Source organism: Cucumis melo, chromosome 1 (genome assembly GCF_025177605.1).
Source record: "Cucumis melo cultivar AY chromosome 1, USDA_Cmelo_AY_1.0, whole genome shotgun sequence".
Lineage (NCBI taxonomy): Eukaryota > Viridiplantae > Streptophyta > Magnoliopsida > Cucurbitales > Cucurbitaceae > Cucumis > Cucumis melo.
In genome coordinates, this window is record NC_066857.1 from 34,913,823 (window position 1) to 35,054,733 (window position 140,911).

General features: G+C 31.9%; 17 protein-coding genes across 24 annotated transcripts in view; 9 read left to right on the top strand and 8 right to left on the bottom strand.

Annotated features, from left to right (window-relative positions):
• The first annotated feature begins 273 nt into the window (after positions 1-273).
• Positions 274-1,485, top strand: LOC103500025 (mitogen-activated protein kinase kinase kinase 20-like). The gene is made up of 2 exons (XM_008463208.2): positions 274-652; positions 857-1,485. Exons 1-2 carry the CDS (start codon positions 274-276, stop codon positions 1,483-1,485), a joined length of 1,008 nt encoding a protein of 335 aa, XP_008461430.2.
• A 2,425-nt stretch (positions 1,486-3,910) lies between these two features.
• LOC103499862 (uncharacterized) lies at positions 3,911-7,561 on the top strand. Its single transcript, XM_051082851.1, has 5 exons — positions 3,911-4,952; positions 5,091-5,153; positions 5,254-5,330; positions 5,410-5,521; positions 7,341-7,561. Exons 1-5 carry the CDS (start codon positions 3,911-3,913, stop codon positions 7,559-7,561), a joined length of 1,515 nt encoding a protein of 504 aa, XP_050938808.1.
• Positions 7,562-9,407: 1,846 nt separating this feature from the next.
• Positions 9,408-13,781, top strand: LOC103499861 (protein HEADING DATE REPRESSOR 1). Its single transcript, XM_008462988.3, has 3 exons — positions 9,408-9,673; positions 12,888-13,225; positions 13,324-13,781. Exons 1-3 carry the CDS (start codon positions 9,505-9,507, stop codon positions 13,516-13,518), a joined length of 702 nt encoding a protein of 233 aa, XP_008461210.1. The 5' UTR covers positions 9,408-9,504; the 3' UTR covers positions 13,519-13,781.
• Positions 13,782-17,895: 4,114 nt separating this feature from the next.
• On the top strand, positions 17,896-21,130 carry LOC103499859 (aspartyl protease family protein At5g10770). The gene is made up of 2 exons (XM_008462986.3): positions 17,896-18,233; positions 19,556-21,130. The coding sequence occupies exons 1-2, from the start codon at positions 18,023-18,025 to the stop codon at positions 20,836-20,838; spliced, it is 1,494 nt and encodes a 497-aa protein (XP_008461208.2). The 5' UTR covers positions 17,896-18,022; the 3' UTR covers positions 20,839-21,130.
• Positions 21,131-27,091: 5,961 nt separating this feature from the next.
• Positions 27,092-32,777, top strand: LOC103499858 (AP2-like ethylene-responsive transcription factor At1g16060). Its single transcript, XM_008462985.3, has 8 exons — positions 27,092-27,407; positions 27,493-27,575; positions 27,762-27,770; positions 27,870-27,958; positions 28,073-28,146; positions 28,253-28,303; positions 30,095-30,171; positions 31,938-32,777. The coding sequence occupies exons 1-8, from the start codon at positions 27,220-27,222 to the stop codon at positions 32,462-32,464; spliced, it is 1,098 nt and encodes a 365-aa protein (XP_008461207.2). The 5' UTR covers positions 27,092-27,219; the 3' UTR covers positions 32,465-32,777.
• Positions 32,778-34,913: 2,136 nt separating this feature from the next.
• On the bottom strand, positions 34,914-39,008 carry LOC103499857 (tubby-like protein 8). Of its 2 annotated transcripts, none has more exons than XM_008462984.3 (9): positions 38,362-39,008; positions 37,022-37,136; positions 36,584-36,760; positions 36,449-36,489; positions 36,260-36,356; positions 35,929-36,018; positions 35,670-35,768; positions 35,494-35,561; positions 34,914-35,197 (listed from the first exon to the last, which is right to left on the bottom strand). In XM_008462984.3, the coding sequence occupies exons 1-9, from the start codon at positions 38,802-38,804 to the stop codon at positions 35,122-35,124; spliced, it is 1,206 nt and encodes a 401-aa protein (XP_008461206.2). In that variant the 5' UTR covers positions 38,805-39,008; the 3' UTR covers positions 34,914-35,121. The 2 variants fall into 2 exon arrangements, with proteins under 2 accessions (XP_008461206.2, XP_008461205.2); XM_008462983.2 differs by having other exon boundaries at positions 35,929-36,021; positions 38,362-38,907.
• Positions 39,009-41,884: 2,876 nt separating this feature from the next.
• On the top strand, positions 41,885-45,189 carry LOC103499856 (uncharacterized). Of its 2 annotated transcripts, none has more exons than XM_008462981.3 (5): positions 41,885-42,322; positions 43,336-43,553; positions 44,112-44,240; positions 44,583-44,714; positions 44,820-45,189. In XM_008462981.3, the coding sequence occupies exons 1-5, from the start codon at positions 42,013-42,015 to the stop codon at positions 44,931-44,933; spliced, it is 903 nt and encodes a 300-aa protein (XP_008461203.2). In that variant the 5' UTR covers positions 41,885-42,012; the 3' UTR covers positions 44,934-45,189. The 2 variants fall into 2 exon arrangements, with proteins under 2 accessions (XP_008461203.2, XP_008461204.1); XM_008462982.3 differs by having other exon boundaries at positions 41,927-42,322; positions 43,353-43,553.
• Positions 45,190-45,342: 153 nt separating this feature from the next.
• Positions 45,343-64,618, bottom strand: LOC103499853 (nudix hydrolase 3-like). Its single transcript, XM_051088537.1, has 22 exons — positions 64,468-64,618; positions 63,218-63,295; positions 61,858-62,031; positions 61,612-61,707; positions 60,527-60,614; positions 59,331-59,464; positions 58,787-58,868; positions 53,212-53,298; positions 51,648-51,754; positions 51,213-51,384; positions 50,859-51,112; positions 50,676-50,757; positions 49,797-49,862; positions 49,307-49,384; positions 49,049-49,144; positions 47,631-47,737; positions 47,350-47,518; positions 46,829-46,912; positions 46,631-46,725; positions 46,463-46,553; positions 46,231-46,377; positions 45,343-45,652 (listed from the first exon to the last, which is right to left on the bottom strand). The coding sequence occupies exons 1-22, from the start codon at positions 64,509-64,511 to the stop codon at positions 45,581-45,583; spliced, it is 2,403 nt and encodes an 800-aa protein (XP_050944494.1). The 5' UTR covers positions 64,512-64,618; the 3' UTR covers positions 45,343-45,580.
• LOC103499852 (cell division cycle 5-like protein) lies at positions 51,695-57,248 on the bottom strand. Its single transcript, XM_051088533.1, has 3 exons — positions 53,919-57,248; positions 53,212-53,298; positions 51,695-51,754 (listed from the first exon to the last, which is right to left on the bottom strand). Exons 1-2 carry the CDS (start codon positions 56,968-56,970, stop codon positions 53,273-53,275), a joined length of 3,078 nt encoding a protein of 1,025 aa, XP_050944490.1. The 5' UTR covers positions 56,971-57,248; the 3' UTR covers positions 51,695-51,754; positions 53,212-53,272.
• A 2,218-nt stretch (positions 64,619-66,836) lies between the features above and the next one.
• LOC103499854 (nudix hydrolase 3-like) lies at positions 66,837-84,570 on the bottom strand. Of its 3 annotated transcripts, none has more exons than XM_051088546.1 (21): positions 84,388-84,570; positions 83,244-83,423; positions 82,310-82,387; positions 81,894-81,990; positions 81,225-81,361; positions 79,491-79,572; positions 78,278-78,364; positions 77,433-77,539; positions 77,028-77,199; positions 76,675-76,916; positions 76,500-76,581; positions 73,656-73,721; positions 72,646-72,696; positions 72,331-72,426; positions 69,368-69,474; positions 69,083-69,251; positions 68,171-68,254; positions 67,960-68,054; positions 67,793-67,883; positions 67,557-67,703; positions 66,837-67,144 (listed from the first exon to the last, which is right to left on the bottom strand). In XM_051088546.1, exons 1-21 carry the CDS (start codon positions 84,465-84,467, stop codon positions 67,079-67,081), a joined length of 2,316 nt encoding a protein of 771 aa, XP_050944503.1. In that variant the 5' UTR covers positions 84,468-84,570; the 3' UTR covers positions 66,837-67,078. The 3 variants fall into 3 exon arrangements, with proteins under 3 accessions (XP_050944503.1, XP_008461201.2, XP_050944506.1); XM_008462979.3 differs by having other exon boundaries at positions 72,619-72,696; positions 84,388-84,569; XM_051088549.1 differs by lacking the exon at positions 72,646-72,696.
• A 1,340-nt stretch (positions 84,571-85,910) lies between these two features.
• Positions 85,911-101,479, bottom strand: LOC103499855 (nudix hydrolase 3-like). Its single transcript, XM_008462980.3, has 21 exons — positions 101,191-101,479; positions 100,080-100,259; positions 99,186-99,263; positions 98,090-98,186; positions 97,033-97,166; positions 95,738-95,819; positions 95,249-95,335; positions 93,996-94,102; positions 93,530-93,701; positions 93,167-93,420; positions 92,982-93,063; positions 92,155-92,220; positions 91,694-91,771; positions 91,409-91,504; positions 89,855-89,958; positions 89,572-89,740; positions 87,965-88,048; positions 87,312-87,406; positions 86,971-87,061; positions 86,735-86,881; positions 85,911-86,250 (listed from the first exon to the last, which is right to left on the bottom strand). The coding sequence occupies exons 1-21, from the start codon at positions 101,268-101,270 to the stop codon at positions 86,179-86,181; spliced, it is 2,355 nt and encodes a 784-aa protein (XP_008461202.2). The 5' UTR covers positions 101,271-101,479; the 3' UTR covers positions 85,911-86,178.
• Positions 101,480-104,510: 3,031 nt separating this feature from the next.
• On the bottom strand, positions 104,511-107,345 carry LOC103499851 (uncharacterized). Its single transcript, XM_017047199.2, has 2 exons — positions 107,114-107,345; positions 104,511-105,072 (listed from the first exon to the last, which is right to left on the bottom strand). The coding sequence occupies exon 2, from the start codon at positions 105,042-105,044 to the stop codon at positions 104,763-104,765; it is 282 nt and encodes a 93-aa protein (XP_016902688.2). The 5' UTR covers positions 105,045-105,072; positions 107,114-107,345; the 3' UTR covers positions 104,511-104,762.
• A 1,394-nt stretch (positions 107,346-108,739) lies between these two features.
• On the top strand, positions 108,740-112,644 carry LOC103499850 (uncharacterized). Its single transcript, XM_051088552.1, has 7 exons — positions 108,740-108,908; positions 109,306-109,527; positions 110,221-110,460; positions 110,590-110,701; positions 110,806-110,980; positions 111,386-111,626; positions 112,070-112,644. Exons 2-7 carry the CDS (start codon positions 109,344-109,346, stop codon positions 112,351-112,353), a joined length of 1,236 nt encoding a protein of 411 aa, XP_050944509.1. The 5' UTR covers positions 108,740-108,908; positions 109,306-109,343; the 3' UTR covers positions 112,354-112,644.
• A 2,848-nt stretch (positions 112,645-115,492) lies between these two features.
• LOC103499849 (26S proteasome regulatory subunit 7) lies at positions 115,493-118,968 on the top strand. The gene is made up of 10 exons (XM_008462969.3): positions 115,493-115,684; positions 116,300-116,381; positions 116,487-116,578; positions 116,660-116,737; positions 116,951-117,012; positions 117,190-117,334; positions 117,462-117,680; positions 117,784-117,965; positions 118,179-118,354; positions 118,643-118,968. The coding sequence occupies exons 1-10, from the start codon at positions 115,598-115,600 to the stop codon at positions 118,798-118,800; spliced, it is 1,281 nt and encodes a 426-aa protein (XP_008461191.1). The 5' UTR covers positions 115,493-115,597; the 3' UTR covers positions 118,801-118,968.
• A 1,041-nt stretch (positions 118,969-120,009) lies between these two features.
• Positions 120,010-123,162, bottom strand: LOC103499848 (uncharacterized). 3 transcript variants are annotated; one of them, XM_051088563.1, is made up of 3 exons: positions 122,976-123,148; positions 121,438-121,492; positions 120,010-121,291 (listed from the first exon to the last, which is right to left on the bottom strand). In XM_051088563.1, exon 3 carries the CDS (start codon positions 121,270-121,272, stop codon positions 120,361-120,363), a length of 912 nt encoding a protein of 303 aa, XP_050944520.1. In that variant the 5' UTR covers positions 121,273-121,291; positions 121,438-121,492; positions 122,976-123,148; the 3' UTR covers positions 120,010-120,360. The 3 variants fall into 3 exon arrangements, with proteins under 3 accessions (XP_050944520.1, XP_050944521.1, XP_008461190.1); XM_051088564.1 differs by having other exon boundaries at positions 121,438-121,894; XM_008462968.3 differs by lacking the exon at positions 121,438-121,492 and having other exon boundaries at positions 122,976-123,162.
• A 3,465-nt stretch (positions 123,163-126,627) lies between these two features.
• On the bottom strand, positions 126,628-129,693 carry LOC103504176 (shikimate O-hydroxycinnamoyltransferase). The gene is made up of 2 exons (XM_051088567.1): positions 129,188-129,693; positions 126,628-127,715 (listed from the first exon to the last, which is right to left on the bottom strand). Exons 1-2 carry the CDS (start codon positions 129,593-129,595, stop codon positions 126,831-126,833), a joined length of 1,293 nt encoding a protein of 430 aa, XP_050944524.1. The 5' UTR covers positions 129,596-129,693; the 3' UTR covers positions 126,628-126,830.
• A 10,654-nt stretch (positions 129,694-140,347) lies between these two features.
• The window catches only part of LOC103499846 (probable protein phosphatase 2C 60), a 5,671-nt gene continuing 5,107 nt past the window's right edge, over positions 140,348-140,911 (top strand). Inside the window, exons 1-2 of one of the 2 annotated variants that reach the window (XM_051088576.1) lie at positions 140,389-140,509; positions 140,652-140,741. The gene's annotated coding sequence lies outside the window, so the exon portion shown is untranslated. Of the gene's footprint in view, positions 140,510-140,651; positions 140,742-140,911 lie in introns of both variants that reach the window. The other variant, XM_008462964.3, reaches the window with a different exon arrangement.

Here is a 140,911-nt window from a genome sequence, read left to right on the forward strand (position 1 = left end):
AAATGACTTAAACAAAATATATTCACAGTTAAAGTGTAGATTAGTAGACAATGAAAATCTACCGCTCGCTGGCAACACGAAATTTCCGTCACCTGCGATCTACGTTATCAAAACTCATTACGTTATTCTCTCTCTCAAAACCCTATTGATTAACAAAAACCTTTCCCTCCGTACTTCATCACCATTACGAAAACCAATTCTCGAACTCTCAAATCCCACTGCTCTTCACTATAATTCCTTTTTCAATCCCTTCTTCCTTCCAAACACACAATAATGAAGAGAAATCCAATGTTGGAAAAAGAAGCAGCCCAGGTAGAAGAAGGATCAACGGAGTTCAATAATGGAATCCAATGGAAACGAGGTCGGCTCATAGGAAAAGGAAGCTTCGGATCAGTTTTCTTGGCTTGTCTCAAACCACACTTCACTAAATACAGCATTTTCCCTCCAGTAATGGCTGTTAAGTCCGCTGAAATTTCCGTTTCCGAAACCCTACAAAAGGAAAAGCAAAATTATGATAACTTGAAAGGATGCAATTCCTTGATCCAATGCTTCGGCGAAGAGATTACTACTGACCATAACGGTCGCATGACCTATAATTTGTTGCTTGAAGTTGCCACTGGAGGAACCCTAGCTCACCATATTAAAAACACTGGTAATTTCATTTATCTTATTAATTTCATAATTATTATGCCCTAATTCTTCCTTGGTTTAGAATTGAATTAGGGTTATGCTCAGTTTCTGCTTCCTGTGTTGGTTTGATTACATTAATCAAACCCTACTATCATTGGTAATTTCATATTAGTTAAGCATTGATTTTCACTTACTACTGTATAATAATAAGGTTAATTTAAAGCAGGTGGAAAGGGTTTAGAAGAAAATGTGGTTCGGAATTACACAAAATCAATAATCAAAGGATTAATTCACATTCACCGATCTCAATACGTTCATTGTGATTTGAAGCCTGCAAATATCCTATTGCTACCAAAGAATAATACAACGAAAGATCGTCAGTTCATTGCAAAGATCGCCGATCTAGGGTTGGCGAGAAGAACAAGCAAGACAAAGGCAAGCTATTGTTTAGGAGGGACATTCTCCTACATGGCGCCAGAGACATTGATTGACGGCGTACAAGAATCAACCAGTGATATTTGGGCCCTCGGGTGTGTTGTGCTCGAAATGCTGACCGGGAACCGCGCATGGGCAGCCACCGACAAGGTTGGGATTGTGCAAGAGATGACGGAGAATTTCCTTGGGATGCCAAAGATTCCGGAAGGGTTATCGGCGGAGGCAACCGGGTTCTTGAAGAATTGTCTTGTGAGGAAGCCGGAGTTCAGGTTCACGGCGGAGATGCTGATAAATGTGCCGTTTGTGGCGGCGGCTGAAGATCAAGAACAAGATTTTAATACTGTGAAAGCTCCAACATTTGTGACAAAGTGGCCTAGGCAGTTTAAGAGGCAAAGAATAATTCCAATTAAAGCTGTGTGATCAATGATTAATTACATAAATTAATTAAGTAATTGGCAGAGATTATGAAAAGTATGTTATTGTGAAAGTTCCACACCATTGTGACATAGAGGCATACATAATATATATGGCGTAGCATTAATTAATAATATCATAAACTTTTTTTTTCATATTCGTGTCTATCTCATTCTTGTTGAAATTATAATTTCTAAGATATTATATAGAGAAATGCTAATAGAGACTAATATATATAGACTAAAAACTTGGACTCTTTGGAATTCTAATAACTTAAATGTGAAGGTACCAAGGTCAGCAGAGTAGTTTCACATAAATAATAGTTTTATTAATCATCAATTATTCTATAATTTCTTTTAAGTATATCTTTCCAAAATTAGTGTTTTTTTTTCAAATTTAGTTCTTATAATTAATTAGAATTAAAATTTTATCGAATTTAATAAAATAATTAACACAAGTTCTAGGATTTGAAATAGTATTTTAATCAACGAAGCTGTCTTCTATTAATTCATGTGTATTTTACTTTATAACTTCTATAAATAGTATGCATAATTTTTCTGCCAAAATCTCAATTAGTTAAAACTTAAAATGTAAGTAACTAAAATATATAATAGATGATACCACTCAGATAATTCTTCAAATCTTTTAAAAAATATTTTTTCGAGTGCTTTATAATTGAAAATTCTAAATATATTGTTAACGAAAATAATAATTTTTTGGAGAAATGACCCTTTTTAGTCCCAAAATCTTGAAGGCATTTGGCCTTTGAATTTCTAAAATGTACTATTTTAGTCATCAAATTTTTACGAATAGTATGCATTTGGTCGTAGTGATTTTAAAGCCAATATATTTAACTCTTTTAAATAATAATACGTTATTTAAAATTTTAAAAATAATTAATTTATATAATTTAAAATATCATATAATTATTTAAATTAACATTGATAAATTATATCTCAACCTTTCAAACCTATTTTTAAAAATACACAACTAAAAAGATATAAGATGAGTTTGAAAACTTAGAGACTAAAACGACATAGTGTTAAAACTCAAGACTATATAATTTTAAAAATTTAGAGACAATTTTAAACTGGCATATTCTTTCAAATTCAAAAATAATAACAGAAAGAAAAAAATTCCATAATTTTAAATATCATAAAACAAATTTTGAAACTAGAAAAATGATTGTAATTAACAAAACAAACAAATTTCAGATTTTATTTATGATAGATATTAATAGAAATAGATTATACTCATCGAATATCCGATATATAATTATGCTAAATTTTATAATTTTTTTTTATTTTTGAAAAAATAATATATTAACAATAGTAAAAAATATATATTTAATTTATCATTATTATTCTCCAGAAGTAGTTAATATAATTTATTGAAGTGTAATATATTAGGTTTTGCTTAATATCATCGGGAAATGAGTGCAAGTGAGATTACATAAAAACAACTAACCACGAGGCGTGGAAGTGGAACCCACACCTAAAACGCCCAATTCCGCTTCGCCGTCACAGCTTCCTTTCTCTTCCACTGTTACATTCATCACTCTCTTTCAGGTAAAATGCTAAAATTTTTAATCCTCTCTTTCAAATCCCGCTCTCAATTTCCTTTGAATTGCTCTTGAATTCCTCCGTTTTCTCTACTCTCTTTCATGATCCTCATTCCTATATCGGTTTTTTCCTTATCCTAGCTGCTGCTATCGCTTGTTTCTACGGATTCGTAAGTCTCCTTCTCCTTTCTTTTTTTTTTTTTTTCTCGCGCCCTTGCATTGCTTCGATTTTGGTTTAATTTATGCTTTTCATTTCGTTTATATCTGTGAGGATTTGTGAGTTTGTTGATTTGAAATTGCTGCATTTTATTCATATTATGTGATTGCATCCTGGTGTTTGTCTCTGTTTGATGTTTTTAGTTGAATCTCGCGCATCTATTGATCGCATGGAGCTGCATTGGATTTTGATTTTGTAATATTTTTTCTCGTCGTTTATAGATAAATTGATCCGATAAGTGTGTTTTAAGTGGCTCAGACGCTGTTTTTGGTGATTGATTTGTGTAGTTAATGAGTCTGTCACGATCTTTTCATTTGTGTTCGTTAATGCAGTTGTGGAAATCGCGTCTTACTTGTTTAATTATTAGAACTGCACGTTAATCTCTCTTAATCAATTTTGTTTAATAATCGAACTTAAATGATTTGCTATTTGTTAATGCAGTTGTTGAAATTGCGTCTAACTTGTTTAATTATTATAACTGCACGTTAATTCCTCATAACCAATTTTGTTTAGTAATCAAACTTGTGTAAATGATTTGTCAAACCGAAATTTATTCTTACAAAACGTCTCTTGATATTTTATGATCCAATGATCGGCTGTTTTATTTATTATTACGCCCCTAGACTCTGTCTTTCTAATTCCTGTTCTTCAGGATGGACACGATTGAAAATGACAATCTGAAGCTACGAAATAGTCTGTCTGATTTTATTTCTGATGATGAGAACGAAGAGTTTGGATGCCTTGATACAATAAGAAGTGATGTTAACTTCAATGGGCTTCATGAAGAATACAGTACAGCTGCTGGATTCCATCATTCCCAATTTTCAGATCCACCGGTCTCCTCTCATCCAAAATTTGCTGGTTCCTTTTCTGATACAATTTCATATACTGATATTGATTGGTCATTTGATAGCTCCCGCTTGGGTCTAAGCTCTCAAAATTGGTCTCACAGCATGTTCACGAATCCCGAAAATAAGACAAATACTTCGTTCCATGTTAGAAATCCAGAACTTTCCAGCATTTGTAGATTCCCAGTGAGAAGTCAGGAAGCTGAAGGCCTGGATTTAATTGGGTGTGATAGAGATGCAAACAATCATAATTTGCAATCCTCAAAATGTGAGGATCAAATTGATCTTAACATTGCTGCCATTTGCAGTGGATTCCAAACCCATTGTTTACAAGAACATGATGCTGAGACTTTTAATGTTGGATACCATACAAATCCCACCACGTCTCTTAACAGGACAGATAAGATCTCAGGCTATAAAGACAATTCAGGGAATATACCTAACCTTACAACCTTTCCTCAGAACTCTGTTGGATTAAGATGTAGTAATCTTATTAACTTTAGTTTACACCCATCGTCTGCCTTTCAACAATCTATTATAGTTGGTGGGGATAACCCTTTTCCCAGGCCAAGCAATGACGATGGTTGGAGTGCTGACGTAATGAAGTGCAATGAGGATATCCTCAAATCACTTAGAAGTGCTGCCCCCTCTACGACAGAATCTATCAACAGCCAAATTGGGATATCTTCACGAAGCTGGTTTACTGACTTAGAATCTTGTTTACATAGGAGGGATCAAAGTCAACAGCCTATTGAAGAGACTGATGTCAGGAACTTCTCGTCTGAATTTCCAACATATGCTCCTTCCCTTGGGATCTCTGCGACCATTTCTGTTCCAGATCAGTCATGTAAGAGAAAGAGATACTTTAGTGGTAAATTCATTTAGTTGAACCTCGTGTAGTGCTTATGAACCTTCTTAAACAATTCTAGCATCAAATACTATTGAATTTGAGGTCGAACATGTTTAATTTCTTTGTTCCTTGCAGTCGAGCATGATCAATCTGGACCTTCTCAGCCTCCCCAAAACTTTGGCGATTCTCTTACTACAGGTACCACTTTCAGTGTCTTTATTACTCTACTTGGCTTATTGAATAGTTTCATCAAGTTGTATGACTGAAGTATAATAACAATAAGCGCCATAAGTTTCAGGAAATCAAGATGCAAGAGAATTTGGGACAGCCGAAGATTCTGGTATTGCTAAATCATTTCAAGCCCATCTTGCAAAGGTTCTATCTGCCTGTCTCACATGATGCATCTTCGCATGTTCTAATTCAACCTCAAAAAACTAATGTTGATCTAAATCAGGTTTCCCAACCGATCATTGATGAGAGCATTCCACTCGTCTCTTCCAAGTTTGAAGATCAAAGAGATCGTTCTTTCGAAGGCTCGAAGAGCTCACGTTATATAAAATGCCGAGGTACTTCTGTATCATATACGCAAACGTATCCTCTTCCCATATTTTCTTTCTCATATTTGCATGTGGTAGCTTAAGGACAATCACTTGAATTTCAAAAGTAAAGCTAGTTGACTCATGCACTAGATCTAATTAATTTACTTTCGAGAAGTATAAATTATTGAGTCGTTTAGCTGCCGATTTTAAATTAGCATCAAATAACCCACTTTGTCTATTTATTGAAAAACTTTATTTTTTTCTCATTTATTCATTTATTTATATATATATATATATATATATATATATATATTCATTCTTTTATACATTTATCAAATAACTTTATCTTGCAATTCTACGTCCCAAACTTTCATGACTCAATTCAGCATCCAAACCTCTAGAGATGCAAATAAAATCCTCTTATCCCATTGATGCCATCACATTTTTGGATCGATAGATGATTTAACAGGAAATCAAAGTAGGTCTTATTTTCACATTCTTATAATTCAATTTCATCTTCAATTAATATGGACTCTTCTACAAATTTTTAAGTAATTTATCTTCATCTAACCACTAAAGCATTTTTTTTAGTTGAGTGGTGATCTATTGTACGCATAATTTATGTTGTTTTGTTTTGTTTTATTTATGAATACCAGCTAGAGTTTTTCGTCTTGAGCTGAAAAAGATCCACTAAATTAGCAAAAAAAAAAAACTCTAGTTCCAATAGAGTATCTGCATAGGCGTTGAATACAAAGATAAGAAATCAAATATGTGTTGAACAATGGTGATTCTAGTTAGTCTCATCATTTCAAATAGTTGCCATTTTTAAGTTTTGGACACTTGATCAATTCATTCATTCAGACACACTGGGACATGCAAGGAAAAGAAAACGACAAAAATTGTAGAAAAAGTCATACCGACAATTTTATATTAAGAACAAACAATGAACGCATTATAAACTAATCAGAAATGAGGGATGAGCAATTAAAAACAGAAACAAATCAAAATCAATTTGAAAAAGCACAAATAAAAAACAAAACAAAGAAACCATCAACAATTAGGCTTACGAGAGAGACCCACAAAATCAATAGAAGAGACAATCTTCTTGGTGCGGGGCAGCTACGTCATGGTTTGGACTGAGATTTTCAGCACTAAACATTATTCGAATATTGATAGTGATTTTCAACATTCCTTTAGTTTTAGGGTCCTTGACAAGCTCACATTTCTAGGAGGGGGTGGGGGCACTTTTTTCTAGGCAACCATATCAAGGATAGAGAGAGAGAGCATTGACACTATGTAGAGTCTACTATTTGATTAGTTAGTTATTTAGTTATCAAATGATTTATTAATCTATTATTCATTCTGTAGTAGTAGAAATTTTCTGTGAGTTACCTTCTCCAGCAAAGTTCTCTTTTTAATTATTAGTTTCTTCCCATAATGGCATGTCCCTGTTGTATGCTGTCTCCAACCTTTCAACACTTGTTGAACAGTCAGACTAGAATTTTACACCTGTATACAAAACAAGAAGTTGATTTTTTTTTTATTTTTTTACTTCTTTTTTTTTTTTTTTGTGAGTTTAATTCTTAAATATCAAATTCATTAAAATAGTAATTACATATTCTAACCAAATTGAAAAGATGCTCTTGAAGACTCAAATGACCAATTGACTACACAAAATGAAACCATATGAATACTCAAACCCAACCACAAAAATACTTCAAAACATAAAACACTAATGAGATCTTTACAATCTATACGTTTAGCATGAATAGTAATACTTAAGCAAATGGCTAACTATACATATCTCTATATATATCAAGTTATTGATAATTAATCTAATTTGCAGAGTTGGACCAAACTCCGAAATTAAGTGGACAAAGATGCTACTTATGTAAGAGAGATCTTTCATTCAAACCAGAAGGCTCAGTTGCCATTCCAAAAATTCTACCTACGGTGGCTGTACTGCCATGTAGCCATGTGTTTCATGGCCTTTGTTTGGAACGCATTACTCCCCAAAACCAAGCTGAAGAACCTCCTTGTATTCCTTGTGCTGTTGGCGAAACTTGATTTCTTCAAACCATTGGGTTAGTCACTCCACTCATTACCTCTTATTTATTTTTCTCAGAAAATTTTGCATCTTATAATTTAGGCCAAAACAGAGAAGACTACTATTCAAATTCTTTAACAATAGTAACTTGAGCTGGGCTTAGTTTTGTAAATGGGTAGGCAAATATTCTTTTATTATTATTATTTTAGGCTAATTGCAATTTCAACATTTTGCTGTCAACTGCACTAATTTTTTTCTGGACTTGCCAATGCTCCAATGCCATTAACTAGTTCTATTTTTTTAAGTTATTTTCCCTCACTATGTATTGGATTCTCTCCATCTATGATGGGTTATTGATGATTGATTTATTTTTTAATTTTATCTTTAAATCTTTGGTTCGACTTGATATATTGGAGGTTCCTAGTGATTGTTTGTGGCTCAAAATTGAGAAAATTGAGCCAGCTAGCGAAGTTCATGAACCTAGGTGGCATGCTTTTTATTGCATACTAAGTTGAAGCCAAACTTTTGTAATTATTTTGCTAGAGAATGACGTATAATGGAAATAACAAGGGATGGAAGTAGACAATTTGAGCTATAAGTTAAATTGAGTAGTACTCAGTACATTTGGAGATACATTTATCTAGATTAACGTGACACATTTTAGTTGGAATTTTTGTGAGGCACGAAAATAGGTATACCGTAAGGAAAATAATTTGTGTTACAAGGGTCATTTCACAACCAAAAGATTTGCATTGGTATGGAGTAAGGGAGGCCATTTGCCACAGCTAGTTCTATTCCATCATCGGGCTTGGGCTTTTTGGTCCAATGACGTTAACGGACGGCCCACAAGTAACCTTCGTTAGAAGCTTATGGGTAATTACAATGGATAATTATATTCGATAGCAATTTTTAGAATAATTATTAAGTATGTAGTAATATTTTTAAAAATTTATAAATATAGCAAAATCTATCGGTGATAAACTTTTATCATTGATAGACTCTTATGGTTTATCAGTGATAGACCATGATATACTCCTATCATTGATAGATTTTGACCGATTTTGTTATATTTACAATTTTTTTAAATGTTGCTATATTCTTCATTATTTTGAATATAATTGCTATATTTGCAACTATCCCAATTATAATAGGTAGCAATTTTTAAAATAATTATTAAGTATGTAGCAAGTAAATATAGCAAAGTCTATTAGTGGTAGACTCCTATCATTGATAGATTTTGACAGATTTTACTATATTTGTAATTTTTTTTTAAAATGTAGTAAATGTTGGTCTATCATTGATAAACCATAAGAGTTTATCAACGATAAAAGTCTATCACCGATCGATTTTGTTATATTTACAGTTTTTTAAAAATATTGTTACATACTTAATAATTATTCCAAAATTGCTACCAATTATAATTACCCTAAACATATAACAAAAATCTTCACACCCTAGCTACCTCATTTATATTTTCTTTTTGTAAATAGTTCTTTTCTTCAAAATAAAAAAATTGTATAAATCAAACAACAAATATTTAACAAATGGAATAAATTTAAAAATAATTTGTAATTATTCTCAAAAGTGAAGGAAAGACAGCAGATTCTTGGTAGCATATTCTCTCGTAGTTAGGAAATATTGGGAAGCGTGAGAATGAAAGTAAAATAAATATATATATATTCCAACGAATTAGAAATGAAAAACAAATAAAATAATAATAAAAAACAAAAGGGTCCCACAGATAGTACACGACGACAAATATTTAGCATCAAATCATCCACCATAACGCAAAATCTTAACCGTTGGATTACAATCACGTGGTTCAGCTGTCGTTTTGTTCAGCGTTTTATCTGCTTCTCTTTCTCGATGAACGCAACCACAACAAACACCGAACCAAAAATCCTTTAAACCGACTCAAAATCCACAACCCCATTTCCCTCTCTCTCTCTCTCTCTTTTTCTTTATGCGAAAATTCGAACAGGATTCTTCGGAACGACTGTCTGGTAAAGCTCTTCCTCGAATTCCTTCCTCTTCAATGGAACACAATCATTCCGGCAAGATTGATAGGATTCTTGAAGGTTTTTCTCCGGCGTCGGCTCCTCGAATTCAGTGGAATTCTCGCCGGAGGTCAGGTAGTCGTAGTACTAGTCAATAACTCTCTCCCTCTCTCTCTGATTAATTTCTCCAGTGGAAATTGCTTTCAATTTTTCGAAACCTTGCGAAGTCGATGAAGATCAGAAACTCGGAATTTCTTTTTTCGGAAGTGAGCGAATCCGTTTTAGGTTTTGAAATTATCGCATAATCTGAGACATTTCCTCACAAATTTTATAAGAATTTCTCGCCGGAGGTCAGGTAGTCGTAGTACTAGTTAATCACTTTCTCTCTCTCTCAGGTGGAACTTGCTTTCAATTTTTCGAAAGTTGGCGAATCCGTTTAGGTTTTGAAATTATCGCATAATCTGAGACATTTCTTCACAAATTTTAGAAGAATTTCACGCCCTAACCAAGCTTGTCCTGTTCTGATTTCTCATCCTTCTTGCTTTTGGAAATACGAAAAATGATTGAACTTCGCTCTTAAGTTATGTGTTGCTTTCTTAAAGATTATGTTCATCGCTCTTACTCCTCCTGTGAATTTCCGTTATCTGTTTCCCCAAGAAAAAAAAAAAGACTAATTAACTTTATTTTTATCTAATTTTATAATATTTTTTAAATTCCGTAGATTTTAGGCCCTGAAGAAGAATTGATGATAATGATTAATAAATTTAAATTATTTTTGGTGTATGCATTGATGTATTTGCCTTTTAGGCTCATTTATAAATTTAAGGCTCAAAATTGGCTCCACAAACACAAAGCCACAAGCCCACCCTACCCATTGCCCAACCCAACCGTTGAAGTTGACTTTTCAATAGACTTTCTTTTTATTTTGCCCACTCGTTTCGGTATATTACACGAAAGGTCTTTATTGTCATATTACGTGGATTTTATTTTTATTTCAAAAGGAAATAATAAGCTGTTTACTAAAACGACGTCGGAGATGGTTTTTCTTTTTATTTCTTTAATTTGTTTCTTAGGAAAAAAGATGTGTTTTTTTTTTTTTTTTTGTCAATATTATTGATTTTGTTTTTTCTCATGATTCAGCATGCCTTACACGTTACGAGCTTTATCATTATTATTTTGTATAATAACGTTACGTGCTTTACTATGGTTTCCACTTCTTTTTAAAAGAATTTTCATGTTAATTAGAGATTACTGTTCTTTGTATTGAAAATCATCTTTTAGTTTTTATAACTTCAAATATAATTAAAATAAAGACAAATTGCAAAAAAAAAAAAAAAAAAAAACACCACTGGAAGTATGATTGTAATTACTAATAGATCCTCAAAATGTTCATCATAGAAAGTGCCCTTAATTAATTCATAGAATTGGTACGATTTCTAATTGGGTAAGTTATTAGGTCCTATTTTAATAAGTTCGAGAGCTCAAGTTGAATTTTTAACTACAATTATCGCGATACTTTAGGGATGGTTTTGAATTTTGGGGAAAATTACCCTTTGTTTTCAGGTATGAACTATGTTGTTGACTCTTTCATGTCACTCTCGTGTTTTTTCTTTTAAATATCAATTATATTTGGAAGGGAAGATTTGAGTCTTATAACTTTTTTGTCTAACGTATATATTTTATGTGAAGTCAGAAGTATATACTTTGTATTTGTGTTAGTTGATTTGTGTCGGTCTTCTAGATACTATATATTTAGATATTAGTATCATTTTGACCCTATACTTTGAATTGGTTCTCTCTTACTCTCAAAATTTTGTCTATTAGCATTTTATCTTTTAAGTCCTGGATACAAGTTTAACGATTCCTGATTAATTTCTCAATAAATATTAGACGACATTTTGAAATTAGGTGTGTGAGCCAATGATTCCTTTCAAATCTAATTTTCCAACCAAATGATTACGAAACATTTGTAGTAATGAGAACTGATACCAAACCAACATGTCAATTCATAAAATATACCTCAAAACAATTTTCCTTTGTATCTTTTCAACTAATAGAGATTTTCCCCCTTTTAGGATACAATATCTGGTTGTCTAATTCAATCTGGTTGCCCTTCCCGCCCCCCCCCCCCCCCCCCCCCCCCCTCCTCACTTTTAAAATTTTAATTTTCACTCTACAAAAGTGATAATTATTCACCTTTATCAGGAATGAACTAAAGGGTTGGTCATTGAGATGCTCCATAATCTATTCCATAAATAGTGAATCTATAAAGGTTAAAAGATTTAAGTTACAATCCTTTGGACATAGGATCCCTATTCCTCGCTTGGATGCTTTTCTCTTATGTCAAGTTTGGTATTCAAATGATGGGACTTAACACCCAACTATATCATATTGGTTTCAGTATTCTTTTTAGGCCCACATTCAGTTTATTAATCTTTAAGATTTTCTTGTTGTCTACTTCTTGAAAATCAAGATTATCGATTTGGTGTCTTGGGGATCAATTATATAAAGTTGCCATCCCATCTTTGATTTTCATTTCATTTCATTTCTCATCATAATGTAAATTTGATGATTTTTAATATTTGAAGAGTTGCCTGTGACTTTATCTTGGAGTTGGCTTATTGTTCTCCTTTTTATCTCTTGTTGTTGCTTGGTGACACACACACTCTCTCTTAGTCACTCACTCTAAACCTAATATCATTATTGAATCTTTGCTTTCAATATAATTTTCCCTTTTCTTGTTAATGGATGGTCTGTTCATATTTTTCACAATTGGGTTATGTTGAATTCTGTTAGGGGCCGTTTGGGGCTGGTACTATTCGGAATCAGGAACTCTGAGGTTGTTTTAGCATTAGTTTTTTTTTATTCTACTTACCCATAAGTAAACATCATGACCCCAGCGCGTACATGTACTTTTGCATACTATTTGATGTTTCTACGAAATCTAACTAGACAATAAATTGAGTGCTCTTAACTCTATTAGAGAAATTTCAAATTTATATATATTTAGGTAGAACAATTAGTGTTATTTTGAACGTGTCAAACTTTATTAAACACAAAATTAATTAAATCTAAAGACTCGTTAGGTTGTTTTAGGTTTAAAAAAACTTATTAGATTCAAATTTAAAGGTGTAAATATTAATTATTAGATACATTAATTAAAAATTCAGAGACCAAATAGATTATATTTCAAAGTTTGGGGGGATAAATTTTGTTATATTACGTTATTGCTACAAAAACACTATTGCTGGCTCTAAAGAGACGTCAATAATTTTTATTTATTGGATTTTTCTTTAGTTGTTGGTCCTCTAAATTGTTTGGAACTAGAATGGTCTCTTCTTTCCAACAGCTAGCGGGAGGAATTTATACAAGGAAACTGAAGATCAGGATTCTGCTAATAAAACTTGCGACAAACAGGAAGAATCTCCTGCCAATGACAACATATCTCAGGACACTGACACAGTTCCCCCCGAGCTCTCGGAGCGTCGAAAGGCTCTGTTTGAGCCCTTAGAACCCGTGAGAAACATCAATGGCCGAAGACCATCAGCTGAATCCTTACTCCCTCCTCCTGATTTTGACGAAACCACTTATCCCCGAGGGTGGCTCATCGGGAAGAAGCGGAAACTTGTAAATGTCGACGTTGTCGAGAGCATGCGGAGGATTGCTGTTCAGGAAATGAATAGAAAGGTTCTGTAATAATTAATTTCATTGTTTACATAAAAATAATGCCTCTTATTTTCGACTGAAAAGCAGTTGGTTGTGTCATTGTTGGTGTTGTTGTATAGGACCGGGAAATCGATGGTTTAAACGAGCAGCTCGATGAGGATGCTCGGTGCTTGGAACATCTTCAAATTCAGCTTCTGCAAGAAAAGAGCAAAAGATCAGAAGTTGAAAGAGAGAATGCAATGCTGCATGATCAAATAAACATGCTAATGAGCATGCTAGACAATGAAGGAGCAGATGGCTCAGATGAACCATAAAAATAATATCATCCCATCATATTTATACTTAATTTGTTTGTTTTATATTCTTTTTGTAGATTATTTGACGTGGGGGATAGATAAAAAAAAAATTCAATATAAATTATATATCCATGAATATACATGCATCCTAGTATTGTATTGTCATTATATTGGGATGAAAAAAAAAAAAGTTAACTAGTGGGGGTATTGGATATGAATTTAAAATATGAACTCCAAATCAACTGAATTTTTCCAGTTGAATTATCTGGTTGATTTTCTCAGTTTTATTTTATTATTTTATTGTGTATTGGATTTTATATATTTTTGAAAAATGTAAATAATAAATTGAGGTTACGAAGAACGAAGCTATTAACTAACATATTGCTTATTTCTTTCCATTTAGTATAGGGTAGGCTATTTGAGAAAGTGTAGCTCATTAATGATTTTTCAATTTTGGTTGTAACTAACTTTTACCTGTAAAACTTAGAAATTAGTTCAAATCTTCTCGAGTGAGATGAGGTGTCTTCTCCTCTTTTAGAGAGTTTTGAAATTTTTGTTTACTTATATTTTAAATAAAGTTTCACTAGGGTAAGAATAACTTGAATAATCGACGATTTGGACTATCCAACTTATATTACAATAGTTGGGTAGAGTTAATTTAAAATGTGTATTGAATTGGTTTAAAAATTTTGATTTTTTCGAATTAGGTTGGGTCTCGAATTAGTTTAAAAAATTTGATTCGGTCGAACATAAATTAAAGAAATATATATATATTATATTATATATTTTATTATTAATGGAAGAAAATAGGATATTAAAAAAGTTGGTTGATAATTAAGGCACGGCAACCCGACAATCCAACACAACCTAATTCATATTTTAAGAGAAGGGTTGGGTTGGGAAGACTATTCGGGTTATTCGGATTGCCAACCTAAACAATCCAAAAATATGGATTGAGTTAGGAACCCATTTACACCTCTCTACATAGTGGGGTAATAAATCGAATTTAACCGTTAAAAGAAAAATCAACTAAAAGGGGAGAAAACATCTATTCTTACTTGATAATTTCATTTTTGTGTGGAGGAGAGATAAGGAGCACATGTGATGAGTGATATTTAGGATGCACTCGAGGTTTTCTTGTAACTAAATAGAATAGTCGGTTATTCTCATCCATAGAAAACAATAAAATTTGCATATTTGGCCAATTCAAAGGGAAAAGTGGGTGACTTCTTTAGCAAAATTAGAATAAAGTTGCACGAAAAATATCGATTTAAGAGAAAGTTACGAGGAAGTGGAATCTTTTTGGGATCTACTCTTATTGAAATTGGTCAATCACTAAAAGTATGTATATTCTAACAAGAACAAATCGGTACACGCGTATATTTAAATGGTTTATAGTTTACATAATAGACGAAAAAATATCAAATAATACAAATCGTAGAAACATAAACAAATTATATTCGTCTAGAGATATTGCTCTCGAGCTCAAATCACACATCTAGCTTGTGAAATCAAGAGATATATTATAGAAAAAGCAAAAAGGAAAAAGAACTAAAATTAATTTTGAGGTAATGCCCAATAAATTATGATGAGAAGTGTACCAAAAGTCTTATTTGTGATAATTTTTCATTCCAAAAATAGAAGACAGTTGTGCCCAACAACTTTTTTCTTTTTCTTTCGAAGAAGTGCCCAACAACTGGATGTAAATTTGATATAGGGGATCCAAAAAAAAATTACAAATATATTTGATATATTTGTAAAAACAATACAATGTTAATGTATGTACATTATACAATAAAGTCTATGGATGATAGAATTATATAATTAACAAAATTATATAAACATAGTCTATCACAAGTAACAAAAAAATATTAATCTGAAATGAAAAAGTAACACCAATTCGAGTTTGTTATTCCAATCAACACCGCCACGTGCTGATCACGTGCCGCCGAACAATCCCCGCGAAGTGTTAACGCCGTTATGGGAAAGAGAGTGGTTAACAACTGTCTCCCGTCGTTTACCCCCAAGCGGCGTTGCGTCGACGTTATCTTCTTTTGGATAAACACTGGGCCCCGCTTATCTCTGTTCCTTCATACATATTTTCTCCTTTCTTACGTGTCACCACGTATGTCAAAGATTTGACACGTAAGCATCTCAACTGTCCAAGTGGCAAGTGGTTTAATTCCTACTAGTACTCGTTGAACAGCATAGCTGATAATACTACTAAGAAATTAAAATATCATTTTAATTTCCTCAAACTATTTTGAATTTCACATACTTTTGGAAAAATTACTCCTTTGGTTTTTAAGTTTGGAGGAATTTGTCGTATGCTTAGTTCTTCAAATTTAAAAAAAAAATATATATCTCTTTAGGTTTAAGATTTACAAAAGTAGATTTATTTGATAGCTAAATATTCAAAACTCATTTCTCTTTTAGTTGTCAAAATTTTAAAAATGTTTAAGAAGTGGAAGTAGTTTTTTTTTATTTTTTTAAAATAATTATAGGATATTTTTAAATTTAAAATACAGTTTTAAAGAGTATGATTTTTTTTAAAATTATTTTTTAAAATTTTAAATAATATATAATTGTTTAAAACAAAATTATAAAATTTTTCGATGAATCTTTTAAATTCATTTTTCTATAAATTCAATAACTAAGAAGTACGTTTGAAACGTTGAAGATGAAATGAGTTTTTAAAATTTGGAATCCGAAAAGTTACCCTTTTAAAACTTAGGGATTAAGTACGTATGTTTTTTCAAAGTTTGAAAATTGAAAATATTTTTTTCTCCTACTTTTTTTTTCTTCGTAATTTTGCATGTATATTCTTCGAAATTTGGATAGTCATGATTGACCCTATAAATTGATGATATTTCTCTTTTTCTATAACTTATTTTAATTATAGTCTAGCTAAAATAAATATCTTATCTTAAAATGATTTAATGCGTTATTCACTTATGAGCTTTCCTATTTAACCTATATTTCACCAACAAAAGTCTAATATTGATATTAAATATGTATGAACAAGTTTGAGTTTTATTTTCTAAAAATAAATTTGTATTTTATTAATTGTGGTTCATATTATTTGAAGATTTGTGTTACAATAACGATATCTGATTTTCAAGATCAAGTTTAACAAATTTTAAGAGGGGATCTCCTCGTTCTATCTTTTCTTTATTCTATGAAACATTGATAACAATGCAAATTAAATATGTTATGAAAAGTTAATTATGATTTTATATAGAAATTGGCATATAATATATATGATATCATATTTCACAATCCATCACATGTGTATAGAGACAATCATATGACACATCAAATCCTTCAACTATTTTCCATAAATATAAAACATGAAAAAGAGACAAAAACTAGGGAAACTAAAAGTTAAAAACTTTTTAAATCACCATTAATATAATAATCATGGATCTTGCTTGAGTTTTCAGATTATGAAAGATCTTTCTTGATTGAAGTTAGAATTTTTCATTTTTAAGAAAAAGAATCTATCAACTTGACATTAATTTATAATTTTCATTTTTACCTCAAGTGAAGAATATTTTCGTTTCTATTATTATAACTATATAGATTCATATTAGTTTTTAAAAATTATAAAGAGATCTTTCAACATTTATGTCTACTTGATTATAAAACTTTTATCGAACTATTTATTTTCTAAAAATCAAATCTATTTTCTCTTAATATTGTACTATTATTTTATTTTTTACATGTAAAAAAGTTAAATATTTTAGACAAATATCAAATAAAAAAAAAACGTCTTTCTTAAAAAAAATTGTTTAATTTTTAAAAGTCTAGAGGTGCACGACTTAATATTATTTATATTTCTTTTACTATAAAGTTTTAAAAAATGCATTATATAGCAATAGATTATTTTTTCTCTATCGACATATCCAACACAACACATTGTTAATGAATCCAAAAATTGAATTGATTCTCCGTATATGACGAAATCATATTTATTTATCAATTTCATTAATTGTTACAATCATTTTAAGAAAAGGAAATCAAATTAAGAACTTAGAACGAATAGATTAAAACAAATTATAATTAACAACATATATGTTTTGTTATTGAATACTCTAACACATTATATTTTCTAAATATGATAAAAAAAAAAAAAAAACTTTAAATACAAAGCACAGAAGCAACAAAATTTTGATTAATTAAGACGAAAACTGAAAAGAGGTTTCAACAGATAATTAATAATTAAGCACTAATAATGGTAATTTAGAGATTTTTAATTTAGTTAAATTCCAAGATTTATTTTATTTTAATTACTATTATTATATATGTACACACCCACACAAACACACACACACACACATATATATATGTATGTATGCACGTGAAAGGCCAATAATTTCTCATGCACAAAGGTGGGGGCCACAATTAGCCAGCCCTTCATCTTTTGTTCCCATGCTAAACTCCAATTCCTAAGAATCTCTCTTTCCCTCCCATATCATTTCTGTTCCCTTTTTCTTTTCTCTTATCTCAACATTTTCTTCTCATGGCAATGGAGGTTTCGAAATCTCTCCATTTTCCCCTTTCTCTTCTTTTTCTTCTTCTTCCTCTTCTCTTCATCATTGTCGATGCTCGTTCGAGCTCGTTTGGTGTCGGTAATGGTGGTAACCATGAGAAGGGTCTTCTTCAGCTTTTTCAGAATTTTCCATGGAAGGAGCATGGAGAAGCTGTTGTTAATTGCATCTTTCAGAAGCCAAGTGAGTGTTTCTTTCTTTTACAATAATAATCTTTGGTTCTTGTTGTTAATTATCTTTGGGATCTGTTTTTTCTCTTTATGAAAAATGTGACCTTTTTGCTTTTGCTTTTGTAAAGATGATATAGGATTTGCCATTTTTTTTTTCTTGCTTTAAAATATGAACTCTCATCATTAATTGTCTTTTTTCTTTTCTTATAAAGTTAATTAAAATTGGGTTAGTTTATGTAATTTTCTAGTAAAAGCTTTTTTTTTTTTTTTTTTGGGGGGGGGGGGTTGGATGATGTTTAAATCTCTTTTTAAATGGTTTTTTTTTTCTTTTAAAAGAAAAAACATATCAAACTATTAGCTCACATTATTACATTTTGAATTTCTTAAAGAGAAATTTGTTTTTCCTCTTTTAGGTTTTTTAGTTTTCTGTTTGGCTTTCTCTCTCTTCTGTTATTTTTTTCCTATTTTTTGGAAATTACATTCACCAATTAATGATGGATTTTTCTTTCCCTTATTGTGCAAATTTAAATCAAGTTATTAATTAGCCTTTTTTCTTTTCTTTTTTTTTTTTTTTCTTTTTACGTTTTCTTAGAATCATAAGGGTCAAAATGATAATAATAATAATAAAAAAAAAAAAACATTACTAAAATGTTTCACCAAAGTATTCATTCTAGATTCTATTTCAAAAGAATACAAATGAAATACACACACACACACACACATTATCATAGTAATTTGCTAAATGAGGACTTGAAGATTAACCTTTTTTGTGTTAAATATACTTCAAAATTTAATAAATTAAATACCGACATGCTTCATATTAAAACTATACAAAAACTTATCTCTAATAGTAAATTTTCCAAATTACCCTTGATTAAAGATTTGGGTTGGTAGGTAACATCCTTTACATGTGTCTATTTACATTAAAGGTTATATTGGGTAATTAAGAAATTTGAGAGGGATGTCAATATATATATATATATATATATATATATATATATATATAATTTTGTTATAAAAAATTGAAATATTTCAAGCATTGTCAGATATGTAATTTGTTGTTTTGTTAAAGAGATAACTATAAATTATATTATATTTTTATACTGTTTACCTTGTGAAGCCTATGGAAAAAAAAATTCTTGTGTCTTACAATAGAACTAGTTTCACCAATATTCATGTGGATGGAAATCCACAATTTAATTAGCTTCAATATAATTAATTTATATATTATTTTGTGTCTCCCACTCAATTTATTATTATTATTATTGTTATCATATGATTTTTTTTTATTATTATTTGTAATTGTCTCAATTAATTATGGAATTTGAATTTCAGAGATAACGAAGGGAATAACGACATTGGAAATGAAACAAAGAGATTACTGTTCAGGCAAAATAACGGATTTGGAAAAGATTTTTCAAAACCGTATCATCCTCGACGCCATTAACGTCAATTCCCTTCTTTCACATGTCAAATCCGCCATTTTTCCCGGCCAGACTCACCAACTCTCCGATTCCCAAATCCCCATTTCCTCCGGCGCCAGACTCCAAACCCTAAACTACATCGTCACCGTCGGCATAGGCGGCCAGAATTCCACTCTCATCGTTGACACCGGCAGCGATCTCACTTGGGTTCAATGCCTCCCTTGCCGCCTTTGTTACAACCAACAAGAACCCCTCTTCAATCCCTCTAATTCCTCTTCCTTTCTCTCCCTTCCTTGCAGTTCCCCCACCTGTTTGGCTCTTCAACCCACCGCCGGAAGCTCCGGCCTCTGTTCTAACAAAAACTCAACTTCCTGCGATTACCAGATCGACTACGGCGATGGGTCTTACTCCCGTGGGGAACTCGGATACGAGAAGCTGACTTTAGGTAAAACTGAGATTGATAATTTCATATTCGGATGTGGCCGGAATAACAAAGGATTATTCGGCGGAGCTTCGGGATTAATGGGTTTGGCTAGAAGTGAATTATCTTTGGTTTCTCAAACTTCCTCTGTTTTTGGTAGCATTTTTTCTTACTGTTTACCAACAACTGGAGTTGGATCTTCAGGTTCCTTAACATTGGGGGGAACCGATTTCTCAAGTTTCAAGAACATTTCACCAATTTCCTACACAAGAATGATTCAAAACCCACAAATGTCGAACTTTTACTTTCTGAATCTGACTGGAATTTCAATCGGTGGGGTTAATTTGAATGTGCCTCGTTTATCTTCAAACGAAGGGGTTTTGAGTTTACTCGATTCAGGAACAGTGATTACAAGGCTATCTCCATCGATTTACAAAGCTTTCAAAGCAGAATTTGAGAAACAATTTTCTGGGTATCGAACAACACCAGGATTTTCGATTCTTAATACTTGTTTTAATCTAACAGGGTACGAAGAAGTGAATATTCCTACTGTGAAATTTATCTTTGAGGGCAATGCAGAGATGATTGTTGATGTTGAAGGGGTTTTTTATTTTGTGAAATCTGATGCTTCACAGATTTGTTTAGCGTTTGCGAGTTTGGGTTATGAAGATCAGACGATGATAATTGGGAATTATCAGCAGAAGAATCAAAGGGTTGTTTATAATTCTAAAGAATCTAAAGTGGGTTTCGCAGGGGAGCCTTGCAGTTTTTAAGAACTTTTCCCGGAAAATGGTTGATTTTCCCAGAAAATTTGATTGGACTTGAGAAATAGTGAGGTTGATTATTTTTATCGTAGTGGGTTGGGTTGGGTTGGATTTGATATTGGGTTAAAACGAAATTGAGTTCTTGAGATGAATTAATCTCGTTTCGTCCAAGAAGAAGAAGAAGAAGAAGAAGAAGAAGGAATTTGGATTTGTATATTTTGATTTTTACTTGTCTTGTAATCTGTATATTTATTTCAATTCAATTATTACAATTAATTCATACGTCTTTTTTCCAAGTTCACATATTTGTGTGTAAAGCTTTGATGGAATTTTTTTTCTTGTACTGACCCTAAAAATTTGATTGGTTAGTCGTTCGTATAAGAAACTCAATTAAGTGTACAATAGAACATAATTTTAATTGGAGTTTTATTTTACACTCGATTTGGATTTAGTTAGTAATGATTTAACTCTTGCTTCCTATAATTTAACTTTACCAATCCAAGGATGGGGGATGAAGATGCACTCTACCTTTGTGGAGTTTTCTTCGCATCGTCTTCCTTGCAATCATGGGGACAAACATTCTTTTTTTCGTTTTTATTATTAATCGTTCTTTTAATTTAAGAAAATAGAATTCGATGTCTAGATCAATAAGAGAATTATAAAATAGAAAATTATGTTAAAAATTCTTAGTTACCTCACATGGTACCTAAAGATTTATAGAGAGAATGTGATAAAGTTTACCCTTTTTTTGTGATAAGGATGATATAGATCTTTCTTAGTCCTAATAAGTTAGGGTTAGATAAATCTAGTTTATCTAATATTTCTCCTTTCTTATCTTCTAAGGGTTCTACATTGGACGTTGGGTCTTACTTATGTGGAGGTCGACCGATCCAACATTCTATCCAGGCAAGCTTGGTCGGTTTCATCATAAGGTCTAATCATGTTGGGTATTTGTCTACTAGGCTAATCTTGGAGGCTCAACCTCGGTTGGCTTAAGACCAACCAAGCTCAATTCACTCCATATTACTCTTTCTTGACTCCTTTTATCTTTAATTAATTCTAGAATTCATCGGTAATAAAAGAAAACCTATAAATATACTTTGAAATTTGTATATATTATTATGTTAAGAGTTTGTATGTGATTAACACAATTGGGACGTTAAAACTAATTAACAATCGTAACTCATTTGAAACTTTTAATCTGTTTTTATAAAAATGAAATCGATTTGAAAAAAAGAACACAAAGAAATTGAATTAAAAATAAATACAGGGTAAAATTATATAGAGATTACATTGAAAATTATAAAACCATTAAAAAGACTCAATAACGATAAAACTATATATTAACTAGATCGATTAAATATGTAATTTAACCTAATTTTTTTTTTTAATTTGGGAAAAGTTAGGAATGTTTTGGGTTGATACTAACAAAACCAAAATTTAATAATTTATTGGAGATGTTGACCTTTTATACATATTCAACATTAATATGAGAGATGAATCGATATTTAGATATTATTAATACTTTCATAAAATTGAAGGAATGGAATTTCTTTTAAGTACATCAACATTTAAACATGAATTAAAACATACTATGCATACATAAATAAATGTAAATAAATTGTATTTTAAAATAATAAAAAAACTAATTTATACTTTTAATTAGACGGTAAGGAGTTCTATAATTAACAATCAGGCAAATTAAAACATACCTCAAAAGTAAATCAATTAAGACATTTACTAGGATCAATTTTCTCTACTAATATTTTTATATGTTCATAATAATTAAGACTTATTCAAGTACGAGAATTTAACTACGGGTGCAGGTTCATGTGAAAATTTAAGAACTTTCATTCTCTAATTATTCAAAATAGTGCACGAAGAACCATTGAAATAAAATCATAGCATAACAGTAGCGACTTTTTTTATTTTTTAATATATGTGGGTTTTCATTGTCTCACCCACATGTTTTTCTCTACTTAATTATAGTAAACAAAGTAATTATATACACAATATTTTTCTCTACCTACTTTAGAAGGATTTTGGAAGAACGATTTTTTAATCGAATTTTGTCATCAACTATAATAATTGGCATGATGGTAGAAGGTTTGATCTCCCATCTCCATAGTTATTTTACTAAAAAAAATAATATATACTCCTATAGTATTTCTTTTATGTACTATACGAGTTTATTCTTTATACTGACCACCTTTATTTATTTGAATTTATGTCTTCTCTTTCTATATATAAAATAGTGTACTTATCTCTTGCTTAGCTAAGTATGCGTGCTTTGTATACTAAAGAAAAACATAATCTTTTTAACTTTATGCATAAAGTCGTGGTGAATAATTTTCAACCCATTCATAATATATAATAGGATTACATTGTGTTAAAATTTAACTCATAACACAAGATCAATCGCAAGACATAAATTTATTTAACATCTTTTCAATTTACTAGTGAAACATATATACATACATATATACACATATATACATATACATACATACATATATATTTGCATTTTTTTTTTGTACAAAATCTAGTGACAAAATAGATGATCTAACTCTCAACCTAATTAAAACAAACAAGCTAAGACAATACAAAACATATTTCATTGTCAAATGAATAAATTCAAATCTAGACTTGTTAGACCTTATAATTGTTACGAAATCCCTCCAACCAAAAGACAAAGAAATGCCAAAACACATATAATATATATATATATATTCAAAATAAAATTAAATAATAAAAGCATGAAATTCCTATTAAATTAATGAAATTATGTGATTTGTTCAACCAACTCCAAACCTACCTGAAAATTTTTTTGACAGATAAAGGTGATGACAAATCCACCTCTCTCTCTCTCTCTCACACACACACACACACAATAATAATTATTAATTATAAGAAATTGAAAATAATATGATTATGGGTTCTCTTTTTTTTCTTTTTTTTTCTTTTTTATAATTATAAAATTGGCCTTCTCTCTTTAAACCAAAATTACATCCCCTTTAATTAATGTGCCTTACCAAAAAGTATGAGCAATTTATAAGCCCACACTTTAGATTTGATTCACCTTTTTCCCTTTAATTTGTTGACTATCTTTCTCCCACCTCCTAACTTTTAATTGCACATTTTCTAATTGTTCCAAATATCTCACTCTCATTAAATAGCCAGACTATTAAAATTAAAACTTTTAAAAATATTATATACCTATTTAATTAGTCCACGGTACAAAATTGGTTGAGATATGTTTATGTCAATGTAGAATTAACAACTTAACTTGAATAAATTTTTTAGTTAAACAACAAATGTGTCATTTGAATTTTTAAAAAGGTGCCCAAAAAGGTTAAAACTGTCCAACAATTTCTTAAACATTTATTTATTTATTTGGTTTAACATTTAATAAGTATTTAAAGTATCCAAACGTCATTCGCTTGAATTTTTAATTTTAGGTCTAAGATGCCTTCGACGATGTATTTGAATTTAGCAAAAAATTAAAATGTCGTCTTCCAAATCTAGTAATATGGAATGAACGAGTCCTTCGAACGAATCGTCTTTGAAAATCATCAAATTCGGAGGGAGAAACCTACGACAACGATTATGAATTCAACCTACTACGGGAGTCCGTCAAAAAAGAAGAAAGCCGAAGGCTTGGAGGTCCCCTTTTTCTCAAGACAAAATGACAAGTTTTCCTTTGCTTAACATATTTTTTTAGGACATTCACTCTTTCTTCCCGCATCTGGATGGACACGAACTCAGAATCAATCCTTAAGGCTTGACACCGTATCAACTCTTCCTGCTAGGTGCCCTCTGATCTCGAAAGAGAACTAAATGAACGAGGGAGGATTTGGTCTGTTTCTGAGTACTACAATTTCTACGGGTGTGGAATGATTTAGTATTTAAAAGTTTAGAGACCCAAATATAACTTAGGAACAAAGTATAATTTTTCTATTTTTTATAATGAATTTTTTTAGTTTAACAATATTTAATTAACTTCATTTATTTTACTTTTAAGGTATACATGTTGTGTTAACTAATTGAGAGTTAGGCTCAAATTGAATTTTTTTTTTTTGTAATATGGAAAAAAGTTATGGTACTAAAAACTAAATATTCTTTATCAAGAAAAGTAAAGCATAAAATAGAAATAAATTGACTTTCTATAGGGCTATGCATAATGAGAATTATGATAATAGAGATATAAAAAAGGAAAGAAAAATATTATAGTTTTGATCTTTGAAAGGAAATGAAGAAGGATTTGTGGAAATATAGTTTGTTAATGTATCATAATATATCCTTATGAAGATTTAATGTTGCCCTAGTTTGCTAATATCATAGTATAGTGGCCTCTCTCATAGAGATTTAATGTAATTTATACATTAACTAATCTCATAACATTTGGAGCTTAGTTTCCAATGCAATAACATTTAATAAGTTTGAGTAAAAGTAATATTTGAGTTCATTTGAGACTATCCGTAGAAATAAAAGTAAAATATTAAAACTATTTACAAAATATAGGAGAAAAATGTATTGTTGATAGAGAGATTTGAACCTAGGACCTCTTGTCCTAGTACATATAAGTGTCAATTGAGCTCAGTTCATGTTGATAGATACAGCAAAATCTATTTAACTCTCATTGATCCATTTAAATTTTTTTTTTTGTTGTAGTTTGTAAATAATTTTTTTTTATCTATAACAATTCTCCCAGTTTTTTTAATACATAAATTTTATATCAAACTCATACTAGTTGTCATCATTAATTATTCATAAATTTTATCATAAACTCAAGTATTTAAAGCTACATGTAGCATAAGGGTCATGTTTCGCAAAAGATTTTCTTTTGAAACACACAAAAAGAATTTTGTTAAAAGAACATTAGTGAACTAAAATTAGTTAGGAACTAAATAGAAGGGGTTAATAAAAGCTAAATGACAAATAAGATTTAAATTGAATATTACTTTGACAAAATTATTAAATTAGTAGTCACGAGTGGATATAATCTAACTAGTAAAATACGTGTCGAAACGAACATAATTTAATTGTTATATCAAAGATGTGTTAACAATTTAGAAATCTTTGTTTGAATTTTCTTATGATTTCTATTATACTATAAACAATGATATGTTATGTATTGTACAAACAAAATAAAAAACGTAATTATTTTTTATATTTAGTAATTGTAATTAGGTATGAATCGAGACCTCTAACTATTGGATTGAGGACAAAATTGTCTTTATCACTCTCATAACGTATATCCTTTCTTAATTACTATTCAAATAAAAGAAACTGTTAAAATATTTTTTAAAAAAAGAAGGACAAATTTTGTCACACGACAAGTTTTGATTGAAATTTTTATGAATGTACAAAGATAGATGATGGTACGAGTTATTTTTTATTTTTGAATTATACAAATGGAATGCTAATAGTGATATTTTAAAAAATCAACAATAAACTAAGAACATATATTATTTTAAAATTTATTAATAAGATACGTAATTAAATTTAGATATTTGAAAGTAGATAAATAAAATAAAAATAAACTCTCAAGAGATCAAAATTGTGTTTTACTTTTATTAAATTTACATATAGCTAAATTTAATAGGTTGAAATATCCTTTAAAGTTTCTTCCATAGCTATAGCATTTTTATTATTGCATAGAAAACATCTTTACATATTTTATTTTTATACATGAAAATTTATTATTACTATTACCATTATTATTATTATTATTGTTATTATTACTATTATTTAATAAATTTCGTTAAAATTAATTTTGAAAAATTAAATTTAAAATATGTTAAAAATAAATAAATACAAATTAGACAATTCAAATTATAGAAAATAGAACAGACTTAAATGTAAATATTTTGAATTTAAAGTTTTGGTGAAAATTAATTTTGAAAAACTAAATTAAAAATTTTTAAAATACAAAAATTAAAATTAGACAATCGAATTAAAATAATATTTTAAATTAAAAAAGTTGTACTATTAAAAAATATTTAATTACGATGTTTATTAAATTAGTGATATTCTGCTATATTTAATAAATAATTTGATTCAATTAATTATATTTGAAAACTATACACCAATTTATTCAAGAAAAAAAGAAGAAAAAAATTGGAAGTGAGAATGGAAAAATAGGTAAGGAAAAGAAAGAAAAGAAAATGAGAGCGAACAATTAGAAGGACGGCCGTAAGTCATAACATTTAAAAACCGACTTCCTCTTCTACTGGCTCTCCAAAATTACCATTACCAAACAACCAAACACCTTCCATCTGTTTCCCTATATATTTTCTTACTCCTTCTTTCCCCCAATTCCCTTTTAAGTTCCCCATATCTCCATTGGATGACTCAGTCCTTTCTTCTCCTCCTTCTCTCCTCCTTTTAATGGCGAAGATCTCAAATCCTTCACACAACAATTCCATTTCCACTACTCATAATGATCTTCACTCTTCTTCTTCTTCTTCTTCGTCAATACTTCATAGCCAGAGGAAGGTACTGACGAAGCGTACGCGTAAGTCCACTCCTCGTGATTCTCCCGCTCAACGTAGCTCTGTTTACCGCGGAGTCACTAGGTTAGTAGTGATCATTATCGATTTGGTTTAAAATCTGTCGGAATCGAATTCGTAATTTCTTTTGAATCTATTTGGTTTACTTTAGGCATAGATGGACTGGACGGTTTGAGGCGCATTTGTGGGATAAGAATTGCTGGAATGAAGGACAGAACAAGAAAGGACGTCAAGGTTTTGTAATTCTTTTGTTTTCTCTCTCTCTCTCTCTCTCTCTCTCTCACTCTTTGATGAATATATCTCGGCAGTGTTTGATGCCGATATATCCTGAGTTTACTGTGTTTTGATCTTTTGATTTCCTGCCTCTGTTTTGCGGTTGTGGTGGTGATTTATTGATGCAATCTGAACCGAAACGTGCAGTGTATTTAGGTATTTCTGCAATTCGAACTTGAACTTGTCGATTTAATATTGAAACTGAGTGATCGATGTTCAGTATGTGTACTACTATTGTTTTCCTCTGATTTACAGGAGCGTATGATGATGAAGACGCAGCTGCTCATGCTTACGATCTTGCGGCGCTCAAGTACTGGGGAACTGAAACTGTTCTTAACTTTCCAGTAATTTTCTAATTGATCGGTTGTTGTTTCTGCATTCACTTGATTTTCTTTTGACTATATTGAAATTAAGATCCGGTTGAAGATCATGTGCTGAATTCTTCTGAAATTTTTTAGCTATTAACGTACCAAGATGAGCTTAAAGAAATGGAAGGCCAATCAAGAGAAGAGTATATTGGATATTTGAGAAGGTAATTAATTACTAATTTAATTACCATTAATTTCTAGAAAGATTATTTGAAATTTGATCTTAAAAATCGAATCCATATATCAATTTATTACGAGTTCAATCCACAGGAAGAGTAGCGGCTTTTCTCGCGGGGTTTCAAAGTACAGAGGTGTAGCAAGGTACCATTACCCTCCAACAGAAACTTACTTTACTGCTTTTATTGCTCTTGCCTCTTAATCTACTTGTGTCATATCTGTTTAATTATTTCTTTCTATTTCAAAAAATAATAAGTAGATTCTGCCAATAATTTTATTTCAATAAATATATAGAGTGGAAAGTTGGAACCTCTCTTCCTCTTATGGAAACAAATATTTTAAAGTTTTATGTCAAAATATATTAATGTTTTAAATTTCAAGAAATGTGTTGGTCAAATTACAACTAATATTTGGTTTAATAGTGATTTAAGCATTCCTTGAAGGCTTGAACTTTAAATTGTAATTTTGAATTTTTTATTTTATTTATAAATAGGTCCGGAATCCTCGAAGAATTTTTAACTTCCAACACTTTAATTAACGGTGGTTGTTTTTAAATATAGCAATATAACAAAAATATTTATAAATTGTAATAAAATTTCAAAATCAATTATAGACATTGATAAATAGTGATGGATATCAATATTTATGGACTATGATAAAAAAAATTTGTTAATATTTATTGGTATCGTTGATAAATTTTAACTATATTTGTATATATTTTATTCATTTTAACATTTGGAGTAAGTTTTATATATAGAGAGAGAGTCAAAACATTACGTAGGTGTCTATCTAGCGACCTTTCTATACAAATATATGAAAAATATGACGTGTTGTGTGTGGAACTTCCTAATTAACTTTTTTACGTTGCCTATTTCCAATTTCTTTGTGTATGAATTTGGGAGATATCTCTTTCCTCTTGCTGTAGGGACAATTAATGATATCATCCCTCAACCACTAACCAAGAATGGAAGAAAAAACTAACCAAGAACATTGTATGTATACAACTAGACAAGCAATAAATATAGTTGATATAAAATTTTTATTATCGAACTCAAATTCGATAGTTGATTTTTCAAATTAGACATTTTACTATAGTTGGTATAGTTAGATGATACAATATCAAGTTTTTCTTCTCAAATAAATTTAAATTTTTGAAATAGATAATTTAAGATAAAGTATTTAAATAATTGATCTATAAAACTCTTTTTAATATTTTGATAATATAATATTAAATTTATCTTATTCACTCATATTAATATAAAAATTTTAGTCAATCAATAGTTTAACAAATACCGTTTCAACTTAGAATATTCTTTTTCATTTGAGTAAATGCTAAATGGTTAAATAATGTATTTTTGACCAAAAGATTAAAAATTCGGATCTCTCAATCTTTGTGTTATTGAACTACAAGAGAAGAAAACTTTGTAAACTCTCGTCTGTGTTATTTTTCTTCTCCTATTTTTGCAAGGTTATAAAAGGGTTATAAATGCAGGCATGTGGTTGCTGACATGTGTAACATACTTTCCTTTGGTCAACGCTTCTAGGAGTTCTTATTTATCATAATTTTTTTCCATTATTGAATTTTTGAGAGATAAAGATTATGAGAAATAATTATTGATCTAATTATTATTTTGTATAAAATTTTTAAAATATCAAACACTATGTAGAAAATTTAGTTCTAATTGAATTGAGAAGAAACTTGAATAAAATAAACCATATTTATGACTTGAAGATGAAAGACAATCTTGACGTGTAAAGTTGTTTGCATGTGAAGACAAAAAGAACCACCACAGTCTTTTGAAGACGTAACGCATTTTTTGGCATTTTTCCCCTTAATATTTATATAACTTTGAAATTGAAATAGTTTTTTTTTTTCTTTGGAAGAAAAATAGAAAGAGTTTGGGTTCATGTAATTTTATTCCATTGCTGCTGCAGGCACCATCATAATGGAAGATGGGAAGCTCGAATTGGCAGAGTGTTTGGCAACAAATACCTTTACCTTGGAACATATGGTAATTGATTTCTCTTTTTACTACTCAAACTTAACATTAATTAAATAATTGTTAGTTGAAAAAGATTTAGATGCAGGCCTAGAATTTATCATCTTTATGCAACATAGCAACCTCCAATAATAATGGTACCGTAAAAAAAAATTATTTTATTTCTAATGTAAAAACATAGAATTAGGTGCAATTAGTCATTGTTCTTATCCTATGATATACCCACTAATAAAGACAATGATATAACCACTAAATAGTTTTTGACCAACGACATAATGTCATAATAGTATTTTGATAACCATATTAAATTAGTAATATTTAGGTTTAACTTAGACTATATTTATCTTCATGCATTTTTTTAATTAATAAAAAGATAGAATATCATTTTTTTAAAAAAAATTGCCGTATCCATGTATTTTTGGTATTAGAAAATAGTGATTCAAAATTCATATGTGTATATAATAATAAAAGAAAAAGAAGATCATTTAAATAAAAAAACGAAAAAGAATTGAGAGGAAAAAATATATTATCTTTAAATTAAACGTGTTTTATAATTAAAATGCTTTCGTTAATTATTTTACCCTATAGTTGCTATCATACACATCAGACATTTTCTTTTTTAGTTCACATATCACACTCTTTAAAACTTGACATGGATATGAATACTCTTATTTTCTCTTTCTCATTTGTATAGTTCCATATGTCATCTTATCCTTTTCGCCCATAGATTAATTTATATTATCACATGCCTTTTTCGATATATATTTTCAAGAATGTTCTGAAATTTCATAATATTATTTATAAAAGAATAATTATTTTAAATAACAATAAAATTAAAAACATTTATAAATGTATTAAAAATTTATTGTTTATCATTTATAAATTAAACTATCAATATATTAATTTTGATTCATTTAACTATATTTAGAAACATTATCAAATTGTCTTCTACTGTGATATTATTTTTACAAATAGATTAAATTTTGTCGGTAAGAAAATTTAATTTTTTTAAAGACAAACCTGTTTAATTAATTTGTTCATATATTTGTTTGAATTACAAAAGTAAGAATCTTTTCTTCCAAAAAAAACCTAAAATACTTGAAACATATATCAAAATCCAACTAATTCTAGTGGTTGGTCATGTAGATCACCAAACCTCAACTGCAGCATGGCCAGCGCCATTTAAGATTATTCATTTTGATATATGATATCATAAATTTTTCAATGTCTTCCCACCAAATTCTCCCTACCCATAAATATTAACTTATTAATATTGTCATCATTATTGTTATCGTTAATCTTCAAATGCTCAATTTTAGTTTAGGTTAATTATTAAAAAAAATATTCTTAAACTTTGTAATTTGTTTTAGAAAAATATATATCGGTGTTCTTTTAAAAGTTACAAAATTATTACAATTGAACTTTCATTAAAACATTTCAAGAATACCCCGGAGAATAAACCTTTTAGAATTTGGATAGAAATTGAAATATAAAAATGGTTTAGTAAGCGACATGAAACAAAAAATTGGATCATGACCACACCGTATATCGGTTTATTTACTTTCAATAAATATTAAATCAAGTCAATATTTTTAGTTCATTTTATTTTTTATCTATTTGTCTCTTATAATAATTTAAAAAAATAAAATTATTATGTATAGACAAAACTGAAACTATATTACTTGTTGTAAACATTGTTTTTGTTATATTTAAAACTAAACTGTGTTTTCGAAATTTAAGATAAACCCTTACGACTTTTTTCACATTTACTTACACAGCTACCCAAGAAGAAGCTGCCGCGGCTTACGACAAGGCGGCCATAGAATACCGTGGCCTTAACGCCGTTACAAATTTCGACCTCAGCCGTTACATCAAATGCCTTCGTCCCGGGGAACAAGATATCCCAAACAATAACCGTCCACCAAACCCTAACGCCGGCGAAACACCGTCACAATTTGACCCCAATTCCCTCCTCGGATTCACTTTCCCCTCACAATGCTCCAGCTCCGGCCAAACCTCCACCGAGCCACTTCCGGAACCTGGCGACGGCGACTCCTCCTCCTCCTCCACGGCCATCGAGCTCCTTCTCCATTCCTCGAATTTCAAAGACATAATCGAAAGAACATCCACTGCAGAGACTCCGCCGGAAACTGATCGGCCACGTCGATGTTTTCCTGACGACATTCAAACTTACTTCGATTGTACTCAAGATTCCGGCGATTTTGCCGAAGGCGACGACGGCATTTTTGGGTACCTAAGTTCGTTTTTACCTTCATCAGTTTTTCACTGCGAACTTGATGCTTAATTAGGTTATAATGATCAAAAGAGGGGATTAAGGAATTCAATGTCCGATGAGATCAGTTTGAGGAAATAACTCAATTAATTAATTAAAACTATATAGAAGTTAGTTTTTCATTTTTGTAAAGCCTTCTTCTTTGATTCACAAGAACGGAGAGAAGGAAATTAGACGTTTAATTTTTTTTTCCGCCATAGAATTCGTTTGCATGCAAATGTAGAAATTTTGTGTGCATTAAGAATTGGGATTCGAAATCTCCGGTGAAAATAAGTTGTGCATTTTCAAATTATAATAAAAAGAGCTAGAAAATTTGTGTTATTAATTAATGAATTATTTTTTTCAATATAATAAGGTGAACTAAAATATACTATCAAAGTCTATCTAGAGACATAGATACAAATAATAACCTTTTGTAATCTTTCATGAATAATCGTAATATTTTGTTAAATTTATATATACTTTTAGACATTGTATCATTTAAAATGATTCTCCTCAAATTTAAGCAATTTTCTCCGTTTTAACTTATAAAATTATGCTTAAATTTATCTCAAGGGCTTAAATGTGTATTTACAAAAATAATTTTTACAATTTCAAAATTATTTTCAAATGTAGCTTAAAAATTGGGTCAAAAATTGTTCTTCAACTAATTCTTGTAATTCCAATTTTTATAATACTTTACCTTGAAGACTAACATGTAAGAATAAAACAAGTCTGTTAATTCTCCCAAATTTTTTGCTCCTTAGTTTGGTATTATTTATCTTTTATCCAAAATTTTTACTAGCAACAATTTAGTTTATGAACTTTTATTATTAACCAATAATCAACATTTTTTCAAATTTAGTAATATTATTAAACCACACACATTAATAAGTAACAATAATTCTAACTTCTATATACCAAGAAATTTGTAACAAAAAAACTCGTCAAAATTAAGCTTCATAACGATTGATTGCACAACGAAAGGACTAAATAGTTATAAATTATAAAACAGTTAATTACTAGGATGAAAATGTTCCCAAGATCACTAAATTGTCACAAGGTAAAGACCATAAACTAAATTATTATTATTTTAACCAAAAGTACTTTTGAACCTGAATCATATATTATATTGTACCAATTAAATTTCATAGGTTATGGTTAATACAACTTCTTTCTAACTTTAGACGACAATCTTTTAATGTGCATTTAATAACCTACTTTTTCAGTTACACTTTTTGGAAGTGATTGAGATTTGGTTAGTTGGAATTTGATAGCTTTACCTGTACTATTACATTTCATTATAACATACTTTGCCAACTCAACTCCTCTAGGAATTGGATTGGAATTTCAATAAATTCGTTTGATTTATTAATTTTTTTATATCATTTTCATTCATTAATATTCACAATATTCTTCAATTAAAGTTTCCAAAACAACATTTTCTTAGCGCTCTCTTAAATTTTGATGTTCGTATCTATCAACAACCACGATGCATAACTTGTATTTGTTCAATTTTGTGTTTGGTTGATTTGCAAACTTTAATGAATTTGGAGGAAAAGGCCTAGAATAATTGAAAATGAAATGTAATCAAACATGACTTTGGACACTAAATTAATAATTTTAAAATTTAAGAATAAAAAAGGAGTAAGTTCAAATACTAAGTAATTTAATAATCCTATGTTCAATGTACACATTACCAAATAGACAGTGACTCTTACATTGACCAAAATTTCCACTTATATAATTCAAAGGTGGTTTTATCGAAAAAGAAATTGTTGTTTGTGATATAATGTCCAAATATAAATTTATTGAATTCGTAACGTATGTGTTTTTGTAAAAAAAATAATTCGAATTTTTTTATTCAAATATCGTAAATTTTAAAAGCTACGATTTAATGAATTTATTTTATCTAATTTTAAATTTTGAAATTTTAAAACGCATAAATATATTAAACAAAGATAAAAAAAAATTACATTAGTTTATATTACATATAAAATTATTTTAAATAACAAAATTTTAAAAATATTTACAAATATCACAATCTATCTATCATAATAGACTTATAGACGATACAAATAATAGTCTACCGTTGTCTATTTTACTACAATAGACCTATAGATAGACTATAATATTTTACCATAAGTTTTTGTAAATATTTTTGTTTCGTAGTATAAATTGTATAATATTATAAATATTGACTATACAATAATTTATTAATATATATAACTAATTTTAAAAAAATTGCACAAGATGAAAAAAATTTAGAAAAAAGCATTTCATATCACATCTCTTCTTGCATATTGTAAATATGACAAATATGATGGCTAGGATTATCGGAAACACCCTTCTTAAACACGTAAAATGCACCTTTCCTCGAATCCCTTATTTTCAAATTTCTAGAGTTCTTATTATTTATGTCGATCTCCAAGTAGTGGATATAAGATAACAAATTACTACCGACTTTACTTAACCTCCATAGTTAATTCTGAAGAGAAATTTGGTTCACCAAAATGATCAAAGATGAAAATTGTTCATCCTCAAAATTCAAGACTCAAGAGAGAATTTACAAACACATCTTCAATTAGTCTTGCACCCATCTAAGGGTAAGTCAGGGAATTGAAAGGAAGCTTAGTTCAGAGATTGAACTACAAAAGAGAGCTGAAGAGCACCCAAATTATATGTGATCATCATACTGAGCAACACAGCTTTGAATCTATGGAAGCCAAACATATGCAAAATGCTTGATAACCTGTCAGTGGATATCTGCAAGAAAGCCCAAAACTCTCACTCTATCATTATTCACATCAACATCCCTATTAGCACTATCCAGATTCAATCACTATAGTTTCAAATCAAAAGCAAGATCGAGCATGTTGGAGATAACACTATCCATGTTGAACTCTTAGATTTATAGATATATAGATGGATGTTTTCATATTTGATTTGGGTTGGTACAGTGTTGATCGATGTATTATGATTTCGTTTTACTTCGATATGTTTTTTAATAGATTTTTGCACGGTTTGAAAATTGAGAGCATACAAAGAAATGATCTGCTTACCTATAATCCATCACATACTTAGACTTCCCAATCCTTCCAAGTTGGAGAATTGTTTGTTTGCCATTTTCCTGTGCCCAAAAGTCAACTCAGAACTCAGCCATATTATAATTGAAAATCACTTTCTTTCTATCTTATTTGATCCAGAAGTTAGTACTCTAAAAAATATGAATTCGTACCTCTAAAGTTAACTGAAAATTTTTCACGGAGGTTTGGATCATAAGACCTGAAACTGCCCTTCCTCTGTCTCTAAAGTCCAACTCATATTGCTTAGAAATCTGAAGAACTCAAACACAACAAAACAATGGCAATTATTTAATTGGAGAGTTCTCATGGAAGAGTTTATTGAGACTTATTGAAGGGTTTAGGGTTACAAATCCAAAGTAGTTCCAAGTTTTCATTGAAGAATTATTTCTGAATGGTAATTTTCTAATTCACCTTGTTGTATTGGGGAACCTTAGAAACAAGCTGGTGAACTTTGGCCTTTTCTTCCTCCCACTCCCTTGGAAGCCCTGCTATGTGCTGCACCTGCTGGAGTAGACAAACAGTAAATTAACGGGTTTGAAAAAATGCGACAAAACATACAGATAAATTGAGATTTAACAACATCAAACGACTTCGATGCACTTGTGTACTTGATGACTTTTGATATTTTGTTAAATGTTTAAACATTTTCATCAATGTGGAAGTAATGAAACGCCTGGTTGGTGGTGCAAGATTTCGTAACATCTTGTAGAAATTAGAAAGAATATCAAATGTTCTAAAGCACCTGATTGGTGTTTTTCAGCTGCATTGATTGATGCTTGGGGATGAAAGCCTTCATGCTCCTATGGCTGCCTGTCCAAGTGGTTATTGTAGGCATGAATCTGTATAAAACAAAGCCAAGTCAGTGGCTCCAAAAGAGTGATAGAGAGGGAGAAAAGAGAAAGATAGCCGGAGGGAAAGGGTGAAGGCTTACGTTACAGCACCCAGAAGCGATCTCGGTTTCAGACGGTTTCCCTGAGAACAAACACAAAGAGAAAACCATGTCACAATCACAGGCAACTCTGGAAACTTCTTTCAAATTCAACACAATTTAACATTCCATTGGAACCTGATCCCATATATGATATTTTGAACCAACAAGGTTTGTAGTCATGGATCCAACAAAACTATCATCTGCATTGCACAATACCCCCCTTGTACTCTGAGCTATTTTATACTCTGACCTCCCTTTTCGTCGTCGATGACGAGCCACCGCCAACTTTCTGTCCTGCCGCCCCTTCCCTTCCTGATAAAGTTTCAAATGGAAAAGACATAGATTGAAAATCAGCATAGAATCCTCTACTAAGCTAAAGGATATGAAAGTCTCTAGAATTCTGTTTTTCTTTAAGAGTGGAATTGAAAAGGCCTAAATTTCTCACAAACGCACTTGATTTAAAGAAAGTAAATCAAAATATGAAGGAAAGAGAAATGTAAATCATTAAGAACAGAGCCTCGTTGATAAGTTTCATATTTTAGCATCAAAAAAATGTGAAAGCTAAAAACTTACATTTGTGTATAGAGAATAGAAAGCTCCACCATGAAGGCCATCTGGTGATTTTTCCTTCACAATGACACAAGTACATCTCCCCACATCCACAGGCAATGGCCTACACAACAATGACCTAAAAAAAAAGAAAATACCAGTTACACAATCACTCTCAACATTCATACAAACCTTGAAATAACATTAATCAGAGAAAAAAAAACAAGCTTAAAATTCAGGCTTCCTTCACATTTTTCTTTTGCTTTTGAGAATTGTGCTTGTGTTCTTACTATTACTCTACCATCGTAATGATTTAAATTATTAATTAAATTCCAATGTAAAAAATACACACGCTTTTAAAATCATAACGTGGATTTTGAAAACATCAAAGAAGAAAAAAACATAGCATAGAAACAGGGGTGAAATTAAGGATTATAATGGATAAAGAAATAGTGGAGTCGTTCGTTTCTATGCTTCTTTAATTTCATCAATATTATCTTCACCCGCTTTGGCTATCATGAGTTAGCTAGTAATTTATCTTTCCTACCTTTACATGAACTAAGAATGTTTAATTTTTAAAGACAAAAACAAGATCTTATTGAATGATGATTTGATTTTTAGTTTTTGGTTTTTGAAAACCACAAGTTTGTATTTGTATGTTTTGTTATCTACTTTTCACTAATAATGTTTGTTTTTTTTTTTTTTTTTTTCTTTTTTTTTTTTGAAAAACCAACCTAGTTTTAGTTTTTAAAAATTAATCTTATAAACAAACACATTTCCATCTCTCAATCTCCTAAAACCATGATTAGTAATTATTTTGTTTTTAATTTTAGTTTTTGAAAATTAATCTTATAAACAAACACATTTTCCATCTTTGGATCTTTCGTTTTGATATTCACTTTTTATCTATGTTTCTTTTTTTATAAAAAAAGCAAGTAAATATTTGAAACTAGAGATATAGTTTTTAAAAGCTAGGAAATTGACTAAAAATGCAGCTCTACTACTCAAACCATAGTAAAAAAAATAAAATGAAAGAGACTTAATTTACAAAAACAAAAAACCAAAGCTGAAATGATTGACAGATGGACATCAGCCAAACAGTTTTCAGAAGCTTGTTTTTGTTTTAGAATTTGCCTAATAAGTCAGGCGCTTGTTCAAAAATGAGAAAACCATCACAAATTTCAAAAAACAGCAACTAAAAGCGAAATGGTTATCCTGATAATCAAAATAGAGCATAGAACTCAAACATGTTAATGAAAAAGATAAAAATCTCATCAGAACAATTGTAAAGAGTAAGCGCCAAAACAAAAAACAAAATATATCATCAAGAAGTCGATCGATGGCGTTGAAGTACTAAAATCCACCTGTTAGGCAAAGTAGACCATGAGGAAGCTGGAGCAGCTTCCGAATCCGAAAAGTCCCATATCTTCAAAGAACTCGAATGTTCAGAATCAGTTCCATCCCACAATCTAGTCGCAAAAACCTTATCAGGTTCGTTCATTTGCATACAAAGATGAAGTGAAGAAGGCTTCAAAGCCTTTCCAGTTGAAAATGACTTCAAATCCCCAAATTGCTGCTTCGAATTAGCACAAAACCCATTAATAGGAATCGCATTTTCTTTGTCGCAAAGCACTGCAGATTCATCTCTCTGTTTATCCTTCGTATTGGGGGTTAAGTTCTCTTTACCTCGCTTGAATCCGCCGCCGTCGCTGCAGCTACGGTTGTGGCTGAGGTCAGTGAGAGGATTCAAATACAAAGAGTTATAGGAAGATTGACGAGGTATAATCGATTTCTTGTCGCCAATCATCGTTTTTGATTGTTGAAATTTTGAGACAAAAAAACAGGGGAAGAGTTAAGAAAATGGAAGAAAATGGGAATGGTATTTTTGTGGTCTAGTCCCTATCTGTGGGATTCATAAGCTATTAACATTTGTGTGTGTGTATATATATATATATATATGAAAGAGAGAGAGAGAGAGAGACAGAGAGAGAGATGCCATTTCAAAATCATCTTCAAGGTTGTTTATTTTTCCATCTTCAAATTTTCAAATTCATTAAATAATATTCAAAATATTCATTTTCAAATTTTTTTAATGGTTCATTTTAATCTATTAAATTTAATCTTGGGAGGAATGAAATGAGCACTTTTTTTTTTTTTTACATTTTCATTTTTAAGACCAAAATAATTGTTTTTTTAATAATTAAGAGATCGTTGGAGTAGAGATTATTCAAACTATGATAATCAACTCTTGTTACAATGAATACTACTTCAAAACATCCAATTTGGTTCGGTATTTACTATTTGACATTCATCATTTTTATTCTTTGTTGAAGTGTTTAGTATTTCCTTATTGAATTAAAATAGTCTAGACACTAAACACACTATTATAACACAAACTAAAATAAATCTACACTTCAAACATAACTATTCTAATCAAATTATAATAACTTATGACTAAAATAACTCACTTCTTATCTCAAACACTCCATAAAAGGTCAAAATCAAATATATATAAATCAAAATAGAAAATTATTTTAAATGACAAAACTTCTAAAAATATATAAATAGAACAACATATCATAACTTATATGTTATAAAAAACTATTTGTGTATATCATTAGTCTAGATAAACATAAATAATAGTATATCTCGATCTATTACACTTCATCATAGACAGACAATGATATATTATAAATATTTTAATTTATTTTGATATATTTAAAAATAACCCATCAAAATAATATTTAGAATAAAAATGAATTTAGAAGGGATTATATAATATATATATATATATATATATATAATTAGGAAGAGGAAGTATTTGAATTTGAAATGGGGACATTGGAAAAAGTGAGGGTTTGGATTTTGTAGGGATGTTTTCTAGTTGAGTGAGGAACCAACGGTAACCTTAGAAAACAGAAAGGATAAACAAATTAAAAGTGTGGGATTTGACGGAAAAAGGGGAAGGAAAAGGCGGGAATTAGCCTTTTTTTCAAAATCGGACTTTTCTTTTGTTTTGCTCTTTTGTTTTCTTTACTACTCTTTGCAACTCTTTTGTACTTTACCTTCATTCTTTCAAAATCCACTCTTTTTTTTTTTTTTATCTTTTTATAAATTAAAAGCAAATAAAATTTCATTTCATGTTGTTTCATTCTATTTCAATTATTTTAAATAAGAAAATAGAGCAAATTACAACTTGTTTTTTTGTCGTCCATTAAACTTTCGGTTTTATACTTAATAAACTTTTGAAATTTTAAGTTTCGACTAGATTCATTAACTTCATATTATTTGTCTAATATATCAACTGAGTTGTTTAACAAAATATTTATACTCTATTTGATAATATATGATTTTTTTTTGTTTTTGAAAATTAAGTTGAAAAGATTTATCGTATATTTAGTTTTTAGAAATGTTTTCAAAACCAAGCAAATTTTACAAATTATATTTATACGCAAGTCCTAAAGTACTCTCACTTGTAAAATAGGAGTTGGTGTAGCTATGAAACCAAGAGGTGAGCTTGGAAATAACCAAAGCTAGCCTTTAAAGAAAGTAAAATAGTTCGCTTCTCTAGCTCCACCACATTAGTAATGTATTAAGATTAGAGTGATTCGCTAAAATGACGAGACCTTTAACTTGCAAGCAGTTTCATCAAGTGTAAATAATGAGACAATTTGTCATCGAAAAATATCTTTTGTAACATTTAGAGATGTTAAAAATAAGATGGTTGGATATATAGTTTTGAAAAATAATGCCTAAACTTGTTTTTATCGTTAAAAATTTTGTCAAGAATAAAAACATTTTCTTTCAAAGAAAGATATAGAAACTATATAAATGGCGAGAAAACATCACAATTTTTCAAAACACATACATATATGTATGTTTTAATAGACACAAAGTTTAGAAAAATGTATAATAAGTCATGAACTTCTAAAGCTTATTTAGATTTACTTTTTAAGTGTTTGTAAACACTTTTTAAAATATTTAAAAAGTCAATTCAATCAAACACTTAGATTTGTAAATAATAGATTTATATTATATAAATATCAAACATTTTTTCAATTAAACAAACTAACAAAGACGCAACCTTTTCAAGTTTATGTTGAGTAGGGTTGTTAAATTTATAAAATGTAAAATATAAAGATACTAACATGTTTATTTAGCTAACAAAACTGTACTCAAATAAAATTAATAATTAGGTCCATTTCGAGTTGTATCTATCTTTGTGCAATCTATCTAAACGTAAAATCACAAAGTATCACATAAAAAAATTTTATTTTAAAAAATGAAGAATGTGATATATAATGCATTAAACTTAAAGTTAACTAGGTGTACGTGTTTTAAGGGACTTATACAACAAAAAGTGTGTATTAAGTCCTAGATTATTATAGTTGAGTTATAATAGTTAGTATTTGGAGTATAATTTATTTTAGTTTGAACTTATAACATTATATATGTTTGAGATAGAAAATATTTTAAAGAAAGAAATCGTAAATAAATAATGAAGGTCAAATAATAATAAACTATTACAAATAGTAAGTATGTTAGGGATAGTTGCAAATGTAACAATTATATTCAAGTATATAGCAACATTTTAAAAAAATTGCAAATATAGTAAAATCTGTCAAAATCTATCAATAATAGGAGTCTATCAGACCATGTAGCAAATATTGATCTATCACTAATAGAAGTCTATCACTCATAGATTTTTCAATATTTACAATTTTTTTAAAATATTGGTACGCACTTAATAATTATTCTAAAAATTGATATGTTATTAGTCTAACATACACTTAGCCCAAATATTGTTAAGCGTTAGGGTTGTATAAGGCCCATTAATTCCTTAAAGAACAAGCCCATCAGGCCCACAAACAATTTCCCGATAGGACGATCGGGGTAGCCATAGCCACAGAACTAATGGCTTATCTTCTTCTCCGCCACTCACTGTCCCATTTCTGCTTATACAATCCCCACAACAATGTCTTCTCTACCTCAACTGGTTAATTTCCTTCTCAGCCATGGCCGCCGCAATTTCCTTTACAATCACTAACCCTTCTCTCTGTTCTCAACTCTCTAAACCCGTTTCTAGATTTGGGGCTCGCCGTCTCAGAATCATGGCTGCGGCTACCGGAACTAAGGTGGTGCCTGCCGTGATTGTTGGAAGTGGCCGCGTTGGGAGGGCGCTGCTGGATATGGGAAACGGCGAAGATGTTTTGGTGAAGAGAGGCGAGTCGGTGCCTCTTGATTTTTCGGGTCCGATTCTTGTGTGTACAAGAAATGATGATCTTGAGGCTGTTCTTGAAGCTACTCCTCGATCGAGATGGAACGGTATGATCGCTGAATTGTGTCTACTGTCTTGTTTTTCTTACTTTCTTTCTTTCTTTTTTTCTATCTTAATGGGAATGAAGTCTTTATAATTGATATGGCGACATTATGCTTCACTTCCATACCGGTTTAGGAGTATTTCAGACCGATCAAATTAAGCTTATAAAATCTACTTCTACTCACGAAAAAGTTTCTATGTTGTGCCAATTGCCATCTTTTCAGAAAAAGAAAAAATCAAAGTCAAAATTTGGAAACTAAGCTCAGTAACCATTTCATTTTACGTTCTTGGTTTTTGAAAATTAAGCCCATATCCTTCTAATTTCTTGCTCTGATTTGCATATTTTTACTTAAATTCCAAAAACAAAAATAAGTTCTTTAAAACTGCTCATGTTTTAGAATTTGAATTGTTTAGATGGAAAAGCAAGAAATTTTTAGGTCGTCAAGTGGCTGCCTAATGGGCTTGAAAAAAGAGTTTTCAAAACATGTTTTGTTTTTTAGAAGTTAACTAGGAGTTCAAGTTCTTCTTTAGTAAAAAATAATGTAGAAATCATAATTGAAAATTTACGAAGAAGCAAGCATTAATTTCAATAACATAAATCTAAAAACGAAAGCGTGGGCCTTAATTTTTGGTTTTGTTTCGAAGTTTTAGCATCTTGGACTTTCTTGTTTGGAAGTTTTTCATTGCCTAGCCTATGAACTTAGATTCTGCTTAAGTTTTTGGCACAGTGGTTATGATATCACTCATCAGAGTATCGAATACTTTCAAACCCTACAACTTCATTTCCTTCCAATTGATATTTATAAGTCACACATGGACTTCTAAATCATTTTAATATTTAAACGTACCTGAAAGAAGCTTTCATACCCTATACTAAACTTTGGGATAGTGGTACTTCAACATTTCTCATACAACATTTGGATTTAGGAAGAAAAAAGGTATTCTTATTTGGAAAATGGCATCATATAATGGCTTGTGCTCTGTTTTTTCTTGGCAATGGATATTGACAATCTAGCAGATTTGGTTTTTTTCCAGAATGGAATGCTGGACCCTTGGTATGAAAGCAAAGGTCTAAAGGATGCTAATCAAGTGTTAGCATATTTTGCTATCTCAAAGCTCGGAGAGGCTCCAGTGGATGGAATAACAGATACCAATCCTGAAGGACTGACAGCAGCGTACGGAAAATGGGCATCTGCCGTAGCAGGAAGGCTCAATGCTGCAGGCCTCTCCTGTAAGGTACAAATGTGCCTCTCTTATGTTGTAAACTTCAAATTGTGTTGACAGCTTCTTTCTCTGCTGTACTGTATGCGCATTTGTGCAAGTGGTGTAAGATTGAAGTTAACCTGGGCTGTTTCAATCTTTTCAGTTTTGATTCATTGTGGAAAATTATGCTTTGTTCGAAACATAAACAACGAACTGTTTCATGAGTATTCTTTTGGAAAACTATTGGAAGATCTTGAATTTGTGATGTGACGGTTTGAGAAACTGTTGGAATGTCTTGCATTCGTACTTACGTTATTTGTGACTTTTGACCCTAGAATTTAGAGAGGTACGTTATAGAAATTCTCTAATTTTACTGGCATCTTTGAATCTCTTCTCCCTAATGATACAACCGATCTCCTCTGCTCATAAATGTAGCTGAACACACTGTTAGTGAGTCATATCCATCTCTGGGTTGATTTCACTACACTTTATTTTCTGTCTCGTTGATTGTTGATCTTTTAATAGAAACACGTCATTTCTTTGTAGTTTTTTTATTCAACGTAGGCATTAACTTTGGAGGTTATGTTTTAGGTTCTTGGTAAGGAAGCATTTGAGAAACAAATGTTGGAGAAGCTGATTTGGATTTCTGCATTTATGCTTGTTGGAGCACGTCATCCAGGTGCCACAGTGGGTGCTGTGGAGAAGGATTATCGCTCTGAAGTAAGAATCCTTTGTTCACACAACAAGTTGACTGCAAATTTTCTTCAATTATGTCTATTTAGTTCAATATAGAATCTGTTAGATATTATACCGCAAAAGGTCTTTCTTGGTCTAAACGTTCAAATTCCCAACTTGTAAAGTGATATTGATTGATTCTTCAATCAGATGGAGTGCTTATTAACTTGCAAATCTCTTCAATTCTTCTTGCAACAAAGGATTACCCAATTATCTGTAGTCTCTTACAACAGTCTCCATTACTGAAATGTTGAACACCCAAACAGTTGTTATCTTCCGTTAAAACTGATATGAAATGGTCAATCTAATCCATATTTATAACTGCAGGTTTCTAGTCTCATTGCAGAACTCGCATGCGCAGCTGCAGCTGAAAGGCAGTTGGTGTTCGAAGAAGGTATAGAGGAAAGATTATGTGCATATTCTCGGGCTGTCGCTCACTTCCCGACTGCAGTAAAAGAGGTAAATTAGAATAAAAAAAGGAGCTATTGGAGCTTCTGAATATCACCATTCTTTCCTTTTTTTTCTTTTTTTTTTTTTGGGCTAACAATTCTTTTATTTCCACAGTTCAAGTGGCGAAACGGGTGGTTCTATTCTCTGTCTGAAAAAGCCATTGCTGCAGGAAAACCTGACCCTTGCCCCCTCCATACTGCTTGGCTTAAGGAGCTGAAGGTTGTCTAGGAATGACCCTGTATTGCTATTAAGTGGATTTCCTGTTTCACAACCGTTGGCTAATTCAAGTGAAAACGTTTTTCCTTCCTTTGAGAAGTAGATTTTGTACCTATATTCATCCTAATCTAGAAATCAGCTCTTTCTGCTGGTGATAGAGGAAGTCATCACCTGTACCATCCTGAATTTATTGACAGAAAAATGGATCGATAATGTTATGAGATTCAAGGGAAGTGAAAAATAAAAAGGAAACTTCAAATTTAAGTAACCACCGGCATTAGAGCATGTGGAGGAATATTGTAACACGATGGTGAAGAAATATGGAGATTGAACTACATCTAAAATTTAAAATACCGAGGAGGTTAAAAATACTTCTTCCTATTTAAAGGGATGTAAAGTAGATAAATAAAGCTCTGTGATAGGCAATGGAAACATCAATGCATTTTATTTGAAAATATAGTTGCTCCTCAAAGATGGGAGATACATCCAATTTATTATTGCACACCAAGCAATAATACCCCAATTGCTACCTGATGGACAATGGAAATATTAATGCATTTTATTAACAGAATAACTACTCCCCAAAGATGGGAGGTACATGCAAAATATTATCACACACCACCATAGTTATCTTATTCCAAGTTGCCTCCGGTAGTCCTTCAGCAAAAAGGCCGCTTCTTTCCCAATACTTCTTCGGCAATCGGAAACTCAGGAGCTATATCCACGGGTACCTGAAATTGCAAGGTTAATGAGAAATAGTTTAGATACAAGAATATTGATATAATATTAAATTTATAATGAACAACGCCCGTTTAAGTTTTAGGCAAGTTATAAACTTTCTTATGATGCATTTCATTGGAGTAGAATTTGTTGATTTCTCTTTTCAAAAACCACATATATTAAGCACAATTCCGTTTGTCTCAAAATCTACAACCTTCAAGTTTTCATTAATGGAATATAGGCACGAAAAACGTTCAAGTTTACTTTAATAAATCAAATAGAAGTGTCAACTCAATAACCAATATTCAATAAGGAACACAACTCAATATTTATTTAACGTTAACACCTTAGCTCAACGGTAAATAGCATGGACTTCCATCCTAGAGGTTAGAGGTTCAATCTCTCATCCTCACAACTGTTGTGTTTTATCGAACAAATTTGAAACCAATTTATATTATACAATATTTCATCAATAGGAGTCGATAATTATTGTAAAATATGAAGATATATGGTCTTAATGTAATTACTAAAAATTTCAAACCTTGTAATAGTAAATCTGTGTTATTTGTTGTCGCTCGCTAATGTTTACCTGGATTCGTTCTAAATTTTGCAATGCTACTTTCAATGGTTCTGATATAACACCGTATTTCTGAAGAAGCAAATTTGCTGACTCCTTGTCACCTTTTGCCTGTATGGTTAGTATTTCCCTACTCAGGCTTTCAACTGCATCTCCCACCTTAAAAAGAAAAAGAAAAGATTTCTAGTACTTAGCAGGGAATCTAACTCATTAGAAGATCAAATTTTGATGTTTAGAGCTGTACCTTGTCAAAATCAACAGAAAAAGTTTCATCTGAATTGAAAATGAAGGCTTCTTTCTCATATAGCCAATTGAACAGCAACGCCTGTCCCTTTCTGCCATTAAACCGAAAGTCTAAGATACTATGCAAGAAAACAAAAGCGGAAGAAACAATGTCATACTGTTAGCTTACCCATGAGCCTCTGATAAGCCGAAACGTACTGACCGGAAACATCCTGCTAGGATAGTAGTATATACGGACTTCAATGACATTCCTGGTAGCAAGCCCTGGTTGAAATTCCAACATATAGAATAAGTAAATAGATGGTTAGAAAATCTAAGAAAATTCTGTCATTAAGAAGAAGGTTCTTTTATCCAAATATTAACCAACCTGGAGGGTAAGGAACCTCAGTGCCCAAAGGCCTACAGTGTCAGCTTTTGCCTCCTCCATAGCCGAGTGGAGTTCTTGCAGTTCCTGTAACAATAAATAAAAATAAGATATACTAGAAAGATCTTCAATAAAATCTCGAATAGAAAATAGATGTCAAGAGTCTGAAGCGAGCTCCTAATCCTTTAACACATTCTTGTAAACTAAGGTCATTAGATAGCCAATCTAGACGAGAGATTGTATAACTTTCAGAATAAGAAAGGCTCCACTTATTATTAGCTTTTCATAATTAAAAAAGAAAAAAGAAAAGGGGGAAAAAAGCACATGCAAACTGAAACTGATATTTTCTCAAGGGCTACATTCATATCCAGGATAATAAAATAAAATATATCAAACAAAAAATTTGAAGTGCTCAACTAACAAATCGCACAGTTGTTTTTTGTCTCAGTATATGGGTAATATATCCAGAAAAAAGAAAGGGATGATAAGCAAATATATCAAAACAGAATATGTATGGTACTAACCAATCTCACGGTAGTTTCTTTACCATCCGGTAGTGTTATGGTATGAGGTCCAATGCCATGGCAACACTCATGGCAAATTACATGAGTAAAATAAGAATCAAAATCCACAAACCCACGTTGCTCATTCGTAATACAAGCATCAGCAATAGGCTGAAGAGTATGCTTGAACCTAGAAAAATGTGAAACAAGTATGTTTATATGTCCAGTAATCTCCCATAAAAAATACTCCAAAACTGGATAAGATGATAAAACTTAATCCATGGCCAAGAAATATGCAGTACTTGGCCTCTGAAATATTCTTAAGCATAACCATTGATGTTCCTCGGTCTTTCACAATTCGCTCGTCATTGGGCAAGTTGAAAGCAACAACCTGAGGACCCTTAACATCCTGATAAAATGCCAACAAATCAATCTCAATTTCAAACAGACATAATTTATAGATTAGCACGGTTTGTCGCTTAGAAGATCAATAATTCATGTAGAAACTACTGGTCTCCACAAGCATTAGAAATTAACATTCAATTTCTTTGTAGTAATTCCAAATTCAGTATAGTTAGCCCCTCTAAGAGTAAGAATAATTTATGTAGAGAAGAACTTGAAGTACTACCCTTTCCTAGGCTGTAATAGAAACTGATGTGACTGAGAAGCTTCAATCCATAGTAAAATTTGAGTTATCTTTTTTCTTTGATAAGAGAATTACAATTTGGAAAATGAGAGTTGAACATTGGAGGAAAAAGAAAAGGAAAAAAAAAAAAAAATAGAACCAAGCAGTACAAAAACCTCAAACTCACAAAACTTGAAAACCAAGTGACAGAAACCCTAGGTATTAGACGTTCAGAGAGGAGATTTTGGGAATGTGCCTCAATAAGAGAGCGATTGAAATTCTTTTATGCATAGGTTAGATTGCTTCATCTTCGTGGTACTGATATCAGAATTCCCTGTCTGCTTCCGTCTCTTTCTAACTCATGGAAGGCTGCTTTTTCAAACAAGTAAGAAGTTTTTCTATGGGCTCCTTATTTAGTTGTTAAAACAAGCAAAATGGCTTCATCCTTTCGCCTATCGTTCTTGCCTATTTGGGTTAAGCTTATCAACCTTTTGAATTATCATTTTTCTATGCTTCAAAAATGTCAGGAACGGCTGATTTTGGGATTTCATGGAAATTTTTTGAAGAATAAAGCTAAAAAAGCTATTGATCAAGGTAGTTTTGTATTATGTTGTTGTAGTTCCAGTCTTCCAGATATGAGCCTACAACTACTCTCAGAAATTTTGCTCAGCTACGGGAAGCCTGGCCTTATTTATCTTGGATTGAGTTTCTTAAAAGTTAAATCTATGTTCTTTTGTAATTATTCTCCTCTCCCAACTATTAAATCCCTTAATTGGAGAGTGTTTCTGTAACTTTAAGAGATACCCAGGTAGGAGCATTGTAAATCCATGCTCTGATGCTCTGTTTCAGTTTCTATACTTAAGTTTAAATCCCAGCCATCTCTTCTCTGTACAAATACCATTTTCTAGTAATGGACATATTTCTGATGATGTTTGAATCGGGCTGAGTTAGGACAAGTAAGACACACAAGATATACTTCTATATCCACAATTCTTTTTCAGTATAAAATTTATGTACATAAAACTACGGAAAAGCATGTCTATAATACATTAGCCTAATATGCGAACCTGTGAAAATCATAAAAAACTAACTCACCCCAGCATTATAGACAAGCTGAACAACACGGATTGGAGCGGCACTAACATTTTTTGATTTGTATGCATCGTCCATAGGGAGATTTTGTTCCAAGACCTATAAGAAGAACTTCACTATAGTAATTTCTCAAGGGGGGAAAACTTTGCCCTTTCTTGGGGAAAGATCAAAAAATCACCTTCGACTTTTTTTTTTTTTTTTTGTTGGGGGGGGGGGGGGGGGAGAAAGTAATTGTAGCATGGACAATTCAGAAAAAAATACCTGCAAATTATCCCCAAACAATTTTACTTGAGCAGTTCCTTTATCATCCCGAATTGCAACGAAAGCTTCAAATGTAGCCTAATACCATTAAAAAGTTTAGCATCGGCAATATATCTAGGTGTAAATTGAAATAAAAAAAAAAAAAACTAGTAGTTTCAAAGCCAGTAAATTCAAATTTAATACATAAAACTAGAACCAGATGGAATAGTAATTAAGCCTCATTTAATGGAAGGAACTGCAGCAATCAGAAAATTTAAATTCGATCTAAAACCTGGCACCAGATAGAATTCCAAATAGGAACCACAAAGTGGAGGTATCACAGCTCCATGCTCTCATTTTAGAGGAAAAAAGAGTTTTGTCTTGGGAGAAGAAAGTTCTCCAAAGAATTTCAAGCCACCGAACAAACATATGGCTGCCTGAATCCGGCTTATTTCTAGAAGGTAGAAACAATCAACGTCCAAGCAAAATAAATAGCTGAATTATTAGGTACCTTATACCCAAAAATTGAATCTTCATAAGTCTCATACGGACCAATGGTAATATCCAACTCTGAGTCCTACAACCAAAGACACCAATTCAGAAAGTATCAATTAGAAGTTTGTGGGTTTTGTAGGGGGAAAACACTGTGTGAGAGAAATAAACATCAAGTTCAAATGCTCTAATACTTGCATATATACATTATTAGTATGAAAAACTTGCAATCTATTGGAAAACTTGAAAAATCGTACTAATACAAAGAACACAAAATGAACTATTATCACTTACTCTTTTATTTTCTTTGCAATAGAATCTAAATCGAGATGCTGGTAAAACTCAATTACATCCACTATTAAATTCCAAAAATTAGATAGATCATATGTAGCAATGACCAATTAATATAATATGCTATATTTATTTAAGCTAAATAATTCATCAATAAGAAAACGAAAATGTGCAAAACCTGTCATGAGCAAGAAAGAGAATACTAACGACAGAAATTCTTGCAATAGTGTACAACATACTTTGTTATTGTTCAAATCAACGGAAATTCTTTTACATTCAAGTCTTTTAATAATTTTTTTCTGATTGGAGGACTTTTATTTTGTAGGTTGCTTCACTTTTGTAGCTTTTAGGCAGGGAAAACCTTGTCACCCAACCCCCTATGTAACATTGTCAGTTTCTTGTGAGTGTGGGCCAATACATTGCAAACGGGGACTGTACCCAAGAAATTCCTATACATCCCCATTTCGTATCACCGTTGCTAGCAATCCACATCTAACAAGTTAACTAGATATATAATATATTCTTTTCTAGAAACTAGATATATAATACATTCACGCCAAGACTTTGTAAATGTAACCATGTAACCATTACAAACTCGGTAACTAACCAATTCCATCCATGCTATATCTGATTCATAGTAATCATTTGAGAGGAAGGCACTGGCCTTGGTTTGCAATAACCTCTTCAAACTACAGAAAGCAAAAGGATTCAGAGAACATTGTAAGCAGAATACAGTAGATTCAGATATTAATAAAATAAAATTAGAATGTAAAATTGTGAAAAATTTGACCTGGGAGAGCTAGTTATATCCCCTGCTTTATGCAATAACTCAGCAGCTTTTGATAGGAAAGAACTATATTCTTGGGAAAAAGGTATGCCATACAAATCAAAAGTAGAACCCTCCATGTGATTTGTGCTATCGAGACCGCCATTGCAAATAGACAAATCTAAATTATATTCACTGCGTCTTTTGATGACACTGAAGAATCCTGTAACAAAGCTTTGCTGATCCTTTGTCAGACTGTCCTTCCATAATTCGAATTCCTACAAGATTGTAACAAGTTAGACTTGCTGCATCTTAAATCCTCTTTCTTTTATACATACGTATATCAATTTTTTCCCTATCAAGCACTCATTGCATTACCATCTTGTCCATGTCAGGCGGGTAGAAGTTTGCACCAGGAGGTATCTTTGATGGAAATGCAGCTTTATATTCCAGGCCTTTCCACCCCCTAACTTGCCTAGTGGCTTCAGGAACCAAAATTATTGCCGAATCTGCAGTAGTCAGATATGCCTCATTTTCATCGAGGGAAGACCTGTTGAACATGGAAACTTATTTATTGGGGAAAAATTATCAATACACAGCAGCATTTAAGAAAGCATAATAGCTGAGAAGTGATTAAGAAAATGTAAACAAATTAGATTAGCAGACACTGCAAAAATGCAGTTAGCAGCAATTTTCGACAAGCCCACCAATTGGCGCTGCATTAACACATGCATAAGAAGAAGTGCATAAACATTCAAGAACTCAGACATTAAAAGAAATTGGAAAAAAATTACTATTCTAAAGAAGAGATACCATGGAGTCTTATTAATCCTATAATAGGCCCACTTCAATTCGTCTAACTCTGATAGAGCAGCACTATTCTCCAACCAATCTCTTAAATATGGATTACTGTACCAAACCTGAACAAGATAATAAAAAACAATAAATTTAGAATAACTAATCACCATCAATCAGTTGCCTAAAAAGCAAACCAGCTCGTTAACAATTCTTTTATTTTCAGACGGAAAAATAGAAACAAAATATGGATAAAGTCAGTCTCCTCTTTTTATAAGAAATAGAGATATAAACAATATGGATTATTCAGTTTTTTTCGTGGATGCAACCACTTGTCCATTTACATTTGGCTTATTTCTTCTCTTTTGTGGGTCCTTACCAATTAAAATTTGGTTCCACTTCCAACCAATATTAGTAAAAAAAAAACTCAATAGTTTGAATTTCCTTGACCCAAATTATATATATATAGATAAATAATATAGTAGTACTTCTCTCTATTCAAACTCCAACTTCAAAATAATATAAGCAAACTTGATATTAGAAATTTTGTTCTTATTCTACATTTAGAAAAAAAATGATTCTCCCTCATTCTACTAAGTAATGAGAGGCCCTATCGTGCTTTCATCCCCCATGCAAAAAATGACTTTCTATGACCTTCCATAACTAAAAAATTGCCACCATTTTACAGAAAAAATTAATAAAAGAATCTCAAACATTCAGGCGCTGCCTTTACTGAAAGTTGATACGGCTGGCATCTAGTTAAACATCGGGGCACATCTATGATGTAATAATCTGATAGGAATCACACTGGAGGAGAAATTGGAGAGCCTTCTCCCTAGGCCCCTACTCTCCCAGTTCCAATCATTAAACACTAGCTAAATAGTTGCCTAACCTCAAACTCTCTAATCCACATTGTTTACAATCACTCTAACAAACTTTCTACATAATGACATACTCCCTATCAACCAACCTACATATCAGTACTCCATCCTTGAAACACACTTCACCCTTAGTATGGTATGATAGATAAACGTTCTCCCAACAAAAATTTGTTGCAGGATCAAAATAAGCCAGAGTTTAAACATCCCAAATCCAAATCCAATCAACTTGAAAATCCAAATACTCACTTAACTCAATCCCCTAACAAACTAGGAAATGATGAATATTCCACCGACAACCAGCAAATACAGGCTTAAAAACTCAAATTATTCATACACTGCCTGATTGGTAGGGCTTAATATGCTAAAACATAATCCAGCAGCCTTGAAGTATATGGTATCTGCTAAAATTATCTCAACCATCATTTGTTTTCATTGCAATCACAGAATTGATTATATTAAACCATGTCAACGTATATTCTCCTCACATCTTAGAAGAAACTCAATCTCTGAACTAGTTTTGTGATTGGAATCAACTATGGCAAGGAATTCTCACATGGGGTGACCATTATTCATTAATCAAACACATTTTAGAACTTTATAGCTTAGCCAGATATCGTATCTTTCCTAGGCCCACAAAATTAAAACAAGCAAAATGTAAAAGTCTCCCCAACAAGATAATATCATATAATATATATGCTCACCTGCAGGTGAAATATTTTATCTATCAATGCCGCAGCTTTGATAACCAAAGCTAGAACCTCTTTATTTGCATCTGTAAGCCCTGCCAACTACAGAGAACAAAACAATCATTGTTTTAAGGCATACATGGTAGAAGGAAAACAGTCATTTGTTCCATCTATATCTATACGATATATAAAAGGGCTATGAGGAGAGGATCTTTATATATCCATTTACTTCATTTTAAATTATACCCACCATTTTAATTATCGGTTATTTTTTAAAAAACTTAAAACCTTCAAAAGTTGGAGAATCCATTAAATTAAACTCTTGGAAAAAGTAAACCCTAAACCCTAAACCCAAATGAGGGACAGTGATAGAAATTAACCAGTATAATGTCATCAATCCTCTTCCATAAGAAGCTTGAATAAAATCTTCATTAAAAGAAAATCCAACAAAAAGAAAGCAATACAAATCTTGTGCATCATCCTTAATGGTTGTTTCAGCACGCCATATTTGCCTCTAGAGATAAACTTGTAAGAAGCAGCCTTCTTATTGGAATTCAGATCTAAACCCCTGTGGAGGTCTCTACTCACCTTCTCTTCTTAGATTAAATCTATAACACTATATAATGGAATCAACAATTCTCTCTTATCCCACCCGAAAAACAAGCCACAGAACAACCTGAATCATCTCTACATTGTCTAGACATTTGATTCCATTGTTTCACCTTCGTTGCGAGGAAGTTCCCCATTGCCATCATTCACAGGGCCATCCTCATAAGAAGATGCATGTGCAGCCGCATCCAGATTAATTGAACACACATCTGAGTTATTTTTAGTTTCAATCACAGGCTGCTGAGTTTCGACATCTTTGACTTCCTCAACAATATCAGTACTACATTTAGAATTTTCAATAGCTGCACCATCAACTGAATCTGAAGTGCCATTTGCAGCAGGGCCCAAGAGTTCTTGAGAAGGAACATCAATGGTTTGACTTTTAACAGACTCTTCAAAGCCACTGTCTGGCAGTGATGCACCTCCCACTGCAGAAGGTAGTTTGTTATCAGATAAATCAATATCCAAATTCACTGCTACGCTTTCTTTTTCAGCGTCGATATCCATGGCATCATTAGCTTCATGTTCATGTCCCACTGACGAGTTCGGTTGTTCACCTGTTAATTCAACAGAGGTGGTAACAGGCACTGAATTTTCACAATTGACTGCTGCTACTGATGCAGACATGACTTCAGAACTATCAGCATTTTCTCCAACTGTTTGGTTAGCCTCAGCCTCAGCCAACTGAAGAGTGCGACTCTCCGCAGCGATATCTTCTTCCTTTTGTGCCTGTGCCTTGCGATCAACCATGATTTTCTGCATCTTTTCCAAGTCCTCTAAAAGTTTTCCATAACGTAGCTGAAGAGTTCTCTCCAGCTCTTTTTGTTTTTGAACCTCCTCCCAGATACCACTAATCCTGTGTGAAGCAGCTGACATCTCTTGCTTTTGAAGAGCTTCAAAGCACTCCAGCTCTGTAGCTGCAGTGTCTATCTGCTTGAAAGTTGCCTCAATTTGTGGCCAAAGGCTTTGTTTTGCCCGTGTCTCATAGCCATGTGTGAGAACTTTAACCTTCTTCTCCAACCGGACAGCCTTCTCAGTATCCTCATCCATTTTCTTTTTAACATACTCAAATTCATCCTGCAAGGCGGGTAATTTCTCATGGTTTCCAGCAACGCTTGAAAGTCCATAAGCATTCCTAGTGGGGAAGTACATAAGATCATTCAAGCAGGTTTTGTGTGCTTCCACAAACTCATCTAAGGATTCATTTTCATGCCCCATTGCAGCACACAGATACCGAGCCTCTTCCTTTATCAAATAATCGGCCTCCTCCATCTCAGTATCTTCGAAATCATCTATTGTGGGGATGACTGCATTAGGTCCATTTCCAGTGCGCTTGGAACCCTTCTTTTTCTCCTTGTTGACCTTTTCGTCGATTGGATACTTTGCGTTATCATGCTCTAACAGAGCAAGAAGTTCCTTTCTTATCATTTCATCAGCTTGCTCAATAGGGGTAGGTGGAACAAATGAACTCTTGTCTCCATCAGCTCTCATCAAAGAATTTCTAATAAGTTCCGAAGAAGCAGTAGGAGGCCGAGGAAGCTCCCTCTGTAGCACTTTTGATCTTTTCCTAAGCAAAGCCTGCTGCCTTGCTTCTTCCTCAGCTCGTTCTCTAGCAATCCTATCAGACATGTCCTCTTCAATCATCTCCTCAAGTTCTTCTTTGTCTTCTGGAATTGGTTGCATAACTACCTGGTACTCATTCTTAGGCTGTGGAAGATTTCCTAATCCTAGGCTAAGATTCCTTCTCAAGTCAGCTTGTCTTTGAGACTCCAGTTTTGCACTATCATGTGCATCCATATCTTCATTGATACGTAACTCATCTCTAATAGGTGTACCTTTTGGAGTCATGCCAAACGAGTAAGCATCCCTAGCTGGTGTCATGCCACTCCGTGGAGTGAGACCAACACCACCAGGAGTTGCTGAGGGTGTTAACATAGGATTTGGTGTTTGAATCTCCTTCTTCCTTGGGGTGACTCCTGAAAAATCTGAAGGATGCAGCTCTGGATTCTCTCCGCCCAATAATGGAGTCTGAGATTCTCTCAGCCTAGCAAGGTTTTCTGCCTCCATCATTATAGCATCACCCTTCCCTGCCGGCGTCCTTTGGGGAGTTCGAAAAGGTGTCATTCCTTGTCGTGGTGTCTGTGCATAATTTGCAAGCAGAGCTCGTGTAGCGCCGCTTCCCTCTGCAAGCTCTTCATTACCAGCGAGAAGATCACTTGCATATCCCATCTTTGCAATTTCCTCCAATTCATGGTCTGAAATTTGAGGTGCAGGCAGCATAAGTTTAGATCTTTTCCGCACCATTTCTGGGTCATTCAGCTTATTTGCTTGCAGTACAGCTGATGGAGCATCTTGTCTCTGAGCAATTTTATTCTTTGCAATATCTTGCTTTCTTAATTGGGCTTCTACATCAATCCTTCTTTTTCCTTCAAGTTCTTCAATTGTTGTTGGAAACTTGGGCTGTTCCACTGGTCTATCTTCCTCACTAACATCAAAAAATCCTGGAGGAGGCCTTTTCTCAAAAGGAATTTCAGCATTGTAATCTATTCCTTTTCTCTTTCTCTTCCGCTGTCGAGTATCAATCCCTGCAGCTTTTAGCTCTCTTCTTTTTTGCAACGAAGCAAGCCTCCTGGCCTCTTCAAGTTGTTTCTCTCGGGCTTTCCTTTTTGCCTTCTTTCCCCTAGTATTTGCTAACCTTGCTCGTGCTTCAGAAAGCATTTCCTTTTCATCCTCGTCCATGTCAACAGGATCGGGACGTGCAGGCTTTGATTCTGGGTTCGGGTCAATTTCTCCAGGGCGCAATTTTCTTGGGTCATCTCCTGGTTCGTAGTTGTCATCCTTAATACAAGCAGCATCAAGAAGCTTCTCATACCGCTCGAGACACTGGGATGGAGTACGTCCAACAATGGGTGCAATAGTTCTCCACTGGGTTGGCATGAGCTTAGCAAGATGGAGTAGCTTCTCATCCTCCTCTCTTGTCCACTCAGTCTTTTTAATGGAGGGGTCAAGCCACTCATACCATCGAGCCTTGCACTGCTTAGCAGATTTCCTAACAAGGAGCGAGGAAATTCGAGCCCACTGGTTTTTGCCATATTTCATAACCGCAGCTTTAAGGATCTCATCTTCCGTGTTCTTCCACACACCACCTTTGATCATAATCCTCATTTTGCCTGAGCTTTAAGATTTACCCTGTTTCAAACTAAGCGTGTGGAGATGCTAGGGCTTTGCAGGAGAAGGGGCAGACGAAGAAGAAGCCACAGAGGGGAAGACAAACGGCGGCAGACCGGAGATCGGGTGAGAGAGAGTGAGAGATAGGTATAGATGAACGGAACTCGTAAGAGAGACGGCGATGGGGAAGAGAGAGAGATGACGGAACGGAAAATGGCGCTTAATTATCATTTATTAAATAGTTCAATTTAAATTATAGTAAAAAAAAATTATGTACCAACCAAAATATCAAAAAAACAAATATGAAACATATTGTTAATATATATGTTATGCATCTAAAATTCTACCATATGGTCCATATTTATTTACAATATCTATGATATATATAATAGGAAAATTATCAAAAATAAAAGATTTTGAAAAAATATCTATATTAAAAAAAAAGAAAAATCTTGGTCAAAATTTTCTATTTTTAAGTCAATTTGATCCCACCTTACTATCCACTCAACTCTTTTTCCTCAATTTCCTAACACAATCCAATAGAAAATTTAACTCCCTCGAATTAGGTTGGATAATCCGCATTGGTCAAATGATATTTTTGTTCCCATTTGTCTTTTAATTTTTTTAATATGCTCATTTTACCTTCAAGATGACACCTCTTCATGTTAGCTATGTATCTTTCATTCTTGTTATCTTATGTTTTATCATCAATTTAATTTTACATTTCACGATGGTAACAAAACACTCTTTCAAATCTACACCTCACACCTTATGATAACGTCCTAACAATAAACTATCTCCTCTCTATACATATGAGAAGGTCGATTTGAATTTTTTGAAATAGTAAAACAGGAAAGTATCATTCACTAGTATATCTAAATTTTATTTCTAGTTTTTACATTTTTTTTTACCAGCAGTGAATTGTTGCTTCTTCCTCATTTTGTTTTTCCACTATTTGTTTTCAATTTGTGTTTATTTGTTTGATTTTGTGTTTTGGACTTTTGAAAATATTTGATTTAGAGTTATATTTGTTTTGTTGATTTGTTTAATTTCTTTTAAAGTAGCCAGGGATTTAGGGTATAAAAAAAAATAAAATTTTGCTATTTTAGTTATCATCTATTTTAAAGAGTCATCGTCTATCTTAGTTAATTTATGTTTTTTTTTCTATACACTTTAGCAACTCATTCAATTTTACATTTATTTCTATCTGTGTGTAGTTAGAAAAGAAATCTTTTCTTATTGGATACGAGGATAAAAAAGGAAGAAGAATAAACAAATCGATATTAATTAATTTGATAGATTCAGTGATCGAGACACCTTACGCACACCTCAACTAATGTTAGAGGACAACATTTGATGTCGAAGAAAACAACATTTTGCTATCATTTTTTTTAATAACTTAAAACATCAAAAGCTTTAAAAGAGTAAAATCCTTGAATGTGAATAATGTCCTGGAAAACAATTGAGATAACCTTAACTTATAAGTTGAATAGATACAATTGGTGCATTAGGATGTGGCCATATAAAAAACATTATAATAAATTATTAAATATTCAAGAATTAAAACACAACTATATATATATATATATATAATATTTGTTTAATTTGTTACATACTAAAAGTTAATTATAGTTTATAAAATTTAATTAAACCACAAGTTTCTTGTTTGTACGAACTTTTTAAGTAGTCAATCTACTGTAACATCATCTTAACTAACTTATTAATCCAAAAATCTAAGCTATTAAATGAAGATAAATTCACATATCATATTACATAAGTAAGAAACATCTAAAAAATTAAAAAATGAGGCTACCTCAACATTGAGTGGAACAGAAGCATAACGTTGTAGTTGCTTTTTTAAAGTCAAACTCCGTGCCACATTGTCCACTTTGTACCTAAATATAAATTTACACAGATAAAAAATGGCCAAGTGAAAAGGTAACTTTGCCAGTCCAAAATCAAGAAGGGAAATTCTTCAAATCCTAGAGGCTTCAATCTTAGCTGCATGTGAGTGTAAATTATCGTGTCATGTAGAATATATTATTGTTGCATGTAAAAGATTGAAGCATAGTAGCCTTACATCTTACTGTTCACCACAACAATAGATTACAGTTTACTCTTGTTCAAGAGTACTCTCTCCTTCTTTTGTTTTGTGACAAGGAAACAAAAATATTGCAGTTCATTTTATGGAAAGACACAAAAGAAAAAGAAAAGAACATGTGGATGAGTGATCACCATGAATTCCACCATTTCTCTGAATTATACAAATTTCATCGTGTAGAAAATAATATCTTGTCCTCGAGAATATTATGCCTGTCAAGAGAAGTCTATGCTAACAGATACTTCTAAAAGAGTACCTTTGTGTAATTATGTCAAAAAGTTGACCATATTGCCCGTCGACATCATATGGGACATACTCAGAGTTTTGACTTCCAAGTAAGCTTTTATACTTCAAATAATGGATATATTTAACAGCAGAAACTTCTGATTCCTACATCAAAATTTAAACCAAAAATTTAAATTCAATGTCTCATGCAGTTCAGTTTCTGATGCATTCTGGCCTTCACTGCTTTAAGCACAAAGTTCATTGAAGTGCAATACAAGTTTAAGCATGGGCCGAAGAGAAGTAACAAAGACATGCAAACATATAATATATACACTTTTTTTTTCCTTTTTTTTTATGGGACAACTGTTTAACTATACTCCATTTGGTAGTCGAGGGAAAATTCTAGAATATTAAAACTCATATAGGCTTTTACTAGCTACTTGACTTGAACTCGTTCTCTTTAAGCTTTTTACTATTCGTTTTATTGCTAGACCAGACAATGTGGTTGAATATTATGAATCTTTTAACAAAAATGAATCGATAAAATTTAAAAAGAAACCTACACAGTTATATGTCGCAAAGACCTAATGGTTAAATTTCGTCATTTTTAACCTTGTTGCCCCAAACTTTTCTATCTACACCTTTCTCGTTGATCTCATGTCCATTATCAAAGTCAAAAGCTCAAAGCACATCCAATATGGTATCCTACCAAGAGCTAATAAATTTACGAGAATTTCAATCCAATCACTACAAGAAATCGAAGTTCTTCTGACATCAGAAAGCAATATGTCAAGACAGGTTCATGCCCCCGACGCACGGCTTACGGTGTCGGCAGAAGTCCTTGTTTTCCGATGTCTCTTACTCGACGAAATTTTATGCATCGGAAGAACTCCGATTTCTTGTAGTGAACTAACAAATGTTTAATCGAGTAAAAAACAAAATTAATTGAGGAAGAAATAATATTTTAGGAGCTTGAACACAAGACCTCTTCTATAATACCATTTTAAATCACTAATTGAACCATAGGTTTAAGCTAATAGGTGATGGTAAATTTAATGTTATGTCAACACTTTAACAAAACCTAAGCACGTAATTGATTCTCTCTACTACCTTTCCACCTCACGGCCCTCGCAAAAAATTTAGAAGTTCAAATACGTTTGCATCGGGGTGGGATTCATACATCTAGCTCGGATTAAATGACAGGCAAATAGATGATTAACCACCAACCTGAAGCGTAAAAGCCTCCAAAGGGATTGGATCCAATGTTGTTACCAAATACACATCCGTAATTTTTTCACCATTTGTGATGCGGACACTGTATATCAATCCAAAGCTAACTCAGAAGAAATAACAGACAATACAACACAGGTATAGGTATCATCTCTATGTTAAAAAAAGAAAAAAAAAATAGAATTAAACTACTAATATAATGTGGCAACGTACACCCAGCAAATACCATTTTAAAAGATGCCATGTTATATGTTATTCGATTCCTACCATGCAAGATAAAAAAGTCACTGACGTTATCTTTTAAATATTGTAGGATAGCATTTAAAGATGTCCTCAATTATATATTTCTATGGCTAAAAGAGTTGATTCAGACCTAAAAATATTGCAGAATGTGGATGAATATGCATACCGCTTGTTGATGATCAAGGAAGTAGAGAAGATTTAAGGCAAAAATCAAGATAATTGTTTTAATAAAGTCCCTGTAGTTCTAAATGCAATCTTAAAGTTCTCTTCATAAGAAAAGAAGAGATTCGAAGTTTTTTTTTTTTGAAAAGGAAACAGAGTTTTTTAATTGATATAATGATATAAAAGGACGATTTTAATAAGACAACTAAAAACCGAATAATGATTCCAAGAACGAAAACAAAAGAGACTACCCCAAAACTGAAGAAGCTAAATCCAAGCTAAACGAACAGATGACAACCAACAACATTACAAAAACGCCCCAAAACCAAGACAAAAACAAACTTTCAAAATCGAAAGTGACTTTCAAGAGGAGCAGAACAGGGTTTGAGAGGAAACATGAGCTAATCTTCAAGGAAACAAATGTCTTGCATAATCCTGAAAAACTTCAAACCAAGATTATGATCCATTCTTTAACAATGGATCTTAAGTGAGCAGGAATTTCGGAATGGGGCAATGGGGTTTTTCAAAGTTTCAAACCATAGACTTTAGAAACGGGACAATGTTTATTTTCAGAAACCAAAATCAGATAGTAACCAAAAAAAAACTAATCACGGGGGAACGGAGGAAAGGATATAAAAAACCAAATCATATGCAATGTCTAAAAAAATTATGGTTACTTGGAATTATTCGCTAACGTCTCACGAAGAGAATCGAATATCATTTCAAATGCATCCTTTGGAAGAATAACTCCAAGCTCTTTTTGAAGCTTCCTCCTGAAATAAATACATACAGATTCCTTTCTTATTCTTTCAATATCAAATGATTGAGAAAGCAGAAGAAATGGAATGAAACACGTGGTGCCATATTGCCAAAGCAGATCAGTGAGGTGAAAAATAAAGACAATCAATAATCAACAATGTTACCTAGCAGTCACAAGTGATGAATCCCCAGCAGCTATTTGACCGGCAGTAGATACATTCCATAACCCAGGCCACGATTCCTGGCAGTTGCCGGCACTACGTAGTTGAAGAAGTAATTCTTGTGTACTCTCAGCAAAAATCCACACATGAACAGCCCGATTGTAGTCCTCAACTCCCCTGTATTGTCAAGTAAACAATCATTCTCTGTAACAAAATTCTTCCGATTGATGCAGAAAGATAGAAAAACCAAAGGATCGTACAAAAAGCGACTCCGATCAATTTGCAATTGAAAAAGTGGGATTAATAACACATAAAAGAGAAAGAGTACAGTGATGTTTATGTTCTTCTTCATCGAATTACTTCTTTTGGGTTCCGATTCCAAAAAAACACTCTTTTCCTCACATTGTTGTTTCTCCTAGCTACATAGACCAACATTTGCAATCCATTAGATGATCAGGAACTTTGTTTGTTACATCTTTGAATCATAATCGTCTCGCTCATTCTTCTGTTCTTAACTGTATTGAGTTTTTAAGCTGACTCTTATTAATTTTTGTTTTATCTTTTTATTATTTTATTGCAGCTTAATAAAATTATATTTACATGAAAACTTCTTCCTTTTCTTTTATTTTTATTTTTTATGTCAAATTTAACTGTACAGAGTATAGTAAAATTTAAGATTCTGTACCATTGATATACTTTATTGATCTCGTTTCTATATTACTATAATCCAAAATTTTACTATATTTTATAAATATTTTAATTTATTTTATTTTATTTAAAAATATCTTTTTCTTTCCATTTTTTTTAATTTATTTTTTCATTTTGTAAGTGCAATTTTTAGAAATATTATTTTTATTTTATTGGAACTACATTTGGTAGTTAAGTTAATAATAAAGAGTCGTTTGCAAAGATGACAAAAAAAATTATGATAACAGAACTCATATCACTATATTTTTTAAATTGCAAAACGTTCTACTTTTTAAAAATTTTTTATTTCTCTTAATAAAAGGCTTAATTAATTTCTAAATTTATATTAAATATATTTATTCTTTTTACAAAATTCAGGATTTAACGATTTTAGAAAATTAGAAGACATTTAAATCATTCAAATATAAATTTAAAATTATAACATTAAATGTCATTCGTCTAATCTTTTTAACCCAAATAACATTCCTAACATCTTTTTGGAAAGACATTTAGTTCATGTTTATGTTTTATAATTAAAACACTCAATTCAAACATGTATTTTGTTTTATTACATTACAACTTCATCCCATTACGAATCATCAAACATTCTTTAAATGAATAAATATAATATAATAAAACAAAATAAAAACAATGTAAGATTTTAAAAATCACTTACATTCGGGAGACCTTCATCTTGGAAATACCGAGTCGATTGTGGTACCTTGGGAAGTCGATGTTGCAGCACCTCAATTTGCTGCAACAAGCCAAAAGCATTAATGTTATTGTTTTCTACGTATTTCAGTTGGACAATCATATTGAACCCTTTTTACTCTCGGTTGATTGCCAGATCGGTAAATATTGTGACATTGTAACATTTTATTATATTTGTAAATATTTTTATAATTTCATCATTTAAAATGATTATTTTCAGATTTATAATCTTTTTATTATTATACTAAATTATAGACTCGACACTTAAATTTTATTGTTTCATTTTGATTTGTGGTTAGATTAACCATGAATAGTTTATATGGTTTAATACATCCATGATAAAAACTAAATTCTAACTTTTATAAATTAAAAGAATGAGAGTTAAATTATGACTTTCTTTCGCGATATTAAATTTACAATTTAACTTACACTATATATAAGAATAAAAAATGTCCGATATGAAGTTTACGAGTATCAATTACTAAGTTTTGACCATTCATAAATATTTCAAAAGTATCCATATTTAAGAAGTCATTGTCACACAATTTTAGACCAATAATTTAATGAACTTTAAAGAAGCTCGTACTTCTCAAATTAGATTTTCAATCGATAAAATTTAATTTATCATCTATAGATTACTCATATCAAACAAAAATAGTAAAATAAATAATATTATATATATATTAATATTTTATTTTCATGTTCACTACGTCAAATAAAAGTCAAAGCAAGTGCAGCTCAACATGGTATTCGTCCCTTAAAGTCAAAGGTTCAATTTCTCACTCTAGAGTCTTCAGTAATCTTTCAAAAAACATATCTTTCAAAATTGAGCCTATGAACATTTTTAGATGTCATCAAAGTATATTGATAATGTAATTGACATAACTTTCCATCATAAAAATTGGAGGCTTGATTCTCTACATACTCACGATTATTATACTAAACAAAAAACAATATATATATATATATATATGTGTGTGTATCAATTAATACCCCATCGAGTTATGTTCAGATTAGTTAACTTGACACCATGTTCATGGAAGTTTTACTTGTCATTTTTCTTTCACGTGAAAAACTATGAGCTAAATTTTGAGGTCGTGACAAGGAAGAAGACCAACAACGTCGCAACAATCAAAATTGAAAAGGAAAAAACATTGGATGTGAAATGTGAATGAGAATAAAGATTGGGATATAATTAAAGAGAAAAATGGATGCCTGTATTTGGAAATTCGAGTCTTGTCTCCATGAGGCTCCGCCATTGATGAACTCTCTAATAATAATTATATGGACGCTATAACTCTCCCAACTCTTATTTATCAATGATAATTGGATAACCAACCCTCTCTCTTCACAAACTTATATATACTTTTTTTTTTCACTTTTTAAATAGTAATAATAATAATATATGTTTTGAATTTTCTTTAGATAACTATATATATATATATATATATATATATATATATATATATATATACACACACACCGATGCATATTATTTAAAATAGAAAAAGGAAAAAGAGAAATTATCGAAAATAAAAGATTATCGAAAATATTTAAACTTTGTAGAAAAATCTAGTGTAATAAATTTTGTCTTTAGTGATTTTGTTCTATGAAGTATAAATAGTTTGTCAAATTTTTCTATTTTTGAAAAAAATTTCGTTAAGAATTTAATAATAAAATAAATAAAAATATATCTTTTTTATAGTTAAACAATTATTTTTCATATAGAAAATATAATTACTATCTGGATAACTAAATCTAAAATAACTTTTGGGACCGAAAATCATGGTTAAAAGTCAATTTTAAATATATAAAAATCATTTTAAGAGTTTGATACCAAATATACAATGAAAATTTCATTGTTTAAAAATCTATTGTACGTAAATATCTTTTTTTTAAATTACTATCCTAACTATCAGTCTCAAACATGTCCTTATTCGTTGAGTGTCGTGCCTATCGATTATGATAGTATAGTGATCGACTAGCGAGCGTAGAACCTTCATACACTCTTTGATAAAAGGATAAGGAAGAATAAATCAAATACAAACCAATCATGCCATTTTGCCAATAAAATTATCAAAACGCTAATCATTTACGTCTAGTTTTATAAATACTTGTTTTTTTGAAAAATTAAGTCTATTCTTTTCTCAATTTCTTATAATAATATAAACCGAAGTTTGAGCCCAAATTTTAAAATCAATAACAATTTTTTAAAAATTGTTTTACTTATAATTTACAAAAACTTGATTTGATTTATGAGAACCTAAGTAAAATTAAATACCAAAACAAAAAATATAGTGTTAGAAAATAATATTTATAAACTTAATTTTCAAGGATTAAATAATTATAGATGGAAAAGTTAATATCATGAATGTGACCAAAAATGGAAGTTGTAGATATTTTTCAATATTCTTCCAATGCTAATTTTGACTCTAATTAATTCGTTGAGTGTACATGAGAGAAAATAACTCTTTTATGTCTATTGATTGTAGTAAAGAAGGAAAAATAAAGGAGACCATATACTTATTTATAGCCACACACACACACATATATATATACACTATTTAATAAAGAATAAAGAAGAACAAACAAAATACAAAATCAATTTTCAAATCCAAGACTTGTCAAGTAAAAAGTAGTTTGTGTAGAATGCTCTTTGTAAAATGCATGCCTTCAAATTAAAGCCTAATTTCAATGAATAAGCTGTCTCAATTTAGAACCAATTTGGTCAATGAAAAAAATATATTATCAAAACCCTCATCATAACTTGATTATTACTTTCTTGACTATGTATATTCACTTTGTATGGATTTAAATCTAAATTTAATAACTTGATCAATTTAAACTCGAAGTCGATAATTTTACGAATTTAAGCTATGGATTTTGACACATTATATTTAAAAGAAACATAACGGAGAGTTTAAATTTATATACTTAATACATTCGTGAAAGTTCAATCTTTAATATATATAAATATTCAAAACTTAGATTAATAGTATGAAGTTTTTAGATTAATACATTCACGAAAGTTCAAAATTTAAATCGATATTATAATTACCGATTAAATTAAGGTTTAATAGGATACAACCTTAATATTTTATAAGTATAAATTGACATTTGGCCTGTGATTTTAAATACTGTCGAAGAATAAAGAACTTATAATCACCAAGTACTCATTAATCTTCAAATCTAAACATAATTATATTTATTTTCATTTCACAAATCTATTTTGATTTTAATTGGAGAAGCCAACTAATGTTTTCTTTTTTTCTTTTTCTAGATTACCAATTACAAGTTTGATCCCGATCATTACAAGAAAGCAACAATTTAGTCCAAATTATTCTTAATAAGAATTTTATCAAATGGCGAAACTCTAATAATAACAAAAGCTACTTGAAAACAATTTTTATTGCTCGTAGACATTTTATTTGTAGTAGTAGTAGATGATGATAAGGAGGACGACGGAAAAGAGAGATTTTTAAGTATAAAAAAAATTGAGCAAACTATTTAAATATAGAAAAATTGGATAAACTTTTTACGATCTACCCAACCCAACCCAAAGGGTATTTGCTGATTCTGACATCTGTGTGAATTCCCTAGTAATAATATATCATTAAATCTCATGTTAAATACTAAACAGGAGTGTGTATAGAAGTATATACTACTAATAAATACAGCCATGGGATGGGTAAATGAAAAATTATTAATGCATGTTCTTAAATAACTCCTCAACGATGGAAGGAAGATACAGCCAAGTTATTATTGCACACCAAGCGATAATAATATTCCAATTGCCTTGTGATATCAATCCATCATCATACTCATTTCAAAATTGCTTCTTTCCCAATATTCCGTTGGCAACTGGAAATTCAGGAGCTATATCCACAGGTACCTGAAATTGTTTAGTTGAATAGAATTAACTTAGTAAAATATTGATATAGTAATAAATTTACGATTGTGAGCTTAGGTTGATTCATAATCTTCAAATAAGAGAGTCCTATCTTCAAACCTTGCTATCATTCATTTCATTCAAATAGTCCATTTTACCTTCAAAATCAAGCGCTTTTAAAATTTTAAAGGAAAAATTAGGTAAAGTTTGATTAGTAATTTAAAAGTCAAATGGACACTAAATAAGGGATGAAGAATCTAAGGGCACAACTTATGTAAACGGTGAAATAGCTTGATAGATTCAAATTAAATAGTTCTACTAAGTAATCTATATTCAATTAGAAACATAACTCAATCAAATATTAAAATTATCATTAATCCAAGGTGTTCAATCTATGAGGTTTGTGAATGTTTACCTGGATTTGTTCTAAATTGTGCAATGCTAATTTCAATGGTTCCGACATGACACCGTATTTCTGAAGAAGCAATTTTGCTGACTCCTTGTCGCCTCTTGCCTGAATGGTTAGTATCTCCCTACTTAGGCTTTCAACTGCATCTTCCACCTTAAAAAGAAAGATAAAAGGTTCGTACAAATCAACTCATGAAAACTAACTCGTTTGAAGATGAAATTTAAACATGTCTAGTGTTGTACCTTGTCAAAATTAACAGAAAAAGTTTCATCTGGATTTAAAACGAAGGCTTCTTTCTCATATAGCCAATTGAACTGCAATGCCTGTCCTTTTCTGCCAATAAACCGAAAGTCTAAGATGCTAGGTGAGGAAACAAAAATGGATGAAACAATGTCAATTGACAGCTTACCCATGAGCCTCTAATAAGCCGAATCGTACTGACCGGAAGCATCCTACAAGGAAAGTAGCATACACGGACTTCAATGATGCTCCTGGTAGCAGGCCCTGATTGAGATTCCAACATATAAAATAAGTAAATAGATGATCAGAGAATACAAGAATTTTTCTTTTCTTTTGTAAAATACTGTAGTTAAGGTCGGATGACCGAAGTATCAACCAACCTGGAGGGTAAGGAACCTTAGAGCCCAAAGGCCTACAATGTCAGCTTTTGCCTCCTCCAGAGCTGAGTGGAGTTCTTGTAGTTCCTGTAACAAAAAATAAATAGAAGATATTACAACCAGAAAGGTTCCCAATAAAACCTGGAATAGAAAATAAATGTCAGAGTCTGAAGCGATATCTTCAAATTCCCCCAATTAAAAACAAGTTTTATATCCAACAGGACGAGGACTACAAAATTAGAAAAGAACTAAAAATTGCACAACTCCATTTATTTAGACAAGCGAAATGTATAGTCTTGGGAATCACAGGACATACCAATAAAATAAACATCTAGACTCTATCCCAAACAGATTCAACAACCAACAGCGCAACAGTTTTTCTGTCCAAGCCAAGATTGTCTCCATTCACAATATGAAATTGCAGAAGAATAAACAAAATTTCCAATCTTAAGAATTACGAGATAGGTCAAGAAAGTTTGAAAATAGGCATCTTGTTTTTCAGTTATGAAGAATAGCCATGTGAAGAATGAACACTATATCATTTCCATTTTTCAAATGCGTTCAACCTTTTTTTTATTACACAACCGATAAAATTTACAACATAATTTCTTTACTAACCAATTCAAAAATTTAAATCCTCAACTCTCTCTCTCTCTCTCTCTCTCTCTTTTAAACTCGTACTTGAACATATTCTTAAAAACAATAGTCACTAGATAGAATCTAGACAAATCTAGTACAGAGGTGCTCCATTCATTAACAGTGTTTTTTTTTTTAAAACAGTCATGATCAATTTTTTATACTTTAAAAAAAAAATGAGGGCAGCATGTGAAACAAAGGTTGTATCCCAATATAAGAGCAACATTCGTATCCAGTCATAAAACTAAATATATCAAACAGAAAATTTATGGTACTAACCAATCTCACGGTTGATTTTTTACCGTTTGGAAGTGTTATGCTATGAGGTCCAATGCCGTGGCAACACTCATGGCAAATTGTGTGAGTAAAGAATGAATCGAAATCCACAAATTCACGTTGTTCATTTGTAATGCAAACATCAGCAATAGGCTGAAGAATATGCTTGAACCTAGAAAATGTGAAAACAAGCATAGCTTTATATGTCCAGTAATTTCCAATAAGGGAAAACCCACAGTCGAGATAAAATGATAGAAATTAATCCATGACTAAGAAAAGATACATTACTTGGCCTCTGAGACATTCTTAAGCATGACCATTGATGTTCCTCGGTCTTTTACGATTCGCTCATCATTAGGCAAATTGAAAGCAACAGTCTGAGGACCCTTCACATCCTGTCGGAACGCCAACAAATTAACCTCAACTTCTGACAGAGCTACTTTATAGACTAGCAGGTTTGCCTCTCTAAACTAAAGTATTGAACAATTCATGCAGAGAGTGGATGATCATTCTCAATTCAGCATTGTTAGCCTCTATAAGAGTAAGAATATGTACCAAACTATTGTTTCCTGTGCCGAATAAAAACAGATGTGATTGATAAAAGTTTTGATCCACAATCCTAACATAAATTTTGAAAATGAAATATGAAAAAAAGAATATTAGATAAATATAGAGTTTTATTTCAAAATTAATTGACAATGAGGGGAGTAACATATGTAGTTAACATTGTGAAGTTTTCTTTTCTAATGTGGGAAGTTCAACACAATCCCTCGAGATAGGGTTATTTGAGCTCTCCATTCTTGAATTGATTTTTCTTTTCTATTTGGTATAGGATATCCGTTTGAGCTTTATAAGCTTTTATACAATTTTAATTTTGAGAAAATATCAATATCATAATTATTCAATATGTTCGATAGGAAAAATACCTATTACAAATATTATAATAATAGGGTCCATGTCACCACATTTTCTAAATTGCAAAAGTAGTAAATTTAAAAGTGGATAGCCCTCTGATATATCTAATTACTTTTCATATTTGCAATATAATACAAATAAGAGGTGTTACGGGCTGTTTTTTTCTAATTTTTTTTTGTATCTAATGCAAGTTCCCAATATTAAAACTAAAAAGAAACACAAACAATATTAACACACAATCATTCATAAATAGAAATTCAATAAAAAAAAAACTTGAAAAAAAGAAAAGGAGACAACCCGAACCAAGCAGTACTGTTCACACGAGATTTTCGGAGAAATTTGATCAATTTTTAGTTAACCCCAAATTCAATTATTTTAGTAAATGACGTAGCCATTTATGATTGGTTCCAATATTTCTTATTCAAAGTATAGTACAAATCCAAACTGCAACATATTTGAATTCATCTAAAATAATAATAATAGTAGTAAGAATAATAATAATATTTAAGCAGCTTTAAGGCATAAACTTAATCACTCTAACGGACAAGTCAATAAGTAAATGATAGTACAAATTACAATCATATTCTCTCAAAAAGAAAAATAAAAGAATCTTGGTTAGATAAAGAAAATCATACCACAAGAAAGATGAATTTTTATCCAAGATTGTCTATTACCCAAAAAAAATTCTTAAATAATTAATGGACCCAAAAGCATAAACTGATGGGTGAAGACAAATTTAATATTATATCATCTAATAAAATTTTCTATCTTCGAAACATGATTTATCATTGCAATCATGGTTTTATTTAATGACATTATCAGAGCGAGAACAAATAAGATTTTGCTGATTAGGGTTTTAACGAAGAATTTAACCAAAAAAAAGTAGAGAAATAAACAAACCTCCAACTCACCATAATTAAAAACCAAGGTAAGTCAAGTGACAAGAACTCTTAGGTAATAGATGTTCAAAGAGGAGACTATCGAGAGGCTTTTCAATATAGCTTCAATTGAAATTATCTGATGCTTACGTACCACCTTCATCTCCTTATTTGGTAGTGATATCAGAGTTTCAATACTTTCATATATTTGAGTTGCTCTTGATTAAATCCCAGCTTGCTTCTAAAGCTCAATAGAAGATTGTTTTTTTCAAACAATTATGAAGTCTTTCTGTGGCCCTCTATTTTTAGTTACAAGCGACAAGATCTAAGTCTAAATCAGAAGGCCTTCATTTTTCCAGCATGCTAGTTATAGTTGCTGTTCGGTTCTGTTTTGCACAATTTTTTTTGGAGTTCTTAGTTCTGTTGAGCAGGAGCAGCGGTAGCTCTTCCAGCAGAAGTTTCTGTCGTTGCAGTCGTAGTTTGAATTTGATCTTGAATTAGAAAACTAAAAGAATGAGATAATGAAAGATGGAGTAGATTCACATAATTTTGGAATGCATTCAGAGTTTCTTGTTTGAATTCCTTCTTCCTGAAGCCACGAAGAGGTCTCTTTCAGCAGTCACTTTTCTTTCAGAAGTTGGAGCTTCAAATGAATCCTCAGTCCAAGCAGTTGATGTCGTTCCTGCTGTTTCAGCTATTCCTCAATAGAAAGGCGTGTTTTTCTTTATTTGTATCGGAGCCCCGTTTGTAACAGTTTGTATTAGTCAATCTCAGCGTACTTTCTTCCTTGCTTCTTGGTGTCTAATTGCTTAGTTCAATTACAGATGTAATGTGGGTGCTAGGGAGAGGTGTCAACCTAGTTGAGATGCTTGGATGGACTTGAGATGCTTGGGTGGACTTGCTGATCCTTAGATATTTGTTCTACCCTCTCTTTGTACTTTGAGCATTAGCCTCATTTCACTGTCTTAATGAAAAGGCTTGTTTCCTTTTTCGTTAATCCATGACGATGGTATCTCGTACTGATGCTAGTGAGAGATGGAATCATCTTTAGATTCTCCATCTTTGTGCCTATGGTTTTTGCCTCTTTGGTTTAAGCAAGATAACCTTTTGAATTTTTCATTTTCCTCTACCTTGATGAGATAAGGAATGATTGAACAACGTAGCTTTTGTGCTATGTTGTGGTGATTTTCGGTAGAAAGTAATAGAAGAGCCAACAACACTTAAATCCCAATCATCTCTTCTCTATATAAATATCATTTTTTGTAATGCACATATTCTGCTAGTTATTGTAAGACTTCGTTTAAAACAATGTGGTAGACAGCATACAAGATATACATCACGGTTCAATTTTTTTTAGTATAAAACTCCTGTACATAAAACTACGGAAAAACACACCTTATAAAATAAATGAACAAACGTTTTATGTGAACTTGTGAAAATCGTGAAAAATTAACTCACCCCAGCATTGTAGAGAAGCTGAACAACACGAATGGGAGCAGCACTAACATCTTTTGATTTGTATGCATCGTCCATAGGAAGATTCTGTTCCAAGACCTATAATAAAAGCTTCATTAGAACTATTTCCCAAAGGAGAAAAAACTTCGCTCTTTCCTGAGAGAAGATCAGAAAAATCAACTTTTTTTTTCTTTTGTATAAGAAACTTGGATGTGTATTAGATAGCGAGAAAACTAATATAAATAGGTATATATGGTGGCTTGGACAGTTAAAAAAAAAAAAAAAAAAAACCTGCAAATTGTCACCAAAAAATTTTACTTGAGCTGTTCCTTTATCATCCCGAATTCCAATGAAAGCTTCAAACGTAGCCTAATGCAATCCAAAACTTTGGCATCAACAATATATGAAGGATGTAAATTGACAACCGGTAGTTTTAGAAAACCAGTAGATTGAAGTTTGATACATAAAATTAGTATCAAATAAATTACTAATTAGGTCCATTATTTTTTGCCAAAATAATATACTTGTATTTCACAAAGAGAGAAGGGTTTTCTTAAATAGAAGAACAACCCGTTACAAAGAAGGAAAAAATAAATTTGGCAAATATAATACAACAAATACAAAAAAATATAATACAAAAAAAAGGAAATAATCAACATTTTTCTTTAAAAAAGAAAAAAAAAACATGACACTTCATCAATTAATGGAAAGAGGCTAATGCTTAAAATATAAAGTACTGAAAGTAGGTGGAAACCCTCATACAGGAGAAAAACCACGGTGATGATAATTTTATTATTTTCTAATACTCATAAAGGTAAATGAGGAAGTATTTATAGGCAATACGAGTCTAATTAACTGAATAAAAATAGGGCAAAGTAAATAACGTAACTATCCTTGGGCTTTCAACATGACATAAGCCCATTATTTCTAACATAAAGCAACGAAATAAAACATGCCAAGTACACTTAAGAATAATACAAGGAACAATACAAAATACTTAAACTTGTAAAATAAACGCATTCCAGTATAAACATAAGTCTTGAATATAATAATATTCAGTAAAAAGTTTGGATAAAGAACACCAAGAGGAAGCTTTAGCTCGAGCAGCTTCAAAGCGAACAAACCAAGGTAGAGACTTATCTTGAAAAATGTGTTGATTCCTTTCCGACCAATTTTCAAAAAAATTGTTTTAAGGAAAAGAAAGTTTCCAAAAGAATTTCAAGCCACCAAGCAAAGATATGGCTGGCTTAATCAAGCTTATTCCAATAAGGTAAAAGCCATCAATGTCTTAGCAAAATATATAGCTGAGTTAATGAGTTAATAGGTACCTTATACCCAAAAAGTGTATCTTCATAGGTCTCGTATGGACCAATGGTAACATCCAACTTAGAGTCCTACAATCAAAGACACCAAAATTAGGAAAGAACTAAGGAGTATCAATTAAAAGTTCACATCAGTTTTTGTAGGGGGTAGATACACAATGTGTGAGAAAAGGAACACCAACTTCAAATGGTCTAATACTTGCATACATACATTGTTAATATTGGAAACATGCAATCTATTGCAGAACTTGAAGACATATATTTAAACAGAGAATACGAAAACAAATATATACTAGGTGCTGGTAATACTCAACCCAATTACATTTCATTATTAAATTCTAATAATTAGATAGATCAAATGAGACAATGATAAATTAATATTATTAGGAATGCAAACAAAGTCTCACATTGGTTAGGAAAGGAAGTGATCATGGGTTATATAAGTGAGAACAATTATCTCCACCAGCATGAGGTCTTTTGAATAGTACTAAAAGCAAAGTCACGAGGGTTTATGGCAAAAGAACCAAATGGTTCATGTTGGGCTATTTTTCAAGAGATTTGTAGCACGAGTTTAAGGGTCTTTTGCAATCTCTATCATAGAAGAACCTGCAATCGTAGAAGAGGGGATGTAGTCCCTATTAGATATTATATTAAATATGCCTTTACCTATGAGCTTAGGCTTTCAGATGAATTGGTGATTTAAAATGGTATCAAAGTAGATGGTTCAGGGAAGTCATGTGTTCAAGCTCATGTATTGTTGTTTATTTCCACTTGTTGGGTATTTCTTGATATTTTAAGCCCACAAGTGAGGGAGAATGTTAGATATATGAAATTTGTCTTCACCTATGAGCTTAAGTTTTTCGGTGAATTGGTGATTTAAGAGTCCCGAGTTCGAGAAAAATCAATATATTTTTAGGGATCATTCTATTTTTCCTTCCCATTATTATAACATAGCTCTATCTTAAGCTAAATAATTCAACAATAAGAAAAAAAGAAAATGTAAAACAACTATAGGAGAAACATGCTTTGGTATAAACATTTACTTTTTCAGAACAATTGAAGAATGTGAATATGTTTTTAGCATTGCGAACTGCTTCTCACATTCTAAGATATTTATTATCTCAAGCAAATTGCAAAAACAAACGAATTCATGCTTTTTGGCAATTCAAAGTGTTCAACCCGAAAATAAACAAATAAACAAAAATCAGGCTCAAGAAATCAAAGAATATTTGAGAATATGTTGAACATCAAAATTCTTTGAAATCGCATACAATATGCTTCATGATGCTATTCCATTGAGAAATAAGAGAAGAAAGGTTGTGCTGACAAAAAAATGGGCAAATTTACACCCAGTGGCCGATGTATACAAAAGGTGATCAAAGAAGTGAGTGAAATTTGCAATAATTCTGTTCGTTCCACATAAGCCAAAAGTAGGCTTTGATGATGAAAGTCCATAAGATTACCCTCTTATCTTTGAAAGAAGGCCAATAAGGAGCATATTCGATAGAATGAAAGGGTCGCTTGGGAAGACTACTTGATAGTTGAAGTATGATAGTTCTTTCCCAAAAAGATAGGGCATAATCACAAAATACTAATAAGTACATAATGAACTTGTCACATTGATGAAAAAGTTTTAAATCACCAATTGACCCAAGGATTTTGGAGACAGCATGGATCCATGCTTCCTTGTGGTGTTCCCTTTCTAAAGAATTCGAGGGTTATTCCGTGCAGGAGATTATCCTTAATTGGATCTCTTTTTTTCAGCAGGATGTTTAGTGTTTCGTTTGTTTTTATATGTTTTTGTAATTGGGTTTTGGGCCGGATTTCTCTCGGCTTTGTAAGGGTGGTGTTAGCTTACTGCATTTTGATTTCCCGAGTTTGTGTGTTTCATCTCTTGATATCGGAATATATTGGGATGTGATAAGGGTGCTAAGAGGGTATTAACCTAGTATAGATGTCTGGGTGCAATTGCTGATCCTACTATTATTGATGTACTTTGTACACTTTTTTCTTTATATCAATAAAAAATTCCGTTTTCGTTTTAAAAAAAACCAATTGACCTAAAAGCTTAAGCTGATTGGTGAAGGCAAATTTAATTATATATCATTTAACACTCCCCTCACTTTTTGGACTCAAAATATGAAGAAAACCCAACAAGTGGAAATAAATTTCAATTGGAAAGAAACAACAATGTAGGGGTTTGAACACAAGGCATCCTGAACCAACTTGCTCTGGTACCATCTTAAATAATTAATTGATCCAAAAGTTTAAGCTGATGGGTGAAGAAAAATTTAATTAAATGTCATCTAACACAAAAATCACCCAATTTAAGGCCAGCACAATCTAATGAGCCTTTTTGATAAGAACATTTGTTTTGTTGATGCTACCATAACTGACCTCCTATAGGAAGAATTGAATCTTTTTGGGAATGAGACCTTTCCAAACATTCTTATAAAGGGATGTGTTCTTATTGTTTCCATAAGAAACAAGGTGATAGTGAGCGATTTAGAAGTAAAATGGGTGGGGATCTCATTTGTAGGTTAGTGGGAAGGTTATTCTCATTTGTAGGTTTATTTCACTTTTGTAGATTTTAGGTGGGGGTCCCCTCGTCCCCCAGCCCCTAAGTTGTTCCCTGGTTCGGTGCTTTAGATATATCCCATTCTTTGTTTCATATGAGGAAAAAAGGGGGGAAAAGTTCAACTGATATAGGGCAATGAGAAATGTATCTAGAAATTCCTATACATCCCCATTCAAGATCCCCATTGCAAGCAATCCATGACGAACAAATTAACTAGATATATAATGCATTTGCGCAAGACTTTGAAAATGTAACAAACTTGCTAAACTAACCAATTCCATCCATGCAATATCGGATTCATAGTAATCATTTGAGAGGAACGCATCGGCCTTGCTATGCAGTAATCTCCGCAAACTATAGAAAGAAAAGAAAACATAGTGAGCACAATAATATAGATTCAGATATTAAGAAAATAAAAGTAAAACGTAAAATTGAGAAAGATTTTACCTGGGAGAGCTAGTTCTATCTCCTGCTTTACGTAATAACTCAGCAGCTTTTGATAGAAAAGAATTATATTCTTGGGAAAAAGGTACATTATACAAATCATATTTAGGACCCTCCAAATGGTTTATGCTACCAGGACTACTACTGTCTGAATTAGATTCACTATGTCTTTTAATGACGCTGAAGAATCCTGCAACAATGTTTTGTTGGTCCTCCGGTAGACTGTCCTTCCATTGTGTGAATTCCTACAAGATTGTAACAAGAAGTTGCACTCGCTGCATCTTACATCATTTTTTTTTCCTTTTATATGAATGCATATCAATTTATGTCCTAATCAAGCCAAGTATATTGCATACCATCTTGTCCATGTCAGGAGGGTAGAAATTTGCACCAGGAGGTTTTTGAGATGGAAATGCTGCTTTGTATTCCAGGCCCTTCCACCCACTAACTCGCCTAGTGGCTTCAGGAAGCAACTTTATTGCCGAATCTGCAGTAGTCAAATATGCCTCATTTTCATCAAGGCAAGACCTGTTGAAAATGAAACGTATTTACAGAGGTGGAAACAAATCCATAAACATAATTTAAGAAAGCAAAATAACTGAGAAGACTTCATCATCGAAAAAAATTCAAACAAATTAAGATTTAGCAGTGCATAATACAGAAAGCAACAACTTTAATCAAGCCCACCTCCGACACTGCACTAGGAACATACAGAATCAGAAGAGCACGTTCAGAAACTATGACATTTGCAGAAGACATACCATGGAGTCTTATTAATCAGATAATAGGCCCACTTCAGTTTATCTAACTGTGATGCTGCAGCATGCTTCTCCAACCAGTCTCTTAAATATGGATTACTGTACCAAACCTGAACATAATAAGATGAAATGATAAATTCTAGACAAAGTCTTCACTATCAATCAACAATTTAAAGAACAAATCAGTTTCATAGCTTTTTCTTCTTCTTCTTCTTCTTCTTCTTTTTGAAAAAGGGAGTGAAAAAAAACCTAGTGAATAATTACAAAAACTAGAAATTGATAAATATGCCCTGACGACCAGTCTATACAGGCTTAAAATATCATCCTTGAAAAAGTCGAATGCATTAATTTATTTTTCTATCAGTTAGTTAGTAATTTAGTCTATTTTTCTTGCTGAGTTCTTCCACTGTTTTTGGATTTCACATGTTTATTAGTCTTTCGTTGTGTTTCCTATTTTGTATCTTGAGCATTAATTTCATTTCATTAATTCAACGAAAAGTCATGTTCCATTTCAAAACATCCTGCTTAAATTATGTCAGCCATATATGTATGTGTGTATAACAATATTAAATTGTGTCAAATATTGTCTGCTCACATCACAAAAAAGAAAATCAGTGTCTCTTGAAATACATCCGATCACATAACTAAAATTTTGTGATTGGAGTCCATGAAGGAAAGGGATTTTCAACCATGAGATGAGCATTATTCTTTTAATCAAAGAACAGCGCAGATCTTTTATACCCAACACTTTAACCAAATATTGTATGTTTCCTAGGCTTACAAAATTAAAGAAAGCAAGCTGTAAAAGTCTCCCCTACAAGATTATTTAATAAAATGTATATGCAGACCTGCAGGTTGAATATTTCATCCATAATGGCCGCAGCCTTGATTAGTAAATCCAGAGCCCCTTTATCTGCATCTGAAAGCCCTGTCAACTACAAAGAAGAAAACACACGCATTATTTAAGACAAATGTGGAAAAATAACAAAACCAGATAATAAAAAATGTTGTAAAATAGCTTTAGAACCCGGTCAACATAAGGACTGAGTTACTTCAACGGATCACTGTATTTTTATTTTCCAATTTTTTTTAGAAAAAAAAGGAATAAAACTTTTCATTGAATTAATGAAAATGGACTAATTTTCCAAGTACAAGGAAACGGCATATTCAAAGTAAATCATGAGACAAACATAATAATCAAGAACATCATTCTAAGACACGAAATATAAAATAAGCTAAACTGAAGAAAAAAATGCCGCCCAATTCAAACAAATACCCTTGCAATTTCTAAGTTCCTGTTTGTACTAAGAATAGACAAATTACTGTTCCAATATCAGTATTTCCACGTCTAAGTTGTTTAAAAACATTAAATCAAGGAGGAAACAACAATACAGGAGTTTGAACACATGACCTCTTGAACCGACATGCTCTTGTACCATCTAAATTACCAATGGATCCAAAAGCAGGCCGATAGGTGATGGCAAATTTAATATAATATCTAGCCATCTTCTTTATTTCAAAAGCATGCAACAAACTCCAATCACTTTTTGTTGCCATTTGGTTGCAAATTTAGAGGCCTTTCTTTTGCTTAATTGATTATTTGTACTTCATTTCCTTGGGATTTGATACTTGAACTTTGTCCATTTATATTACTTGTTGGCATATATACTTCACTTAGGGACAGTTTATTCCAATGCCCATCAAAGTGCATGTCCCCTCCATTTGATTTTGCATAAATTTTTCCCTCTTTATAACTACTTGTTTCTAAGTAGCTTGAATTCATTCATTGGGCATACATAACCATCTACCCAGGGGAGTTCTATTCATTTGAAAATGTTGATCAATGATAATTTCATTTCTTAGTAAAAACAAATAAACAATGTACTTACAATAAACCTTAACATTCGTAATTAGATATTTTTCCTATTTCATAAATAAAAAGCCTTCTCTAAAATTAAGAAAAAGCAAAATCATAATCGTTAAAGTCAAATATTAGAGATGAAGCGCATAAGCATCTTCTGACACAAGTCAGAAAGTCTAAAAATTCAAAACAACAGCTACCTCAACATTAAGTGAAACAGAAGCATAGCGTTGCAATTGCTTTTGTAGACTCAAACTCCGTGCCACGTTGTCAACTTTGTACCTAAGTAGATTTACAGGAGGAAATGGGGTCGTGTACAGAAATAACTGTCAATCCAAAATCAAGAAAGGTCTAGCAGCTTAAAGCTTTGTGCAAAGCCATAGGGAAAATTTTGCAATAACCTTGAAATTTCGGTAGGGAGAAATTGTTGTTTCCCCCATTTCGAGAAAATTCTATTTTTAGTTGGGATTAGCTACATTATCTCAAGTAATTTTTTCAATTTTCTAGTCCTGATTACACGCAATTGTATGGTCTCACACACCAATGACTTTTTACCAGATTTTTTTTAAGGGAAACAAATCTCATTCATTGATTAAAAATGAGATTAAAGCTCATAGTACAAGAGAATTATACAATGAGCGAAAAACCCAAGGATTAGTAGGTGCAACATAACATCCCAATTAGATTGGCACCCTTTAGCACTCTAATCATATCCAACAAACTAAGACAAACAAGGCTAGCATAAATCCTTTACAACTTAGGATATTAAAATATGGAAAACAAATGAGGCAATAGGGTCTTTCCACCAATTAGTATTATCCATTTGAAGTAGGAAAATCTTTTACTAATGAGGTGTATCCACCAATAGTTCTATATGTTGGTCGTACAAGTCCTATCATCTTCTAAGATGGTAGAATTTTGTCTTTGGGTGTGTCTCCATCCTTTGTTCTGATCTATTTTGGTCATTGGTTTGGACTTGATGAAATTTGAGATTATCTCTTCATTATATCAATGGCAAAACATGGTTAAAGTCTTGTTTGCTGAACTGTTTGAAAGGAATCAAAGGACTTTTCACAACAAGGAGATGCGGTGGTTAGACTTTTTTGACTCGGCCACTCATAACACTTCAGTCTGGTGTTCCTTTAGCAAAGAATTTGAAGCATTTAGCATTCAGGAGATATGCTTAAATCAGTTTTTTTAAAATAAATATTTTTCTTAAAAAAGTTTGATAACAGGCAAAGAAGGTAAACAAAAATGTTTCATCTCTTATTACTTCTAGAAGAAACTTGGATAGATGGACCATTCTGAAGTAGCTCGCCTGAATGCTTCATCTTGGTGCACCTTATCCAAGCCTTTTGAAGAATTCTCCATTCAAGACTTAAGTTTAAATTGACATGCTCTTACTTTGCCAGATTTTATTTTTTTTATAAGAATTTTTTTAGTTTTCCAGCTTAACTGTAGTAAAGAGTTGAGTTTTGAGTTTGAGGTATATTGTTCTCATTTGTCTTATTTTGTTTCATCTCTAATTCATTCTATAAGCTTAACAGTTGTTTTAAGAAATGATGAAGGTGCTTAGGGATGTCAACCTAGTTGAAATGCACACGTGCACCTGATTATCCTTAGGATTGATTATTCTTTGTATTATCTTTATGTACTTTGGGATTATGTCTTTTTACATTGAAAATCACATTTCCTTTTCTAGAAAAAAAGATAAAATGCCGATGTTTTTACTATATTGTTACATTTCATCCTTGAAAAGATCAATTTCACCATTTTTCCATTTGAACACAAGGACACAGAACAACTCTAGATTGGAATCCTATTCAATTGAGGTCGATCATCATTTTTTTGTTTGAAAATTGGATGATACAAATTTCATAAATATAGAAAGTAATATCTACTAATTGAGAATATCAAGCTTGTCAACAACGTACCTTCGTGCAATTATGTCAAAAAGTTGACCATATTGTTGTGCATTTACATCATATGGGACATACTCAGGATCTTCATTTGCAAGTAAGTTCTTATACTCCAAATAATGTATATATTTAACAGCAGACACTTCTGATTCCTACATCAAATTTAAAGCAAAATATACATTCCCTGTCTCATACAGTTCAGTTTCTAACGTATTATGGTCATAACCTAAAAGTTAATTTTCACGATCCTCAACTTCAAAGATAACACCAATCCAGGTTGGGGAAAACCTCCCAATTCTACCGCAGGAATAAGCAGAAAACCGAAAACATAAGAATTTATATGAAAACTCCCAACCTGGAGAAAAACCACGAACAAAAAATAAATTCACTAAGTGAAAATTTGCTACAATCACAAAAAATAATTTTCCCCCTCCCGACCCCAATTACAAAAACGCTCCCACAAATTTTTTCGTCATTCACACCTTTTTCGGCTCTCCAACTAGAGAACACAAAAGGAATTAAATTAGAGTTAGCACACTAAGCTTAAAGTATTTCTAATCGAGACAATTGGAAAACAAATACATGTCCTTTTTTTATAACCCATGATTTTTCTAACCCTTTTTATTGTAGGAAAAAACAAAGATATAGACTCCTTTTATAGATAGTAAATGATTTACCACCAACCTGAAGAGTAAAAGCCTCCAAAGGGATTGGATCCAATGTTGTTACCAAATACACGTCCTCAAATTCATTATTGATGAATTGTCCACCATTTGTGCTGCTGTACATCAATCCAAGACTATATTAGAAGAAATAACATCTAATAGAGGTGTCAACTCTTTGTTTTCTTTAAATAAAAAAATAAAATGTCTAAGTTTCAAAACTCGAAGAACAAAATAATATCAAATCCAACTCTTAGGGACAAAAGGTGTAATTTTTTATTTCTCTAAAAACAAACAAACACGACAACATGTGTTTGCATTAAGCGGATCACAAATAGAAACGTAGCTACAAAATTCTTTATTTGAGAAATAAAAGAAGGATATAATAAACCACATCACATGCTATGTCTAATTTTATCATGGTTACTATCCACTCACGTCTCATGGAGAAAAATAAATATCAATTCAAATGCATCCTTTGGAAGAATGACGCCAAGCTCTTCTTGAAGCTCCCTCCTGAAAGAATACGTGTAGATTCCTTTGTTATTCTTTCAGTAAATGATTCAGAAAGCAATAAAATAAAACACAAGAAAATCGAAATTCAAAACTAACAAATGGTGTCATATGGCCCAAGCCAGGGAAAATAGTCAAAAAGAAAAGCTGAAAGCCTTGAACAGGTAACCAAGATTAATCAGGTCATTTCGAGACCAAAATTGTGAACCTTTCCATAGTATTTATCTAGTAGCCTAAGAGGAGAAGAAAATACCCGGCAGATATATTTTTTTAACAAGATATTAACTTCTCGTTGATAATAAAAGAAAACAAAAAATGCACAAGGACGCAAACTCTCAAAGTAGTGAAAGGAAACAACAAAGAGAAAAGGAAAATAATAATAATAAATTAATTAATTAATTAACCAAACAAACACAAACAATAATAAAAGCATCCCAATTTGTGGAAATAACACTAGAAGAATAATGATCAAATAAGCCGGGGAGTTGGCACAACTGAGAAGTCTCTTGAGCAAAGCAGGTTCAAAACATTTAAACCAAACTATGCTCAGAATTGGAATCCAGCTATTTAGTTTGCTATCTTGTATGCTAAGAATGTATCGGAACTAAGGGAAGTCCAGAAAAACCATCTTAGTTATCATGCATAAAACATTCATTTAACCATTGTACAGGATTCAGTCAACTCCTTGATTTTGGCAACGCACTTCATAAGGTTATTTTCTGCAGTCTTATTTCTCCGTTGACAAAGTTGAAAGCATCAATAAAGCATGCCTGTACCTTTGGCAGAAGCTTCTTTGCAGTCATACAACTTAAAACAGGAGCAGTAACTGATCAGTGAAGTGAAAAATGATGACAAGTACCTAGCAGTCTCAAGTGATGAATCACCAGCAGATATGTGACCGGCACTGGATATATCCCACAACCCAGCCCATGAATCCTTGCAGTCAGCACGTAGTTGGAGAAGTAATTCTTGTGTACTTTCAGCAAAAATCCACACATGAACAGCCCGATGGTAGTCCCCATCTCTATGAACATCGCCCCTGCATTGTCAAGTAAATTATTTATAACAGATATGGAGAAATATTTAGCTTGTTTAGTAAAAATAATCATATGGTGAGTTCTTATTTCTTTTCTCTGTTTTCCTTTTTTAACAAACTTCTTTTCCCAAACGATCTGCGAAAGGTACAAGACAGACGAAACCCAATGGATCTTAAGCCACTCTAATAGTTGGCAATAAAAAGGCACCATGATCACACACGAAGGAGAAAGACCTCCACTGATGTTTATGATCTTCATCAAACTACTTCTTCCACTTTTGATCGCAGAAGGCCCTCCTTAATCAAAAGATTGGGGAGCTGCCATCTCTCATCTTCACAGCAGTTGGTTGTTCTTTCTCCTAGTTACGAAGACAAACGTTTACAATCCCTTCAGAACTTGATTGATCAAGAACTTTCTTTTATAAAATTTTTGTGTCCTTATTTTGCTTGATCTCCAGTCTCTTCAATCTCTCGTTCTTTCCCCATCCATTGTGCAAGCTCAAAATCCCTAAGAAGGTTTGGTTCTTTGTTTGATATTATTAGAAGAAGGGACAAGCAGACTCAATATGCATAAGGACTCACAGAGACTTCCAACAACTTGCCTTCATACTCTAATAGAAAAAGAGACTAACAGCTAACAGAATACAAAACTAAAATACAACAGATAATGGGTTAATGAATTCTTCGATGTTCTAGCACTTGGCAGTTGATGGAATTGAGTTTTACGCTGGAAGCTAGAAAACCAACAGGTTCAGGGGAAGTCAAACACGAACTTCATCTAATAACTCAACCAAAAGGCCAACAATCATCACTATCCCCCCGTCGTGGTGGATATGGATGACAATTTGGAAACTAAGGAACTTCATCAATCGGTCTAAAATTACCGGAGAAGCAATTGAACATGTATGAGAGGAGGTCGAAATGCTCTTCCTGCTTACGAGGCTCCGCATAGTAAAGAAAATCATACCTGGATTTGGAAAGTCCAGTCTTCTCTCCAGTTTTGGTTAGGACGTCGAAATGCTCTTCCTGCTTATGAGGCTCCGCCATCGATGAACTTCAACGGATAAGTGTAGCTAATGAGCTCAGTCTCTCCGGTCTGTCTCCGGCAGCGCGATGGAAAGAGAGGGAATATATACTTTTTTTAAAGTAAAAAAATAGTGTTATTTTTAATTAGATTCCATATATCCATCAAGATTACTTATGAGTGCTAAATTTTGATATTTCGTCAATATTTTCATAGTTGAAAAATTGGTAAAGAAAAAGTATAGGTAATAAAATGTTGCATTATAAATAATAGAAATCTTCATTGCTTTAAAAATCATAAATTATAACTTAAATATTTATTTATTTTTATTTTTTAAAGAATATTAATCGAAATCGATATTTTATCTCCATATTTTTATCACGTTTTAAATCTTGTTTAATCATAATATTCGGTTGCATTTGATACGTATCTAATTATTTATCATTATATAATATTGAATTTAGTGCATTAAAATGTTTTCTACTTTTTGTATGTTCGAGTTTTCTTTATTTTATTTGTTTGGGTTAGGTCTCCATTGATTTTTTTTTTTTCTTTTTTTGTTAGTTTATCCAACCTACCATTTTTGTTTAATGTTTAGTTGACTATGCATATATGAATTTTCTTTTATGTTTTTCTTTCGGGATAGTTAAGATGTTTGCTTTAGAAAAATTGTTATAGATTTCATTGCATTTTAGGAGGTATAGTTGATAATCGATACTTAAATTTTGAGTTTTATAAATGATAAAATACTAAAAATATGTACAAAATATAGTAAGATTTTAAATTATATCAATGTCAAACTCTGATAATTGATAAAATCTAAATTATTGCTATATTTTGTAAATAAATTAAATCATTGAACCAAGCTTAATTAAGCAGATAAAGATCATGTTTGGATTATTCGAGTTAGGGGTGATAAGAAATCCAAACGAATGGCCAATAAAGAATAAAACCAATGGTTTGGTTCTCAATTTTTCATTTTTTTTAAATCTAAGTTTTTATTGTTATCTCTACTTTTGTGTTGAATGGGTTCTTTTACTAATTTTGAAGAATAATTTCTAAAAAAACATATCCTTTTAAACGGTGTTTTTAGTTTTTTCTACCACCGCTAATTTTGAGTAGTCAACCAAATTGGTACGAAAAAACCTTCACCCCAACTCAACCCACCCTTATGCATCTTTAATGTCGAATGTTATCTTTTTAGTTGGCAAATTACAGCTGAATAGGAAGATATAAGTTTAATTTTGAAAGAATAGTAAAAATGAAGTTTCATCAACTATATTCTCACGTGTATATCTTTTTATTATTATCATCTTTTTCTTTTTTTCATTTTTTCCATATTTTAATGTATTATTTCTCGTTTATAACTACTTTAAAGAAAAATCGACTATTTATAATTCTTTGTGCTCAATTGTTTACTTGCATAAAAACTACGAAATAAAGAAAATAATATATCATCCAATGACTTATAACAAGTGGTTTTTAATATTTGCATAAAAGACATAAAATAAAACAGTACACCTTCTAATCCCACGTTAAATACTAAATGAGTATATAATACTAATAGCTAAAGCCATGGGATGGGCAATGGAATATTGTTAATGCATTTTGCTAAAAGAAATGGTTACTTCTCAAGGAGGGGAGGGCACAACCAATTTACTATTGCACACCACACAATAATAATATTCCAATTGCTGTGTGATGGAAGATGGAAATATTAATGCATCATCATCTTCATATTCCAACTTCCTTTTTTCCTAATATTTCTTTGGCAATTGGAAATTCAGCTGCTAGATCCACCGGTACCTGAAATTACAAGGTCGAAAGAAGAGAATTACCTACTAAAGTATTGATATAATATTAAATTTACGATCATGAACTTTTGAACTCAATAGTGATATTATCGTATTCTTTGAATAAGAGTGTCTTTGTCTTCAAACTTTGCTATCATGCATTTTATTTAAATAGAAAAAAAAACCTATAGGCACAGTTGTGTTTGTCCCAAAATCAACAATTTTGAAACTTCGTGGAATATACTGGGAAGAGAATTACGTTCAATTAGTAAATTAAGAAAATACTTTTTTAAATACTTGAAAAGTCAAATGGACTAAATAAGAGATGAAGTGGCATAATTCATATAGTTTGTAAAAATGGCAAATCGCTACTCAATAATCTATATTCAACCATAAACAAAACTCAATCAATACCGAAATATATTATCAATATCCATATCAACCAATTAAGGTGTTCAACCGATAATATTAAATCTATGGTGTTTGTCAACACTTACCTGGATTCGTTCTAAATTCTGCAATGCTAATTTCAATGGTTCTGTTATAACACCGTATTTCTGAAGAAGCAATTTTGCTGAATCCTTGTCACCTCTTGCCTGAATGGTTAGTACCTCCCTACTCAGGCCTTCAACAGCATCTTCCACCTTACAAAGAAAGATAAAAGATCCGTAGAAATCAAATCACGAAAACCAACTCATTTGAAGACTAAATTTTGACATGTTTAATGTTGTACCTTGTCAAAATTAACAGAAAAAGTTTCATCTGGATTTAAAACAAAGGCTTCTTTCTCAAATAGCCAATTGAACTGCAATGCCTGTCCTTTTCTGCCAAAAAAACCGAAAGTCTAAGATGCATGGCAAGGAAACAAAAATGAAAGAAACAATGTCATTGTTGGCCGTTGATTAGATAATTAGATGTAAAATCACCAAAGTTTTTATTTTATTCTCATTATAATTCTTTCCTTTTATCATTGAGTTTTTCTCCTATATATGAAGGTTATGCTCATTACTATTATTCATTGAAATACAAAATTATTCTATTCCTTCCGATTCTAGAGTCATATTCATAGCTTACCCATGAGCCTTTGATAAGCCGAATCGTACTGACCGGAAGCATCCCGCAAGAAAAGTTGCATAGACAGACTTCAATGATGTTCCTGGTAGCAGGCCCTGGTTGAGATTCCAACGTGTACAATATGTAAATATATGATCAGAGAATACAACTTTTCTTAATTATCCTTTTTAGTCTCCAAGTTTTGAAGAATATGTTCATTTGGTCATTAAATTTCAAAATGCAACCTTTTTTACCTCCAACTTTATAAGAATGGATCCATTTGGTTCTCGAATTTAAAAAAAATACCTTTTTAGTCCATGAGTTTTTGAAAATAGGTTCAAAAAGTCCCTCAAATAACTTTATACATTTATTTTAAATAATTATATTACATTTTAAATTAGAAGAATAATTTCTGAAAAGCATATTCTCTTTCGTACTATTTTTTTCTAATTTTTAAATACCATATGATTAGGATTAGAAAGGTATATTTTGAAAACCCATGGATCAAAATGGTCTATTTCATAAACTTGGACTAAAAATGTATTTTTTTTTAAATTCAGAGACAATATGTACCTATTCATTAAAACTGGTAAACAAAAAAGGTAATTTTCTCTTCTTTTTTCTTGGTAAAGTAGTGTATTTAAGAAGGTCTGTTGACCCAAATATCAACCAACCTGGAGGGTAAGGAACCTCAGTGCCCAAAGTCCTACGATGTCAGCTTTTGCCTCCTCCAAAGCTGAGTAGAGTTCTTGGAGTTCCTGTAACAAAAGATAAATAGAAGATATTACCAATAGAAAGATCTATAAAACCCGGAATAGAAAATAGAAGTCATAGTTTGAAGCGATATCTTCAAATCTGTCCATTCTTTTCCCCATTGAAATGTAAAAGACCAAGGTTTTATATGCAACAGGATCAGCACTACAAAATTTCTCAAAACTAGAAAAGAACTAAAAGATTGCACAGCTCCATTTGTAAAAAGACAAGCCAAATGTATAGCCTTGGGAGTCACAGGCAACACTAACAAAAGTAAAAATCTGACTCCATCTCAACCAGATAAACTGCAGTGCAACGGTCTCTTTCTATTCCAGCCAAAAAATTGTCTTCATTCACAATACAAATTCGCAGAAGAATAAACCAAATTTCCATTCTTAAGAATCACCAGATAGCCCAAGAGAGTTCGAAAACAAACATTTTTTCGGTAATAAAGAACTTTGATAGTCGTCTAAACACTAAGGGACGAGGAGTGACTTATAATAGTTTGAGTATTATAATAGTCTATGTTTATGGTACAAAATATTATCTCAGCTTTTGTTGGCGTTGTTTCCTTTTGTGGTGGTTATTACTGGGATTTTCGCTTTGATTTGACCTTCTACTTTTACTTGGTAATTATTTAGAGCTTAGTGAGAGAGGGGTGTGAGGAAGAGGAGAAAGAGGAGTGAGAACAAGTATTATCATAATACTAGGGCCAAACATGGAGTAGGCTAACCACTCCTCTCTAATCCTAGGGACAAACAGCCCTTAAATGAAAGAAACATCTGGTATGTACGTAGATTTCTTCTTTTTAACCTTAATTTTTCACTAAATACATTATACAACTCAAAGTCTATTAATTAACTTAAAAGAATTATAATTAATAAAGTTTCACTATTATTCATCCCTATTAAAATTGATTTTAAAATTTCATTTTATGATTATTTTAAATTAATTAGACAAATTATTGTAAATGGCAAAATTGTTGAAAATATTTACAAAATATAACAAAATTTCATATTATGTCAATGATAAATACTAATAAAAATAATCATAAAATTTGTCTATCAATATTCATGCCTATCAATGATAGATAGATTTTTCTATATTTTGTAAATATTTAAGTTCATTTTACTATATTTAGAAATACCTCAATTAATTAATAGATATTAATGTTAAAATTGAAAGTGAGTACTCAAAAGAGAGGAAAAAAATCAATGTTAAAAGTCTAAATTTTAAGGTCTACGAACCAAATGGAAATAAAAGCTAATTTAAGGACTAAATTAAAATCAATCTCAAGAGCTAAAGATTTAAAAGGTAATATTTTGAAACTTTAGGGACAAATAGAAATTAAAACCAAACCTAAGAACCGAAAAAGATATTTCCTCTAAAATATATTAAACATAAAAATTGAAGTACTCAACTTACAAATCTAATCGTGATGCTTGCCTCCGTATAAGGGTAATATCCACATCCAGAAAAAGAGAAATAATAATCAAATATGTCAAAACTGAAAATTTATGGTACTCACCAATCTCACGGTAGATTGTTTGCCATTCGGAAGTGTAATGGTATGAGGTCCAATGCCGTGGCAACACTCATGGCAAATCGCAAAAGTAAAGAATGAATCGAAATCCACAAATTCACGTTGGTCATTTGCAATACAAACATGAGCAATAGGCTGAAGAATAAGATTGAACCTAGAAACATGTGAAAACAAGCATATCTTTATATGTCCAATAATTTCCCATTGTAGAACCCAAAATTAAGATAAAATGATAGAAGTAATCCATGGCCAAGAAAAGATACTGTACTTGGCCTCTGAAACATTCTTAAGCATAACCATTGATGTTCCTCGCTCTTTTACGATTCGCTCGTCATTTGGCAAATTGAAAGCAACAGACTGAGTTCCCTTTACCTGATAAAATGCCAACAAATTAACCTTTAACTTTTTACAGATCTACTTCATACACCACGGTTTGCTTCAGTAAAGGATTGAACAATTCGTTTAGAAACTACTGGACTACACAAGCATTTTTAATAATCAACATCCAATTTCTTGGGGATGATAGTTCTCAATTCAGCATAGTTAACCTCTGTAAGAGTAAGAATAATTCATGAACGGAACTGCTGCTTCCTATGCTGAATAAAAACAGATGTGATAAAAGTTTCAAACTATAATCTTGACGTAAATTTGGTAAAAAGAAAAGGAAAATACTTAGAAGGATCCAGCATCCCAATAAATTATCCGATCATAATTTTCTACGTGACAAATTCTTCTCACTTTTTCTTTTAAATATTTTTTATTCATTTTCATGTGTGTAATGAGATTGGATTCAAATGGCCATAAAAGAAGTAACTCATGTATCTTATAACATTGTGAGATCTTTCCATATTTCTAATTTGGGATCTTTAACATGCTCTCCAAAGATGGTGCCTAGACTCGTTCAAATCTTTATTTCCCTTTTTGTTCTCTTTTATGCACTCTAATACCATCTTTATTTCGAGAGAATATCAATTTCTTGATTATTGAATATGTGCAAATTAGGTCTTCTTTGATAGAAGAAAAACAAATACAGATATGAAAATATACATATAAAGCCAATAAAAACTAAATATTCGCAAACAATAACACAAAATCATTCATAAATATTAGAAATTTAATGTTTGAATTCATCCCAATAAAAAAAAAAAGAACTAAGAAGCTTTAGGTACAAAATTTATCAAACTATCGGACGAGTCAATAAGTAAATAATAGTACAAAGTACAATCATATTTCTTCAGAAAGAAAATAATAATATTGGTTAGATAAAGAAAATCATACCACACGGCTGAAAATTTTCCAGAGATTGAACATGGGCAATCGGTAAAAAAATGCTATTTTTTTTTCAAAACGGAAACAAAACTTCATTGATGAAATGAAAAGAAGCTAATGCTTAAAATTTTTCCAGAGGTCTGGCCTTTCTTTGTATGAGCTTGTCCTTTTCTTTTTTTTTTCTTTTTTTAAGCCCTTGTAATTTGTGTCAGAAATTTTGTTCAGCAATGGGAAGCCACGTCCTTTCTACCTGCGATTCAGTTTCTTTCTAAGATCTTGTGTAATTATTCTCTCAACACTTAAATCCCAATTATCTCCCGTACAAATATCATTTTTTTAGTAGTGCACATATTTCTGCTGGTGATGGAAGGAGGCTTCCACTTTTCTTTCCCTTAGAGTTGGGACATGTAAAAGTAAAACACGCAAGATATGCATCTCTTTTCTTTTTTTTTAGTTTAAAATTTATGTACATAAAACTACGGAAAGCACGCCTTATAAATAAATGAAAATAAAATTTATGAGAACCTGTGAAAATAGTGAAAAATTAACTCACCCCAGCATTGTAGAGAAGCTGTACAACACGAATTGGAGCAGCACTAACATCTTTTGATTTGTATGCATTGTCCATAGGAAGATTCTGTTCCAAGACCTATAATAAGAACTTCATCAGAACTATCTCCCAAGTAGGAAAAAGAACTTTGCTCTTTCCTGAGAAAAGGTAAGAACATCATCTCTTTCTTTTCCTTTTGGATAAGAAACTTGGGTGAGTACTATAGACAGCAACAAAACCAATATGAATAGATATATATTGCGACTCGGACAGTTCAAAAAACAATACCTGCAAATTATCACCAAAAAGTTTTACTTGAGCAGTTCCTTTATCATCCCGAATTCCGATGAAAGCTTCAAATGTAGCCTGATGCAATCCCAAAATTTGGTACCATTAACAAATGAAGGTTGTAAACTGACAACAACCGGTGGTTTTAGAAAACCAGTAGATTCAAGTTTGACACATAAAATTACTATCAAATAAAATACTAATTAAACCCCATTTTACAGAAGGTATTGCACCAATTAGTAAATTCAAGTTTGATATCAAACTTGGTACTAAGTACAATACACACTATGGGATGTTTCCCAACACCTTGCTCTCAAATAGTTTGTTTAAGGAACAGAAAGTTCTCAAAAGAATGTCAAGCCACCAAACAAATACATGGCCGGCCGAATCCGGCTTATAGCTTCCAATAAGGTAAAAGCAATAAATGTCTAAGAAAAACAAATAGCTGAGTTAATCGGTACCTTATATCCAAAAAGTCTATCTTCATATGTTTCATACGGACCAATGGTAACATCCAACTTAGAGTCCTATAATCAAAGACACCAAAAATTGAAAAGTATCAATTAAAAGTTTTGGGTCAGTTTTTGTAGGGGGAAGAAACAGAAAGCACAAATGGTCTAATGATTGCATATATGCTGATATTGAAAACATGCAATCAATTGCAAAACTCAAAGACTAATATTCATACAAAGAACAATAAAACTTTTGAAAACAGGAAAATAGAAAAGGTCTTTGTATATATGAGTTTTTGCTTATTCTGTAATTTCCTTTTTCTGTATTTATTGCCATCTTTCTCTCTATTGCTACCGTGGGTTATTGCCTTATTTGGCCTTTCCCTTCTCTTCAAGTTTAGGTCTGTACCTTTGTATAGTAGATAAGTAGAAGAAATTTTTGTAATAGCATACAATATACATCTTCATGGAGGTTAAAATCATAGGAAATTTTTCTACGCATCTAGTTCTTTAAAGATCGTTTCCGATAAGAAGGTTCTTGTTCCTTCTTGTTTGTAGGTTTGTGTCACCTTTGTAGATTTTGACGGGGAGCCCCTCGTCCCCCAACCCCTAAGCTGTTTCTTGGTTTGGTGATTGTTAGATATATCCCTTCTTTGTTTCTTACAATAGGGAAAAATTGTTCAACTGATACATTGGAAATGAGAATTGTGCTAAGAGATTCCTATATATCCCCGTTCAGGATCCCAATTGCAAGCAATCCGTGTCTAACAAATTGACTAGATATATAATGCAACCACAGCAACACTATGCAAACGTAACGAACGTGCTAAACTAACCAATTCCATCCATGCAATATCTGATTCATAGTAATCATTTGAGAGGAAAGCATCGGCTCTGCTATGTAGGAACCTCTTCAAACTAAAGAAGGGAAAAAGGATTTCAGAAAACAACGTGAGCAAAATAATATAGATTCAGATGTTAAGGAAATAAAAACTAAATGTAAAATTGTGAAAACTCTTACCTGGGAGAGCTAGTTATATCCCCTGCTTTATGTAATAACTCAGCAGCTTTCGATAGGAAAGAACTATATTCTTGGGAAAACGGTACATTATACAAATCATTAGTGGGACCCTCCAAACGATTTGTGCTATCAAGGCTACTACTGTAAATAGACAAATCTGAACTAGATTCACTATGTCTTCTAATGACGCTGAAGAATCCTGAAACGATGTTTTGCTGGTCCTCCGTCAGACTGTCCTTCCATTGCTTGAATTCCTACAAGATTGTAGCAAGAATTTGCACTCGCTACGTCTTAATTCTTTTTTCTTTTATATGAACACATCAATATTCTTTTCCAATCAAGCTAAGTATAAGCATTGCATACCATCTTGTCCATGTCAGGAGGGTAGAAGTTTGCACCAGGAGGTTTTTGCAATGGAAATGCTGCTTTATATTCCAGGCCCTTCCACCCACTAACTGGCCTGGTGGCTTCAGGAAGCAACTTTATTGCAGAATCTGCAGTAGTCAGATATGCTTCATTTTCATCAAGGGAAGACCTGTTGAAAATGAAACGCATAGGCGGGAAAATTAATCCATATCGTTTAAGAAAGCAAAATAGCTAAGAAGACTTCATCATGGAAAAAAAAAAGGAAAGAAAAACAAATTAAGATTTAGCAGACAGTTTAGAAATACAGAAAGCTGCAATTTTCAACAATCTCGCCCGCTGACAACACATTAGTACATGCGTAACTAGAAGTGCACGGGCATTCGAAAACCAAGACATGTAGTCAAATTATAAAATAATAATAAATAATTTTTTTTAAATAGATCCTAATATGAAAAAAGCATACCATGGAGTCTTATTAATCAGATAGTAGGCCCACTTCAACTTGTCTAAATGTGATGCAGTAGCATGCTTCTCCAACCAATCTCTTAAACATGGATTACTGTACCAAATCTGGACATAATAATATGAAATCATAAATTGTAGACGAACTCATCACCATCAATCAACGATTTAAAGAACAAACCAGTTACATTTAAAGCTTTCTTATTTAGAAGGATTTGATGAAAATATAGAAATAAATAAAGAACAAAGTCAAACTTCTTTCTAAAAGTGAAAAGAGAATGACGGTATGAATCATTCACTCTCATTCTCATTCCAGTAGTTTACTAGATTTATGAAAGAATGAAAAATGATTTCTAATTGGTGAGCTTCGCAATAAATTGAGAATCATTTTCATTGATTTATTATTGGCCATGAGAAGGTAGGAAATATTTCCATTATCCATTCACTTTGGTGGATGCTACCACTTCTTCATTTACATTTTTCTTCTCTCTATTTTTTCGTGGGTCCCTAGTGGAGCTAAAAGGCTGTATGTCAGTATTTAATAATCTTTAGGGAAAATTTTGTACAAAACAGGGAGACTTAGCGTTAATACATGGGTAATAGGCTTAAACTACAAAGGTAGTTAAATAGGAAACTTATGCTAGATTACAAAGATAATCCTAAATAATCTAACCAATCTACGTCAACATGAGTCCCATACCAATTTAAATGTGTTTCCATTTCCAATCAATATTAGTTTACAATGAACTAGTACTTCTCCCCATTCAAACTCCAACTTCAGAATAACTTTAGCAAATGGGATATCAGAATATTTGTTCTCACTATACCAAAAGAAAAAAAAAATCCATTTTGATTCTCCCTCATTCTACCAACTATTAAGTAAGGAGGGGCCTTAGCATACTTCCCTTAATCCCCTACCTTTGTATGAAGTTGATAAAGCTAACAGCCAGTTAACATCGAGGACATTTATGAAGTAATAATCTGATAAGAATCAAAATGAAGAAGAAGTTGGGGAGCCTTCCCCCTACTCTCCCAATCCCAATCATCAAATACTAGCTCAATGTTTGCATAACCATGACTATCATTCTTAACCCACATTATTTATCACCGGTCCCCTCTAACAAATTTAGATGGCCACTAGGTTCAAGATCACATAATAACACATATTGTATGTTTCCTAGCTTCACAAAACTAAAGCAAGCAAGCTGTCAAAGTCTCCCCTACAAGATTACTTAATAAAATGCATATGCAGACCTGCAGGTAGAATATTTCATCAATTATTGCTGCAGCCTTGATTATTAGATCCAGCGCCCCTTTATCTGCATTTGTTAGCCCTGCTAACTACAGAGAAGAAAACACACTCATTTGTTTAAGGCAAACGTGGGTAGATAGAAAACCAGATAATAAAAAGTTACTGCAAACTTCCTTCTTTTCAACAGAAGGAATAAGTTTCTATATAGACCCATCAATGACTCGTAGTATTTTGTTTTTATAAGTTCCAGTTTGTATTAAGAATTGACAAATTTCTAATTTAATACAAGTATTTCCATGTCTAAGTTGTTTAGAAACATTAAATTTTAAATCTATAAATCAACAAAAGGCCCAAGTACCCTTTCATGAAGCTGAAAACATAACTATTTTTTCCAAAAATAAGGAATGCATTATACCAAAATTTGATTGAGTTATTATCGTTGGTTTGCATTTTATTTGATTTCAAATCTAGAAGTTCAAAATGTCAGATACCTCAACATTGAGTGAAATAGAGGCATAGGATTGCAGTTTCTTTTGTAGAGCCAAACTACGTGCCACATTGTCTACTTTGTACCTAAGGAAATTTTAAAAAAATGGGGTCATGTGCAAAAAAAACTTCGTCGATCCAAAATGAAGAAAGGAAATTCTTCAGAACCTAGAAGCTTCCAGCTTGAGTGCAAGAGAGAGAACAGTTAGTTAACTAAATACATATACATCTTTAAATGTAAAATCTACATATCATGCCATGTAGATTACATCGTGCCGTATGCATAAAAAATTGAAGCATGGCGATACAACTTACTACTCACCACAACATTAATAGATTACAGCTAACTCTTGCCTAAGAATACTCTCTTTTTCCCACTCACTGCTTTCTTTTCTTTTTTCTTTTTTAGTACAAACTGGGTGGGGATGATCTCAACCACGGACCTTATGGTCCTCAATTTCTACTAATGTCAGTTAAGCTAAGCTATTCTTGAAAAGAAAAGAGTATTTTTTATAAATGAGAGGAAAAGAGGTCAATACTTAAAGTACATAAATCCCAAGAGAACACTGATGGAGAACACCAAGTGAACACCGATAGAGGAAAATAAGCATCGTGAATATACAAAGTGAACAAAATAGACAGCAAGATGACGGAAAATAGTGCAATAGGATGATTCAGACGAGCATTAGCAAAACACGTAAAACCATGAGAAGACTTCCAGAATAACAAAACCAAGGCCTCTCAAACAAAAAGACCACGAATGTGGCCTGTGGAACATCTACCCAAAAGGAAAAATGATCTTCCAACAACTTTGTGCCAACACCAATTTACCAAACTTTCATATATTTGTAAAAGCTTTACTGCTAAACGAATGTGGTTGAACCCAAGACCATGAGAAATCCAAAAACAAAGAAAAAATTCAGGCCACATTGGAAAATCTTTGCACAATCGAATTGAAACCAGTGTACATTTGAGTGAAGTACTTTTCAATTGGAGCCCACAAATTTCAATCACCAGAAGGGAATAGCCACATTGGAAAATGTTTCCTCTCTTATTACTTGTAGAATATAAATGAGACCAAATGTTGATGTCTTTACAATATTATTATATCTCATCCTAGAAAAGATCAATTTCACCATTTTCTAAATGAACTCAAGGACACGATTGTGCAAACTGTAGATTGGATCATATTCAAGAAAGATTCTTCGTCACTTTCTATTGAAAATTGAATTAAGACAAATTTCATAATATAGAAAGTACTATCTACTCATCAATAATATTAAGCATGTCAACAGCGTACCTTTTTGCAATTATGTCAAAAAGTTGACCATATTGCGCATTTACATCATATGGAAAATATTCAGGATCTTGATTTGCAAGTAAGCTTTTATACTCCAAATAATGTACATATTTAACAGCTGACACTTCAGATTCCTACATCAAATTTAAAGCAAAACATACGTTCACTATTTGATTTCTAACACGTTCTAGCCTTTACTTTTTTAAGCACAAAATTCATTGAACTGCAATCCACCATTGAAGGGTAAGGACGAACTTCAATGAAGCAACAAGGAGTGCAAACACGTTAATTTCTTTCTTCTTTTCTTTTCTTTTTTGAGAACAATTGTCTAACCATACTCCATTTGATTGTCAAAGAAACTTCTAAAATATCAAATTTTAAATGGGTTATCATCATGGCATGCATTCAGTCCATCTAAGTCCTTTACTATTTTTGTTGGCTACTATCATCATCCCCATCCTCATTATTAAATCACCAATTAACTCAAATTGACTGAAAAGTTTTAAGTTGATGGGTTACGATAAATCTAATATATCAATACTTTAACGCTCCCCCTAACTTGGGGTTTGAAAATTAGTAAAAGACTCAACAAGAGATAATCTATATGAATTTGGGGGAAATAACATTACAAGGGTTCACTCCCACTTGATATCATGTTAAATCGTCAATAGACCCAAAAGCTTGATCTGGTGAGTTATGACAAATTTAACTACATCGGTACTTTAACTACGCATCATATCCGTTGGAGCTAATAATTTAATGGGAAGTTCAGTCCAATTAAGAAATACGGTGGGAACAACTAATGATAGTAAATCAAATAACCTAAGCATATACTTTGTCTTCTACTACCTTTCTGTCAAGCAACGCCTTTCCAATCATTAGAACTTCAAATATCACAAGCTTGTGCCTTATGTCCTAAAAAAAACTTTTAAGGAATGCGTGTGATGTAGACACAAGAAAAAATTTTAAAAATCAAAAGAGCACGGGTGCAGGAAGCTGCAGGATTCATATAACTTTTTCAGGTCAAATAAGAGACAATAGATGATTTACCACCAACCTGAAGAGTAAAAGCCTCCAAAGGGATTGGATCCAATGTTGTTACCAAATATACGTCCGCAAATTCATTATCGACAAACTGTCCACCATTTGTGATGCTGTACATCAATCCAAGGCTAAATCAGAAGAAATAAGAATAACATGTAATACAGGTGTCCGACTTTTTTGTTTTTAGAGAACTTTACATTGAATAACTGAGATTAATACTAAAATATACAAACTCCATAAAGGAGTGAAAAGTAGCACAACACAACATAAAAAGAACTAGTAAAGAAAATAAAAAAATTAAAAAAAAAAAAAAAAAAAAAAAAAAAAAGTTGTTTCCTGTTCAGAAAAAATCAAAAAAATATATAGAAAAGAACTTATACAACAAGAAAATCCAAACAAAGTAAACAAAGAAGAAACTAGCATCAACTCCGGGGTAGAAAATTCCAAAATATATTAGCTGCATCATATGCCAATGTATACCAAGAGAAATACCACTTTACAAGAAGCCATATATGTTATTCCTACCATGCAAGAAAAATAAATGCTGACACGACCTCTGGATATTGTTCAATAGCATGAAAAGATGCAATCAATTATATGGCTAAAAGAGATGTAATGCAGATTGCGGATAATGCATATTGTTGATGATAAATGAATTGGAGAAGATTAAGGCAAAAATCAAAAAGATGAAAACCCTAAAAATTTTTATATATAAAACAAAATTCCATTGAGAAATCCCAAGTTCCAAATACGATCTCAAACTTCTCCTGATACAGAAAGCAGGGAGATTTGAGTCACAGATTTTAGAAGTTGAGAAATTTTACTCTAAAAAACCAAAAACAGGTATAGTTTTTATGAAAAACCCTGCTTGTCATGCATCAAAATTTTCTTGACCCAAAATACTACCAAGTTCAACCCCGACCAAAAGTGTAAATTTTCTAAAAGAAAAGATATAAAAAAAAACATAGACAACAACATGCTGGCATTGAGCTGATCACGGAGGAAACTTAGCTGTAAAATTTATTCTATAAAAAATAAACAGAGGATGTAATAGACCAAATCATATGAATGTCTAATTTTGTCATGGTAACTTAGAATGATCCGCTTACGTCTCCTGGAGAAAAACAAATATCAATTCAAATGCGTCCTTTGGTAGAATAATGCCAAGCTCTTCTCGAAGCTCCTTCCTGAAAGCAGTGGAATGAAGCACAAGAAAATCACAACTCAGAACTAACAAATGGTGTTATATGGTCCATGCCAGGGAGAGTAACCAAAAAGAAGTTGAAGGCCTTGAACAGGTGACGACCAAGACTAATCAGGTCATTTCGAGACAAAAGATATGGAAGGTTTTCCATAGTATTAATCGAACATCCTAATTAGAGAAGAAAATACATAACAAAATAGTAATTTCTCACTGATTAATAAAAAGAAGCAAAAATGCTCAGTGACTCAAGTCATGAAAAGAACAACGAGAAAAGGGAGATTAAAAAACAAAACAACATAAATTAGGAAGAATGAATAAAAGCATCCGAAATTGTGGAAACAACACTTGAGGAATGAAGATCAAATAAGCTGAAGAGTGAGCACAATTGAGAAGTCTTGAGCCACGTAGGATCAAAACATTCAAACCAAACTATGCTCAGAACTGGAATCTGGCTATGTAGTTTGCTATCTTGAATGCTACGAATTTATTGGAACTAAAGAACGTCCAGAAAAATTGTCTTTATAATCATCATGCACAAAACATATATACCATGGCAGGATACGCCTAACTTCTTGATATAGTTAACACACATTGGAATGTATTTTCTACATTCTTATTTCTCCGTTGACAAAGTTGAAAATGTGAATTCAAATGATAATGTGAATGAAATTATATATATGCATCCCATAAAGCATGCTTGTATCTTCTATAGAAGCTTCTATGCAGTCATAGCACGTAAAACAGTAGTAACTGATCGGAGAAGTGAAAATTGATGATGATTAATCATCAATAGTATTACCTAGCTGTCTCAAGTGATGAATCGCCAGCAGATATGTGGCCGGCACTGGAAATATCCCACAACCCAGGCCATGAATCCTTGCAGTCGGCACGTTGTTGGAGAAGTAATTCTTGTGTACTTTCAGCAAAAATACACACGTGAACAGCCCGATGATAGACTCCATCTCTATGAACTTCTCCCCTGCATTTTCAAGTAAAATATAGGGGTTAATCCGATAATTAGTTAATATTCTTGTTAATTGGATATTAGTTAATATTCTTGGTGAATTCGCCTTTTAAACTCTATAAATAAAAGTATTCCCCTCTTGTATAAAGCATATTATTCATTATATTAAAAAGATCCCCAATATTGATTCTTTAAAGAGAAATATTCTTGAAAGATTTCTCTTTAAAGGTTAGTGGTTACTTAGGCTACATCAGTATTATTTGATGATAGGTTGAGTTTGCAGATTGAGGGCTTATAGAGACCAACCAACAGCTTACATTAGTACTCTTAACAGAAATGGAAACTAAAAGATAACAGAATATACAACTGATAATGGTTTACATAATAGTCTTGGGCAAGCTCCAATCTAAACAACTACACACGGGGCTACATATCCTGTTTGCCACTAAAGAAACTAAAATCCATGACATTTATTTATTATTGTCATATATATGTCTTTTTAGTCTACTCAACAAATATTTTGTACAAGTCAAACAAATTTGTTGCACTAACAAGTGTTCCATACGTGTCCAACAAGTGTTGAAGTGTCCAAGTATCCAACACATGTCAAACAAAAAACACACTAGAGTGTTTATTTTTCCTAGTGGAATTGAGCTTTAAGCTGGAAACTAGTAACCAACACATTCAGGGGCAATCAGACAAACTCAACCAAACGGCCTACAAACATTAAGAGAGTAAAACGAAACGTGTGATTGTCATTGTCCCACCGTCTTGGTGGATGTGGACAGCCAGTTACAAAAAAAAAATTAACTCGCATTACTCCGAAGTTGAATGTAGTAATTGTTACTCTCATAAACTACTTTTGCGGTCAAAAAAATTCCAGATTACCAATCGAACATGTATGAGAAAAGAAAAAGAAGAATAAGCATACTAAAGAAAATCATACCTGGGTTTTGAAACTCCAGTCTTCTCTCCAGTTTTGGTCAGGACGTCAAAATACTCTTCCTGTATATGAGGCTTCGCCATTCATGAACTTCAACGAATAAGTCTAGCTAATAACCAGCTCAGTCTCCGATCTCCGGCAGCGGTATAGGAAACTCAGAGAAGAATATATATACAAACACTAAATACACTTCTTTTGATGAGAAATTACTATTACTTTGAACAATGCATTCGATCTCTCGATTTTTTAACTGGTTTCTTTTTCCTCTATCAATTTTAAAATTGTATACTACGGGGGGCCCTTTGGGTGTCATCCATTACGTCTTGTTTAACTACCTACTTAGCCACGCCATTAGCATGATGGATTTCATTTCGCGCCCAAATTTTGAAAGATCACGTGCTCAAATTTCTTTGCTATCGTTCTAATGTTATCAATCCACCAATCAGCCCGGTTGGTTCCATCTTCGTGTTCGAGCAATGACTTGTAAACAGTGCGGTAAATTCAAAGGCTCTTTTCGAAAATATAAAAATGACTACAATTTATGCAAGATAATCTCTATCCTAGATATGGGTTTTTTAATTCCATAGTTTACACCGTTGACGACCAAAATCTAAATCATCTTTTTTTAATTTGGTATACCGTTCTTTTAATTATTTTTTACACGATTGTTTACGCTTTTTACATAATCGTTTATCTTTTTTAGACGATTGTTTACATTTGTCTAGTTTTTTCAAGATTTTTGTACACAATCTTTTATTTTTATTACACGATCGTTTATTTTTTTACACTTTTTGTACATAATCGTTTACTTTGGAAATGAAGAAAAAACGATCGAAAAATTAAACAAGATAAATAAATAATTGAAAAATAAGAAAAACGATGGAAATCACATCAAAGAAAAAAAACGAAATGGCTAATAATAGATAATAAAAAATAGAGGAGGAAAACGAATAAGAAAAAATATGAAAAGATTAACATGAAATAATTAAAAAATTAAATGAATTTTTTAATATTCTACTATTTTTTAAAATATCTCTACTAACCTTAGATTTTTTTTACTATTTTTAGTATTCAAACGATGATACCTTAAATATTGTGTGATTAATAAAAAATTATAGAACACCCACCCGTGGGTGTGATTATCAAAACCAGATCCCACAACTTGCAATTTTATAAAAGTTTTAACTCTTATAATTTTTAATTAGTTACATAATGGTTGTTATATGTTTTTAATGGTTGTTTTTTCAAAAATATAAAATTTTCACGATTTTTTTTCATGAAAGGTAAATATTTTGTCATATGTTATATTCTCGACCATCTCTTTTTTTCTAATTTAAAAATTTGTTTCTATGGTATTGATTTTATTCTTTTGTATAAAAATTTCAAAGTAATTATTTTTCAACGTTTGTATATTTGTTATTTCTCAACGTTCATGAATCAACTTTATGGCCCAATTTAACATTTACAGCTTATAAGCTTAAAACTAAACTTAAATTAATATTAGTGTGAAAAAATAGGAGGGTAATAACTTTTTAGTCAATAGGATGTGGGTTTAGTTTACATTTTGTCCAAATATTTCAAAATACTACTCAACTTGACATATTTTTATATATAGGTGTATTTGATTTTTTTTATACTCGAAGTGTCTCTACTAATGTCTAAAAGAAGATTATTAAATGTTACGAAATAGCTACAAGAGGTGATTAGTGGAGTTGTCATATGAGTTGGTTGCGAGATTGTAACCAAGAGAGGGAGGGACAGTCTTTGTTAGAGTTGGTTATTAAAGGTGATCATTGGAGTCGTTCCCTCAAAGGTAACTGCAGAAGTTGGTCATTTAAGGTAGTCAGGTGAATGTGGTTTTCATAGTCAAAATTTGGTGTCAAAGGTGTTTCCGTTGGCGTTGGCTGCCGAAATGATCACATAGAGTTGGTCGTCAAAGTGATTAGCAGAGTTCGTCATATAGGTGTTTGCATGAAAGGTGATTGTCAGGGCTAGTTGAATGTTGATTTTTCATTCCCTCTTGTTGAATAATCTATTTGTCGATGGCAAATACTTGAGTGAAGGAGAGAAAATACTAGGGATATAAAGGAGAAGATGACCATATAAATTTAGGAAAAACCACATAGGCTCGAGTTAATTTTTTAAAAACGCCACCTCATAAATTTGTTTGTTATCTTAAGAATCACTTAAAGTTGACAGAGTGACCTATTATAGTCCACTTTATGTAAGTGACTTCAGTTATAATAGTCGGTAGTTAAAGCTATTATAACCTACAACAAACTATTTTACTATATTAAAATCTCTAGTGCTACAATATCTATTGTTTGACATATTGATTACTACTTCCCACCCATTATCTTACTCCAAACACTAATTATTAAAATCATTTGCATTTCAAACTCATATTAGTAATAATGTACACGTAATTATAATCCCAAAACTGTTGGCTTTGAAATTTCACAAATGGACATAAACTCCAAAATTTATGGACCAATTAATAATAGTCTTAAAATAGAAAAATTGCCAAAAATAGCAAAATGGAGAAAATATTTACAAAAATAAGGTGAAATAATTTTTTGTCTAGTTTTTTCTTTTTTCTTTTTAATGAACATGTGAAGAGTCAGAAAATACACATGGGATTGGCTTGTTAAAATTGAAAGTCGAACCTTTAAAAAAGAAATTATGCCAATATCACCAAACTAAACTTACATTAATGAATAGTTAATTTTCTTCGTAAGATATTGATCATTGACAAATATAGATCTAGGGATTTAGGTCTCCTCAACTTTACGCTCTTTCTCTCTATATATATACGAAGAAACTAATGTTAATACTAGTAGCTAATCTAGTGCTAAAATTGTCTTTTAGCTTTTCTTATATTTAAGATCAAATTTTCTACTTTTACATTTATTTTTTAGATTATTTTAATTGAATTGTAGAGATTTTCCACGTGACTAGAGAAGCTATCCAACCAGTTTTTAACCTTTTCTTCTTGAAATTCCACAAAACCTGTTCTTCTTGAAATTCCAACCAATTGGCACGTTTTATGTTTCATATATTTAAACTACTTTTTTTCCTTTTCTAGTTCAACAACGTGGAGATTCAAAGCTCTACTTTTGGTTTAGTGTGTAAAATTATTGTTTATACAACCAACAAATTCGTTACATACGACAATTGACGTGTTTGATTTAATTTCCGAAGTATTGAAGTTTTAAATGAAAATCTACCTTGAAAATAATTAAAATGTTTAGCGATCTAACTTCTGCAATAGGAAGTGTATTTCAAAGTTGTTTGACAAAAAAAGTAACTTTTACAAATTTAAATTCACATATCAACCAACACAGTTAACTTTCATGTACTGAAGAGCATGTACATTATAGTCTAGATCTGCAAAACACAAGATGATTGATTAATTCCCTTTTTTCTTCTCGGACATCATGTATAGAGAGTTCGCTTACATCTTACTACACAACCTTGTATCACAGATTAACTAATTTCATTTCTTTTAAGCATTCAACCCAAATTTTTAAGAACCACAAGCAAAAGACACGAGCTTTGGATCGAAATCCAAAGTATCAAAGAATTTTCAATTTCCCTTTAGCGATGGAAGTCTTTGCAAGCTCCAGTTGACACTGAGCTTTTTGAGTCCCAGTTAGTCCAAAGCAAGAGGAGGAAGAGCCTAAGGTGACAGCAAAGTAAAGGTAAATTGTGCAAAGAAAAGTCAAGAGGACAAGTGCTGTCAGGAGGAAGCGATGTCGTTGCATGAGAGTCGACCAACTGCCCAACTCATTCGGAAAGGACTTTCGGAATGACGGGGACCTCCTGTGAGGAGAAGAAAGGACGCTGTCAAGAACCATGTTGCATGATCCAATTTCCTCGGTCAGCCTGAAATATACACCGCAGATTAGACAACGTGCAACACTATTGAAGTTCATATAGCACTAACAGGGTATGCATCAATTTTGAAAATGAGTAATTGATCTCAGTTTCTAATATTGTTGGTGGTGACTTCACCCATATCAAGACATTTCAAATATAACACGATTAAAAACCAAACACCCCAAACTTTTTTCTGGTTTACTCCAGCGTAAAGAAGTATAAAAATGAATAAATTTAACGAGAATTTGATAATTCTCCTTTGTCGTCGTAGTAAATAAGAGAGACTTAGCTGCTCATGACTATTTTCGCTTAGAGAAACTGCTAGAATTCTACTTTGTGTTACGATGATACTTTCTCCATCTCTTAGCTCTAGTACAAAGAGAGGCAAACAAATGTGACCAAATGGCCAACCGTAGTGTAGTTCTCCTACACTTACATTACCAACTGATGTAAGAATGAGGCAACCGACCCTTCCCAAAACAGTCGTGGTCAATAGGACTACAATACAAGCCACGAGCAATAGAGAAGTCAAGCCAAATTGGCTATTCTACGTTGAAACCCCAAAACTAGCCATCTTATAGTAGGCAACTGCCGAAAGCTTACTTAACAAACAAGAAACTATCATCTATTTCAATACATCATGTACCAAAAATGCACTTTTTAAACACATGAACCAGATCTCTTGAAAAAAATCCAACCTTACTCGTACTAATTTAGGGATGGTATTTCCGTGTCTTAGAGGAAAACAATATTGTAGAACATTCAATGATATAAACCCAATAAAGTCATCAAAAGAAAAACAGCTGAAGAAGCAATTATTTTGAATGTATTGTAAAGAAAGACAATATTTTCGTTTGACCAATATCATGAGAATGACTTAAACCATATTCAAAGAAGTCTAACAAGAAGCAGGCAAGGCGTGAAGGTTCAAAGATATGGCTCCAAATTTTTTCCAAGGAAATGACAAGCAAACATACGAGTGAAGATCGCTTTGCTATAACATGAAATTAACACAACTCACTCATATAACTCGTTTGTTGTATCTTACTTTCTACAATCCATTCTGTCAACAATCAAATTCAATCAGGATACCTTCAGAAATTTCAAGAATCTATAGGCCAAGTTTGTGCATAATAGCAGTAGAAATGAAAGAAAAAAAATGACAACATAAAAAAGACAAGTTGTGGAAAAGCACCTTAATTATTTGATTATACCCAGGTATATTGCATTCAATTAGCTAATTTTATTGCTTATAACGTCTCATAATTCATAAATAAGGATGCATACTTAATTACTCGTTGCTTTTCAGAAGACGAAAACGGACCAGAAAAAGTCCCCAAAACTTAGATGTACCGTAACCCGGTACATTTTTCCTCATTACAGTTACAACGGATGGTTGAATTGAGATTGAACCTTCTTGGTTATTTAATGTAAGCAAGTCCTATGTTTCTGTCCTTGTATTAACAATTAATAATACAATATTGTCTCTTTCTTGTCCAAAAAATAAAAAATAAAGAATATCAAAATACTGACATTTTTAAGCAGAACAAAGTTAAAAGAGGTTTTCACTTTTTGTTAGTGCAAGAAGGAAGGCTGTGTCAATTACTCTTAGGCAACTAACAGAAAAATTCTTCCTCCGTGTTCCGAAACCAATCCCAACTCTACCATTTTGAAGTTTTAACTCTCAAATTCTTTTCCAAGCCCAAAAGAACATAAAGAACCAAGCAAATGAAGAACAACAGGTGAATTACACAAAGAAACTGATGAGATACACTGGCATCAGAAGATTTTATTCTCGATTTTTCATCGATAGCAGATCGAGGCACGTTATCTTATAATACCCACAACAACAATCAGCCCCTTCAATAGAAGGCTGTAAGCAAATTACATAGCTCTGATCTAAACCGCAGCCAAATTCCCCCAATGAATTCCATCAAAACCACTAACATTACACAGCCAAACTCCAACAAAACCAACCCCGTCGAGAAAATATCAAGCGATAAACATCAAATCAGAGAGATAGAAAGAAAGACAGAAAGGGACTTACAAAAATCAAAACTTGCCAACAACCCAACACGAGAATGAAGGTGAATCAAACTCAAGGAGCTGAAAGATGATTGTTGTGGTGCTTATCTGTTTCGACACGCCTCGACTCCGGTAAAAAAGATGCCCGAAAGGCCTTTCCACGCGGTCTCCACAGTTGGAAAGCTTTGTAGAGAGAGAAAGTGTTGGAATTATATATATAGAGAGAGAGGGGGGGAAAGCGTGTGAGTGGGTCATGAGTGGTCGGTATGTAAATCGGCCCCTTTAGATGGTGGCTCTTCGATGGGGCCTAAGGCCGCCATTAGAACCATTATTGGACGGTTGATTTTCGGTTCCGTTCGTGAGTTGTAATTGTGATCAAGAATTTGCCTTTCGTTCTCCTTTTCAGCTAAACCTTGTTGACGGGGATCTATGTCAAAGGAATAAATGCATGAAACGAAAAAAAAAATGCATTAGATGAGATTCGTCAGGATCATGTTCGAATTTAAGCTCAAGATTGATTTTCCCTACCCTACATAAAAAATAAATAGTTAATGTTGATCATGTTCGAATTTAAGCTCAAAATATTCGTACACAATATCAGGGTGTCATTTGATAAACATTCATTGTGACATTAACACCCATGCTTTCAACTTTAACTTAATGTCAAGGGATGCTTGTAACAATTTAAATGATTCATCCTCTAGTTCAACGGGTTCTTAAATATATCCTAGTTCTATAGTTCGTTAACACTAGTTATATATCTTTTTATATTGTACGTTCAAAAACTAAATAGCTATTAAGATGAAAATACATTTCTCCTCGTTGTTGCAAATATCTATAAAGGTTATTTATCCATATTTGATAATGTATATCAATTTTCACGAAAAACTAATAATTTGGTCATAATTTATTACAAAATCAATAAGATTTAAGACAAAATTTAAACAATGCATCCACGAGCCTTCCAAAAACTCAATATTCTGTCCTACGGCAAAGAATCTCCTACTAATTAAGCTACTTTGGACCGGGTCAAATCTCCGAATGTTTTGGGTTCAAGCAGAAAGAAATCAATGAACAAGGGCTCGACTTCAAGGTCCATGGTTTTTGCCTTAAGAAAGTTCAGTCAGACACAAGAATAAACTTTCTCTTTCAAAAGAGGGGTCAAAATGCACCTTGATTTTAGTACCGATCGAAGAAGCTCAGTCGAGTGGTTTCGCTCCTCTCCTATATCTGAAACTACGAGTTTTCCCTTTCCTCTCGCCAAGGAAAGAAGTCCAATAGCAGCTTTATATCATTTTTGCACCTTAACGTACGAAAATCGTTTAGGATCCATCAAGTAAGCATACTCTATGTTTTCCATAAAAAGTAATAACATTGCACAACTCCGATATGTAATTATCGAGATGTCTTGCTGGTTGTATAATGAATCTTCTTTTTTGTTGTTGACTTATTTGGGATCGATTTTTTTTTAAATAACAATAAACTAATTTATTAGAAATATACAACTAAATTGGAACATTCGAAAATATAAACATGAAAATCGAACCAACTTTAAAATATGTTCGAGTGAAAACGATATTTTATCAATCGTAAATAGACCGGCCCAAACCGCGGTTTTCTGCGAACCCGGTCGAGTCACTAACCAAAGATAAGAGCGGCGTAAAGGGATCGTCAATTGGAATGAAAGTAGGAAAAGGAGACCAAACCAACAACGAATTACATAACCGAAGTCAGTCTCGAATCTTGATCTCTCATACGATTGTTCGGGTTGCTTGGCGATTGATCCTGGGAATTTTCTCCTCCAAATCTCTTACAAGGTAATTCTGCGATCAATTTTCTCGTATTGATGGATTTTTTTTTTGTTTTTTCGCCTTACTTGTTCACAACGAAGAAAAACCCTTGAGGTTTCAATGATCACGGAAAAATTGAATTAGATGATTTGGGTTTTGGTTTAAGGTTGACCGGAGGATTTTTTATTGGATTTTCATAGTTGTTTCTAATTATTTCTTAATACGAACATCTTGATCATTTTTCTGGAGCTAAATAGTTGCTCGGTTATGGAGAGTTAGGTTTATTGGGAGTGGATATATATATCTTTTATTGGGTTGTAAGTTAGTTGTATTGTTTAGGGCTTTTCTTCCTTTACATTTTGATAAAATTGTTGAGAGTATTAGAATTTGATCTTCTATTGAGTTGGATCTGGTTCATTTGCAGGCAAGCTTTTAAACTGGTGGCTGTGTGAGGAAAAAAATATGTGGGCAGCTTCTTGCCTTGCGTCGTGCTGTGCAGCATGCGCATGTGATGCATGCCGCACGGTTGTTTCCAGTATTAGCCGAAGGTCTGCAAGGATTGCATACTGTGGCCTCTTCGCTCTCTCCTTGATTGTTTCTTGGATTCTCAGAGAGGTCGCTGCTCCCCTTCTGGAGAAAATCCCTTGTAAGTGATCATTTTTCAATTTGCAGTACATGCTAGTGCTGATGGTTGAATAGTATATTTTCGTCCTACCCATATTTTATCTTCTGTTCATTTTGTAAAATCTATATGGAAGGCCAGAAACTTCCCTTTATTATAAAACTATATCTTATACATCCTAGTGATCATAAGAAAGTTGGCAATGTGATTGGTTGGAACATCCTTCTTCATTATAGCCTATTCAACAGCTTTCACCGATGTTATATTTTTTATTGCATCTATATCTCCTAGCTCCACTCATTAAACCAGATATTCTTGTGAATCATTTAATGATGTCATATTGAGAGATAAGATCACTTTCACAATTTTTTTCCTGTTTTTCTTTAGAAATTACTTATGATGCAGATATATCGTCGATATTCTAGAAGAATCATTTAGCATAAATTGTTTGTGGTTAATCAGATGTTTCTAGCTAAGAGCTTTTGTAATTACCCATTTGAGAACATTTTATTCTGTTACTTCTTCTAACCATCAAATTTGTGGTCTGCTATTTAATTTGTACTAAGGGGTACATGCTACTCTGAACCATTATTGGGTAATAGTGAAATATTGTCAGTTTTTTAGTAACTTTCCTTCTGTCTCCGAAGAAATCACTTAGCTGGCTTGACTGATACCTTCTTGTGTCATGACAGTTTTTTGTTGTTTGTCTTCTTTCAGGGATTAATACTTTCCATGAAACACCTAGCCGAGATTGGTTTCAAACTGATGCAGTATTGCGAGTTAGCTTGGGAAATTTTCTCTTCTTCACCATTCTATCTGTAATGATGGTTGGTGTAAAAACTCAAAGGGATCCCCGGGATAATATTCACCATGGTGGATGGATGGTGAAGGTTATTTGTTGGTTCCTTCTGGTGGTACTAATGTTTTTCATTCCCAATGAGATTATTACCTTTTATGGTAAGAAATTATTTCATTTCAGAAATTAGAATGATGTTTTACAATGACTGTTCAGTTTCTGTTGGTTATTTAAGATTCTTTTCCTTTTTTCTTTCTTTAAAATGACATTAACGTATTCTACATTTGCAGAGTCTATATCAAAATTTGGCTCAGGATTGTTTCTTCTCGTTCAAGTTGTTCTTTTGCTGGATTTTGTTCATAGATGGAATGACACATGGGTTGGATATGACGAGCAGTTTTGGTTTGTTGAATTCTAGTTTCTTCTCTTGTGCCTTCTTATTCTCTTTTCTCAGTCCTTCTTTCTAGGTTTGTAACTAACATTTTAAGTTTCCGCATTCTTTTTAGGTACATTGCCTTATTTGTTGTTTCACTTTTCTGTTATGTGACAACATTTGTCTCGTCTGGACTTCTCTTCCATTGGTTCACACCGGCAGGACATGATTGTGGGCTCAACACCTTCTTTATTGTGATGACCCTAATTTTTGCATTTGTTTTCACAGTTGTTGCACTGCACCCTGCAGTAAGTATTTTCCTCCATTCTTCATCTCTTTTTTTCCCTAAATTAAAACTAATTTCTTCTCGTTTTGCCTCAAGTTATGGGAAGCTATAAACTAGGACAATGAAGTTGTTGTACTATGACACTGATTACATTGTTTGTCTTTTGATATTTGGCAACTTACCAGTATTTGTTGACTTAATAACGGCCTTGTAGTGGACAATGATAACCTACTATAACAGTATATCGCAATGTAGAAACTAGAAAGTATGGTACACCTGGGTATATATATATATATATATATTTTTCACTGTTTTGGTGTTATCTGCAAGTATGACGTGCCCATGGGTTTTTTTTTTTCCTTCCAAATACTAAGGGTCTAGATTTCCTTTTTGTCTCTTATGACTTTCATGTTGCCGAAAAACACAGATTGGTGGCAGTGTTTTACCTGCATCGGTCATATCGCTATACTGCATGTATCTCTGTTATAGTGGACTTGCTAGCGAACCAAGAGACTATGAATGCAATGGTCTCCACAAACATTCCAAAGCTGTTTCCACAGGCACTCTTGCCTTGGGTCTTCTCACGACTGTTCTATCGGTAGTCTATTCTGCTGTTCGTGCTGGTTCTTCTACAACCTTGCTTTCCCCTCCAAGTTCACCCCGTGCAGGTAAGGGTCATCTAATTTATTTTATATATATATATATATTTGGTTTTCACAGTTCTGAAACACACAATATTATGCTGCGGTTAATCCACGAAACTGGAAAATATTGAACTTAGGAGGGTTTCTATTTAAAAAACGAGAACTTTGGAGGTTTCTATTAACTACGTCCAGAGAATTGTCAGTGATACTAATTTAACAGTAAGCAAAATGTGATTAGGTGTACTTCCTTCCATCTTCTGGACATTGTAGCCCGTTTTAAAGTTGTTCATGACTTTTGTCTATGGCGTCTCCTATATTAATCTTGGACTGTTGAAATCTCTTGTGGGACGTCCTGAATCTCCATATCATCAAAGGAGGGAGATTTTTTTCTCTCCATTTTGTTTGTAGCGTCTCGTATATCGAGTTTATTAGGTGTCACATTCTTGATTTCTCTATCAAATGGGCAGGAAAGCCATTGCTTCCACTGGAGAAATCAGATGAGCACGAGGAAAAAGAAAAGTCAAAGCCAGTTACATATTCATATTCATTTTTCCATATCATCTTCTCTCTTGCTAGTATGTACTCAGCGATGCTCCTGACTGGATGGACCACCTCTATTGGCGGAAGCGGCAAATTGGTTGATGTCGGCTGGGCATCCGTGTGGGTTCGTATTGTGACTGGTTGGGCTACTGCAGCATTGTTCATCTGGTCTTTGATTGCCCCTGTTCTGTTCCCAGATCGGGACTTCTGAGTGCTTATTCGTCAAACCGTGAGAATATTTGGTGATGTTAATGTGTCCGAACTCTTCAGTAGATATTATATCAATCACTTATCATGTGCTTAGGAAATTTCCAATGTGTATATGTAGAGCCTGAAGGATCGCTATAAGCCTGGACTTTAACTTGTTTGGAAGACATTGTCTTGATTGCATATGATGAATGAAGAAAGTTGTGTAATATAGAACTCCAAAAAGTGATTGATCTTGGGCGCGAAAGGGCCTTTAAATAACATGTTCTAATGAACTTGATTTTATAAGTTTAAATTCTAAATGTCTCACACATAAACTTCATTTACATGTTGCGTTGTGACAATTGATTGATCTTGGGCGCTGTGCAGCAAAATGTGTTATATTTTTTGAATTATTATGTTGTTATATATGCTGATTTCTGTTTGGATTTTGTACCATGGCTATCTCAAACTTGGCCAAACTATTAAATTGTTGAGCAAATAAACATAGGTGGATTAAATGATAGTTACAACTAAATTAAACTTGTGCTTACATGATTGATTTTAACTAAAATTTATTCTTTAAAGTTACAAAATTTGTTGTCCCATGGAAAAATAGTTTTCATGGATATATCATATTATATTTCCTGTCAAACATTAGCAAACCATTTTAATGTTCACCAGTGATAAATGTCAATAGATGATAGATGCCTTGGGTTGATAGGCCAAGGTTAAACTCTTCTAATCGAGATATTTGAACCTAAACCCAATTTTGGAGGTATAATAAAAGTTATTTTAAGTGGTTTTGATAACTTACATTTAAAATTGAATAGTTGGAAAATTGAACTATCAAACACATTCTTAATCAAGTCGAAGAAGGTGATATTGTACTATATTTTTTGTATGGTATGTTAGTTTTGCTATAGAAAATTATTGTAAATGATAATAAATGTTAAGAATATTTATAAAATATAATAAAATTTCAAACTATAAACTATAACAATGATAGATCTTAATAAACTTGATATATTAAATTTTTTTGTTATATTTTATAAATATTTTTATTCATTTTGTCTATATTTGAAAAGATCTATTTTGTTATCGTTTTGATATATATATATGTGTGTGTGTGTGTATGTATGTATATGTAACTATTCTTACTCCTTACTCGATCAAGTGGTAGTTTCGAAAAATTAAATCTACATAGGCAGAGTGTTCAATGTTAAAAAAAATAATAATAAATAAAAGAAATGATCATTTTTAAATATAACAAAAATAAATTAAAATTATTTAAAGATATATATAAAAATAAATCTATCAAATTCTCCACACTTTTATTTTTGGGGTGACAAAGAAAAATAGTAAAATCTAAATTTTACTTTGGGTAAATGACAAATTTATTTTTAAATTGTCAAAATAGCAAAATAGTTAATTTCCACGTAATAAATGGGATAACTATGCCTTAAATGCCCCTACCTACCTTACAATATAGAGTCCTAAATACAATAGTAAGAAAAACCCCTTTTTCCCTCCAAAAACCATCTTCTGTAAAGGCTTTCCGACACATTTCCACCGTCGCTTTTCCACCGTAGCTTTCTCTTCCATTTTTCCACCTTCACCTTTTCTTCCGTCGCTTTTCCACCGTCGGTTTCTCTTCCATCGCTTTTCCACCGTTTGCACGCCCTTCCTTTTTAATCGGTTTGTACCACCCAAAGTATGGGTGAGTTGTTTCGTTTCAAGCTTGTGTTCCTTCTTCAATCTTTGGATTTTTCCTCTGTTTCTGCATGTATCGGTACAAAATACCGAGTTCTCCAAATTTTCCTCCAAATTTTCTTCAAATTTTCTCCTACTCTAACGTTCTTCAAATTTTTAAATAGTTTTCCACCCGCATTTGTTTTCCACCGCACGGTCGCTTTCCACCTTCTTCTTTTAGTAAAAATTTTCGTTTCCCTTAATTCGAGTCGAATCTTCTATTTTTGTTTCCCTTAATTCCGGTTGGTTGGCGAAATTAAAGATAGATCACACATGATTTTAGGAAGGGTTGGGATTTGATTTTAAACTTAAGTATTAAAGTTTGAATATATAATTATTGAAGGTAAAAATCATAATAATTAGGGGATGCTTAAACCAATTGAATATATTTAGGGATATTTGAAAGAATATAATAATTTTTTGATTTAGTTAATAATTATCACAAGTGCATGTGTTCACAAACACTGTAATCCAATATGTGATATTTTATTTGATTTTTGGATCTCCTTATTTGAATTTGGACAGTTCTCATCTGTTGAGGGGTAAAAATATTAAAATTTCAAAAAGAATATGCTTTGCTCCGTTCTTCGTTGAAATTTATGTTTTAATGGCCACGAACATTTCGGTGAATTATGTATTTTCCTAATATATTCAAATTTGAGATTGTCTTTCGGTGAATCTTGTGTTTTGGTTTCCATTAATTCCGGTTTGTTGGCAACATTAAAGATAGATCACAATTTATTTGGCGGCATGATTTTAGGGAATCGTTGGAATTTAAATTTGAATTTTGAATGTTTTAAATGCTTTTACATTACTTTTTTTTAACGTTTTTGTATATTGTTAATTATTGCATCATGTTTATCATTATTTCATAAAGGAAGAATTCATTGCATTAAAATTTTAGAACCTATTCATTGCGTTAATAGCTATTGAAAGAAAAAATCGATAGCTAAAGTTTGAATATATAATTATTGACAAGAAAAATGAGAATAATTAGCGGATATTGAAATCAATTGAATATGGTTAGGGATCTTTGAAATAATATAATAATTATTTGATTTGGTTAATAATTATCATAAGTGGGTGTGTTTCTAATCGGCTATGTGATAATGTTTTGTTTGATTATGGACAGTTTTCATCCCGAGGGATATTTTCGGTCGAAAAAAGTTGAAAATTATTCGAGACAGTTAGTTTTTCCACAAATAAAAAAAAATAGTTTGCTATTTTGACCATTTTCACTCTTATATTTGTCATTTCCAAGTATTCCACTTTATTTTTTCGTAAACAGTTTCGATTTTTTTTTGTTGCTATTGAGAATTTTCCAAAAAGAAACCATGGTGTCCAATTGGGCTGGCCCAATAGAGAAGCCCAATAACCGACCCATTATAAGGAGGTCTAAGAGGCTTCATCGCACATTTCGAGCGTTTGCCTTTCTTCATCAGTTGTCTTCGTCCGCAAGAAAATCACAAAGTTGCAGAATCCTTACTTCGGAGTTCCAACTCTAAATTTTCAGTCTAATGGCGCCCGACCCCGAGGATGAGATCAAGGACGAGAAAAATCCCCGCCCCCTCGATGAGGACGATATCGCTCTTCTTAAGACCTATGTATGTTCATCTATCGGAACTTAGTTCTGTTTTACTTTATAAACCCTAAATTCGTGACCTATTTTACTGCCTGTTTCCTGATTTGTACCTTATTTTTATGTTCTCATCTCTTCATCGGATTAGATCCAGCGACTTTAGTAGAATCTCGTTGCTTATGACGTGTGCTTTTAGCTAATCAAGTGTTTTGAATGAACCATTTGATTGGTTTTGATGATTTCTTTACCCGGTTTTACTGTCGGTGTTCTTTCTACTGGGGGGATTTTAAATTTCAAGTAAATTAATGTTTAGGAGAGGATTTCCTCATTTCATTTGGTGCCTGGGTTGAAATGTCTGGATAATGTGGGAATTCATGGGGGTTGCCATCTGAAGGCAATACGGCAGTTTATGCACCACTGAGCACTTAGCTACATGTTCGGGTCAGCTTGTCCATATACTCATGGTCCTCTAAAACTCCATTTTCTTTCTATCCTAGAAACTATGAGCAGTGGTTCTTGCGACGAGGCGCATTTTTAATAGAGTGCCAAGTCAGATTGTTATTTTTCAGTTTTTTTGATCTATCTCAGAGCGTAATTTTGGTGTATGCTCGGTTTTGCTTACCATCATCCTCTTTTGCAGGGGTTGGGACCTTATTCTACCTACATCAAGAAGGTAGAGAAAGAAATCAAGGATATGGCAAAGAAGGTCAATGATTTATGTGGTATGTGTAGCTTCAAGTTTTATATTAGAAACCAGCACGTATATGTTACTTTGTACACGTGAATACTCAATTGGAAACTAAATATCTGCATGGATTGCATCACAGGCATTAAGGAGTCTGATACGGGTTTAGCAGCTCCAAGCCAGTGGGATCTTGTATCTGATAAGCAAATGATGCAAGAAGAGCAGCCCCTTCAGGTGCGATTTTAATCAGGTTTGGATGACCCCTTTTGGAGAGGGTATTATGTTTCTGATGCTGTCAAATGTTTTGTCAATCAGGTGGCAAGATGCACAAAGATCATCAATCCAAATTCTGAAGATGCGAAATATGTTATTAATGTTAAGCAAATTGCCAAGGTTAGTTATCACTTGTGTAGTATGATGCACTCTTAATTCAGTCAAGGCAGTGGTTTTAAGGGTGGTTGGGTACGAAAGGGGAAAGTGGGACTTGTTTTTTGTGGTCGTACTTCACTATTTTTATTTGTACTTTAGACTTTAGGAGTTTATTAACTACAATTTTTCATCAATCCTGCAGTGGTTGTCTAACTCCTTTTACATTTTGTTATATAGTTTGTTGTTGGACTCGGCGACAAAGTTTCTCCAACAGATATTGAAGAAGGCATGCGTGTAGGGTAGGTGTTTGTTGCTCTTTACTGATTATTCTTCTTGTCTTCATCATCATTCTTTGTTGTTATAAGTCAATTGTTTAGGGATGGTAGAATATGAGATGCATCTGCTTCTTTGAAAAATTTTCTTGCCTTTGGTGGCCTTTTGGCATTTAAATCTTGACATTTATTCTGGTCTTGCAGTGTTGACAGAAATAAATATCAGATTCAAATTCCCTTACCTCCCAAAATTGATCCAAGTGTGACCATGATGACGGTAGAAGAAAAACCTGATGTCACCTACAACGATGTTGGTGGATGTAAGGAGCAAATAGAGAAAATGAGAGAGGTGTGTTGAAAATTTTATTTGCATTCCCTCTCTGTAACTTAATGATTTGCCTGATTTTTATAATTCTTAGAAACTCAAGTTTTTTTTTTACTGTTGTGCTGTTTTGTATTTGAAATCTTATCTGTAGGTTGTTGAGTTACCTATGCTTCATCCTGAGAAATTTGTAAAGCTTGGAATTGATCCTCCAAAAGGAGTTCTTTGCTATGGTCCTCCTGGAACGGGCAAAACTCTTCTAGCTCGAGCTGTAGCTAACAGAACAGATGCCTGCTTTATTCGTGTTATTGGGAGTGAACTTGTTCAAAAATACGTTGGTGAGGGGGCTCGGATGGTCAGGGAACTATTTCAGGTTGGCTGTTACTTTATATTTAGTAGTTTATCTTGATAAATAAATGGTATTCATTCTTTTGCATCATTACTTATATATATATATATATATTTTTGCACTCTAGATGGCACGCTCCAAAAAGGCTTGCATAGTGTTTTTCGATGAAGTTGATGCCATAGGAGGTGCTCGTTTTGATGATGGTGTTGGTGGTGACAATGAGGTCCAACGTACTATGCTTGAAATTGTGAATCAACTAGATGGATTTGACGCACGTGGAAACATCAAAGTTCTGATGGCAACAAATAGGTTAGTCGTTTTATTAGTGGTGCTGGTTATTTAACAGTAAGTAATGTCTTCCTCATATCTCAAACTCTCTAGGGGGTTTGAATCTGCATTTGTCATCTGCTAGTCACTTTGGTTATTAATTTCAAAATAAATATGGAAAAGTCCTTGACCTATGTTTAAAATTAATGACATGTTTGTGAAATCAACCATAACTAATTTTCATCTCACTTTCAGGCCTGATACACTTGATCCAGCTCTGTTACGACCTGGAAGGCTTGACCGTAAGGTTGAGTTTGGGCTTCCTGATTTGGAGAGTAGGACACAGATCTTTAAAATCCATACAAGGACCATGAATTGTGAGAGGGACATCCGGTTTGAACTCTTGGCTAGGCTTTGCCCGAATTCTACAGGTTAAGACTTGAGACTTCCAACATTACCTTTTTTCATCTCATATTTTTAATGGAATTTTATGGGCCATCTTGGATAAAAGATGGTGCCTGTAATACTAGAAATCATATATCGATCTTCAATTATTGTCGTCTCATGATTCTTGTTCCTGCCTCCAGTCACCAAATTTGAATCTTAGGCTACATATCCTTAACCATATATACCCTCCCCCCTCCCCCCCCAGACACGTTTCCAGCATACTCATGTAGGTATCTTTATTTTTCTAAATACGGTTCCACTTTTTCTATCAGGGGCCGATATCAGGAGTGTCTGCACAGAAGCTGGAATGTATGCCATCCGAGCTCGAAGGAAGACCGTGACAGAGAAGGACTTCCTTGACGCAGTGAACAAGGTGATAAAAGGATATCAAAAGTTCAGTGCAACCCCCAAGTATATGGTCTACAATTAAGGCTGAAGTTTCTCCATTTTCCTTTCGGAATAGAAAACATGAGGAGATGTATCAAGTATCACTCATTTTATCTTATGTACAACCTAAACTTCAAGGCCTATTTTCTTCCCCATCATGTAGCAGAACGCCCTTGTTCCTTTGTTTGCATAATTGTGATTTTTGGTATAACCTTTTTTTTTTTCTTTTTTTTTAATGTGAGCACTTGCTTGATTGATTTATCATCAATTTATTGGGCTAAACTCGAGCGACAGGATTTTGTTGTTGAAAACCATCTTTATCTAATCGTATGCTCAGAAGGAACGTGGTTGCCCCATCCAAGTGCCGTAGGTTCTTGGAAATCAAATTTTCATAATGTGCTTTTGCCACTCGAAAGATCCACAGTCGATGTTAATTTTATTCCTTTCCTCCTACGAAAGGGGATTCTTTCGTTAACTTATTACTAAAAAAAAAAAGTATGTATTCGACTTTAGGTTTGCAAGGCTGAACTTTCTATCTAATATATTTTGATTGACGGGGAAGGCCTAAGATTTTGTGCCTATGATCTGAAGTCTACAGCTTGGCAAACGTTAAGGTTCAAGAAAGACTTAATTGTATAGATGTTCCAGAGAGACTTTATTGTATAAGAATAGATGTCTCATTTTAAACGTTCAGAACTGGCTGACAATTTAATTTAATTTGACATTAATTTTTGACTCTTCGTTGATGTCATCTTGTGAAATTAGGGTAGTATTTTTCTTTTCTTCTTGGATGAGAGCAATGAGTGAGAGCGAGATCTGATAAATTTTTACGAATTTGACATCAACAAAGGTCCTCTAATATTTTTTTCAAGAAACCGTAGCATTTGACATTTTTCCTTAGGGTCATTCATCTAACATAACATACCGTTGTATTTACAATTTTTCTAAAATGTTATATATACTAATACTTTGAATCTAATTGCTATGTTTACAATTATCGCTTTTTAAAAAGTTACATACCAAATTGTTAAAAAAATTGGAATAGTGGACCAAAGTATTCTTAAATTCTTCATGTTCCGAAAATTTCAGTGTGAGATGGGCGGGCGGTACCATGTTAAATACTTGCTAAAAGCATTCTTTCTTATATGGTTTGTATGTTCTCACTAGATGTTTCATGTACCTAAAAGTAATAGAATGCAAAGTCAAAACTCTGCTTGGGCAAAACTTGTGTCTAAACCCGAAAAAAGAAAAATGGAAATACAAAGAGCCTTATGGAAAAGAGCCTGAATGTGTCTTTATCTAAATGTAAATCAACTCTTGAGAGAGCGGCCCCAAAACATCTCTCAAAGTACATCAATTTGGAAAATTCAAGCAACCTATCACCTAAGGTTTTACATCAGTCATCAACGTTGATTGTATCTCTAAGAGATGTTTAAAGCGAAAACATAGAGAGATCTGAACAAACATTATAACGTAGATCGTCATATACCTCGATTTTTGTCATCACTCTGCTTGATTCCAGAATATGATTTGCCATTTGACCACAGAAGCTGTGGTGCATAGAGGAAAATAGATTAAACAAATCTATGACGATTTTTAGGAGTTATCTTTGTATATTGAGCATGGACTTGGCTTCACTCTGTTCCTCTAAAAGCATATCACTCGCATACTTACTCAACAGTTCCATCTTCTTCTTCTCCAAAACCATCTTCTCAATCTCCTTTTCATCAGGTAATGGCACATGCACCACAAATTCCCTCTCCTTGTCCAAATTCTCCTTCATTTCCCTCTCTCTTTTCCTCTCTTCTTCAACAACCTCTTCCTCTTCTTCAAATAGTACCTCCTTTGCTGCAACATTCACCACGCTGGCTACCTCCCCACTCTTTACTGCCCTCTTTGCTTCTTTCCTTATCTCTTCCATTCTTTGCCACTCTTCAACTGCCTCAGCTCTCATACGCTCTTCACTTGGACCTTCCACTCTTTCCAAAACCCCATCCTCGTCGTCCCTGTAGCCATAGTAGCTTGCATCAATCCTCTTGTATATGTCATAACGAGTCCTGCGCTTCCGCAGTTCAGGTGGCTTCTCAAACAATTCCCTAACACCTGGTAACTTCTTTGCAGCACCAAAATACCGATATCCAGGACCACGACCACTGGGGTTTGGTACATCAACAATATTCCCCTCTAAATCAGTCATTTTGGCCGAGTGTTTGGTATAATTGGGGCCACCAAGCTCAATTATACGACGCTCCCAATGTGACTTCTCTCTGATGAGCTTGTTGATCTCATCATTGAGATCACGCAAACGGTGCTCACCAAGGCCTTCGTTTTGGATCTCTGCAACCTTGCGACCAATTTCACGCATGATCTGTTGACGCCATTTATCAGCTTCTGCAAGGTCACGACATTCAGAGGCAAGGTAAGGTCGACGTTCCTTGGGTTTCTTCTTCTCCTCAGCTTTTAAGGCTATAAAACGATTCAGCATAGACTGTGCTTTCTCCTCATTTCGAGCCATCTTATCCTACCCTACAAATCTGCACCACAAATTAGGAAAAATTAGCTTTGTTTGATAAGGAAGATCTGGGCTTCCTCTCTAAACTCAACGAAGGAACAAGTTCCAAATGGACTATCATTTAGCCTAATTCAAAGGAAATTCCAAAGATGAGCTCTCTGGCTGTACCTCTACGAACAATCCCCCAACATCCAAATAAAGATTCAAACTAAGAAAATAATACCTGCATCTAGCAATAGTTAGAAACTGGATAATATCATAATAAAAGAAATTCCAACCAACCTATTATGCTTTATAACACATCAACTTGGATACAGAAGGGTTTTCTCTTAGATGTTACCTAGAGAATGGTATTTCTTAGACAACTGTAACAGAACCAATCTGATAGAACTTGGACCTCCTTTAGGCCAAAATGCCAAGGAAGCCAAGGCTACCTCCCTTCAAATGCTCTGATAGCTGCACTCGATGCAGAGCAAAAAGATGAACAAGACTCCCCTCCCCAGACTTAATAAAAAGCCTAATTCGTAACAAACTGAATCTTCTAAAGGGGCCCACATAATAGTATAATGCTTTACTTCCTCTCCTCTTTTTCTCTTTCTCATATACCACCTAATAATCTGGGGGTCTATCACAACAACCAAGAACCAGTTTTCCCATGTCAATTTTTTGAAAGAAAATAACAGTTTAGAATTTCACTAAAAAAATATAAACAGAACTCATCGATGAACTATATGGAAAAATAATTGTTAAACCAACCAAAAGTTAAAAAAATTGTGAGTATCTCAAAAGAAAAAGAAAAAGAAAAAAGGATAGTCATCATGAATTTGTTTCAGTTCATTCCATCAATAATTGTTCCATCACCTTGACAGCCCAAGATATATTTGTTATCTGTAATCGGATATCAGATCCATTTATTGCTAGACTAAAACTGGCATAAAGCTTTGAGTTCAACTAAAATTATAGACTTTGTAGGCAACATATTTCCAAAGTCCCATTCAATAAATAATATCAAAGTAAATATGTTCGGCTATGGTGACAAAACAGCTAAATCTCAGTCACCGCAGCTTGCATGCACGCTCACACACTTACAGCTTCATGTCAATAGCATACATCCTCTCAGTTCTAAGGCAGGTGAATCCACGACGAAATGAAAATGTAGAAATATTTTACAGCTAAAGAACTATTAATTAGAGAAATTTTTATCCAGCAACATTTGCAACTGACTATCTAGCTTTCAGTGAAACATAACATCAAATATAACTGTATACACACATGAATCCACTGACCAAATGACATACAAATAACCAAAGCAAACAACATTCTACAAATGAATCGAAAACCGAATAAACAAATAGACAATAAATTTGGCCTCAAATCTGAAAAGGAACATCAAGAAATCGATATATAAAACGAAACAACCACTGTCAGAACTTAAAAACATCACAGCATAAGCACAACCACGAAGTATATGAAACCATAGCTGATATCCAGACCGAGAGAGAGATGTTAGGAGCCTAGCGAATAGAGGTGAATACAAGAGAATTAAAACCATGACGAAAGAGAAATTGCGATGAAGTATGAAAGTGCCGCCGCTAGGGTTTACCAAACAGTCATCTATGATTTGAAAGTCGAAATCTGGTATATGGAAGGGCATTTCGAATGGAGAAAAATTACAGAAAAAAAAAATTAAGCCGAAGAAAACCTACCTGCACCGGAATAATTTGACCGTCGAACAATATCGTGAGCAAAATTTCGCCGACGAGTAGCACCAGAAGAAACCTTCGAGTCCTTTTCTTCCTCCTTAGACGGGGAAGTGGCAGAGGCAGACTCGAACTCCAAGCTCTAACTTCAGCGCGCCGAGCGCAACGCAAAGCCAAACTAAATTTATTAATAATAATAATATTGAAACATATATTTTTCAATTATATGTTTTGGATTGAAACATGTTAGTTGTTTTAAATTTGATCTAACGTTTCAAAATGTTACACGTCGATGTTTTTATTTAGTTCTTATATTTTATAGATCTAGTTCTACTTAGTCTCTACATTATCTTAAATTTGTTAATTTATATTGACGAAAGATAAGTATAAGTGAAATTTTAAAATTAAAAAGGTAAATTTTGAAATTTAGATATCAAAATTTGTTAGTACAATAATAATATTTTGAAAGTTAGAAACTAAATTGAAATTAAATTTAAAATTAATAATCAGTTGTATAACATTTTGAAACCTTGGAATATACAGATGTTATTGTTCACAAGAAATTTTCAGATAAATTTAATTCGTGAAGTTGAACTTGTGTTAATATTGTGTTTGTGTTGACTTGATGCGATGGTTCGATCTTTAGTGCTTAATCATTTGATTTTCTCTCGGTCGAATGTGTTTGTACCCCTTACTATCTCTTGGTCGAATGCATGTGCTTTAGGAAGAATACATGTATCTTCAAAGGAATGGGTGATCGGCGAGCGGACGGTCAACTTCAGAGTTAAGAAGTCTTGGGAGTTGTTTGGCTATGAGAATTCTCTATAGACCTTAGAGTTCCTTGATGAGTTTTACGAGCTTGGACTTGGTTGATTCATGTATCAGACCCATGAGTTCAACTACATGGATTTGGGTCATATTTAACGTTCGTACTAAATTAAGCTTAATTTTTAGCTCAACAGAACTCTTACCATGTAAATAATATTTAATTGAACCAAAATAATTAAATTAATTCAACGGTCATAACGAAAACTAATGCAATTTGTCAATTTATGTCTTCATTTTTAATTTAACACATGTTAACTTTTAATTACTTATAAATCAAATTATTTGTATTTTCTTGTCATTAATTTAGTAAATGACATGATATTTTATGATTTGTATTCAACAACTATATATATATATATATATATACAATAAAGAACTAAAAAACAAATTTTTTTCTTAATAGTGAAAAAATAATAAAATGAGAAGAGCTTGGGCTTGAGGGTATGCGTTCTTTGGTAAGTTGGGCTGCAATAAGGTTTTGGGCCTCAAACAAAGAAAATCAACATGAATCATGACGACAACGTTGTTCAAGAGAAAAAAAAAAAACATGAAACAATAATATTTTTGTAATAGATTGTTTTGATTGGTGATATCATTTTACTACTCTCCTGCACATGAATGCATATTGTTGTGGGTATCGATATCTACATATGTGCAAGTTCTATCTTTCCTCAATTAAACCAATTTACACACATATTGCATACACAATATGTCACATTCTTTGTTGTGTTTAAATTTTTACGTCAAAACAAAGCTTCAAGAGTTCTTTAATTTTCTTATTTTACCAAATTATTAATGGATAAGCATTTGACGTCACAGATGATTGAATGAAGATTTTGTTTAATGGTATATTGAAATATTTTAATTGGATTAATAAAAATAGAGTATCGTGTGTTTTTGGAAATGAGTAAACAAAGAGGAAGTATTGTATTGAGAATAAAAGTTAAGAATAGTCATCCAAAGAGATAAGGATTAAACACATTTCTTACTCTTCCTTTGAAAATTTGGTCCCAACCATCAAACTTAGGTTTCAAATTAAGAAAATTAAACACGTTTGCTAAATAACAATTTAGTTTTAAAATTTTAGATATATATATATATATATATATTTTTACGATTTTTAATATTATAAATATATTTATTCGCATAAAAAAATATTGTAAATTTTAGTGATGAGAGTATTTTTCAACCCACATATTTATTTAGAAAAATCAAAATCAAATATAATTATAGATATGATTGTTTGCGTAAAATTGTGAAACCAATTACAAAATTTTATGCTATTTTTCAAATTAATTTAGACCACTTAAAGATTAACGTGTTTACTAAAGTGAAATAAAATACATAAATTGGTTAATTTTGACTGTGTCAATGTGTTCATTACAATCATTGACCAACCAAACTCAAACTCGTAATACCTAATAGAGTAGAGGAGTTCATTTCATTTGAAGAAGTTTGAAATTTTATATTTCATGGACATTGTTGAACAATAAATTTTGGCTAATTAAATCATGCTACGGTAAAATTGTGGTAATTATAATTTGATTGAATTTGGGTAGTTAAATTTTCTTATATTTGACCTAGTTCAAGCTCCTAAAGAAAAATTGGGCCAAAGAAATAATAAACCCGAGTCTATGCAAAAAAGTGAGCCCAAGTCCGAGCCTAAATATGTTAAGAAAATAGGTTCGAGCTCAAACCCAACAAGTAGATGGGCTCAAGCCCACATAAAGCCTATGGAGATTCTCTATAAATAGAAACCTTCTCATTCATTTTGAAGATCTTTGGTTGAAGGAATAATGGAAACTCTCGACGTATAAGTTTTTGTTAACATCAAGATCATCATCTTCTTAAAGATTGAAAATTTGGAAAATCAAACTTTCCTTGAATTTTAGATGATTGAAGCTCAAATTAACTTGCAACTCCAACTTTTTAAAGATCGAAGATAAAAAAAATTATAAGTTTAAATTGCATTTGAGAGAAAACATCAAATGAGTAAATATTAGAGATTGTATCCACAACACCATATCAATCAGTGCAAAGTTCAATTTCACAAATTAAATCTATTCTAAAATCTCGTGCGAACAGACGTAAGAAAGATTCTCCACAATCAAAACACTTCTTAACTCCTAAAGCTAACTACCAAATACTCGAGTCCATTTGAATCATTTAACTAAGAGAAAACCAAAGTTTCAAATTACCATTGTTGCATCAAGATATACATCGACGTAAGTTTAACAAAACACGTTTCTCTAAAACCTTCGTTAAAACATTAAGCAAATTAGAAAGAGAGAAAACTTTAAACCTACAATGTTAAATTTTCCAACAAAAATTTATACGAAGTTGCAATAACAAACAAAACTTTCACATAAGATATTGATACACATAAGCTATTCTATCAATATAAAATTAAAAGTTCACAGTTTTATTAGATAATTGAAAAAACTAGCAATTTATTTTTCAAATAATTAAAAATATATTAATCACCAACTTGAAAGTTAAAAAAATACAAACTTAGATAAATCTAACAATTCTATATGATTGATGTGGTCCTATGAGTAAAGCCATGGACGGTCCTCTATCTGATCATTTATTTATTTTCACTAAAAAGAACAATTCCATGATTAAAATTATTACTTATCTTTTGAAAGGATATTATTTATTAACTTCAAGATAAAGAGCCAATTAAAGAAAAAAGATTCGTCTTTAAATTAAAATTTTAAAAGTGCATATGATGGACAAATTCAATCAATTACTGAAACAATCAAATCATATACACTTTTGAAAGTTAAATTTAAAGCAAAGATCAAGTAAATACAATCTTAGGACAAAATTATTAATTCCAAGTCTTCATCCACAGTATATATTATTACTAAATTGTAAGGTCTTTACAATTAAACAACTACATCCATTAAACTAGAAATTTAAAGATCCCCAAAATATCATATAAAAAGAAAAGGTACGAAAAACCGATTCCGACTAACTTCCTCCGCCGTGTCGGAAAAAAACCCACCGATCTCTGTTCACTCAACCTTTTCAAATATCAAAGAACAGCTTCTCAAACACCTTCATATGTCGATTCTGCAGTGAAATCGCCACCGACAAGCTGCCATCGTCGGAAGCACTCGGGATTATAAACGACAATCCCTCATATGCGATTCCGCCGGGGCCCATAAAAATAGGCCGGCCCCACCCAAAATCGGCGTCGTGAATCGGCAGCCGGACCCAGCTTGTGATTCCCAAATTAGGGCATCGGAATGTATGAGCACCACGGACCAACGCCGATATATTCGGCTGAATCTCGAGATAATCCAAAGCCGATCTCAAATAATCGTTGTCCATCCGAGTCAAGGCGTCGTGGATCTTACCGGCGGCGAACCACGTCGGATTCGACATTAGTTCGCCGGCGACGGCGAGCGGCGTCGCTGTGAAGATGACATTGCCGAAGTAGCCGTTGGGTAGGGGCGGGCGTAATCGGGCACGGCCGTCGGTGGCGATATATAGCTTAGTGTCTTGATCGTCCGGGAGTTCACGCGCCTTGCACGTGCATCGCCATACGTGGCCGGAGAGCATCTCGTAGGAGCTGTAGTTGATGGTGTTGCCGTTTTCTTTGGATTTGGCTTTGAGTAGATTAAGCTGTTCCCGGGTGAATTTGAAAATGGAGACGGTGGTTCCTTCCGGGTCGGCTTGGACCGGGTTTTTCATGGCTGGTGCTGGTTGGTATTCGATATGTCGAAAAGCCGGTTGAGGTGGGTCGCGTGCGCGGAGGAGGCTCCGGTCGATGTAAGGTTGTAGCTTGAGGTCGAGGCCACGCGACATGTCGGACCACGTGTTGACGAAGTGAAGACCGGAGAATCCGTCTGCCACATGATGTTGCATTCCAACGCCGAGCGAAACACCCCCGCATTTGAAGTACGTCACCTGAACACAACAAAAACAAAACAAATTCGGAACGATTATAATTCAAATTATTTACGCTCATCACCTACCAACACTAAATTAAAATATATATATATATATATATAAAGGTTTTCTTCTAACAAATTCTATCAAACAACGTAGCAGAATATCAAAGTAATTAGACAAGTTGATGTAAATGTTATTATTTAATAGTAGTGTTTTTAGTGTGTTTTTATTTCTAGAAGAAAAAAATAACTACGCCAGTGGAAACAAATAAATTAAATAATTTTAAAGTTACGTTGGTTTGACTTTTATTGACCTACAATGGTTAAATTCAAAAGGTAAGTTTGTTTAAAGTAAATTATTTTTGTTCAAAAAAAAAAAAAAAAAAGCAGTTCTGTTGGCTCCAAATATGGTAGAATTTTAATTCTCTAAAAATTTTGCTCAATTTGGTTGAACATTTAAAATTTAGGATTTAATTTTCCAATCTCAAGAAAATAGAAATACATCTAAGATAGAAATATTTTTAGATAATATCGTAACACCTCATCAACATGATTTAGCTCTAACCTTTAACTATTCAAAGATATTAGGCTAAAAGTACAAATGTTCAGTTTACAAAAATTATGAAACTTGTTGTGTTGTCCACGCCAAACAGAAAATAAATTTAACAATAATTACACTTTTCCCAATTCCCACCATGACCAAATCATGTCTTAACATTTATAGATTGAAATAAAAATTAAATAAAGTTTGTAAAAGAAAACACGAAATCATTACTATAATTAAAAATATCTAAATACATATAATTAATTAAAAACAAAAAGTCTTCGCTGGGTGGTTTGTCTTTAATCATTCCACCCAAATAAATCTTGTAAGTGTGGACGATTCAAAAGAATCATATTGCAATTTTTTAAAACAAAATCGATTTGTTTATTTCCCAAATCATTAGCTATCACTAGTACCAAGTCAATGGAATTCTCTCTTTTCTTTTTGTTTTCTTCTTCTTCTTCAAGTCAACAAAAAAATTCCCTAAATCCACAGCCGTAAGCTTCTAAAGTTAAATTACAAATTTATCCCTCCATTTATTTGGTTTCTAATTTTAAATCTGTATTTTAAAACTTTTTTCCTATCTTTAAATTTTGTTTGTTTAGTTATCACTAAAAAAAGGGAAATAATGGATGATCATTTTCTACCATTATGCTATATTTATGAATAAATCAATTACTAGAAAATTTGAGACTAATTTTGTCATTTAACTTTTTCATTTTCTTTAATGTTATAAATAGTTTATTTAACCAAGATTTCTATTCTTGCTGACAAAAATTTAAATAGTTAAGAAAATAATAAAAAAAACCAAAAACGAAAACAAGAAAAAGGCAACCATTATTTCATTTAATTCTAACCAAACTAAACCAACAAAATCCTAATTCAATTTTCTTCAAACTAAAAAAAAAAAAAATTAAACTCAAGGCAAGGATTGTATTGTATACCTGCAACACCAGCAAAGGATACGATTCAATTCCACCGGAGTAATCGACGGCCGGAATAAGCTGCCGAAGCTGCAACGTCGGTGCAAAATCACCAAAATCGTCAATAACCGCCGTGGTCTCAGCCTCAACAAGAAGCACACCTTCTGCATTACAATAGATCTCGATTCGACCGTCTTCATCGCGTCTCAACCGTCCAGCCATTGGATAAAACGGAACCAGCGCCTTGCTTAGACCTTCCTTGAGAACTTCGACGTCGAAGAAATTAGAAGCGCCGGTAGGTCGGTAGAAGTAGACGCTCGGGGTATGCATACTCGGAACCACGAGGTCGACGTTGGAATTCCAGAGACTCCGATGCGGCGTCTCCTCCGCCGGAGTCACCATAGTCGAATCCTTGACGGTGATGATCATCTCGATCGATTGAGAAGAGAAAGGAAGGGAAAAAAAAATGGAGATAAATTGACAATGAGTTTTAGGGAGAAATGAAATCGCCCTGAGATGGTACGAAATTGTGAGTGTATAAATAAGGGAAAGGGGGGAAACGGGGAGAGACGGTGATCCACCTACCACAATCACCCGCAAGGGCGTTTGTTAGACCGACACGTGTCATTTCCTTTTTAATTAGCGGTTTCTATGGAGAGAAATATAGAGCGGGGGAGTTGGTAAGACAGCAACCTAACACCGCACCCACTTCAAAACGCTGCGTTTATGCTCCACATAAGCACTTTTTGTAAGAAAAAGTTGGTATAAGTACTTAATCTTGATTGTTGAGATTTTAAACGTTTAATTTTAATAAATTTTCGGTTTAAATAATATTTTGTTTATTGCAAAACTTATTACAATCATGATTCAACTAATTCCACTCAAAAGTTAAATTTAATATTTATTAAATATTTATTTTCAACGTAACAAAATCAACCAAAATATTTATAAAATATAGAAAAAATTCATCGTTATCTATGATGAACTGCTATAGTCCACGGTTTGACTACTAACTGTGTTTATCCATATCATGATAGGTGTTTTTGCACTTCGATTCAGTTCGGTTTAAAGCTAACACTGCACCAAATTGAAAAATGCAAAAAGAAAAAAAAAACTAATATGAAACCCAACCGAACCACTCGCCTATATCAAATCGAATCGAAACCGAACTGTTTATACATAAATAAAACCAAATCAAAACCGAACCGCTTGTACATAAATATTAGAATCGAAATCCTTTGTGAATATTGTACCTAAATAAAAGTCCTACAAATAAATATAGATTAAATTATTTCCTGCAATAATTAAACACAAGATATAAAGGTTTCAAATATTTGAATTGGAAAGTCCATTCAAATAATTCCAACATGGTTTACATTTATATTCTAACCTAAATCATACTTATATATTTAATTATTGTTATTTTCTACAATCGATTCAGCATAAGAATCAATTTTCATTTAACTCAAATCAAATCAATTTCGATTTAGTGTATCAATCGATTTAGTTTCCAACTATTTTTTAACACACTGGATAGATATAGATAATGGTTGGATGGGAGCCTTACATTAAAATGATTAAAATTGTTTTTGTTTTGTTTTCTAGAAAAAGAAGTATGGAGGCGTGTGGTTTGAAAGAGTGGAGTACGTTTATGGGTTATTGGCGGGACCCTCGGTGAAGAGAAAGGAGATAGACGTGGATATGCATTTTGTTAATTTCCATTACATAGTTTTGCTTTGTAATGTTTGGATAGTGATGTGTCTCATCGGACCCCTATCATTTTACAGGTCATTCAACTACATCCGTGTTCCGGGTAGTCATAGCCAAAAATCACTTTTTTTTTGCTAGCCACAATCACTTTTGTATATATTATATGTTGTTTAACCATTTGAATAATTTTGTATATTTTTATTATTTTGTTTTATTTTAGCAAAACAGTTAGAATTCTTTTTTTTTTTTCATGAAATACTATTATTAAATTTGAAATTGAAAATTTACCATTCAAAATTGAAAGATAATAAAATGATAAAAATATTGTTTTCAAAATTACACGGTTCCAAATCACATCATTTTAAAACCATTTTTGAAAACATATTTCAAATTATCTACCAAATGCAAATAAGAACCATAAAACCTAGTTTGAACGGTTTATCCAATAGACTCTAACTTTATAAAAAAAAAAAAAAACTAAAAAAAAAGAGCCGAATAATTGTCTTATAATTAACCATTAAAAAAGTTAAATAATCTCACTGATAATTGACGTAACCTTTTATTCTAAATGTAGAAAGTTCGATCTACGTCTTCACAAATATGGAAAATGAATTAATTTATTTAGAAATATAATTTATGTAAAAAAACATGTATAGTTACTTTTGTATTATGTGTTTTACACCACACTTATTTAAAAAATAAATAAATTAAAATTATAACCGAATATATTACGTTTCTAAATATTTTAATTCTCATTGAATATAATCCATACCTTTTAAAAATTTAAAATTCAAAATTTAGATAAAAAAAATATTATTGTTATATTGTTATAAAAAATAAAATATTTTTTTTTATAAAAAACTAAATAATTTTAAATTGTAAAGTCGTAATAACGTAAATTATTACTAACTAAAATGTAAACACTTTGACTTTAATCTTCATTCAAACTCTAATCAAAACCCAATAGCATTGAATTTAAAAAATAACAATTAGTTTACTTTTTTGCAAGTTGATACATATCTTATTAGCTAGGTTCTAGAAATGGTAATTAAATGTTATTTGTAGTATACCATTCCATGTTTATACAACAAACTATTAGAGATGATCAACATGATAGACTAAAAATTAAAATTGATTCGGTCGATCAAAATCAAAGGTAGTCAATCGAAGATAAAGAAAGATGTAGTCAGTGTTTCTTCTTGGAAAACAATTCAAACCAACAACATTTTAAAAATATTTAGAAGCTTAAACCTCCGAAAAATCGATCGACTATCAGTAGACTTGTACTCCCTTACGGTCGAAATTGGTTTGAACATTTATTAAACTGACCATAGTCGATCAAGTATTAATTTGGTCGAAAAACCGACCATCCATCAATACTCACTCTTAATTAAGGAGCATTTTCAATTACTGCAAAATGAACAAATTATTTAAAAAATATAACAAAATTTTGTAAATATATTCAAACATTTTGTTATTTTATATATATGTATATATTAATATTATAATACTGAAAAAATAAACATCAAATTAAGTTTGATTTTTTCTTTTTTTACCTAAAGTCATTGAATATGAATCATTAAGCTTTCTTATAATCTTGGCATATTAATATTTTAAAAAGATCAACTCAGTCCAAACAAATTAATTAAAACTATATTTTGTTTCACACTTTTTATTTATTGATTTTTTTTTTTCTTTTTGGGGGAGGAAAATTATTTTTTATGGTTTACTCAATTAATATATTTGATAATATTTAGAAATTTCCAAAAGGGCAATGCCGGTCATAAACTTGTAAATTAAATTCTCTCTATTTCGAGTAGAAATTTCTATCTTCCCTTTTTCTTTGGAAGTATTATTATTGTTATATTCATTTTTTAAATTTATTATAAGTGACGTAAAAGTATAAAAATCATTAAATAACTATACATTATATTCACGATGGTGATATTTTGATTTGTTTTTTAATTTATGGATTAATTACTTTAGTTTAATTACAGTATTGATTTTTCATTTGTATGATACCAAATTAATTAGAGTTGACCTTGTGGAGTTGTAGTAATGTAATGCATATGTATTGTAGGGATAACCTAATGTTTTTCCTCTGCCCCTTTCGGTTTTAGGATGATCGGAGTCTTTTTGACTTCTCTTCATGCTAATTATGTGCAGCGTAACCTCAATTCGATAAGCCCTAATTAATTGTGGTAGATACCCATGGACATTGATTATATCTTATGTATACATATGGGTTCGATCTCAAACTTTGAATTGGTATGATATTGACTTTAGCGTGTTTTCATTTATACTTAAATTTAGTCCTAAAGAAATTAATAATTAAAATTATATCATAAGTGAGCGGTAGAAACAAAAGAATCGATTAAATTGATTTATATTAAGTTGAAATAACAATAGTACAATAAAAGTCAATTCCTAATAAAAATATAGCTTGCGGTTTAAGAAGTGAACTTTATTAATTTAATTGGTGTTGAAGATCAACCAAATCTCTATGCCCAATCATACACATTTTTTTGGTAAATTGGCCAAAAACAAACACTAATTCATTTCTCATTTCAAAAATGGAATAATGATTGGGAATTTCATTTAATTAAATATAAAGTTATTTATCAATTTACACTGAGATCGTATTCGAGGTGGTTAAGGTTAGATTGGTTTTCATTTTCATTTTTCTTTTCTAGAGCTTAAGTTATTCTTAGATATGAACGTGATCTAAACCCTTGAAGAATTGGGTTGGATTTAGTCGTTGTCGGGTTATTATATATTTTTATTATTAATTTAAAATATTTAAATTTATCTATAAAACATGATTAATAACGACTAAAGTTTAATAAAACTCGAATGTTAAATATCGATATCTATACAACTTGAAACTTAACATAATGAGAAAAATAAAAGATTTAGTTCGATCCAAATTTGGGAACAAAACTAACCAACTCGTCTCTTATCTTTTGGTTTTGGGTAGTTCAAATAACTATCGAGATAATTAGATCCTTCTGGTTTAAATATAGAAGTTAAATTTAAATTAAGCAATTAGCTTTAAAATACAAAAATAGTATTCCAATATTTTTATTTCTTTGTAAAAACCATTTCCACTCTAAATAAAATCAAAAACTATAAATATACGTTTTTAATCTCTAAGTTGGTACGAATGAGTTTTTGATTAAAATAATGTTTAAAAAGTAGTACTTTGTGAATGTGAACCAATTTGTGTTTGATTACAACTTTATGAATGGGACTAATCGTATTATGGTCCACGATCGAACAAACTTTTAGTCTTTTAAAACAAAGGGATAGTTGCAAATGTAGTAATTATATTCAAAATAATTAAGTATATAGCAACATTTTAAAAAAATTGCAAATATAGCAAAATTTGTCAAAATCTATCAATGATAGTAGTCTATTACCGATAGACCATGTAGTAAATGTTGGTCTATCGCTGATAAATCATAGGAGTCTATCAACCATAGAAGTCTATCACCGATAGATTTTGCTATAATTGCAATTTTTTAAAAATGTTGCTACATAGTTAATAATTATTCTAACAATTGCTATCCATTCTAATTACCCTAAAACAAAAATATAAAATGCATTCATTTTCAAATATTAAAATTAATTAATAAAACGAAGCTATCTTCGAACCAAAATATTTACGTAATATAACAAAATATCACTTATCAATATCGATAAACTTGCATAGAACTATATATATATATATATATATAAAAGTTTAATAAGTGTTTATTATTAATATATATATTTTTGAAACAAAAAAGTAATATACATTTCATTACATATATATTTTTTGGTTGGTAGTATAGTATATAATTATATATTAGAAGTATATATATATATATATATATATATATATATATATATATTAATTTGTCATTTAGTACGGCTACTTTATATCACATTCTCATCTATCATCTAACTTATGCTATATATTTATGATGCTGCAGTACAATGATGGATATGCAGATTTTCAAATTCAATATATACATCTAACGTGATAAGAAAAGTAAAAACACACAGATACATAAATGATATATCCAACTACCAGTAAATGATATATCAATATGGTAAAAGGATTTTCTCTGAATGTAAAAATTATTTAACATCGATCGATAGATTTGAATCTGTCGATATAGATATGTTTTAATACCTTACGTGATTTTATTTTGAAGTTTTTTTTTCCCTGTCGTACTGTTTAAATCCTTTAGTACGATATATTAAAATTTATATTCACTTATCAATTTGATTTTTAATTTGCTAATCGATAGTTTAACACGATATCGAAATAAAAAATTCAAGAGGTCATGTAATCAAATATCTACGACGATGTTACGTCCCCGATGTTACGTCCCCTCTCATGAATATATATGAAAAAAAAAATCGACAAAATATTTATATTCCATATAACAAAACTACTAAAAGGTTAAGTTAAAATTTAAATTAATCTTGTAATTATATCAATTTACACTACGAATAAATAATAAAATTTTATATCAACTAGTTAATATAATTCAACATTTACAAGGAAACACATGTCGTTGTCGATTAATATCACAAAAGCAAGTCGAATGTAGAACATATATATTGTAGGCCATGACCACAAAGTTTGGTAATTAATTAAGACCATTAGTCCAGTATTTATAAAGTTGGAGAGACGTGTGGTGTGCAACCCCTAGTAGATAACTTATCCATTGCACAATAATTAATTTGGAAGATTTAAGTTTGGAGTTATTTATTATCTTAATTTAACTTTTTTAGGAAATAAATATTTTTAAAGAGTTTTAGGGCACAATTTGGTATTTTGGTCAGTGGTTGTAAGTTATTACATAGTTTTGGTTTTATTAATTTGAACACAAAGTTTAAATGTTGTCATCAATTATATGTTATTTAAAGGGTAGGTACCATATGATCTCATATGTTTAATTAATTTCATTTGAGAATAGATACATGTATGTACTTTAGTTTATATGGACAATACGTACACAGGAAGAATATTAAATTGATGTGAGCTTAAAAGGTGTCAACTTGTTTAATGGTAAAGAAAATATTGGGTAAGAAACTCGTTGTGTTTGGAATGGATTGGTGCTTTCTCCTCTATAAATGAAAGAGGCAATACCTTTCGTAAAGGTACCTGTGCAATCAAATTTAAATGCACTCCCTATAGTTAGTTAAATGAAGACTACTCTAACTTTGACTTTGGAGTATGAATTTTGAACGTCACATTGTTGTGAGATTTTATGACATGTGCATGCGAACTACTTTTCTCACGCGCTAGGTAAAATAGCTCCTGGCTCATAGCACAAGACAAGACACCCACACTGTTTTTAATAAAAATTAGTGTAATAATCTCTACAAGTCCTTTGTTGAGAGAATGTCCGAGGCAAGACCTAAATCCCATGGATGTGCCTAAGCCTAAAGGGAACCAAGGAGGAGGCATTTGATCAAAACATTTGTCCCCCAAAAAGGAAAGGTCAACGCCTTGAGATTTAGATCGACTAATTCCAGTAAACATACACCAATCGAGAAATAATCGAGTTGTTATCGGTTAGGTGCCTCTTGGCAACCTTGAGGATCCTTAAACAACCGTAACATCGACATAATTTCACGTAACCACAACCGATATCAGATGAATAACACAACAATAACTCCATTCATTGCCCCCCAAAAGATAAAGTATAAATAATATCCGTAGGAGAGCTATAATCTTACTTTCTACGTGTTTAGGTGAACTATGCACCTTTTGTATTAACTTAAAACTCAAAATGTGATGGGATTGAAACTTCATCATTAAATGTAGGGATCTTTCACACATGATAAAAATAAAAAATGAAATGTAATCGAAAAAAGACAAGTTGTATGTCAAACCCACAACATAACCTACAATGACAACAAATGAGTACGGATTATGAAGCCCAGCACCACTCATTTCAATGATATCTAGTTTTGCAACAATGTTTGCTCAATCAATGAGCAAATTTATAGCCACAAAAAATAAGAAACTCTTTGTTTTTCTTTAAATTCTTATCAATTTTACACCATGAATACTATTTTTTTTTATTATTTATAATTCATTCAAAATAGATACAAAACCAAACCTGTTTATTAATATAATATTTTCATTCTTCTTTATTATTTAATTCTTACACGTCAACCAAATCCAAACCGATCTTTTCCGTACAATAATGATTAAATGTTCCTAATACCATATTCTATATTTTATTTTTTAAAACACATTTTTTATGTTTTCAAATAAATTTTCTATTAATTTATTCCCATCTCATCTCACAATGTAAAAAAAAAAAAAAAAGAGAGAGAGAAATTAAATTATCTCTTTTCCTCCAAAAAGAAAAAAAAAAAAAAAGATATGTTAAATTACTGTACACGATTATGAAATAAGTTGTTGCTAAATTCCAAACTATTGTCAACTAATTTGTTTAATTAGGTGGCTAAAACCTTTGTGTGCACTTTTTCTATTTGATAATTTTGTATAATATATTTATAATAATTAAGAGTAAATAATGAGGTTTTATATAGAGAAATAAATAAAACTACTAAAGAAAAAAAAAATACATAAATAAGAAAAACAAAGTGTAGTGTAGTGTAGATTTGGAATGGGTATGAATTTTTGGAAAGATAGGTCCACTTGTTGGTCATGATTTTGAAAAAGAAAATCAAAGTGATTTAGGGTGGATTTGACAACTTGAAGACATAAATTAAAAAGTAAAAATTATATAAATATATACAATTTGTAGTTTTCAAATTAAATTAATACATACAATAAAAGTAAATAGAAAAAAGAAAAAAAAAATCAGATTGCCCACAAAAGCTGGCTTTTATCATTCTTATTTGGTTTGACTACAAGAAATATCCATGAATTAGGTTTGCTTTTTAAGACGAACAATCGAGATGATTAGTAAATTGGAAAAAGATCAAGTTCATATAAAACAAAACCTAAATTTTGAAATCTGTTTTAAACCTATATCTTACGTTTTTAAAAAGTTACAAAATTATCTTGAATTTTGTTGATTGATTTAAAAAAGTATTTTATCTTTAGTTTTCGATTGATAAGTTGTTTGGTATTTTATTTAAACAATACCTTTAAATCTAATAAATGTTATTAAAAAATATTTATTAATCATATGAACATAATTAATAGTTAATATTGTTTTATTTCTTTATCTTTTTTATCATAAATATTAACAGTACTTATTCATATATTAAGAAACAGAGTATTTTTTGACTTTTTTTTTTTTATTATTTAAAGAAGTATTGTTGAAAATTTTGAAATTTATTAATATTTTTTAAACAAAAATTTAGCTTTTTTTTTTCAAGCTCACAAAATGGGTTTTTTTTAAACACTTTTCCAAAGTTTAATCAATTATATTTTTTTAAACACGATCGGAGTATTTTTTACGCAAAGATAACTCGACTTAATAAGAAAGTCTTTGAATAAAAACAAAAGTAAGAAAAATAAGGAAAAGAAAAGTATGTGGGGAGGGGGGGGGGGTGAATTATTTCTCATCACTTGATTTTTCAAACACATGAAGAAGTGAACATTTTCAAAATATGAAATAAATGATCAGAAAAAAAACAATTAAAAAATGTCTTGTAGGGTTTTGGTGAACCACTATTTTCTCCATTTTTTTATCCAAAGTCTCATGTAAGCAAATAATTGAAGGGAGGTACACATGAAAGAGTGGTTAGAAATGGATAACATGTCATACAAATTTGATTAATAATGTGAGATGTGTTGACTACTTTAGCTAATTGTTCACTGCTCATCTTTTAACATTATATATATATATATATATATATAAATGTTACATTAAGTACTTTTGAATTATGTATTAAGAGCCCTCATGAATTCTTAAAACAAAAATTACTTTGTAAAAAAATTCAACTACTACGTTGAAAGACCTCCACATTATGGAATTATTGCTTTGAACCTTGGATTGATAGAGAGGTTATTTTGTGTTGTGGTTCAATGTGGCTGATGAGTGTCGATTAATTAAGAAGTCGCCTTCTTTCTTGCATGTAGCCCACATGACATCGGTTTCATTCTTCTTCCTCCACCAACCATTTTCCATCCAAATTAATCAATCAATGTTCAACACACTACGTACTATGGTCTTCAAATTCTTATCTATTCTCACCTAATTATTTATTAATTATCAATGTAAATTTAATTAATAGAGATACCATCCCATCCACTTATTCAACACAAAATGAAAATACTCAAAACTCCATACTTTTTGGTGTAGGGTACACACTCTATCTATATCTATCCAACCTCATTTTTGACATATCTACCTTGATCATTCTACTTAAACTATTAAAAAGAATAGTGAATTTTATTACTTATAGAAGGATCAGTTAGAGCTTGAGAAATCTCGATCAGAAACTCTATTGCTTAAAGAAGAATACGGTGAAACTTAGGAAATCCCGGTACAATCCTAGTGCCCTGACTCTTCAACAAGCTAAGCAATTTGTATTTCTGGGACTCAATCTCGGCGTACCCAATACTTGGTTCTCGGTCTAATCGATGAAAGATTGGTTACTTCTCGGGACAACTCAGTATCCCTGAATGCAGATTCTGAGCTCTGTGGTCTTGCAACTGAAATAAAACAGAAAAACTAATCAGTTAGTTATAAAGGTTGTTATCTTCACCGTCATTGAATAAATCTGTAATATAATAATAAACCATTGACCACAGTATGAAAGATGAGTGAGAGAAACAGAGAGAAAAAAGAGTTTGAGAGAGAGAGGAAGAAAACTCCTCTTTGAAATTTTATGTACTTGTTTGAACCTCGAAGAAGTTGAATAAAAGGTCAATGGCTGCTTCAAAGTGGTCGTAGGCACTATTTGTCGAACCACTATAAAGTTGTTGTGTTCTTTTACTATTCCTTATAATCTCCATAAATATATACTTTCTTATCAAGCCTTAAATTTTGTTCGCCAAGAGGTTAGCTTCATTTCTCTGCTTTTTATATTTTCGTTCGATTGCATATCTCGAGCGAGTTAAGGTCGAAAGGTTACTGTTATTGAAACCGAAATTAGTCTTTTGATTAACATAAACCACGACAGTTTAATAACTCAATTTAAAATGTACCAAATGTTTATTTACTTCATTACATAATAACAAAAACAATAGAAATTATTACATAACTAAAGAGTTATACTACAAATTTAAAAGTATATTAGATTATATTGTTAATTAGGAATAGAGCACGTGATGTAAAAGGCTGCAAGTGAAAAATGTGGCCCAATTCCTTAAATAGTGGGCCGCATCATGGGCCAAACTTAAAAGTACATGGGCGAGGCAGCCCATAATATGTAACCGCTAATAACGGGTGCACGTGTGGGACGCGTGCCGCACTTGCTTCTTTTAAACTCGAAAATTATCGAAAACTTCTTGCACTGATTGATCGATTTTTTTTTTTTTTTTTTTTTTTTTTTAATAATTATCATATCGTTAAAAATAAATAAATAAATAAGAAAACAAAAAGCAAAGTGATGGATCTAAAAAGAAAAAAGAAAAGCACACTAAAAGATAGATCTCTCTTCCTCTCTCTTTCGCTGAAACTAGTGTTCGAAGCGCCTTGGCGGGTGAGTCCTACCTTCAATTTCTTCTACTGTTTTGTTTGTTATGTTTACTATTTCGGATTGAATTTGATTGTGGAAATATTCCTTTTTCGATTCTGTTGATCTCTGTTTCTGTGGAGTTTATATGATCCGTTTGTTTGTGTAGAATTCACGGAGGTATAATGAAATTCTTCACTCGTTGTTAGTTTTGATTTTGATTTGTTTAGAAGGGAGTTATCGGAGTAAAGCCTATTGGGTGAGTATGGATTTCTGTTGTGTTTGGTTTTATTTGAATCTTGTGCTTGCTTTGTAACCTAAAGGAGAGTTTGGTAGATGGAGGGAGGGTGGTTATGAGAAATGAACATTTCGATGTGTTTTACTTGGGATGGGAGGGACGGATTTCATATTACTCCCTATTGATTTTTC

Excerpts from the sequence above, each read along its gene's own strand:
- LOC103499852 (XM_051088533.1), bottom strand. The coding sequence starts at position 56,970 with ATGAGGATTATGATCAAAGGTGGTGTGTGGAAGAACACGGAAGATGAG. Across the intron at positions 53,299-53,918 it reads GGAACTTCCTCGCAACGAAG|TTGGCAGGGCTTACAGATGC; the intron begins GTGAAACAATGG and ends TGTTCTCTGTAG.
- LOC103499856 (XM_008462981.3), top strand. The coding sequence starts at position 42,013 with ATGGCCGCCGCAATTTCCTTTACAATCACTAACCCTTCTCTCTGTTCT. Across the intron at positions 43,554-44,111 it reads CTGCAGGCCTCTCCTGTAAG|GTTCTTGGTAAGGAAGCATT; the intron begins GTACAAATGTGC and ends GTTATGTTTTAG. Across the intron at positions 44,715-44,819 it reads TCCCGACTGCAGTAAAAGAG|TTCAAGTGGCGAAACGGGTG; the intron begins GTAAATTAGAAT and ends TTATTTCCACAG.
- LOC103499862 (XM_051082851.1), top strand. The coding sequence starts at position 3,911 with ATGGACACGATTGAAAATGACAATCTGAAGCTACGAAATAGTCTGTCT. Across the intron at positions 5,331-5,409 it reads TTCAAGCCCATCTTGCAAAG|GTTTCCCAACCGATCATTGA; the intron begins GTTCTATCTGCC and ends GATCTAAATCAG. Across the intron at positions 5,522-7,340 it reads ACGTTATATAAAATGCCGAG|AGTTGGACCAAACTCCGAAA; the intron begins GTACTTCTGTAT and ends TCTAATTTGCAG.
- LOC103500025 (XM_008463208.2), top strand. The coding sequence starts at position 274 with ATGAAGAGAAATCCAATGTTGGAAAAAGAAGCAGCCCAGGTAGAAGAA. Across the intron at positions 653-856 it reads TCACCATATTAAAAACACTG|GTGGAAAGGGTTTAGAAGAA; the intron begins GTAATTTCATTT and ends AATTTAAAGCAG.
- LOC103499853 (XM_051088537.1), bottom strand. The coding sequence starts at position 64,511 with ATGGCGGAGCCTCATGGAGACAAGACTCGAATTTCCAAATACAG. Across the intron at positions 51,755-53,211 it reads ATAAAATATTTCACCTGCAG|GTTTGGTACAGTAATCCATA; the intron begins GTGAGCATATAT and ends TATCTTGTTCAG. Across the intron at positions 50,758-50,858 it reads GATATAACTAGCTCTCCCAG|TTTGAAGAGGTTATTGCAAA; the intron begins GTCAAATTTTTC and ends TGCTTTCTGTAG.
- LOC103499854 (XM_008462979.3), bottom strand. The coding sequence starts at position 84,467 with ATGGCGGAGCCTCATAAGCAGGAAGAGCATTTCGACGTCCTAACCAAA. Across the intron at positions 81,991-82,309 it reads TTTATTTTTCTCCATGAGAC|CAGCACAAATGGTGGACAAT; the intron begins GTGAGTGGATAG and ends ATTGATGTACAG. Across the intron at positions 72,427-72,618 it reads TTTTTGGTGACAATTTGCAG|GTCTTGGAACAGAATCTTCC; the intron begins GTTTTTTTTTTT and ends CTTTTATTATAG.
- LOC103499859 (XM_008462986.3), top strand. The coding sequence starts at position 18,023 with ATGGCAATGGAGGTTTCGAAATCTCTCCATTTTCCCCTTTCTCTTCTT. Across the intron at positions 18,234-19,555 it reads TTGCATCTTTCAGAAGCCAA|AGATAACGAAGGGAATAACG; the intron begins GTGAGTGTTTCT and ends TTTGAATTTCAG.
- LOC103499858 (XM_008462985.3), top strand. The coding sequence starts at position 27,220 with ATGGCGAAGATCTCAAATCCTTCACACAACAATTCCATTTCCACTACT. Across the intron at positions 27,959-28,072 it reads AAACTGTTCTTAACTTTCCA|CTATTAACGTACCAAGATGA; the intron begins GTAATTTTCTAA and ends GAAATTTTTTAG. Across the intron at positions 28,147-28,252 it reads TATATTGGATATTTGAGAAG|GAAGAGTAGCGGCTTTTCTC; the intron begins GTAATTAATTAC and ends TTCAATCCACAG.
- LOC103499861 (XM_008462988.3), top strand. The coding sequence starts at position 9,505 with ATGCGAAAATTCGAACAGGATTCTTCGGAACGACTGTCTGGTAAAGCT. Across the intron at positions 9,674-12,887 it reads GAATTCTCGCCGGAGGTCAG|CTAGCGGGAGGAATTTATAC; the intron begins GTAGTCGTAGTA and ends TCTTTCCAACAG. Across the intron at positions 13,226-13,323 it reads TTCAGGAAATGAATAGAAAG|GACCGGGAAATCGATGGTTT; the intron begins GTTCTGTAATAA and ends GTTGTTGTATAG.
- LOC103504176 (XM_051088567.1), bottom strand. The coding sequence starts at position 129,595 with ATGATCATCACCGTCAAGGATTCGACTATGGTGACTCCGGCGGAGGAG. Across the intron at positions 127,716-129,187 it reads ATCCTTTGCTGGTGTTGCAG|GTGACGTACTTCAAATGCGG; the intron begins GTATACAATACA and ends TGTTGTGTTCAG.
- LOC103499849 (XM_008462969.3), top strand. The coding sequence starts at position 115,598 with ATGGCGCCCGACCCCGAGGATGAGATCAAGGACGAGAAAAATCCCCGC. Across the intron at positions 116,382-116,486 it reads GAAGGTCAATGATTTATGTG|GCATTAAGGAGTCTGATACG; the intron begins GTATGTGTAGCT and ends ATTGCATCACAG. Across the intron at positions 118,355-118,642 it reads GCTTTGCCCGAATTCTACAG|GGGCCGATATCAGGAGTGTC; the intron begins GTTAAGACTTGA and ends TTTTTCTATCAG.
- LOC103499851 (XM_017047199.2), bottom strand. The coding sequence starts at position 105,044 with ATGGTTCTTGACAGCGTCCTTTCTTCTCCTCACAGGAGGTCCCCGTCA.
- LOC103499848 (XM_008462968.3), bottom strand. The coding sequence starts at position 121,272 with ATGGCTCGAAATGAGGAGAAAGCACAGTCTATGCTGAATCGTTTTATA.
- LOC103499850 (XM_051088552.1), top strand. The coding sequence starts at position 109,344 with ATGTGGGCAGCTTCTTGCCTTGCGTCGTGCTGTGCAGCATGCGCATGT. Across the intron at positions 110,981-111,385 it reads TTGTTGCACTGCACCCTGCA|ATTGGTGGCAGTGTTTTACC; the intron begins GTAAGTATTTTC and ends CGAAAAACACAG. Across the intron at positions 111,627-112,069 it reads TCCAAGTTCACCCCGTGCAG|GAAAGCCATTGCTTCCACTG; the intron begins GTAAGGGTCATC and ends TCAAATGGGCAG.
- LOC103499857 (XM_008462983.2), bottom strand. The coding sequence starts at position 38,804 with ATGATTGGCGACAAGAAATCGATTATACCTCGTCAATCTTCCTATAAC. Across the intron at positions 36,357-36,448 it reads TCGCTTCTGGGTGCTGTAAC|ATTCATGCCTACAATAACCA; the intron begins GTAAGCCTTCAC and ends TGTTTTATACAG. Across the intron at positions 35,769-35,928 it reads AGGTTCCCCAATACAACAAG|ATTTCTAAGCAATATGAGTT; the intron begins GTGAATTAGAAA and ends TGAGTTCTTCAG.
- LOC103499855 (XM_008462980.3), bottom strand. The coding sequence starts at position 101,270 with ATGGCGAAGCCTCATATACAGGAAGAGTATTTTGACGTCCTGACCAAA. Across the intron at positions 89,741-89,854 it reads AAGAATGTTTCAGAGGCCAA|GTTCAATCTTATTCTTCAGC; the intron begins GTACAGTATCTT and ends ACATGTTTCTAG. Across the intron at positions 87,062-87,311 it reads GGCTTATCAAAGGCTCATGG|AAAAGGACAGGCATTGCAGT; the intron begins GTAAGCTATGAA and ends TTTTTTTGGCAG.